This window comes from Lemur catta, chromosome 5, assembly GCF_020740605.2.
Source record: "Lemur catta isolate mLemCat1 chromosome 5, mLemCat1.pri, whole genome shotgun sequence".
NCBI lineage: Eukaryota > Metazoa > Chordata > Mammalia > Primates > Lemuridae > Lemur > Lemur catta.
In genome coordinates, this window is record NC_059132.1 from 31968279 (window position 1) to 32095050 (window position 126772).

The following is a 126772-nucleotide window of genomic DNA, read 5'->3' on the forward strand; positions in this document are numbered from 1 at the left end:
GCACTGCAGCCAGCAGCTGGCGGAATAGGGGACGGGCGTCGCGCTCACTGAGGCGCTGTTTTTTCCTGAGAAGCCTGCCAAGGTCCCTGCCACTGGCAAACTCTGTTGCCATGCACATTTTTTTTTCATCCTCGAAGACCCTGATAAGCTTCAGTATATTAGGATGTTGTAGGGCCCTCAGGTATTGAATCTCCCTGCGGAATCTTATCAGCGCAGAGCTGGTCTTCTTGGCCTTTTTGATGGCCACCTTGGTCTTAGTTATAAAGTACAAGGCCAGCATCACCTTGCTGTGTGCACCGGAGCCCAGTTCCCTGAGGAAATCATAATAGTCCAACTCCTCCATGGGGACACTGGGGGCCAAATCCTGCACCATGGCCCCTCTATGCTAAGTCTACGATAACTGACTAATGAACACTCTCAACTATATTAAGTAGGGTAAGGGTACGAACAGTACTAACTACACTAATGACAATAACAAATAATATTAAGTAATAATACTAATTATACTAACATGGCAAAAGAACAATACTAAGTATACTATCTTAAAAAACAATATTAACTATGCTACATGAATACTACTAACAAACAATATTAACCATATTATGGTAACAAACTAATAACTATCCTACACTAACACAACTAACCAGCAAGCTAACTATACTAACTACACTAACAATGTTCACCAATGAAGACAAAGCAGTAGCGCTACGGTCAAGGTCCACAGGTCACCAAAAACAGCTTCCTGGGCAATAAGACCAAAATCCTAGGCCCAGCCGGGGGCTTACATAGGGGTTGGGGATTTGGTGACAATGGCGCTATATGAGGTCAGAGCAAGAAATGGGCCAATCATGGCTGGGTAAAACCTACAGTGGTTTTTTTCATTTTTTGGTCACGAGAACATTTTCCTCTTTAAGGGAAACAAGTGTTTTCTGTTTACATGCTTAGAGACACTGATATTTACTTTATTAGAAATTTAAACCTGTACAATTCTTAAGGGACCTTTCCATCTATAGTTTGAAAACCTTTAATAACTTTAGGCTTTTAAAGACCTTGTTATGTGTATCATTGAAATATTTAATTTCTTTTTCTTGAAATTCTGATTGGTGTCAGGGGAATGCTACAACATAGCTGACATCATGATCCTCCTTTAAGTGACACTCCTGGGGCAGTAAGAAGCATGTGAGGGCCAGCCCTGCAGCTCAGGGCCCAGCCAGCCTGGCCCGGAAGGAGGGAGAATAAGTGGCAGACACCACAACCCAGCCCTGGGCTGCAGGTCGAGCCAGGGCTGACGCGGGACGGCTGGGACCCAGGTGCAGCGGGAGGCTCCACGAAGGCACGGGCTGGAACTGTTCTGGCTCCCGTCCTGGCCTCCTTGGCCTGGCCTTGGATGAGCACTGTTGAGCGGGGCCTGGGGAGCTCCGCAGACCTGGAACCTGGGTGCCAGGGTGGAGTCCCTTCCACGGCCACACCAGCGTGTCGGTGTCGTGCTGGCCCTCGGATTCTCTTGGTCCAGAGGGAGAACATCGCAGCCTTCCTGGGGCAGATTTACAGATGAAATACGGCAGCACGACCGCGACTGACAGCTCTGAGGTCGGGCCCAGCACTGAGTGTGCCACAGGACACATCTCCCGGACCCCGACAGCAGCCCACGGTGCGGTCTCAGCTCCACCACGCTGGTCTCCAGGCCTTGCATCAGTTAGGCTCCAGCCCTCAGGACAGCCCTTACCTATTCACACTAAGGACATGCCGGTGCCTCTCACTTGCTCCACGCAGGCAGGGCAAGGCCCCATCATCCCCATGTGAGGAGAGGAGGCCGGGAGGGGAGCAGCCTCCACCTCTACAGGCAGAACGGCAGGGACAGCAGAGGAGGACTCTGACCCGGCCGAGGTTTTCCACTCTGAACTCTGCTTCCTTTCCCATGGGTGTAGGTGGTGCTGAGAACAGCCATGACCCAGCTCAGGAAGGCCACCCCCTCCTGGCAGCCACTTGGAGCCACAGAGGCCAGGACCCTGGCATCAATCCCCAGTCTGGGCTCCTGACAACCTCTGCTGCTCCGGACAGACGGCTACCGTGAGCTGAACATGCAGCAGACCCGACTTGTCCACAGGGTAAAGACCCTCTGCAAGTCCATTTCACTTTCAACTCCTGGGAAACTTACCTAGAGCAGCGTCAAAGCCTGGCTCCACAGTGAGACCATCACATGCTGGGAAATTGGAGACGGCTGGCTGGAACTGGTGCTGGAGCTGAGCAGGGACTCTGGCTGCAAGGTCTCCACGACTCCCCTCTGGGCCAGGGAGCACTCACCTAGAGAGGGGGAGGGAGAGAGAGGGTGTGACCAGGCCTGCCGGTCACCACACCCAGGCCCAGGAGACCCAAACCCCAGAATGAGAGCAATCCAAGAAAGCCACCTGTGCCCATGTGCCTCCCACGCGGAGGCCCAGGGCTGCCCAGAGCTTGGGGATGGAGCCACAGCTGATAAAAGCCAAGGACGAATTACACAGAGCAGGGATCATGCTGAATCATGGGGAGTTTCAGATCAGCATTTCAGCATTTATTCTAAAGCACGCATCCAGGGGCACGGCAGACAGGCCAGGCCCACTGATGCGTGTCTCCTGTCCCTGTCACCAGGGGAAGAAGGCACGTTGACTCTGCACGTTAGGAGGCACTGGTTCTCCACTAATACACTGAGTGTCACTGGCCAGCAGCAGAGAGCTGCCCTTGCCCTGACGCAGGAAAGGACAGGTTACCAGGAAACAGAAAAGCTGCCCCACGCATCAGAACAAGAAGAGTGGTATTTAATTGTACAAGGTGTGTAAGTGCTTTTAGAAAAACGGCCTGTATTGGCTTGTTCATTTCTGGCAACTGCTGTCCAAGGCTGTCATGGGCGGGGGATGGGTTGAATGTGCTATGCATGACTTGGGAGAGCAATTATAAAATTTAAAATCAGTGACTAGTCTGCTAAGTCATTAGTTTCTGGGATCAATGGTGGTAAACTGTGGCTTTCTTTGCTCTGGTGCTCTAGGGCTGAATCGCATTTCCAGTTCCGAAACAGGCAACTTCGGGAGCTGGGCTCTTTTATGATGATTCCTTTCCCTGGCTGGGCTTGTGGAGGACTCAGATTTCTAAAAGGCTGAAAGGCTGAAAGGCAGGGAGGAGGTGGGTTAAATGCTCTCTCTGGAGTTGGTGTGAGTTTGAACCGGAAAAGCTGATAAAACCCCTAAGAAGGGCCCGAGAAGCCACCTCCCTGCTCCCTGGAGCCTGGCACGTTCTCTAAAGACCACGCGAGCCCCCTCATTCTGTACCACGCAGGGTAGAGCTTCTGTCTCCCACAGTGACAATTACTGTGGAGCCTGTGGCCTCCTGGAGGCTGCTATGGATGGGAGGATTGATAGGGCCACCATCCCCTAAGGACACCAGCTGCTATCTGGGGAGGCAGCCAAGGCAGCTGATTGAGTGCCCATTGTGTGCTGGGGCACAATGTTACCCATTTCACAGGTGAGAACACTGAGGCTCAAAGCACAAATGCCTTGGTGGAACCTGGCAGAACTGGGTTTGAGTGCAGGCAGGTCAGACATCGCTGCCCCGTGTTCTCACACTGAACAAGCTACTTCTCCCAGCAGCAGACCAGGGAGCTGAATTCATTCATCCGGCTGGGTGGGCTGCAGATTTTGTGGATTTTGGCTTCTACCACAGCCACGATCTCTTCTTTGTTCGTGAATTTAGTTAATTAATCTCCCAGCAAAGAGAGAAGGATCCATTTTGCTTTACTGTCACTTGATCTGAATGAGTCCACATGAGCAAAATGTGAACTCACACAGCCCAGGCAGTGAGGGCCCCCAGGACCCAGCCTGCCCAGATTCCCCAGCAGGTCCCCTGGCCCACCCCAAACCTCCCCAGGCTGCAGGCCTCCCTGTGTCCCCTCTGCTGCATCCCCCCAGCCTCCTCTGCAGAGCCCAGTGGCCTCTGCCCTTCAGGCCCAAGGCCACCTCCTCCACCTGGAAGGCCGCCGCCCTCTCAGCAGGTATCAGCACTCCCTGCCGCCCACGGGTCTGGTTTCTCCCAGGATGTGAACTCCTGGGGAGCAGGGCTGGGGTCTCACTGCTCCCGGAGCCCCCGCAGCTCCCAGGGCTGCAGCCAATGCAGAGCCTTAGGTGACTGGGCCTCCATCACCTCCCAACTGCCCCAGGGCTCCTGCTGCCAAGGGACCGCCTCCTCCTGTGGGTTACCACCCTGCGTCCCCAGGGAGTGACCGCAGGCTGCACCCCACTCCCTTGCCCAGCCCTGCCTCTCCTGTCCCAGGGTGTCCTTTCTCCTCCTGACTGCCAGCTGCAGTCTCCTCCCAGCTCCTGCTCCCCTCCAAGCAGTGGCCCAAGGCCTTCCCCCACCCTCTCCTGCCCTGCACAAGCCTGAGTGCTCCCCCCACTCCCAGGGCTCCATCTCTGGGCTGGAGGCTCCACCCCATGTCCCACCCCGCCCCCAGCCTTCCTCAGGGAGCTCCAGACATCCCTGCCCGGTGGGCCGCCCAACCTCACCTGGAGAGGCCACAGCCACCTCTAACTCCCTCGGCCCAGACTCCTCACCTCCTTGCCCCCATGCTGGCCCTCACCTCTGTGCTCCACGCCACAGTGCAGGACCATCATCAGTCTGGTCACCCTGGCCCTCCCTCACCTCAAGCCCCACTTCCAGATGGTCACCCGGCCCACACAGTGGTCCTAGCCAGGTCCTGTCCTCAGTCTGCTGGCTGGTTCCCCTGCACTGACCCCCTTTCTCTCAAGCTCCACCTGATGCGGAGCAAACTTTCCAAACACACCCCTCATCTCTGTCAATCTTTCCTTAAAAATAAAATCCAGGAAGTCCAGCATGGGCTTCAACCTCTTTACTGTGAAATGGCAACAGGAGCAGATAGTATCTACTGAGCACTGGCCAAGTATGAAGTACCATTCTAAGTGCTTCACACGTTATCAATAACTCACTGAATCTTCACAACGCTACTATCTCCATTTTACAGGCAAGGAAACGGAGGCACAGAGAGGTGCATTAACTTGCCCAAGATCACACAGCCTCCTGGTGGCTGAGCTGGGATTGGACTCAGACAGCCTGGCTCTAGAGCCCACACTCTTAACCTGCAGTGAACTGCCCGGAATCCAGTGCATTTCATGATCTGATCACAAAGCCAGACCCCCCTTCCCCAAACCCTCCGTTCCAGACCCTCAGCCCCCACCCGAGGCTCTGCCCCTGAACCTCACACACCTCTGCCCGTGCCATGCCTGACCCGCCCACTCTCAGAGGCTCCTTCCGGGACAGCACAGCATTATCGTCACAGTCACAGGGTGCGTCTGTCTGCTCCTCAGAACTGACCGTGCTCTGGCCCGGGGCTGGCCCAGGGCAGGGGCTCCCCATCGTGGTGACGATGTCAGTGACCAGGGACAGCGGGCTTAGCACCAGCACACCGGTCAGGAAGCTGTGGTGCCAATCCCAGCTCTGTGACCTTAGGCCAATCGTGGACCTCACTGGGCCTCAGTTTCCCCATCCATAATACAAAGTACTTGGAATCAATGATCTCCAAAGATGTTCGCCTCTGTTGGCCAGAAGATGCTGTGGATTTTTATCTATCTAAGATCTTTGCTCCCAAGTTATTCCTACATAAACTCCTACCTACAATTTCTCAGCTGGAAGGTGAATGTATTCACTTTAACAGCTGAGAGGGAGGACATATTACCTCAGTGCCACTGTTTTTATTGCTCCAAAAATGGGGAAAACATGATCCTACCTTGACACCAACAATGATGGTTTCGTTGGCCCCAAAAGGCTCTTGTGCAGTCACTTCAATTGTGGACGTCCCCATCACAGCCCCTGGCACCAGGAAGCCCTTCTCATCAATGTGCACGACAGGAACCTTCTCGGGCCCATCCAGGACACGGTAGCTCAGAGAGGCTGCACCATCCCTACAGAAAATGAAACAAACCTGGTTTTACAGATGGCGGCGGTGAGGAGCCCGGGTACAAGGCCAGAAGACCCAGCGGTCTGTGGTTCCCCGTCGCTCCTGCGAGAGGACGGAAGCCCAATCTCGGCCACGCCGGGCCTCAGGACCACGTGCCGTCAGCTCTCTGCAGCCTGGTCCGTCACCCAGGGAAGAGTCATTCGGAAACCACCGGTCCCAGGACAGCGAGGCTTCTCATGCTTCGGACACAAGCACCTGCTGCGGGTGCCCGGCAGGGAAGGAGGGACCGTGAGGGCAGAGTTTCTTTCCTCAGTGACGTGGCACCTTTGTTGTCAAAGACTGTTTGTGTGGCACAGAGTTTTCCGTTTCCTGAATCGAGGCAGCCGGGGGTACCGGAGACAGGACGGGGTTTGATTCGGATGGAAGCCCAGGCCAAGCCCAACACTCCGTGCCAATGGCAGTGTGCACATCGTGTCCCCTCTCTGGGACACGGTGTCCTCAGGCATGAAAAGGGAGCTCAATAGGACAAGAATAAGCCACTCACTAAGAAAGTCTCACAACCTTCCCGAACCTCAGTTTCCACATCTGTAAAGTGGGAGCAATAACTGTACCTGCCTCACAGGAAGGATAAGACAATGGGATTAGCCGACCAAAGCAAAGACCCCTGAGAAGGGTGGGCACACAGGAAACTCCAGTGGATGCAGTCACAAGGCACCCACCCCTGCTTCCCCGGATTTGGGCCTGTATGTTTCTCAACACCAGCTTCACCTGCTAAAGTTCAAGCTGACTTTCTAAAGGAAAACACAGTGGTTTTAATCCATCCCTGCTGGCTTCATCCACTCAAGAAACACCTACTGAGCACCTATTACGTGTCTGAACCTGTAGACAGTGGAGGGCAGTTCCAGAAACAGAACATTAGAATGTAGCTGACTGTATGCTGGATATGAATTGTGATGTCAGGAAAAAAAACAACCAAATAATCAAAGTAACCAAAGGCATCGCATCACTGTGTTCTTTCCTCTTATCATCCCGTGTCCCCTAAAGCCCAGAAACTCCTAATGATTTTTTCAGCGGGGATCGGAGCATGAAAGAGTGCTCTCTGAGAAAGGGTTTGAAGGTTTCTGGCCTTCAAAGCTTCCAGCACACCCCGTCATCCTGTGCATGGACTGCTCGGGTGAGGTGGTGCCAGGCTAACTACTGTCCCAGGGCGAGGCTGTGCGGGGGTCTCTCAGTTGTGTCTATCTATCCCCAGGTCACTGCACCTTCCATATGTGCAGCGGCTGCTGACTGACGCTGGGGCTCATGGAGGCTGCTTAGGGAACATCAGCCAGGCCTGGCATGCTCGCTGGACCCTCCCTTACAACACCCACCCTGTGAGGGCAGGGAAGCCTGGGCATGGGCACTGGCAGTGCCTGATGGTGGCCCCCCAGCACAGGGGGGAAGTGGAGCCGAGTCCCCAGCAGGAAGTAAATCCCGATGTCCCGGCCACCTCGGGGAGCCCACACTCAATCATAGCGCGAACCCCACCTGGCCTCTGCATAGCTCCCCACCGTACCACCTTCCCCACTCCACGTCCCCTGCGCTCGGCCCCAAAGTCTCACCTCCTGCCTGTGCTCAGCTGGCCCAAAACAAATGACAAACTGATGGACCAGGGAAGAACTGACATGCACCAAGTGCCTACTGTATACCAGTTTCCTTTATAGCCATTATCTATCTTCACTTAAGCCTCAGAAAGTGTGGGAGGCAGCTATGATCATTCCTGCTTCATGTGCACTGAAGAAAACCCGAGGCCAGGAGAGGGGGTGTGACTTGTCCCATGGCCCCTGGCTGGGAAGTGCAGAGCCAGGCCTCAGATCCAACTTTGTGGGCGCATGTCCCTTTCTCTCTGCAAGGCTGTTTATCCTCTTCCTCTCCTCTCCATTCTTCCTTTTCTGTCTCCAAGCACATCGCTGATGGGTCTGCATACAGTAGGTGCTAGCTAAATGAACAGATGCGCATTGGACACGTCCAACCCGTGTTTTGGAAAGCAGCCCCCAGTAACCCAAACCCCAAGTATGTAAGGTGGCAAGCACGCTGCCGGGGACCCTGAGTATCCCTGGGAGGCCCCTGGGAGTGGAGGGGTCCCCAGCATTCTCCTTCCCAGAAGGCTGGGAAATGAATCGGATGCAGGGAACAGGCCCAGTGTGCTCTGTCTCGAAGGGAACCCACAGTTCTGCTCACATGCGGTTCTTCCCAGCCTTGCTCCTCACGAGGGGCAGCAGCACCAGCGAGTCCCGGGAGCTTGTTGCAGATGCAGACTCTCTGGCCTTCCCCAGACCTACCTGGTCAGAATCTGCATTTCAGCAAGACCCCAGGCTCTTGGTGTGCACGTTCAAGTTCGTAAACCACCCTCAATCTAGACCATGGGTTGAGAGCGGTACTGCCACACACCCTGCTTTCCTTAAAGTGGTGCTGCCCCAGGCTCTGGCTAAGTCTCAACTAACGGGAAGCCAGATGGACACAGAGCTGGGGGCTTCTGACACAATATCCCACCTTGGCATCCCCCGCTCGCCCCAGCCCAGGCCATTGCCTGTAGGCAGCACCAGGGATTCCCCCTGGCGGGCAGGACACGCTGTCTCTAAGAATCCTCCTGCCCCCAAACTCCACTTGGTACCCAGAAGTGACTTTGAAGGGAAAAAAGGAACCCATCCCCCAGGATGCTGTCATAAGGCATTTGCCAACCAACGTGTGTCACTGTTTCCTTTGAAAACAGGGACACATGTCCCTGCCCTGGTGCCACCTCCCTAAGCTGATAAGGACTTCACCTGGCAGCCCCCAGCTTTTCTTTAGGTCTTGCATGGGGGGAACGGCTCTGACCACAGCAAGACTAGCACTGGGTGGCCCACACCTGCTGTGGTGGGGGCTGAATGAGGAAGGCAGTCACCAGAGACCCCAGAGAGCCAGGAGTGAGGCTCAGAGAGGTAGCAAACCGGGTCTGTGTGTCTCAGGGACAGCAGTTAGGAGCAGCCACACACCTTGCTCCTCCCTCCTGGATAGACAGAAAGGCAGGAGCCCACAGAGAGCCTCGAGGCCCCCCCACACCCTGACCCCAGCCACACAACTCTGCTCCTCCAAAGAGCCCACCAACCCCACCGGCGCAGCTCAGAGCCACTGTGCTCCAAGCAGGGCCCTGTGTCCCATGGCCACAGCCCCCTGGGGCAGCCCCACCTGGGATGGGGGCCACACCAGGTCTCCCATGACTGCACTGGGCCTCCTGGGAATCAGGAACCATCCCCCCATTATGGAGCCAGAGCTAACTGCTCCCCCATCACTTCTGCCCGGTAAGACTGTCCTGAAACTGCTGCCACTGCCACTCCCCCAACACACTGTTTTCTAGTCCGCCCTAGTCCAAACCAGGTGGTCTCCAAGACAGAGGGACGAGGGCGCAGGCAGAGGGCACACAGCAAGCAGGAACCCCACCCCAGCATCACCTGAAGCCCCTCGCCCACTGCCCCAGGTGGTCTCCCACACTTCCAAGTGGAAGAGGCCACAGGCCGGGTTTCGGCCCCAGCACCCATGGGAGCTGAACCTGAACCTGGCTCCCGGGCTGAGACCTCTCAGGGCAGCTGGGGTCCAGACCACTGGGCAGTCCTGCCAGTCCCACCCCCATCCGTCCCATGCCCCCTTCTCCCCCGTTCCCCCCTGTGCCCCCCGTTCCCCACTTAATCCTGGGTAAGACACAGCCCGGGGTACTCCCAGGAATTAACCCCGAGCCTTGAAGGAAGAGACGGCCTTGTCCAGGGAGAGGAGGCTCAGAGTGTCCAGGCTGGACAAACCGCAGGGTCCCTTCTGCGGGCACCGCGACCCACAAGTAACCCGGGCCGCCAGAGGGCGGGATCTGCGTCCGCCGCGCTCCCGCCGGCTCCCAGGTCTCGGCCAGGGACCGGCCCTGCCGCCCGAGCCCCGCCGCCGCGTCCCGGCGCTCCCGGCCCAGGCGAGGGTGGAGCCGGGGTCCCCGGGTCCGCGCCGTCGGCGGAGAGGGGGCCGGTGGGAGCGCCCTTTCCGGGGAGCCCGGTCCCCAGCCGCCACCGGGCTCCAGGTCGGGCCACGACCCCCCAGAGGTTCCCGGGGGGAGCCCGGCGGCCTCCTGGCTGGCGAGGGCGCCCCGGCCTCCCCGCCGAGCCCCCACGAAGTTCCCCAGCGCCCACTCGCCCGCCGCCCCGGGTCCCCGCTGACTTGTCGCCGCGTCCGTCCGCCGAGCTCCGGGCTGGCGCCGAGCGGCTGCGGCCCGCGGGGCACGCGCCAGGGGTCGCCCGTGCCGCCCCGGCAGGCGGCGTCCTCGCGCCTTGGCGCGCCGCTGGCTCCGGCTCCAGCCGCGCGGGCGACCCGGTCCCCCTGCAGGGACGGCTGCGTCGCCGGCTCCGCCGCGCGGGCCTCGGCCCCTGCGGGCGGCGAGTGGGGGCCGGGGCGGGGAGGCGGCTCCGCGCGGCTTTTAATTGGGCGTCTTGTCTTTTTCTCATTGATTTGTAGGAGTATGATATTTATGTGTGTTAGAACACACACAAAATAACAAACACACACATACACAATATCAAAAGCACTTATTCATGCATATACTTCCGAAAGGAGTCTTTTTGTGAACATACAACTAAATCTCAAACTCTCTGGTTTCTATTATGCCCTTTTTTTTTTTATTAAGACACAGTAGCAAGTCACTTTGTCCTCTTCTAAGAGATAAGACAAATTAGAGGACTCTGGACTACACTGAAAGCTTAATAAACATGAACTTTTATAATTCTGTTTTACTACTAATAGGCTGTGGTGTCCAGAAAAGACTGTACTATTCAGCAGCCCAGGGGAGTACCCTGAGCAAGTCACAATTGCTGCTTTCCATGCCCAGATTAAATCCCAGCAGCTACCCCTGTTACTGCCCAGAATGGTGGATTCCTCTGCCCACAATTTATGGGGCAGTGACACTGGGAGTACTAGGGAATGTTCTTGTCTCCATTTACCCTCTCTCTATCTCTCTCTATTTTAACATCTCCTTCATCTTAAAAACAGTCTTATTTCGCCTCTGGCACAGCATGAATAAAATAGGTATTTTTTTCCTTCATGTAGCTGTATTAAATCATCCAGGTTTCTAACATTCCCTTTACTGATTAATTTCAAACACATGAGGCCTGTTGTGAATCATGGGTCATCGCCCTTGCTGTTAATCTCTGTTGATGACACATATAAAAGAAGACCAATATGTGGGACACAAGAGCTTCACAATAACTTCAAATCTTGACTTTGGTTTAATTTCCCCTCAAATGTCATGTCCATTAAATTAGCATGGAACAGTGCTAGACTCAATGGTTGTTTTCTAATCTTGGCTTTATTTACTGCTAAAAATAAAAAGGCAGGTTAATTAGCGTGACAAGTATAACTAAAATAAATAATTTAAGTGCCAAATGTTTTAACGTTGTATCCCTAATATTTATGACAAACCTATGAGACATAAATTATTTTCACATTTAAAATGAGGAAATTGTGGATTAGAAAGTTTGAATATTGTGTTAAGTTTATTCAGTGGTAGATGAGACTTGAACTCAGGACTTTCAGCTTCCAAAGTTTTCTCCAGAAATCAAACTGGGAAAATTAAATAACTCTGATTAAATCCCTACTTTAAACCCTACAGTGTCTCCCACTTAACCCTGAGGTAAAGTTCAAATTATTTAACATATAATTTAAGGTATTATCTAATGTGGTCCCTTTGATTTCACCCCTGAGCCTTCTTTCTCCCTGATTTCACTCTTCACATCCTCTCTTTAGCCGGGTTCCCGAAGCTGGCTGCCTTGAGACTCATCCAGGAGCTTTTCAAACATATCCTTGCTCAGGTCTTGTATGTAGACGATTGAGTCACAATCTTGGATGTAGAACTGGACATAGGTTAAATGTCTCCAGCTAATGTCTATTCCTGGTTTTGCATCGTAAGATAGTTCCATTGTGTTGTACTGAAGTCTGATGTGTTTCTAGTGTTGCAAAATACTAAAAGTCTAAGCATGTGTCTAATTGCAATTCCCCAAATTCATTTTTTTGTCTTTTTTTCTCTTGTCTTTTCCAACTCAACAGCTTAGAAAGCTTTCACATTCCTTTTCTATCTCAGGATCTCCAAGCACTATAATTGTCTTCTCTCTCCCCTCCCCACACTTCCGGATACAAAAGATCAAATTGTCCCAGACCTCTTGCTGAGGGAAGATCTGCTGAGAACTGCTACTACTTTGCAGCCTCCAGGCAGAACACAGAATAACTCCCTGTCTTTCCTGCCATGGGCCATTTGTTTTATCCACATGAAATAAAAGAGACCCTTCAGCTGGGTGGAGGTGGCTGAGAAGGAAGGAAAACAACACAGACACAATCTCTGGAGCTGCTGGCCTCACTCTCCACTAGCTTCTCTGTTTCAGGTAGGTGAGTGAGGGACTCAGGGAGGTAGCCCTGGGATCCGGCATTGCTGTGAGGATGGCTCTAGGTCCTTCCTCCCTGAAATAACTGTTTCTATTTTCTGAGGAAAAACTGAGATTCCAATGTGGATATTTCCTTAAATGCAGCCACGCCCCTTGTAGGCTAACTTAAAAGGTTGGGAGAATGAACAGCTTCTCCTCAAATGTGCGAAGAGGACTTACCTGTGGTTTCTCTCAAGTCTCTGGGAGGCCTTCTATTCACATGTCAAGTCTTGTTGATCCTAAGGATTGGGGAAAGAACAAAGGGAAGAGTCCACTGTAATTAGGAATCTAAGGGGTTAGAAAAGTTCCTTTTGTTTTAAGAGACTATTGTTTGGAAATGGACAGTTTGCCTGTGTCATGTGTTATAAACATCCCTAAAGGTTTCTTCCCGCAGGCTTGATAAAATGTCTTTCTTGTCATCATGTATCAAAGCTATTTTCATCATCGCTTTGGCATTTCCTCTTTATTCTGGTGAGCAAACTTTTCAGTCCTGGGTCAAGCATTTCACATATCTTAGACAATGGGGGAAACAACTACTATAATCTAGGAATGGAAGGACTGGTTTTGTTGAGTTTGCAATCCTTAAAACTGGTAAAATGAAACAGGGCATGTTACCAATGCCTTGTTAAAGTTGCGTCGGTGAATTGCTTTTTCTCATCTCCTACCTTAGAGACGTGCAGACAGGATGGTGAGTTGGAACGGGCTGTGCACCTTAGATTTTTGTTCGTCTGTAACTAGAGATATTTACCTTTTTGGAGGTCAGATTCCATGGTTGTGAAATTCAAAAAAGAAGGAGTAGTGTCGTCTGCTAGATCTGGCATTCCTTGGCAACCTAATCTGTTGTTTGCCAGCTCCGAGTCCACTAAAGTCAAGGCCGTGTTTAAGGAGAGAGCTCACTGAGCCTTCTGCTGAGAAGGTCTTTCTTAAAGTTCAAAGTGGCTCGTGAATGTCAGGATAAAGTAACTGTGCGGTATCGCATAGATCCCTGACGTTAGAGCTGAGTAATAATTAATTACTAATTAATTTCTTCATATCTTCACTATATGCAAGGCATACTTAGTGACTTTATACAAGGCATTACCTTCTCTGACTAGGCTGTCCTATCTTTAAAATTAAAAAAAAAATCCAATATTATATCTTCAAAGGAAAGTCCTTGGGGATTATTAAATAATACATAAAATTATTTGTTACAAGTGATATTGGTAATTATAAAACATTTCCAGATTTGAAGTGGTTTTATGAATGTATTGTTTTCATACTGCTACAAAAGGCTCGCCTTATTATCTGCAGGATCATCTGGAAGCAATTTGATAGATTTCTACTGTTAAAAAGTATGAACATTTCTCACCAAAAACTATGCTTTTCTCCCTTCTTATTATTTTTCTTTTGTGTGTTGGTTGCAGAAACTTTTTTTAGATCTAAAACACAAACTCGCCGTCCGGTAAGTCATACTGATGAACTTGGAAATCGGAAAAGGGAAACTTTCAATATGTTTATATTATAAATTTTAACAGCAAATTTTACCAAATAAAAGGTACAACAGAATGATCCTTTGAAAAGTAAAGACAAAAACAAAATAAAAACCAACACCCCTCCATGTTATTATTATACCAAGGTCAAGAAATAGAATCTTGTCAGCCATATAAAACCATTTGGGGTTAGAGACAAGGTAAAAATACCCCAGTATTCAAAAATTCCATTAACAGGCATAAGCCTTATTATATATGAACATCTAATATCCATTAAAGGATGTTTAAAGTAGAATTGTTCATCTTAGCAAAGCAAGAGGGTTAAAAACAACAAACCTAAATATACACTTAAAGGTGGATAAAATAATAATTTTAATATAGTCACATAGTGGAATATTACATGGAGGTGAAGAAAATGAACTATAGTTCGAAACATCTGAATAAAGGTCACAAAATTTAAAAAGTAGAACATGTGATAATGCACACAATATTGTTTATTTATGTAAATTGCCAATACTGCCAACACTAAAATAATTGTGTATATAGCTATATCTATATATAGTTATACACATATATGCAAACACATATAATGAATACTTGCATATGCAATGCAATTATTGAGAAAGACAGGGGATGAGTAAATAAATAATTCAATTTTATGATTTCTTGTACTATAAAATCACAGGGGAGATTTGGCCTGGGTATAAGAAGTGGGGGCAGGGTGGCTAAATTATGAAAATAACTTCAGTCATTTTTATGGCTTTAAAAAAATTATATTGGGTATGTAAAAAGATGTGATAATATTTCATGTTTAAGTGGATTGTGGGTACTTCAATGTTTATTTTTAAACCTCAATATAGAATATATTTATTTTAGCTTGATGTATAATATGGCATTATGTATATAGACTAAAAACCACTTTTTTCAAAAAGTTCATTATCTAATAAATTCTATGTGTTTTCTTTATGTTTAACAGCCAGACTGTAAAGTGTATGCAGATAGACTACATCATTGCACCAGAGAAATGGATCCAATCTGTGCAAAGAATGGCCACACTTACAGCAATACATGTCATTTCTGCAGTGCAAAGTTGTAAGTACACGAGATTAAATATCTGACCTTCTAAAGTAATGAAGGAACCACCACAAAATGATAGGAAAACCCATGTTTCTGATGACCCAGGCACAATCTATACAGAAAATAACCGTATGAGCTCCATAAAAGTCACAGGAACACATTTGTACCTTCTCCTGAAGTTCTCATTTTTAAAAGTAGTTTTGTATTTGACCTCTCTATAACTCTGCTAGATATTCTGCAAATGTATAAATCAATTAATTTAACTTAATTTAATTATTATCCATTACTGATGGCAGACTAGTGACCAAAATAATGTAATCCAAATTCTAGATGCTGAATGATAATCTCCATGAGGTAGTTCCAACTACAGGAGTGTAATTGAGCAGGAAATCTGACTAACTATAGAACTCTGAAATCCATCACAATCAGCCCATTAATGCTAGGGAGAAACCCCTTTTATGATCCACTTTGTTTCCTGAACTCCATGACCGCCTCCAACCCTTCCTTAGATAAGTACAGGGCAGTCTAGGACACTTTTACCCAATCTCCTGTCCTGTCACCTTCATTCTAAAGGAGTTTACAGTGGAAAGGTTCAGCTAGCCTTCCCACTTCCCTCCATGTTTGCTCTCACAGATATTTCCTCTTATTAAATCTTTGCACATTTAATCCCAAAGTTGGTTTTTGCTTCTGGAGAACCACTAAAACAATTTCTAATCCACTCCTGTCTCAGGTCTAGGCAGGTTCCAAGACCAGGCATATAGAAAAAGTCAAGTAGCCACACATGGTGAGAGAACTTGTATAGGGTTGGCAAACAGGTGAGGCCCAGCTGCTTGGAGAAATGGAGCACAGATTCTCCAAATTGTCCTGTGTTCAAATCCTCCTCACTGAGAAGTATTTTATGCAATACTTGGGAAATTTAAAATATTCTGTTAATAATTTTTTCTTCCTTCTCTATTTTTCTTTATTTACAGAGAAAGTGAACAAGTTATTGAATTTCATCGTTATGGTAGCTGCTGACTTTTTAACCTTATTTTTACAAATTCTTATGGCTTTTATGTAATCCTATTTTATGGTGGATTCTACAACCAGCTAGTGTCTTCTCAGTCAGGGCCTTAAATTCCTAGATGACCAGGTAAATCCTTCTATAGCATATGAGATGGAATATAAGATGTTGAAGATTCTTTCTGATGCTAAGAACCTGTTATTAAAATATTTTTTATTCTCTGCATTCAATCACTCAATGACAGTTTGAAAAACCATTATCTTGATTGTGTATTTGATAATACAAAACCTGATGTAATTTACAATTATAAATATTTCACTCGGTGAAATGTTAAATGATGTTATCTTTATTAAAATGTCTTTTCTTTCTTTGATTTGGTAGTGGATTAATATACATGAATACTTTTGGTAACTATAATTAAGGAAACGTTTTCAAAGATGACCAAATAGTACACTATGTGGGTGTTATCGGTCCCTGAGCTCCTCTTTTTCCTAAAGCATCAGAACCTCTAGGAGAGGTATCTGGGAATTTAAATTCTAACAAGTGCCCCATATAAATCTTAGGATCTTATGATCATGAATATTAGGCAATATGGACTTAAATTCTAAGATGTGGGACATGTCTATAACTAAATGCATTTGCAGAGTCTGTTCAAAGATGCTGTAGGATTTCTGAGGCTTGGGAGAAACAAATTTTATGTTTTTCCCTCCCATAAATCAGTCGAGAGAGAGTGGTGAACCTGGTTTGCCAGGCAACTCTGCTTGTCTTCATCGACCTAGGATATTCATTTGTGGTCCAAGTCCGTTGTGTCTTCATTCCCTTCCATCTCTCAACTAACAAGAAGCAGGCTTTATTTGGGTGGCCAATGTTCATTTAAAGCTTAATTTTAATGGCAGAAATGTAGACTGACTACTAGAAGATAACTACCAATCTGCCACAGGACCGTATCAGTCCTGCTTGCCTTTTCAGTAAAAATTTTCACATCTAAAAGAGTGATCTATATATGAACTTCTTATTCATTTACATCTCTACTATTAATTCTTAATGAAAGTGTCCTTCAGAATGTACGGTTTTATAGCCACATTTAACAAATATATGCAGTCAGTTTCATATTTTTAAATGATACAGGGCATGTATAAAAACATTACTCAGTGAATGCTAGTAAATTCACACATGTATTCTTTTTACTTTTATTTAACATATTACTTTTAAAAACCTACTATGCATCAAGTGTCCTGTATTAACATAATGCTAAAAAATGGTAAGTAAATCAGATATTGTCATTGTCCTCTAGGAACATTCAGTGCACTGGTGGAAGTTAGTATCCATTAATGAACAGGAACTCTAAGTTATTGCATGACCGTTTTCCACAGATGCTCTGTGAGTCAACTTCCCTCATAGCACATGTTATATAACTTAGTTCTTACAAAAATCTTGTTAGATGCACATCAGTTCCATACTTTAGCCATAATAAAAGTGAGCCCTGGGAAATTTGGTAATATTTAAAAACTGGCATTTGTTAAGAAAAATATAGTGTTTTTAAAAATTGAGATAAAATTTAGAAAATTAAAAATTCACTATTTTAAAGCATACAATTGCATAGCTTTAGTGTATTCACAATATTGTGCAACTATCACCAGTATCTAATTATAGAACATTTCTATCACCTCTCATACTCCAAAAAAAAAAAAAAAATACCCATGTAATTCTCAGTTCTCCCCTCTACCCATTCGTGGTAACCAGTAATCTACTTCTTGTCTCTCTGGATTTTCCTATTCTAGACATTTTAAATAAATAGATTATACAATATTTATATAATATACAATGTTTTCAAGGTTCATTTTATTTTTTTTAATTTATTTTTTACTCTGTACATGTTTTTGTTAAAAACTAAGACACAAACACACACATTAGCCTAAGCCTACACAGGGTCAGGATCACCAATACCACCGTCTTCCACATACACATCTTGTTCCACTGGAAGGTCTTTAGGAGCAATAAAAGGCATGAATCTGTTATCTCCTGTAATAACAATGCCTTCTTCTGAAATACTCTTGAAGGACCTACCTGAGCCTCCTACATTTAACTTTCTTTTTTAATAAGTAGAAGGAGTATACTCTAAAATAACAATAAAAAGTATAGCATAGCAAATACATAAACCAGCAACAATCATATGTTATCATTATCAAGTATTAGGTACTGTGTGTCATCTTTTTATATGATTGGCAGCACACGAGGTTTGTCTACAGTAGAATCACCACAAACATATGAGTAATGTGTTGTGCTCTGACGTTATGATGGCTACAGCATGACTAGGCAATTGGAATTTTGCAGCTCCACTGTAATCTTATGGGACCATCAGCATATATGTGGTCCATTGTTGACCAAAATGTCATTATGCAGCACACGACTATGTTTTTAAAATTTTCCCATTTTCTTACTGATACTGATTTCTAGGTTCATTCTAGTGTTGTCAGAAAAGAACTTGGGAGGATTTCGATCTTCTTAAATTTTTTAAAACTTGTTTTGTGACCTAACATGTGATCTATCCTAGAAAATATTCCATGTATACTTGAGAAAAAAATGTGTATTCTTTTGCTTGGGTGAAAAGTTCTATACAGGTCATTGTCTCAGTCTTGTTGGACTACTATAATAAAATGCCTTAGACTGGAAAATTTATAAACCGCAGAAACTTATTGCTCACAGTTCTGAGGCTGGGAAGTCCAAGATCAAAGTGCCAGCTGATTCAGTGTCTGGTGGGGGGTCATGCTTACCCTCTGCTTCAGAGATAGCACCTTCTTGCTGCATTCTTACATGATGGAAGGGTCAAACAAGCTCACTCATGCCTCTCTCATAAGGGCCCTAATTCCCTTCCTGACAGCTGTACCTTCATGACCTAATCATATCCTAAAGGCCCCATCTCTTAATACTATTTGCACAGAAGATTAGGTTTCAACATGTGAATTTTGTGGAAACACAAACATTAAACAAGAATTCAGACCATCACAGTTGTTTAGGCCCATCTGATTTATAGTGTTGCTCAACTCTGCTGTTTTTTATTGATTTTCTTTTCAGATGTTCTACCCATTACTGAAAGTAGGGTATTGCAATCTCCTACTTTTATGATATTGCTGTCAATTTCTCCTTCCAAATATTTAAATCTGTCAGTATTTTTTTCAGTTAGGTGCTTTGACACTTGTTGCATATATGTTTATAATTATCTGCCTGTCAAATTAATCATTTTATCATGATATAATAACCTGCTTTGCTACTAGAGAGTTTTAGACTTAAAGTCTATTTTGTCTCATATAAATATAGCATACCTGCTTTCTTTTGATTGCCTTTTGCATGAAATATCTTTTTTCCATTCCTTTACATTTAGCCTATGTGTTTCCTAAAATTAAAAGTGATTCTTTTATAAACAGTGTGTCATGGACTTTTCTTAACAACCCATACAGCCACCCTACACTTTTTGATTGAGAAATTTAGTCCATTGATATTTAAAGTTATTATTGATAGATAAGGACTTATAATTGCTATTTTCTCCAATATTTTTATGTTCTGAAGTTTTTTTGTTCCTCTCTTCCTCTCTTGTCATCTTCTTTTGTTATTTGATGAGTTCTTGTAGTGATTGCTTTTATTCTTTTTCTCTTTATCTTTTGTGTTATCTATTATAGTTTTTTCCTTGTGGTTACCTTGAGGTTTCCATAAGATATCTTTTAGTTTATAACCATCTATTTTATGTTGAAAAATCACATACAAAACTTCTACACACTTACCTTCCCCACACACATGCACACTTTGTACTCGTATGGTCGGAGTTTGCTTCTTTTCATATGAGTATTCATTAACAAATTTTATTTTTTAATTTTTATATTAGGGTTAAGTAATTTACCCACAACCATTTACAATGTTACATTACCTGCATTTATCTGTATATTTATCTTTAGCAGAGAGATACATGCTTTCATGTGCTTTTGCATTTCTATTTTGTGTTTTTGTTTCAATTTAAGGAATTTTCTTAAGTATTCCCTATAATGCCGGAACTACTTCTTCAGACTTTGCTTGTGTGGGAAAGATTATTTCTCCTTCATTTTTAAAAGATAATTTTTCTACATATATTATCTTGGTTTGCAAAAAGTTTTTTTTTCATCACTTTGAATATATCATCCTCATCCTACTCTTTCCTGGTCTCAACATTTCTACTGAAAAATGCACTGATGGTTTTATGGGGTTCCCTTGTAAGTGATGAGTTGCTTTGCTCTTGATACTTTTAAACTTCTCTTTGTGTTTGACTTTTGACAATATAATTATAATGTGTCTCAGTGTAGACTTTTTTATATTCTACCTATTTGGGGTTCTTGGATTCTTGAACTGGCTATTTTCTCTTCTGGAAAGCTTTCTTGTTCTTTCTAGTCTGCCACTCATTGACCACCTAAAAAAGGCCAATTGTCTAAATTATAATCTCTCATGTACCATGAAACCATGACATTTCTTGATATGAAAATAAAACTTGGATCCTAAGAAAAGTTTAAGCAGTTGTTTATCTCTAAGGTCTAAGGCACAATTTCAGTACTTTAGATTCTAAATTCTGTAAAGTCACATGTGTGATGGCAGTGTTATTGTAACAACTGTGTTGTACACAATATCAGTTCATTTATGTGCATACTTAAAATTTATTATGTTCTCAAAAGTGTACTTTTCCTTTACTCTTAATAAGAGCAGACATTTTGTTTTGATTTGATGTTTCTTAAAATGGTATCCCAGTCTTACGATTTCCGTGATCAAGTTTAGCTAGTAAATGCTATTTTCTTTGGATAAATATATGGAAAAATTCATGTTTTTTTAGCACAAATAAATGGGCACATGAAGCAATTGGGCATGCAGAAACAATGAGTATGTGGAAAGGTCCAAACACTATGATGGACTTGGTTACTTGTTATAGATCTAAGCTTTTGATTGACCTTCCATCATTCTCCATTATTCTGATCATAAATTCCTCTGAGGCCTTTATATCAGCCTTTTGTCTAGTATAGGGATATCTAGATGGAAATGTAGTATGATTATGGGAATTAATCTTGGTCTATTCATATAAGTTTAATATGAGAATGGGTCATCGTATTTTTTTTTTTTTTTTTGCTGGACTTTGGGCCTTGCCAACGGGATCTTATGTGGTCTGGAGTTATAACCCATCCATCAACAAGAGCCTCCCACTGTAGTCCAGAGGTTCTTCCTCCTCAGCTAACCTGTGTGCCCTCGTTTTACATCTTCTTCTGCAGAAAGATACATATTCATGGCTCTTTACTAACCTCTCAAACACATGCCCCACAGGCCAGCTAGTATGGGCACTGCAACAATCCTCCTCTATTCAGAAATCTCCCAGAAAAAGTGGTTATCCACTCCTATGCTCACGTTCTGTCTCAAAGTTTATCAATTCACTAGTTAAAACCCACCTCCCTTCTCAAGAGAATGGGTTCAAGCATCACACTCCGACCTCCGGACACACTGTTGTACTCAGAACCATCCTCGCCTCAGTCCAGCTTTTATGTCTCCTGGTGGCAAATGTCAACAAATCCCTTTGTCCTCTTTGAGACAGGAAGCAGATTCAAAATATCTGTTCTCTTTTGAAAGTTTAGTAAATGTGGATTTCTATAATTCTATTTTCTAAAGTACATGGTGTCAAAACAACCGTAATAGCAACAATGAGACAACACACAAAAAAACCCTCGCACTCTTCAGTAACCAGAGGAGGGCCTGTGTGATGCTCCATTGGTGCTTGCATGCGTAGGTTAAATCCAGGTAGCTCACCCCTGTTACTGCCTGAGTGGTGAGTTGATTTACCCACGTTATGGGAGCAGCAGCATCAGGAAGACTGAAGCCTGCCTTTGGTTCCCATTTTCTCTCTCTCAAACACCTCTATTATGTCAAAGTCAGGCTTCTCCTTACCCTCCCTCTTGTACAAGTTGAATAATATATTCATTTTTTCCTTCATGAAGCTATATTAAGTAATCTCCATATTTAACATTTCCTTTACTGGTTGACTTAAAACACTTACAGCCTGCTGTGAGCAATAGGCAGGCTCTCCTACTCACTCTCTGCTGATGAATACATGCAAGGGATGCCTAGTACATGAGTTATAAAGAGCTTCCCAGCCACTCTAGGCTTCAGTCTGCTTTTCCATCAAACGTCCTGCACCAGAAGAAGGAGTCTGCCACAGGTATCTCTGATGATTTCTATGTAAATAATTGAAAGAACTAATATAAGCATAATATTCACTTTGCTATAATAAAGGAACACATTAAGAACTCTTTAGATTTGGGTTCTTCAATCAAATTGGCATGGAACATTACTTGTGTCAAAGTTTCTTTCTAAATCCTGGGTTTCTTCGCTGCTAAAAATAGCAGGAAGGATAAAGGTAAAAGATGCCCACCAAACACAAAACTTATGTGCAGACAGTTTAAATATTGTATCCCTAAAATTTACCACAAATATATAAGATAGATATCATAATTCTCATATTTACAATGCGAAAACTGTGGCTGAGAAAATTTAAATATTGAGTCACATCACTCAGTGAGGGATTGGGTTTATACTGAGGTCTTTCATCTGTCAAAATTCTTTCTACTGAATCAGACTGTTAGGGACGTTGGTTAATTAGGGAGAAAATAACTGAATAAATACCTTTCTTTGTTTAAAGGCCTCCAGTGTTCCCCCAGATACCTCCAAGGTAAAGAACAAATTTTTGCCATATAAGGCATTGCCTCGACTGGTCTCAACTTCACTCCCTGGCCTTTACTCTCTTCTGTTGCAAATATTCGCATCCTGTTGGCCAGACGAGCTTCCCCAAACTGGGTTGCACATAAGATTCATCCAGGAAATTTAAAAACATGTCAATGCCCAGACCTCATCTACTAACCACTGAATCATGATTTTGATGGCAGGACAGAACATTTATAGTATTTAAAAAGTCTCCTAGGTTCTACTATGCATATAGTGTTTTTGAAATACTTAAGACTTAGGGCCATGTTATCATTATCATTCCCAAACTCTTATTTGTTTTCTGCTTGATTCTCTTGTCCCTTTCCAACCTGCTTAGAAAGAGTTCACATATCTTCTTTATCTCAGCATCTACAACTACTTATTACCTCTGGGTTGATCAGATCGCATTGTTGCCAAGCCTCCCACTGAGGGAAGATCTACAGAGAAGTATTTGTGAGGCGATTCTCATGACTTACTTTACAGCCTCCAGGGAGGGGACACAGAATACCTCTGTGTCTTATCTGCCCCGAACCCTCTGTCCTGTTCCCATTTAGCTCCTCACTCACAGATCAATAAACTAGAGGTCTCCGGAGAGAGATGGATGGCTGAAGAGGAGGGCGAACAAGATCGAGATCGCAGTAGTCTCCAGGCCAGAGCTGTCAGCCTCGCAACGCATTCTCTCTCAGTGTGAGCATCTTTTTCCCGTGAAAATTCCAGAGAGGCAGCCCTGGTGTGTACCAGTGCTGTGAGGACTGCTCCAGATCTTACCTCTCAGAAATAGTTCTGAGGAAAAACTGAGATTCAAATGAGCATGTTTTCTTAAATGTATTCAGGTTTCTTATGAGCTACCCCAAAGGGTTGGGAAAGTAAGCAACTCCTTCTTCTAATGTGCAAAATGCACTTTGACTTAGAATTTGTCTGCCTTCTTTTCACATGTTATATCTCTCTTTGAGGGTGGAGAGAAGAAAAAGGGAAATAGTCCGCTTAAATTAGGAATCTAGTGAGTTGGAGCAGTTCCTTTACCAGTAACAAACTTTCCATTTGTGGGCCCTGGATTCTGTTTGACTATACATTTAAAAAAAAAAAAAAAAAAAGGCCAGGTGCGGTGGCTCATGCCTGTAATCCTAGCCCTCTGGGAGGCCGAGGCGGGTGGATTGCTCGAGGTCAGGAGTTCAAGACCAGCCTGAGCAAGAGCGAGACCTCGTCTCTACTAAAAATAGAAAGAAATTATCTGGCCAACTAAAATATATACATAGAAAAAATTAGCCGGGCATGGTGGCGCATGCCTGTAGTCCCAGCTACTCGGGAGGCTGAGGCAGGAGGATCACTTAAGCCCAGGAGTTTGAGGTTGCTGTGAGCTAGGCTGACGCCACGGCACTCACTCTAGCCTGGGCAACAGAGCGAGACTCTGTCTCAAAAAAAAAAAAAAATACATTTTCCACTGCTTATTCAATTTCAATCCATGACAGCACAAGAACTACATGGATTATTCAGAGGGAGATTAAAGTCAGTATGTACCAGTCTTGTGCAATGGGAATCTGTCCTCCAACAGCTTCCTGTTCTACAATATGACTTAAAAAGTACTGGAAATCTTTGTACAATGAAAAGCTCAGGCTAGAAACTTTTTTAGTTAATCATTAAACAGGGCTGTTATACAGATTTCTGGTGACACTTAGCATAAACTTGAGAATATGAACCAACAGCTGAGCTCTTAACCTGGGATCAATAAGAAATGCTTAACTAAGTCAGTGAGTCACCTCCCCTTCTTTGCAAATAAGTGAGATAAAAATTTTACATATTTGTGCACTTTTCTAGGGGAAAATTGTCTATCATTTTCATGAGATGTTGTAACCCTCCAAAAGGTAAATAATTTCTGATACAGAATTTTCAAAACTCCTTCATTCTTGATCCTTATGATAACCTTGTGAGGTAGGTAGAATAAGGTTTACTTTCATTTTATTGATAAAACTGAGTGACAGAAAGGTTAAGTTACTTGCAGAAATGATACCAGAACCCAAGTCTACCAAATCTTGGTCTCATATTTCCCCCCTCATGCTATTACTGAAAAACTTCAGTAAAGTGCATCTCAATTACTAAATTACACATTTTAAAAGGCTGATGGGTCCAGAGAGATCATCTAATCCAACTTCTTTTCTATAACAGGGAAACTAAGCAAGAACTAGTGACTGAACAGAATTAGAATCAAGGTCTTCTGAATAATTTGGGGTTAAATAATTTGGGGTGCTGGATGGATCTTATAAAATGATATAGTTTCCAATTTTAGAGACAAGGAAACTGAAACTTGGCGAAATCAGCACAAACTCTGAAGTCAACAGAGTGATCTGAAATCCCAGTTCTGCCATTTCCTAGCTGTATGTCCAAAAGCAGGTTACTTAACCCCTCAATCTCATTTCTTCTGTAAAAAGAAGGTAACACCTCTTAAGGTAGCTCTGAGGATTAAATTTTGAAAAAAAGGAGGTAAGTCATCTTAGCCTCATATAACACATACACATGTACTCACTAAATGACTGTAGCGTCCCCTGTTACTTTTCATTTCTGGGGCGCCCCTTAACATGCCATCTCCTCCAAGGTCTTCCTAGGATCTTCCAACCCAAGCAGAACTCTCCTTCCACCACAAAACCTCCCTGCTCTCCCAGCCCCCTAATCACTTCAGGTTGGGAAGTCGGGGCGCTTCCCACGGCCGAACCCACAGGAAGAGTACCTGAGCTCCAGCCCCAGCTCCTAGTAACTAAACCTGCGGACCCCGTGGTCTCTGTTGACCCTCTGTCGAAGGTTAGAAAGGTCCACACAACATCTACTCCCCTGATCCCATTTTACAGGTGGTAAAACTGAGGCCCCAAAGGGGAAAATAACTTGCCAGAGGTCACACTGACGGTCTGGGCTTAGGAGCTCACTAGCGGTGACCGCGGGGGCAGCTCCGCCGTCCCCGAGGCTCGGACTCTTCATCCCAGCCGTGCCCATCAAGCAGACTCTGGCTGCAGCAACGAGCCGAACGGTGTGACGCCCTGGGTATGGAGCCGGGTAAGACGTGAAAATTTTCTCGGCCTAGAACGCTGGGCTGAAACTCTGAAGGCTGTGAAAATCCGCCAGACCCCGCAGATGCTTTCCGGCCGCCCCCTCGGCCACCACCGCCATTTCCACATTCCACCAATCACATCCATTGTCGGGGAAGGAGCACCGCCCGCTCCGACCAATCGCGCGCGCCCTAATTGCGCTTGCGCTTTCTGGGCTCCAGGTCCCTCTTCCCCTTTTGTTTCTTTTCTCGCCTTCCCTTTTGGACATGCGCATTCAGAGATAGGCGGCTCGAGCTTTGCTCGCTGCGCATGTGCGTTGCCAGGGGTAGCGCAGGTAGCCAAAGTACCCGCAGAGTGGAGCCTGTTGCTGAGGCGAGGAGGAGGGGCCGGAGGCGAGAGCGAAGCCGCGATGAGAGCCGTGTTGACTTGGAGAGATAAAGTTGAGCAGTGGTGAGCAGCGGGGCAGTCCGAGAAGAGCAGGAGGATGAGCCCCGGCGGGGAGGGCGGGAGTCTCTGCGCCAACCGCCATGGTTGCCAGGGGCAACGGGCCTGCGGCCTGCGCTCAGGCAGGAACCCCAGGCCTGGGAGGCTGCGGGTCGCCGTCCTCGCCCGCGGCGGGTGGAGAGATGTCTGCGGGTCGGAGGGGGGCAGAGGGAAGTGCCACGCGTGAAGTGGCCTGTTGAGGTGGTTCTGTACATAATCATGATCTGGTCTTGTCGCTCCCTCGCTCAAAATCCATCCTGGCCGCCTCTTGGACCCCACAGGGTTTCTGAAACACTCACAGTTTTTTTTTGCCACGTCTACATATTACCCATACTCTTGTTTACTTGACGTTTTTCCCTAAATTGTCTCACTTATTTTCGCTTAAATATGATTTTACATCTTACGTGGAAACTTCATTTCTCCATTTATGAAAATCAGTATCGTTGGCTGTGAAAGTGCGAGATAATTGTAGAAGTTAAAGCAGGGAGAAACAGTGTTAGTAAGTTGTAGCTAGATACTGTTGCGGTGGAGCCTTTAAACCTGAGGTCTACTGCCTCTCAAACTGGACATTGGCAAGTATGGTCAGAGAGGTGCTTAAAATGAGCATCAAAGCAAGATTTTCTCTAAGTTAAGAAGTCTGGAGAAGAATGGGCTGGCGCGGGGGCTCACGCCTGTAATCCTAGCACTTTGGGAGGCCGAGGCGGGAGGATCGCTTGAGGCCAGGAGTTCGAGACCAGCCTGAGCAAGAGCGAGACCCGTATCTACTAAAAATAGTAAAATTAGCCAGGCATGGTGGCAGCATGCCTGTAGTCCCCGCTACTAGTGAGGCTGAGGCAAGAGGATCGCTTGAGTCCAGGAGTTTGAGGTTGCAGTGAGGTATGATAATGCCACTGCCCTCTACCTGGGGTGACACAGTGAGACTCTGTTTAAAAAAAAAAAAAAATTCCCTAAAATGTTTGAAAAAGAATCGGAGAATGACTTCCTCACCATATGATTGAATGTTATTTGATGTCCTATTCCATTTTTATCACCTAAGTTAATCATACAATGGTACATTTTGGGAACTACTGACTTATTGGCTAGTTCTCAGCCTGACTTTCAAAATCTTCCTACATGATCTTTTCAGCTTCGTTATGAAGCCTTGATTTTGGCCACTGGGACAGGATACTTGCCATTTGTTTTCTGTCTTTTCTGAGGCCTTTGTCTGCAGAAAGCATGCCTTCTTTCCTCATCTCTTCTAATTGAAATCCTAAACATCATTTAAGGCTCAGTTTGGAGATGGTTCCTCTCTCTTTTGTGCTCTGCATTAGTGATAGCTAATGCTTTGCCATGTGCTAGGCACTTGCTGAGAACTTCATATTTTTTATTTCATTGTCTCATCACAACAACCCTCTGAGGTAGGTGCTGTGATTACCTCTATTTCACATATGAGAAACTGAAGCACTGAGAGGGTAGATAATTTGCCAAGGTCACACAGCAAGTGAGTGGTGGATCCAGCTTTCAAGGTCAGGTGTTCCTCACTCCAAAGCCAGTGCTCTCAGCCACTAACATTAATTTTTCCCCTGTGTTACAGAGGTGGGAAAGTCAAATGTTTGCAGGAGTCAGGCAGGTAACATAAATAGGAAATGTTTATTTGCATCCTAAAACAAGGAATTTTCTGTTTTCCCTAGGAACATTCTCCTATGTCCCACTCTTCTTGAAACACATAGCCCTACTAGTGTATCTTTCATTTTTACTTTTAAGAGAAATTTGAGTAAAAAAAAAACTCATTTTACTTTTCTTTTAACTCTATTATAAAAGTACCCATAGCACAAGCTGGTGATAACTGGCAATTGAATATTTGGCTTCAACATCAGAGAGTAATAGAGGGTGGCAAGGAGTGTGGCAAACTCGAGAGCTCATGCTTTGCCTAAAAGGGGCAGCTGCTGCTCAGCTCCTGCCAATTACCACCATGCAGGAATTTGGCCTAGTATGCTCAGATCTTCCTATTTTTACCAGAAGCTAGGAATCTGGGTTTTTATTTGAAATGTCCTAATTTTTACATATTGGTACCTAATCTGACAAAATAAAATAAAACACCATGTGGGCCAAACAAAACATTTGCTGGCCAAATGCAGCCTGATTTGCTCTGTTTTCAACCCCTAGCACAGAATTTTGTTCATTCCTCTCTTGTAGTACTTAGAGTCTGTCGAGTGTAAGAGTTATTTTTTAATTTGTTTATCCCAGAAGTCTATAAATCCTTTTGTAGGAAATGGTTATGTCTTATTCATTTCCAAATTTTTCCAGAGCCTAGTCAAGTTAGCAGTTATTGTTACTATTTGATGGATTGATGTCTTCATGAATGAATGAAGAAGTGAGTGAATGAATGATGAATGAAGATTAGTGATCTGGTTTCTTGCCCATAACAGGTTTGAAACACTAAAGGGGTGTAGGGGTCCCATAGACCAGCAATCCCAGTGGCTGTTAGATAAGCCAGCTGATAGCCCAGAATGAGACTAACAAAACAAAGAACCATAAAAAGTAGATAGTAGAACTAAAAAAAATCCCAGATATCAAAGATTAGTCCTCCACAACTGAATCAGCCATTGTCTCCTGATCTGCTCTTTTGCTTCCAGTCTAACCTTTGTTTAGCAGTAGGAACTCTCTTTTTCAAGACCTGCTGTTTGTCATCCTGTTACTCTACTCTTAAACCTAGAGTGATTCCCAGTTACCTTCCATGTCAAATTGTCCATTTTGCCAGATTGTCCTCCTCATCCTCTTCCTCCAGGCTTGAAACATTCAAATTTATACTTTTCAGCTCAGCCAAAAATTCAGTTTTCCTACTCAAAGATCCTTCCCAAATGCTCTCTTATTCTGTGAACTCCCTCATTTTCTCCCTTAAATGCACTGCTCCAGGTTCATCTCAACCATGACGCTTTATTAGGCCAGCACACCTTATTCCAATCAGGCTAGCATCTGGTATAACTCTCCATTCATACCAGCCAGTATTTACTGAGTACTGAGGACAGATGTGTTTGCACACATTATCTGTTTAATCTCCAAAACACCTGTGAGGTTGGAATTTTTATCTCATTTACAAATGAAGAAATTAAGATTTAATGAGATGACGTAATTTGTGTAAGATTACAAAGCAAGTAAGTGGGCTGGGTCAGATTGTGCAGGCTTTGGAGAGACACTTTGGGACTTCAGTTTACAGTGGGGTGGGTGCAGGATAGGCAGAGGGCAATTTGCAGGACTCACCTTCTATCTCTCTGCAATGGAATTTTTTTGACAATTTATCTTTTTGATAAAAGGGAGCAGATGGAGAGAGAAAATCATCCTACAGTAGAACGGACTGCCTTCAGATGAGTGAGCTCCCCAGCCCTGGAGTATTCAAGCAGAGGCTAGATGGGTATCTGTAGGGAATTCTTGCCCTGGTGGGGGGAGTTGGGCTGCAAAATGAGGTCTAGCGTCCTTTCCAATTCTGAGTATCTATGATCTCATAATGTAATTAAAGTCTGAGGATTCAAGATAAAATCTTGTCAGTTTATCAATTATATTTATTATATGCCTAGGACAGTGCTGTGCACTGTGTGTCCACAAATGTATAAAACATGGTCATTGCCCTTGAATTGCATATGACTATAATTAAAGGGACGAGATAGTATCTAAAACAATGTAAAATATAAAAGATTATATATTTTAATTCAGAGTTAAACTGAACTGTACAGATTTTTTTTTTTTTTTTTGAGACATGGTCTCACTCTGTTGCCCAGGCTAGAGTACAGTGGTGTCATCATAACTCATTGCAACCTCAAACTCCTGGGCTTAAGTGATCTTCCTGTCTTAGCCTCCCGAGTAGCTGGAACTACAGGCATGCGCCACTATGCCCAACTAATTTTTCTGCTTTTTTATAGAGACAAGGCCTGAGGTCTCAATACATTGCCTTGAACTCCTGGCCTCAAGCAACCCTCCCACCTTGGCCTCGAAAAATGCCACCAAGTCATGAGCCACCATGCCCTGCTGAACTCTACTGATTCTAAGTACAGTAAGAGTTTAGATTGGGGCAAATCAGACATATGTGCTATATGTCTGATAAATTTCAAGAAATTCACATAAAATGAATTTTAACATCTGAGAGGACGCTATTAGTAGTTCAGGCTTGGCCCAGATAGGACACTCAGAAATGATTTTCTGATAATTCAACCCCAAATGACCCTTATGAAGAAGAAGCCACACAGGAACCACTTTGATGAGCTCATCTGTGTACAAGGCGGACAGGAAGTCACATAACCAAGGATGACTATAGATGAGAGGTACAGACCCCCTCCCATATCTAATACACCATCATAGCCATCCACAGAGGTAGGTGCTTCGTGTAAGACTGGCTTGTGTACCCTGTGAGGTGAGAGGGCACCTCTCTGTGCTTGTTTTGTAGGTAAGAACGAAAGGTCAGATAGGAGGTCAGCTTTCTGGCTCCAGTTACCCTCTACTTTTCACTCTACCACCCTGCTTCTCAGAATGTGAAATGTGCCAAGGAAATTGCCCCCAGGCTCAGAGAAAGAAAGCATAAGAAATAAGGAAGGCCCAAGTCTGTTACCACACAATGGTGAGGCAGCTGAAGAACTCAGGGCCTGAGTTTGCTTTTGTCCAGAAGGATGCCCAAGCTAGAAAGGATGTAACAATCACCTTGTTCCAGTTTCCTCATCAGCCAGCTATGTGACGGGGACAAACAACTTGCCTGTTTCTTCTTTAGTTTCCTCATTGTTAAAAATGGTACAGTAGTGCCTGTCCTTTCTCCTGCATTATGTTGTCTGAAGGATCAAATTAGGTAATGTAAGTTTACGCTCTTTAACAATGCTTAACTGTTGAATAATTGTGAAGAGTTTTTATTAAAGGAAGCTTCTGAGGTCAATAGAGCCTATGCAAAAAACTTCTGAATTCTTCATGTAATGCCTTCCTTGAGTAGGTAGATAATACTCTTTTTTTCATTGCTGTTGATAAGGGATGAAAACTGTTGCTAGTTATTTTGTCTACTGTGACATATGCTAATAATGATAATGAAGGCCACAGAGCATAATGGTTGGATCATGGTCTTTGGAGCCAGACTGCCTGGGTTTGAATCCTGGCTCCACCTCCACTCAGTAGCAGTTTTATTTCAGGCAAGTTATTTAACTTCTTTGTGCCTTAATTTTCTCATCTGTAAAATAGGGTTGTTTTGAGGTTGAATAATACATATAAAGCATTTAAACTGTACCTGGCACACACAGAATCAATGTGTTCAATAAATGTTAGCTACTGTTATTTTTATTCAAGTATTAAGGCTGACAGATGGGGAGTAGAAGGCATCATAGCATAGTGGTTAAGAGCACAGGTTCTAGAGTCAGACCTGAGTTGAAATCCTGGCCCTTTCACTTGCCTGTTGGGTGATGTTGGGTGAGGTATTTGATGGAAATCTGAGCCCTGGTGTCCTTATCTATAAACTAGAGTAATAATTTCTACCTCACAGAATTACTGTGAGGATGAAATAAAATAGTGCATTTGAAGAGCTCAGCACAGTGCTGGGGTAAGGGCTCCAAGTACTGTCACTGAGCGTGTATTTTTAGATTACTGACAAGTACCAGGTGAGTTTATCCATGCTAAACTTTTTCAGCAGGCTGCTTTGACAGTGCTATCTTGACACCTTCTTACCAGAATCATCTGAACCAATGATATCCTCAGCCTGGGGCATTCAGGAATCTTTGTAATATGTCTCCAACCTGTTTTTCTAGCATTATCTCTCCCTACACATAGCCAAATGTTTTAGTCAAATTAGATTATTTGGATTACTTGCTATTCCCCACCTTTGTGTCTTTGCTTGTTCTGTTTTCTCTGCCTGAAATGCGGTACCTACCTACCCAGTCTCCTCTTACATGTCTCAAAAGTCCTACCTTTTTAAAATATTGTTTCCTTCCTGAAGCTTTTTCTGATCCTTTCCTCAAATCAAAATGATGCAGGGAGTGTGCCAATGAAGGGAAGAAAGTCCCCTGAACTTGCCAAATGGGTTCTTGGCTTCACACTGGAAAGAATTCAATATCGAGCCAACTAGTTACAGGAAAGTTTATCGAGAGAGAGACAGACAACAGATCCTACTCCACAGACAGAGTAGGGGTCTTTTCCTGAGCAGGAGAGGGACACCTTATGAAGCAATGGTAATGTTTTTATGTGTCCAAAAATTCCATATGTGATCAGCATTGTTCTGAGGTCAGACCATAAAGGTTAGTCATAAACTGCTGTCATAGAAACGTGTGTAAGCACAGGCCGGGCATGGTCGCTCACACCTGTAATCCTAGCATTCTGGGAGGTGGAGGTGAAGGATTGCTTGAATCCAGGAGTTTGAGGTTGCTGTGAGCTAGACTGATACCACCGGATGACGGAGTAAGACTGTCTCAAAAAAAAAAAAAAAAAAAAGAAAAGAAAAGAAATGTAAGCACAAACAAATAGTTTATAAGGCAAACTGTATGTAAATTTAGTAATTTGTCCATCTTGGGTGGTCCTGGGTGACTGACTTGCTGGCGACTTCCTTCTTGTTCAGGGTTAGTAGGGTCTGGTGTTGGCCAAAATGGCTGCACTCAGGCTCTCTCATCCTTCCTTTTCTGCCTCATCCTGACATTAAAAACAGTCCTCCTTTGAGGACTGTAATAAATGTTTTAGTGTATCTCTTAAAGCCTTTGTCACAATATTCTATATTTCACCCAATCTGGGAGGTCATTGATTATAAAATACCATTATTTTGCATTATCAGTAAGAAAGCCAAAAATGCTATCAGTTAAACAGATACATCATGGATTATAAGATGCATCCCAACCTTAGAGATGATAAAATGTGAAAAAATGTATGCCTTAGAATTGATGACTTATGGTAGTTCTTTGTGAATGTTTCCGATTCATACCTTCCCACTGGACGGTGATTTCCTTGAGGGCAGGGAGGGACTATGATCTACTCATAGTTATTGGTACCTGGCACCTAAGAGGCACTCAATAAGTATCTGTGTGGATTTACTAGCCCTCACACATTCTCTCAGGTTGTCTAGACTTTATGGTATTATTAGAAGAGTTAGTGCCCTCAACTGTTGACCCTTTGAATCATTTCTGGCCTCTGGCTTCTGGACAAGAGGAAATTGGGACCAAGAGCTAATTGACCAGTGGATCTTGATTGAATGGGCTGCCAGGGTGTGGTAGTTGAATGGAATTTGCAAATGCAATTCTTAGCCATTATTTTTCTCCTCAATTCATACTTGGTGTTTCACAATGGAAATTTGCTTTCCTGGCCATTAGCAGACTTCATCACTTTGGTTCCTAATTGTCTTTTTGTCTTGTCTCCTGTTTAGTATATACGACCTTGCATTTAAGCCCGATGGAACTCAACTGATTTTGGCTGCAGGAAACAGATTACTGGTAGGATTTTTTCTGAGTTTCCTTTTTAAGTGCTTTTTTTCCCACCTCCCTCTTATAAGCTCTCTGAAATTTGACTCCTTTTTTTTTTTGAGATAAAAAAGGCAAGGGCGGAAAACTAGTCATTACTTTTTAATAGGGAAGGAAAAGGGCTATTTAAAACAGGTAAGTAAACTGTCTATCAGATAGGAACCTGTGAACAGTACCTCCTTTGGAGTCATTAATCTTTCCCTTTTTACTTTGAGACACCTATGAAAGAATTAAAAACAATTAATCAAAATGCCTTTAAAACTGGGCTAGTGTCAGTTCACATTTTGTCCCTAGAAAAATTCAAGCAACAGGACTGAAGGCACTCCCTTCATGAAAAGCCAGTCAGCCTGACCCCAACTTTTAGGCATTGGCCTACCTAAACAATTCCATATGGATACTGTCCTATTTTTCATATTTTCAAAGAACATAAGGTCCCTCTGGAACCTATCCCAGTGTATAAAAGTAATTTTCAGAGAACTCTTTGTTTGACCTAAAAACCTTTGTATGATCTCTCCTTCCTGCTGCGTAAATCCACTTCCTGTTCTCTGTTGTCTCTAGATATGCAGACTGACTGATCTCCATTCTCTGTATGGTAACTGCATAATCTTAAAACCATGGTTAAATTGTTCCACAGACTGCTTCTCTCCAGGGTAAACAATCCAGATCCTTTTAGTATTTCTTCATAGGTTATCTTCTCCAACACTCCATCCGTTTTGGAAAGTTTCTCCTTGATTTCTCAGATGGTGTGTTTTTTAAATCTCCACATACTGATGGATGTTACACAGCTATCACATATCCTAAATTCACATTACAGATGTTTTATAACACTCCCTCCTACTTGCACCCAGAGTTCAGGTCTGTGACTTTTAAACTCTTGGTAGCATATATGAAACATCTCTCTATGATGTTGATATCAGGGGCTGGGCTAGCACTAAAATTTAATCATGTTGTAGCTGGCTTTTTGTATGTTCTAGTTTTATTTAGGAGGGCCTGCCTAGAATGGTCATATATCCAAATTCATATGAGAATGAGTGAAGTTTGTAGAGAATTTCCATGGAGTAAGTAATCAAACCTTTGATTCTCAAGGATTAATGGTCTGTTCCTGTTCATGTAGTGTATAGAATTGGGACCTCCACTTCTTGGTTACTCAACTTAAAGTCATGTTCTCTCTGGTTTTGCAGTGCTGTTTTTATTTGATATAAATTTAGAATATTGACAAATGTTTTGTTATAAAAACAAAAAGAGCAGTAACAACGCTGCAGGAATCCTGACTAATAGGTATCACGTGGATAATCTGTACTTTTGTCTGTTTTTTGCCAGGTTTATGACACATCTGATGGCACCTTACTTCTGCCCCTCAAGGGACACAAAGACACTGTGTACTGTGTAGCATATGCGAAGGATGGTAAGAGGCAGTTCTGGGTTTCCAGTGTTTGCGATGGCCTCATAACTGTTCATTTTTCTCTTTAGCCATTCTTTAATTATTTTTAGTAAGCCAAAATACACCTTGCAGGTTCAGAAGATAGTGAAGTTGTTTAGACTTCAATTCAACCATTCAGTTCAACAGGTATTTACTAAGGGCCATCTGTGTGCCAGGTACTGTTCAAGGTGCTTGAGATACATCAGAGAAAAAACAGACAAAGGTCCCTCCCCTTATGGGGCTACTATGTTCTATATGGTGGGGCAGGGGGAGGAGTGAGAGAGGAAGAGTATATGAGGAAAGATACAGTAACATAGTAAATAGGTAAATTAAGCATTATGCTGGAAGGTGACAAGTGTTATAGAAGAAGAAAAAGTAGAGCAGAATAATGGGGCTTGAGAGTGCTGGGGAGGGACAAGGGGTTGGGTGCGGTATTGAGTAGGGTAGTGAGGGTGGGTCATTGAGGTGGGACAGGTGAACAAAGACCTGAAGTCAGGAGGCAGTGAGATTCTGGCAGTGGGCATCTGGGGGAAGAGAGCTCCTTGCAGAGGGAAGAGCCATTGCAGAGGCCCTCAGGTGGGAGAGTGCCTACTAGGAGCCAGGGCCGAGAGAATCAGGAGGCGTTGTAGGGTGTGAGGGATAAGAGGGAACAGACGGGGGTAGCCAGATCATGTGGGCCATCATAAGGACTTTGGCTGTGGTTCTCAGTGAAAATAGGGAACCACTGAAAGATTCTCAGCAGAGGTGGGATCTGATTTGATTTATAAATTAAAAGGATCTTTTCCTTCTTGGACAGCATGGTGGCTCATGCCTGTAATCCCAGCACTTTGGGAGGCTAAAGTAGGGGGTTGCTTGAGGCCAGGGTTCAAGACCAGCCTGGGCGACATGATGAAACCCCCATGTCTACAAAAAATAAAAAAAAAAGAAAATAGCCAGATGTGGTGGTGTGTGCCTGTAGTTCTAGCTTTTTGGGAGGCTGAGGTGGGAGGTTCCCTTGAGCCCAGGAGTTCAAGGCTACAATGAGCTATGATCGCACCACTGCACTCCAGCCTGGGCGACAGAGTGAGACTCTGTCTCAAAATACAAACAAATAAACAAACAAAAAATAAAAATAGAAAGATCCCTTTAACTTCTGTGTTGGAAACAGCCTGCAAGAGGTGAGAGTTAGGGCAGGGAGATGAGTAAGGAAGCGTCATCCAGGCAAGGGGTGATGGTAGCTCAGACTTAGTAGGGGCAGAGGAAGTGGTGAGAAATGGTCAGATTCTGGTTATATTGAGAGGTAGAGCCAATAGGATTGCTGGACAGACTGGATATGAGGTGTGAAGAAGGAGGAGACAAGGATGACTCCAGGGTTTTTGACCTGCGTGACTGAAAGGACAGAGTTGCCCCCTCACTGAGGTGGGAAGGGCCGTGGGAGAGAAAGCTTATAGTGGAAGATGAGCAGTTCAGTTTTGGACATGTTGTAGCTGAGAAAAGTTGATGATGTAGGAGAGAGGGGAAAGAATTGCTGGATCAAAGTTGTTGAGCGGGCAAGAGGAGATGGGATCTAGGGCATAGGTGGGGGATTTGCTTTAGGTAGGGGCATGGTAGGAGCTGCAGAGGCCAGCATGTGGGCAGTGTGGTTTCAGGAGTCTAATGGAAATTCCATTTTTTTCAGTGAAGTAGGAAGCAACATCACCTGAGAGTGAGGATGGGGAAGGAGGTATTCATGAGTTGAGGAGAAAGGAAAAAGTGTAAAATCACTGCCTAGGACGGTGGGAGAATGAGTAGACCCAGGAGGTATAGTGAGACCACTGGTGACATGAAGGACCCACTTAAAGGTTGTAATCATGAATCGAAAGTGAGATCAGTTGGTATGATTATGTATTTTTCTCTAGCCACTTTGAGAGCTGCATAGATAAAGGGGTGGAAGAGGTGGATTTATCCAGAGGTGCTTTTGCGAGCAGTCTGAAGGTAAAGTGGAAGGAGCAGAGGGTATACACAAAGGAGTTATTACATACATTGACCTTGAAACATTGGCTGAGTAATGAGGGGAGAGAAAACCACAATGGAGAAGTAGTAGGTTCTGATGAGGTTGAAGGATTATTGCAGTTGGGGCACCAGGTGGGTTGGGAAGGAGGGGAGGTGGTAGTCAGAGAATGAGTGCATGAAATTGAGAGTTAAAAATGAATCCATGCTATTCCACAGTGTGGAATTAGTGGGAAGAACATGGGTTTTGAAGTGAGACAGTCTGAGTTCCAACTGTAGCCCAATACCACAAGTTCTGTGAGTTTGAGCTGATTATTGAGTCTCTCTGAGTCTCGGTTTTCTCACGTGTCAGGTGGTTATAGGATTAGAGATAACATTCTGTGGCCACTGCTGAGAAGTCACAGAGTCTGAATGTCATAGTGCCTGAAGGAATCTTGGAGGTTATTCAGGCCTCAGGTTTTTAACTTCTTTTGGATGACAGACCTCTTTGAGAATCAGATGAAAGCTACAGACCCCTCTCTAGAAAAATGCACATAGTTTGTGTAGATGTAAAATTTCATGCATGTAGTTTTAGTCTGATTTAGCCCAATCTCTTCACTTGAGACGTACATGAAGACCTAGAGAAATCAATTGACTTGCTAAGGTCATGTAGCAGTTGGCCCAAAGATAACCTAATGTCTTGCTTCCCTGTCAGATGTATTATGCCATGGTAGTCACATTTTATGTGTGCGTTTGCGTTCAAGTTCACAGCAATGTGGTGGGGAGACCTGTGAGGAAGGAGCCTGAAAAGCTGAACTGTTTCTGTTTTATCATAGTGGCCTTTGAGGAACTTGGGCTGGGCCAGTCCAGGACCTACTACAGGGCCCAGTAGGTACATAAGGGCTGCCGGGCCTCTGGAGTTCATAAGCATAGAGGGGCTCTGTGACCTGTGACACCAGTAGGGCACTGAAGGCAGTCAGAGTGTGACCCGCCAGCAGTGGCATCTGCACAGCATTTCGCAGAGCCCGGACATGTGCATCTCATTTGATCTTCCCAAGAATCCTCTGAAGCAGGTAGTGGGGGGACTCTTATCTCTTCTGAAAGATGAGAAAACAGGCTTGGGGTAATCACAGGTGACAGTGGCCAAGCTGGGCCTGACCCAGGTCCTGTGACTGCAGAGCCCCCGTTCTTTGTAGTATACCATGCTCTCTTCATGACACCTATGTGATGATTAAGAAGTCTTATAATTCATCTAAACTGGTCTTTTCCCCTTAGACCTGAAAACTGAGATACATTGAATTATGGTTTTGTTCTTTAAGTCTGCTTATTTCTGATTTCTTCCTTAAGTTCAGTAAGTATTTAATAAGCAACCATGATACAAAAGTGGGTAAGACATAGTTTTTTTACTCAAGAAAAATAATATAAAATAATATGAACAATTACTATATAATAATAGCTAATTTTTTAAGGCATTGATTTTATTCCAGGCACAGTTCTAAACAATATATACAGTTGACTATTGAACAACATGGGGGCTAGGGGTTCTGACCCCCCTCGCAGTTGAATATCTGTCTATAACTTTTGACTCACCCAGAACTTAACTACTAATAGCCAACTGTTGAACAGAAGCCTTATTGATAACATAAACAATTGACTAATGCATATTGTGTATGTTATATGTATTGTATACTGTATTCTTTCAATAAAGTAAGCTAGAGAAAAGAAAATGTTGTTAAGAAAACCATAAGGAGGAGAAAATACATTTACTATTCATTAAGTGGAAGTGGATCTTTATAAAGGTCTTCACCCTCATTGTCTTCATGTTGAATGGGCTGAAGGGAGGAGGAAGAGGAGGGGTTGGTCTTGCTGTCTCAGGGGTGGCAGAGGCAGAAGAAAATCTGAACCTGCGCAGTTCAGAGTTGGGTTGTTCGAGGGTCAGCTGTGTGTGTGTGTGTGTGTGTGTGTATACATACACACACACACACACACGCGTGCGCGTGCGTGCACACACGCACACACATATACACACATACTCTCATTTACTTTTCACATCAACTATGAGGTAAGTACTATTATTGTTTCCATTGTTTAAATGAGGAAATGAAAGCATAGAGATACTCAGTAGTAGCATGTTCCAGGTCGTGCTGCTGGTCAGTGACATCACTAGGAATTCTGACCCTGAGACTCTGAGTCCAGAGCCCATACTTTTCATCACCTGCTGTCTGCCAGTATGAGAGGAGTGACAGAAATAATAAGTAAGAGCAGCTTACGTTTGTTTAATATTTGTAGCAATGATGGCTCACACTACTACCTAATGTTTCAGCCATTGTGAAAAGTATTTTACAGATATTACCTTAGTTGACTCTCACAAAGAGCCTCTGAGGAAGGTATTATCATGGCTCTGTGTTTCAGATGAAAACATTTGAGGCTCAGAGAGCAGTGACTGGCCCTAAGAATAAAGTCTAAAAATCCTTAACAAGGTACAAAATCCGGCCCGTGCTTACCTCTTAATCCTCATCTCTCACCAGTGTAGGTGAAAGCTTCCTGCTGTTTGCTGGCGTGATACCCTGATCCTCTTTCTAATGCTTATAAACCTGTAACAATATAATTAATAAGCAAATATTTGGTATGTGTTACCTCTCTCCAGCCCATTCTTTCATAAAGGCTACGTAGTGTGAAAATGGAAATCTGATCTGTCATTCTCCTGTTTAAAGCCTTTCTTTGGCTTCCCATTACTCTGTGATAGAGAGCAAGATCTCTACTGTGACCCTGAAGGCCCTAGAGATCCTTCTGCCACCCATCTCTTTTCCATACTGGCTGCTTCTTGGCCCCTCAAACATGCTGGGATTTTCCTGCTTCAGGGCCTTTGCATATCTGTTCTGTCCACGTGAATGGGTCTTACTCCTTCCTCCCTTTGCACCTGCCTAAGCTCTGCCCATCATTTAGGTATCCATGGAAGAACCTCATCATCAGAGAAGCTTTCCCTCATCTAATTAGGTCCCCTAGGAGATATTGAGCAAAGGGTACAAAGTTTCAGTCAGACAGGAGCAGTAGGTTTTTGAGATGTATTGCACAGCATAATGATCATAGTTAATAATAGTGTATATTTCAAAGATGCTGAAAGAATAGATTTTAAATGTTCTCACTATAAAAAAATAAGTATCTGAGGTGCTAGATATGTTAATTAGCTTAATATAATCATTCTACAATGTGTATGTATACCAAACATCACATTGTGCCTCATAAATACATATAATTATTATTTGTCAAATAAAATAAAAATTTAAATAAAAAAGTAAGTTAGGTCCGCCTTATTCTCTTTCATAGGATCCATGTCTTTTCTTACCACATTGTATTTGCATTGGATTAATTTAATTTAACACCTATTTTCTCCACTAGACTAAACTTCATAAAAGTAGGGATCATATGGGTTTTAATCATTACTTGATCCTTAGCATGGAACATGATTCCTGCATGTAGTAGGCCCTCAATACATTTTTGTTTACTCAGTGCCAGACAGAGCAGGTTTGGAACCCAAACATCTTGATTCCAGAGTACTGCCTCCCAGGACTGATAAGAAGTAGTAGAGAGGAAGCTGACACTTATTAGATACCTTGAAGAACTAGTTTTCTAAGAAATTCTTTCTGGGAAATGCTTTTTAAAATAAATGTGAGAATTTTCTTTTTAAAAACACTTTTAGGTCAGCGCTTTGCTTCTGGATCAGCTGACAAAAGTGTTATTATCTGGACATCAAAACTGGAAGGCATTCTGAAGTACACGTAAGTAACCATTTAGGTGTATAGTATTGTGAGTTTGACTCTTACTGAGTAATTGTAGCAAAAGCCCCTTAGAAAAGATGTTAGGGGGCCAGGCATAGTGGCTCATTCCTGTAATCCCAGCACTCGGAGGCCGAGGCAGGAGGATCACTTGAGGCCAGGAGTTTCAGACCAGTTTGAGTAACATAGTGAGACCCCATTTCTACAAAATATTTAACAATTAGCTGTGAGTGGTGGCACACACTTGTAATTCCAGCTACTCAGGAGGCTGAGCCAGGAGGATTACTTGGGTCTGGGAGTTTGAGGCTGCAGTGAGTTATGATGATGCCATTGCACTCTGATGCCACTAGCCTGGGCAACAGAGTGAGACTTATCTCGGGGGGGTGGGGTGCGGGGGAAGAAAGAAAGAAAGAATAAGAAAAGATGTAAGGAAAAACTTTTTTCTTTGAAATTGAACTTGAAATTATGTTATTGGGGGTGGGGGTGGTGTCTAGCAAAGTTGAGTAGTGAATAAGTGAATGACTATTTCTTGGGCACTTACCAGGCTAGCCAATACAGCACTGGGCTAGGTGTTTTTGTATAGCTCATCTCAGTTAATCTGACATCACAGATACCACCCACTTCCAACCTGTCCTCTTCCAATGTCCCTGTCTCAGGGAATGGCCTTACATCCACCCAATGTCAAAAGCCAGAAACTTGGGGTCAGTGTGCTCCAGGCCTTCTCTCACTGTAGGGGCCCTGCTCATGTTCTTACCTTGTTCCTCCACTAGTTAGCCCCTACTTACCCTGAAGATCTCAGACTTAGACATTGCTTTTTCTGCAAAGCCTTTCCTGTCCCTCTAGACTCAGGTGAGTCTCCTTTGTGGCATTTCGTACATTTCTAGTTTTGCATTTATTCTGGTGATTGATCAACATTGCCTACCAGACTGTAAACACCATGAGGGTGGACACTGTATCTGTTTTTTGCTTACTCTTATGTCCCTGGTACCTATTGTAATGCCTGGTCCATAATAGGTACTCAGTGAACAATTTTTTTTCTTTTCTTTGCCTTTTCTTTTTCCCTTTTTGAGACGGGTCTTGCTCTGAACTCTTGAATTCTGGTCTGTCTCCAGTGCCGCTGAAGAGTATCTCTGTGAGCTTGTCCATTAATGAGTTTGTGGCTGGTGTGTCTGCAACCCTCAACTATGAGAATGAGCAGGAAGTTCCTTTGGAGGCTGCCTTTATATTCCCCATGGATGAAGACTCTGCTGTCTACAGCTTTGAAGCCTTGGTGGATGGGAAGACAATTGTAGCAGAATTACAGGACAAGATCAAGGTACTAGGGATGAGTACATTAGCTCCTCTCTTCTTATTAATGCATGTTCTTTAGTGTCAGGGTTGATTTTTTAGAGATGTTGCCCTGATTCTTTGGCTCCTGGCTTGAAGGAATTACAAGCCATGCCATGCTACAGAGAGATGACAGACGCTAGCATTTCTACACAAGCAGCTTTTATTGCAGGCTTGTCAGCACAGAATAGAAAGTGAAAGTACATTTCCTGAGCAGAAATGGGTCTGTTTCCGTGAGTGGAGAAGAACCTACTTTTATGTCTATGCCTTATGATATGCTAAAGGGGCGGTGGAATGTTCATTGCTGTCCTGGGAAAAGAATGGAGAGTTCTTCGAATTAAGGGCCCTCCCATTTTTATCCTTATAGAGTAACTTCCAGGGGTTGCCATGACAATTGTAAACTGTCATGGCACTGATGGGTATGACTTTTCCTATGCTAATATATGTTAAAGAGGAAAAAGTCACCTTTAGACATGAGCTCCTAGATTCTGCTCATGCTCCTGGCCAGGAAAAGTCCCTAAACTCAAGTTCTTGCCATTGCTGTTTAGCTTCTAAATGCATATTTGTCTCCTCCTTTTTTGCCTTCCTCTTATTTTTCTGTGGTTAGGGCTGGCATCCTGCACCTGGTCCCTAACATTTAGGATACCTGTCAAATGCAACTTCACAAAACATGCTAATGTTGCCAGCTCTTTCCTCCACTCCATTCTAACTACTATTTTCCTAAAATCATTTGTGGGGGGCGGGGGGGAGGGAATCAATCAGAGACATTCAGAGTATAGCTGTGAACTTGACAAGACCAATCAGAGTCCCTCCCCATCAGGTTGCTTTCTGCACTACTCGTGTCTTCATCAGCCATCTCACCTTTGATGTTACCTTTCTTTCCCACCCTCACCCTGTTCTCCTTAGGCCCACACAATCTATGAAAATGCCATCTCCCAGGGGCACCAGGCCTTCTTATTGGAGGAGGACGTGAGCTCCAAGGATGTCTTCTCTTGCAATGTGGGGAACCTCCAACCTGGGGTGAAGGTGGCACTCACCCTGAGGTACGTGCAGGAGCTGTCCCTGGAAGCAGATGGTGCCCTGCGCTTCGTTCTGCCAACTGTCCTGAATCCCAGATACCAGCTCCCTGGTGAATACCCCTCCCCTTTGAATGATGGTCATGGGGAAATCCCCTCAAGGTTGTCTGTGGGTGTGCTAAAAAGAGTTGACAAGAAAAACACAACTGTGGTAACTTTTTGTAGGATGTTCTCAGGACAGTTGCCTTAATAGGAAGACTCCTATAGTCCCTTTGGAGGACCTGCCCTACACACTCAGTATGGTCGCCACCATCACTTCCCAGCATGGCATTGAGAAAGTCCAATCCAACTGCCCCTTGAGTCCTACTGAGTACCTTGGCGATGATAAGACTTCTGCTCAGGTAATTAATGAGAGAGTACTGTTGTTGCCGGTATTCCTGTTCCTTGGGTCTTGACTTGGTCCTCACCCAGTTTATCCCAACTGTTAACCCAGTCGGAGTTGCTTGATGCTCCTTCCTTATCCCTGTTTAGTGTCCAGCGCCTTCCCTCCGTTCTTGCTTCTGCTCCTGATAGTGTTCACTCAAGGAAGAGGCCTGTAGCCCTCAGCCCTGACATCAGCTCCAGGAAGCAAACCGTGATAGTTCTAATGTGGCTCCTTTGCCTGTCCCCAACTCAGGTTTCCCTGGCTGACGGACACAAGTATGATCGGGACGTGGAACTCCTGATTTACTACAGTGAGGTGCATACCCCCAGTGTAGCAGTGGAGATGGGGATGCCTGAAATGAAGCCAGGTATTTTCTTTCTCCTTTTGTAGTAAACTGCTAGAGCGCAAATTCCTGTCTTGGAATTATCCTCAAATTAGTCTCACTTTTTTCTTCTTTCCAGCAGCAGGTCAAACATACCCACATGAAACATTGAAATAGCTTACACTATGGCATGCAAAAATGCTTAGGTTTATTGAATATCATGTCACGTAGGCAAACTTAACAAGATCGGTAGAAAACTGGGCAAAAGATTGAAACAAATAATTCACAGAGGTAAACACAGCCAGTTTATAAACATATGGGACAGTGATCAGTCTTATAATGGAAATTGCAATGAAATGCTATTTCATTAGAAATGCAAATAATGGTAATCATATGGCATTTTCCCCTTTAAAGTTATCAAAGATTTCCAAATCTGATAATGCCTCATGCTTTAAAAGTTATGATGAATTTGGCACTGTCATAGATTGCTTGAAGCAAAATGATTTGGTATCAACCTTTTGAGGAGAAATTTGGTCATATGATTCAAATCAGTGTTCATTTTGGTAATGTCAATTTTGGGAATGTTACTTAAGGAAATTAAATATAAGTAAAACTAAGAACTGAGCTGTCTCCTGCCATTGTAATGATATCAAATAGTAGTAAACGATCAAAATGTTTTTAAGTTGCTAAATGTACTATGCAAGGTACACTTGATGAGTTATCATGCAGTTATTAAAATAATGTGCGTCGACAGATTGAAATAATTTGGGAAAAAGGCCTCTGAAGAGTGTTAAGTAAAAGAAAATTAACTTATACAGGCTAATTACCACAATAAAATAACCTACACATTAGGAACATTTAAAAACACAGGAAGTATGCAAGTAGTAATTATTAGATTAAGACTGTTTAGTTTCTTAATTTGTTTTTTTAATAAATAACTTTTATTGATTCATTCATCACACCTACATGTAGTGTCATCTGGAGTTTTCTTCTTATTGTGGTAAAATATGCATAACAGAATTTACCATTTTAGATATTTTTAAGTATACAGGTCTGTGGCCTTAATTACATTCACCTTGTATAGCCATCACCATTATCCATCTCTAAAATTTTTTATCCTGTCCTAGTTTCTCACTTTATTTTAATGTCTCTTATTTTTAATTTTTTAAAACTATACATGTATTATATATATGTATTTTTTCTTAGAATTAATATTGTTGTATCTCATGTCAATCTGTTGTGCTCCTGGGGCCTTCCTAGGCTGCCATGCCAGTGGATTTCAGGGACCACGAAGCAGGACTGGAGGAATACTGCTACTTAGGAAGCATTTTGCACAGGAGGGAGTGGAAGCATCCTTGGTGACGGCCCTATTTAAAGTGATGTGGCTTGGTTAGGCTCTCGCTTCTACAACTATAGCTGCTGTGAACACATTCCCAATAGTTGGTTTTCAGTAGGCCATCCCACTGTCTCATCCTTAATGTTTGGCCTAAGTGGCTTGATATTTGTGCTCACAAATTGGAACTCTTTAGTTTGCCCTCACTTATTCAAACATTCTTCTTCAGGGGCAGCTGCCCATGATAAGACATTAGAGGGGCTCCCAGCCTCAACCAGGTTTGCTATAACTAGCTCCTCTTCCATGAAGTTCCATGCTCCTTTTTGTTTTTCTTTTTGTTTCAGGATATTATGGGGGTACAAACATTTTGGTTATATGTTATGACTTTGCCTCACCCAAGCCGGGATTAGAGGCATACCCTTTCCCCATACAATGCTCACTGTATCCATTAGTTGTGAGATTACCCCCCCAACCCCCAGTGAATATTACTATTATGTGAGCACCTTAGTGTTGATGAGTTAGTGCCAATTTGATGGCAAGTACAGGTGATGCTTATTCTTCCATTATTGTGATACCTCACTTCGGAGGATGGGCTCAAGCTCTATCCAGTATAACCCATAAGATGTGCTAGATCACCACTGTTTTTGTAATTGCGTAGTATTCCATTGTATACATATACCATATTTTATTAATCCGCTCATGATTGAAGGGCACTTGGGTTGTTTCCACATCTTTGCAATAGAGAATTGAGCTGCCATAAACATTCGAGTGCAGATGTCTTTATTATAGAATGTCTTTTGTTCCTTTGGGTAGATGCCTAGTTGTGCTATTGCTGGATCAAATGGTATTCCTATTTGTAGCTCTTTGAGGTATCTCCAAATTATTTTCCACAGAGGTTGCACTAATTTGCAGTCCTACCAGCAGTGTAAGAGTGTTCCTATTGTTCTACATGCTCGCCAGTATTTGATGTTTTGGGACTTTTTGATAAAGGCTAGTCTTACTGGAGTTAGGTGATACCTCATTGTAGTTTTGATTTGCCTTTCCCTAATGATTAGAGATCTTAAGCATTTTTTAATGTGTTTGCTGGCCGTTAGTCTGTCTTCTTTTGAAAAGTTTCTTTTCATGTCCTTTGCCCATTTATTGATGGGGTTGTTTGATTTTTTCTTGTTGATTTTTTTTGAGTTCTGTATAGATTATTAGCAGCCCTTTATCAGATGTGTAGAAAGCAAATATTTGTAGGCTGTGTAGGCTGTCTATTCACACTAATGATAGTTTCCTTGGCTTTGCAGAAGCTTTTTAATTTGATCAGTTCCCATTTATTTATTTTTGTTGCTGCTGTGATTCCTTTGGGGGTTCTCTTCATAAATTCTTTGCCTAGGCCAATGTCTGAAAGAGTCTTCCCAACATATTCTTGTAGGATTCTTAAGGTTCCATGTCTTAGGTTTAAGTCTGTTATCCATTGTGAATTGATTTTTGTGAGAGGTAGGGATCCAATTTCAATCTTCTGCATGTAGTTATCCAGTTTCCCAGTATCATTTATTGAAAAGAGATAACTTTTTACATTAGTTACCTGTTTTTTCCTTGCCTGTTGGTATCTCCTTGGCTGCCCACAAAATATTCCCCTAACAGTAACCTTATCTTTAGTCAGCATTATTTTAAAGGGTTATTTGTTACAGCAGAGAAAGTTTCATCATGTTGGATCTCAAAAGGTAAGGTAGAGATCTCAGTCCCTTTCCTTCTAAGAAGTTTCCTTGGCTCCTCTGCAGATTTTCTTACCTGTTCCCCACGACCAGCTCTGCAGGTCAGATGGGGACATCAGAGATAGCCTATATCAGTCTTGTGAATTCCTTCCAGCTGGGCCACTCAAGTCTTGCTTCCCAGGACAAATATTTGGTCAAGATGACTTGCTGTTCTCATCTACACAAGGAAGCAACTGACAACCTTAAGTGGCAGCTTGGCTCAGTAAAACCATGTAGAGTTCTGCCAAATGAAACATGGCACTACATGATGAAAACATAATACCTTATTTTTGCAAACTTAGAATAGACATACTTAGTATATTAAGAATGTGATTTCTTGGCCGGGCGCGGTGGCTCATGCCTGTAATGCTAGCCCTCTGGGAGGCCGAGGCGGGTGGATCGCTCGAGGTCAGGAGTTCGAGACCAGCCTGAACGAGACCCCGTCTCTACTAAAAATAGAAAGAAATTATCTGGACAACTAAAAATATACATAGAAAAAATTAGCCGGGCATGGTGGCGCATGCCTGTAGTCCCAGCTACTCGGGAGGCTGAGGCAGTAGGATCGCTGAAGCCCAGGAGTTTGAGGTTGCTGTGAGCTAGGCTGATGCCACAGCACTCACTCTAGCCCGAGCAACAAAGTGAGACTCTGTCTCAAAAAAAAAAAAAAAAAAAAAAGAATGTGATTTCTTTTAAAATTAAATTCATGATTTAATAAAATAATTGTATAAAAATAAAATTTAGAAATAATTTTTATAAAATTGTGACTAAGAGCTTAATCTAAGTTGAGCATTAGACTGAGCTCCTTAAGTATATCACTTAACCTCACAATAATCTCGAGGCAGGTATGACTACTGTGATTCTTCAGATGACGACACTGGGGCTAGAAAGTGGAGGAGCTACGGTTTGAAATGCCTCCTTAAAAACAAAGGAAGCCGAGACTCGTGGTAGTACAAATAGGTTGAGCCAGACCAAAATTACTGTAGATAATCCACGTATTGTGCTTCCTGTTTATCTGGTATTTATTCTAAACAGTTTAGATACATTAACTGGTCACACTCATGGTAACCTTCCCAACTTCTGAATATAGTGCCAGGTCTATTATAACCAGCTATCTCTCAGAATGAAAAGGAATCTACCTTGCCCATCAAAAAAACTCTACTCTTCTGTCAAATATCCAGACATCTGGATTAGGTAAATGTTATTTTTGAACTAGTGTTCTATTAAACATTTGCTGGGTCACACCCATTTTACTTGGAAACCATTTGGTCATTGGAGTACCCCACAGCTAAGAGATTAAACTGAGCCATGTCCTGTGGTCATACTGAATCTCAGGGCTACTGAGAGTAAACCCTATAATCCTCGAATAACTTTGTGAAGATAAGATAATGGAATTTAATTTTATATTCTCTGAACTGTAAAACTAGAGGTGATATCACGCAGCCATTTTCATTTCATTTCTATCTCAACCACATCATTTCAATTCCTGCACCAGCTTTCACTTGCTCCAAAAAATAAAGTCACAGCTCTGACTTTGACAACTTAGTCACATAGGCTGGACTCCAGTAGTCACTGCCACCCTGTTGTTTGGATGATGCCATTAGAATCCAACTCAGATCCCAGTGCTTCTCTCTTCTGGGGACCATCAGTGGATATGAAGTCTGCCAGCTTCATATCCAAAGCAGGCAGACTCACCTCAGTGTAAATAACACTTACTATACTCTCAACTCTTGTAAATTGTCATTCTAAAAATTGTCCATGTAAGTATCACTTTTTCAAAGCTGTAATTAAAGACTTAAACAAGGACCCCATGTGATAAATTCTCCTCCATTGATTTGATTTGAAAAAAAGGTTTGCCTCTGCAGATAAATTTGTCTGATTCTTTTTGCAAATGCTGAAACATGTTAACCTAATGTGTCTCATTCAGTGACAATATTTTAATTATTGCTCATGCCCGCTCACCTCTAATCACTTTCTTTTCTTTTCTGTCTATTCTGATTTTATCTCCTTTATATGTTTATAACTCACGTCATACCCTTTGCAAACAAATATGGTATAAGGATCAAACACATTGTTTGTTATACATTTGAGTTTTCTCAGCTCTCTATTGAATTTACTACCATTGATTTTTCTTGGGGACATTAGGATTCTTAAGTTCTTTTTTGTCTTACAGTTCTTGTATCCTTTCTGTGTAGGGTGTTTGTTGGCAGATCCATTTGCAATGGTGAGTTTCTATCCAAATATCCCAGAAGCCCAGCCACCAAATACCTGTGGAGAATTTATCTTCCTCATGGACCGCTCAGGAAGTATGGAGAGCTTCTTGAGTACCCAGAGTAAATCTCAGCCACGTATAGAGGCCGCCAAGGTAAAACTAGTATCTTTCTTTTTCTGGGTCACATGCCCAAGGGAGGATGACTCTGATGGGTTAAATTACGGGGCATTAAGAGCTGTAGATCTGTTTTCAGCTGAGCTACAGCCAGCATGACCACTCTGAGGCTGGCCTTGGAATGTAAGGAGGCACAAAGTGGGGTTGATGGCCCACACCCTCAAGAGTTAGAATTTCAGGGTCTGTGTGTGTGAGAGGATCCTCTCTCACTCTCTCCCCTCATACTCTCTTACCTTCAGGAAACGCTGATTTTGCTGCTGAAGAGTTTACCTGTAGGCTGTTATTTCAACATCTATGGATTTGGCTCTACCTATGAGGCATTCTTTCCGTAAGTTTCTGGAAAGGCCATAGAGTCCAAAATGATACTTTAAAGAAAGGGACTAGGTGGTTAAAAGAACTACTACAGAATCTGGCATTGGGAATTTCAGGTAAGATTGTCTTTTGATGGGGGTGTCCAGTTCAGGGACTCAACACTAGACAATGCCTAGCAGACATCCTGTGACTGAATGTGTTTGTTTTTCTCAGGGAAAGTGTGGAGTACACTCAGCAAACAATGGAGGAGGCACTGGGGAGAGTGAAGCATATTCGGGCAGACCTAGGGGGCACTGAAATCTTGGCACCACTCCAGAACATTTACAGGGCACCCTCCATCCCAGGCCACCCCCTACAGGTAACAATTGGAACAGAGCTAACTGAAGGGACAGAGAGAGTGAAATCTCAGTTCAAGAATCAGATTGTTGAAATATGGTTTGTAATTCAGAGTCTTCTATCATATAGTAAAGAGGGAAAAAAAGAAGACAAGAGGCATTTTTCTTCTTCCTTAATTCTATGTGATGATAGGCAATGGAAGTTCTTTTATGGAGTGCCACGAAAGCTTAAATGAAGCTAGAAGGGGGAGATGCTGAAAATTCCCCGGGTTCTGATCAGACCATGTGAGAATGTGGTGCTAGTGACAGAGCAACATTAGGGACCTCCTGACTGTTGAAGAGGCATCGGAGCCTCTGGATTGAAATAGTTGAGTTTTTCAAAGGCAAATTCTGGTATCTTAAGATGAACTTGATAGAAGCTTGATGAATGTTTTCTTTCTTTGTACAGCTTTTTATCTTCACAGATGGAGAAGTTAGTGACACATTCACTGTAATTAAAGAAGTTGAAATCAACAGGCAGAAACACAGGTAGGAAGACAATGTGATTTCCGGGTGACTGGATCCACGTAGTGCCACATGTCATCTAGTGTTACATGATACCAGTGTTGATATTCCTTGCAGAGGACAGAATGGTTCCAGAATTTTAGTTTTATCAGCTGACAACTTATTACTCTCTACTAAAATTAAAAGTAATTTTCCAAATAACATCAACACAGGAAAATCATTGTCCCTTATTCTTTCTAAACCACAATGGAACAAGAATGGAATAGTAAGATGTTAATATTTTTTCTTACTAGAAACAGTTGTATCAGAGTAATACATAGGATACCATACAGATCATCTGTATACAGCTAGATGAATTACCACAGTGAATGCACTTGTGTAATCACCACACAGATCCAAAACTAGAAGGCAACGAAGACCTCTCCACATCTAGCCTTTTACATCATGCCCTGTTACTGTCACTACAGACACAGAGCTCTCCTTTCCTGTAACACCATAGCTGTTTGTGCTTGTTTTTGAATGAAAATAAGTGAGTTATCCAGTATGTTTTTGTTTCTGTGTATATTCTTTGCTCTTTCTCAGAATTATGTTGAGAGATTCATACATATTTTTTATGTAGCCACAATTGTTATTGGTGTGTGCCATTCTGTAGAATGACTATACCACAATATATCTGCTGATGCTAGTGCGTATGGACTTTGGTTTGGCTATTAAAAATAATACTGCTATGAACATTCTTGCATTCTTGTACATGTATTTTTTGCAGACACACACGTGTGTGTGTATACATATTTATATACATACACATTTCTTTCAGTAAACAGAATTGTGGAATTTCTGGGGAACCACAACAGTTCTGTAAGCTATTGTACTAATTTAATTCACCCCAGCATTATAGGAGGATTCTAATTGCCTCATTTTCTATCTAAAATTTAGTATTATTTGTCTTTAAATTTTAGCCAACTTTGTGTGTGTAGTGGTATCTTAGTATGGTTTTAATTTATATTTTTCTGATGACAAATGAAGTTGAGCACTGTTTCATATTTGTTGGCCATTTGGGTATTCTCTTTTGTGATGTGCTTTCAAGTCTTTTTTCTATTTTTATTCATTAATTATTTATTTGTATTACATTGATCCATAGTTGATTCTGTGGTCTGGATACAAGCTCTTTCTTGACTATATAGTCTAAAAATATATTTTCTTAGGTCTATAGCTAATGTTTTTTACCCTTAAAATGTATTTGAATAATAGCTGCTCTTAATTTTAATATAGTTCAATCTTTTTTTTTTTTTATCTTTTCTTTATAGTTACTGTTTTTTGTATCCTGGTCAAAAGTCTTTCCCTACCTGAGGTAGTGAAGATTTTTTATTTTGTTGTTTTCTGGAAGTTTTATTTTTTCTTTTACATTTAGATCAAGAATGCACCTGGAATTTATTTTGGTGTATTATGTAATGTAGGGGTCAGATTTCATTTTTTTTTTGTCACCTGTGAATATCAAATTGACTCTATACCATTTATGGAAAAATTTGTACTTTCATCACTGATGTGCAGTGCTGCCTTTATAACAAATGAGCACCTATATGTATGTGGGTTTTTTCTTGGTCTTCTGTTCCATTGCACTGGTCTTTTTGTCCAGACATGTGCCAGTACTAAATCATATAAATTAATATAGCTTTATGATAAATATTGATTTCCAATAGAGTAAGTCCTCGACATAGTTCATTTTCAAGATTGTCTTAATTTTACTGGGCTCTTAGTGTTTGTATTTTAGAATTAGCTTGTCAGTTTTTACCACAAAAGGAGACCTGTTGGGAAATTGGGTAGAATTGCATTGACTTGATTAGATCAATTTGGGGAAGATTTGGTATTTACTCTATTTACATATCTTTGCATTGATTTTGGTCTTTCTTGATTTCTTGAAATGCTTATTTCCAATATTTTATTTAGAAAATGTAAACCTTTAGAATAGTTGCAAGAATAGAACAATGGACACTCATGTACCCTTTACCCAGGTCTATGTGTTGTCAACCTTTTATCACGTTTGCTTCAGCTGTTATTTTTTGTCTGAAACATTTGAGAGAAAGCCACAGATACTGTAATGCTTTTATATAAATACTTATGTATTCATCTTCTAAGAATAAGGATGCTCTGCTAAATCACCATAAGAATACTCAATTCAGGACATTTAAAGTTCACATATCATTATCTTAATGTAGGCTGTATTTGCCACTTTTTCTTTATATCTTTTATAGTTTTCTATATCCTTTGTAGTTTTTTTGTCTTTTTTGTGTTTCGTCTGGAGACAAATCCAAGAACGAGTATTTTATTTGGTCATTATGTCTCTTTAGTCTTCTTTACTCTGGAATAGTTCCTCAGCTTTTCATTCTCTGTCATGACACTCACATTTTGAAAGAGTACCACCCAGTTATTTTTATAGAATCTCCATTTGTGTTTGTGTGACTGTTTAAATTCACATTTAGGTTAATATTGAACATTTTGGCAGAAATATGTGAAAAGTAACGTCCCTCCTGGTGATGTTAAGATTGACCGCTTAGTTAAAGGCAGTGTCCAACAGGTAACTTTAAAAATCTGTAGCCACCTTGTTCTCAGCAAATGATTACTCAGTAGTTTTAGCATTCTCGGGGGATTACTGCCCAAGTCAGCTATTACTATTACTACCATTACCAAATGGTTATTTTTAAAATTCTGTCAGCTTTCCCACATTTCTTAGTTGACCTCCTCTTGTAAAGAAAAGCTTTTTCTCTTCCCTCCCATCCTTCCTTCCTTGTGTTATATCAATATGTACTCTCAAATTCTTTCATTATTTTCCACTTATTCATTTAGATTCTCAAAATTTTCAGGTGTGGCCAGTGAGAGCCTTTTAACGTCCTCCCGTGTCTGTTTCACTTGTCTTTGCTTTATGCGTGCTGTCTTTCTTTCTGTGACAGGATGGGTTAGACTCACTTGTACTTCCCAGCCCTGTAGTCAGCTGTTTTCTACAGGAAGCTCGGTTGCTTTTCATGACAATGATAAATAGAAATCAGCATTTGAGTGCCAGGTGTGCTTTTTACTATCAGGCTATTATTGATTCCAGGCATTTTCAGCAGATGGAACTGGCAGATGTTTAAAAAAAACTTAAATTTTATTCATGCCCTTACTTCAAAGGTAACAATGTAACGTTCTTTTCTTTTTTGTCTGTGATTCCATATTTATGCCTTCTTTTCTCCATTATGAAAAGCCTAGTTTCTCACAAAGTCAGTAAATTTATTCATTTCCGTAATCTATAAATAAGTAGTTCATCCTTATCCACGGGGTATTTGTTCCAAGACCTCCAGTGGATGCATGAAACCATGGACAGTACTGTACCCTATGTATACTGGTTTTTCTTATACGTACATACCTATGATAAAGGTTAATTTATAAATTAGGCACGACAAGAGATTAACAATAACTAATAATAAAATAGAACAATTAAGTAAAATAAGGGTTGCTTGAACATGAGCACTGCCTTACTGTGACTGTCAATCTGATGATTGAGACCACTACTAAGTGACTAACTTAGTAGTGGGGAACGTAGACAGCATGCAGTCGCTGGACAAAGGGAAGATTCACGTCCCAAGTGGGACACAGCAGAAGGGCACAAGATCTCATCATACTATGCAGAACAGTGTGCAATTTAAAACTTATGAATTGTCTACTTCTGGAATTTTCCAGTTAGTATTTTTGGACTGTGCTTAACCACAGGTAACTGAAACTGTCAAATCTGAAACAGCAGATAAGGTGAGACTTCTGTGCACACAAAATCTCTCTGTAATGTTTTGTAATTCTTTGTGTAGAGATCTTTATCAAATTTTTTAATTCAATTTTTTCCCTGGGTGTTTGATGCTATTAATCTTTTACATAGTATTTTTGTAATAATTTTATTTATTAGCTGATTGGTCTCAATACCTTTTTGTTACATTGACCTTGTATTTAATGACCTTGATTAATTTAGATATTAATTCAATTATGTTTGCAAATTCTTTTAGATTTTCTGTGGACAATCATTTTTGCAAAGAAAATGGTATATTTTTCTTTTCCAATTTTTTTTAATTTTTAATTTTTTTTTATTTTTCTTTATCAGGTTAAGGAAATTTTCTTTTATTTCTGTCTTCCGAATTCTTTTCTCTCTTTCTATCTTGTTTTTGAATAATTGTCAAATTTTATCAAATGCTTTTTATGTCTCTGTTCAGATCCTTTATTCTTTTAATATGTGACATAATGATTATCCTTAATGTTAGACAAACTTTGAATTTCTGGAGTAAACCAAAAGTAGTTTTGATATATTAACCCGTGTCAAATAGTTTTGATTCAGTAGGCTAATAATTTTGGGGGGGAGGATTTGAATCTCTTTGCATGAGAAATATTGACTTATATTTTCTTTTCTTATTATATCTTGTCAGGTTTTGATATCATTGTTATTCTAGTATCATAAAATAAGCTGCAAAATTTGCCCTTTTTCCTGTTCGTTCAAAGATTTCCTTTCTTAAATGATTACTAGAATTTACCAGTGAAGCCAGCTGGGCCTGGAGAGTTTTTTGTGGGAAGATTTTATTTTTTCACTGCTCTTAATATTATGTTCTTGTGTTTAATGAAAGTTTGTATATTTTATCCCAATTTTCAAATTTCTTTGCATTAAATTGTCCATCATATTGACTAATACTGTTATTAAATTTTATAGAATCTGTAATGATGTTAGCTCTTTAATCCTGATGTGGGTTATTTGTTCCTTTTCTGTTTCTTTCCTTGCCCTACCTAGATGTTTATCAATTTTAATGATCTTTTCAAAACACAGCACTTTTGGGTTTGTTGATACTCTTCATCATATGAGTGTTTGTTTTCTGTTTCATTAATATCTGTTCCTGACTTTATTATTTTCTTTCTTTTACATTCCTGGGGTTTATTGAGTATTCTTTTTTTAACATCTTGAGATGCACGCTTGGTAGTTGATTTTTAGACTTTCTTTTCTAATGTGTTTATTCAGAGCTGTAGATTTTAGCTAAATTCTAAATTTGGATATTCCATTTTGCCATTGGCATCCACTTGAGAATATTTTCTAGTTATTATTATGTTTTCTTTCTTAGGCCTATATAATTCACAAGTACAGTACCTAACTTCCCAATATTTGGGGATTTTCTATTTTTTGGTTTGGTTAGTTGTCAGAAATATCAGAAGAAAAATTATAGCAATTCTTTGAGCCTCTGGAATATATGTTCCCTCTGAGAGGCTTTATTCTTTGCTTCTGATGGGTTGATAGACTAGGAGCAGATCATTTTAATGCAGTTAGGATCTAATTAACTTCAGTCATTACAAGGGTTGGTTTATTTCTGATCACCTTTATCTTTAGTGTGTAGTACAGGGTTCTGTTCAAAGACCTGATTTGTTTACAAGGGCTCCTCTTTTTTGGAAAGCCAATTTGCTATTGTTTTTTCCTTCCACCAGTGTGAAACTGCCTAGCTTTTCAGCTGTCCATTTTGTTTTTGGCACTTGCTTCAAAGGGTAAAGGGACACCAGATGCCAGGATCGTTTCTCTTGGTTTCCTTTCTCTCCCAGGTCTCAGCTTGTAGATTTGTTTATCTTGGTATCCCTTTGATGCTTACAAACAGATTATTAAAAATATTGTGTACAGCTTTTCTAGTTCTCTGCTCGTTTCAAACAACTCATTCTGGCATTGCCGTAAGCAGAACTTTCAAGGAGTATTGTATTTTAAGTCTGGAGTAATGTATTTAAGTTATAGTTCTGCTTGCTGGCTGTTTGGACAAATCAACTAAGCTCTCTAAGCCTTAGTTTCCTCACTTGAAAATGGGAATACTAATAGTAATTACCTCATAGAGTTACTGTGAGGGTTAACAGAGTATACCTATGTAAAGTATTAGGGACTGCGCTTGACAGAAAATAAGAGCTGTAGGAAATGTAGCTATTATTGTAATTATTACTTTTATTTTTATTATCACCCACATCTAGCACTTTAGGGAGTTCTAGGCATACAGTTAGCCACCAAGAAGTATTGTTTATTTTTGGTTTTATACAAAAATTATAAAGGGTACATAAAAGTACTTTATAACAGGGTACAGTTCAAAGATCGTGTTAGACAGAAATTTAAAAGTGGCGGTATCAATATGTTGGCAGACTGTATTATTTAGGGAGTATTATAACAGATCACTGCACTCTGGTCCTTAGCCTTATAAGTGTAATGCATTAATCGTAATGATGACATCACTAGACTTGGAAATGATGACTCACACTAACCCATCTCAAAAGAGACTGATACATAAACTAAAATTTTAGTGTATTAATTTAAAATGAAAGCTATTTCTGTCATGCCTTCTAAAAATTCTTATTTTAGTATTACCATTTTATTCTCTGTTTCTTCTATTTAGGAGACTAAATTATGGTTAAGAAGCTATTTGGTACACTTGGACTAAGGCAGGGTGAGAACTTTCCAGTTAGAGGAAGAGGAGGCACACCTCCCCACCCTAAGGATGGCCTTGCCAGGGCAGATAATGGCACCAGAACAATGATAGGTGGGCATTGGTGATAGTTTATCTCGTTTCCTTCATTTTCCTGGGGGATCTTGTAGTGACACAGGCCAGTGCTCCAGTGCTATCTCTATCATTTAGCAGGTATGTGATCTTGGACAGATTTCTTAAATTCTCTGGGCCTCCGTTCCTTATCTACAAATTGAAGTAGAAGCCTGCTTATTACGAGTCTTGTGATGATTAAATTGTATTATTTAAGGCATATTTACAGCTCCTAAAATGTAGAACATGCTCAGTAAATGATAGCTATTATACTTTTATCAAGAAAGCAGATTATCTCTTGATACATTTTTGACTATTATGTGTTAATTTTATAAGTTCACTCTTTAGTTCCTGTCTCTAACCTTTAAGCTTTTACAATTGCAGATATTTCTCGTTTGGTATTGGAGAAGGTGCCTCCGCCAGCCTCATAAAAGGCATTGCCCTGGCCTCAAGAGGCACTTCAGAATTTATCACAGGCAAGGACAGGATGCAGTCCAAGGTGAGAGAAGGGCTGTGTGTCCAGAGGTAACACTCCAGACAGTATGTAGAACAGGGTGGGGCACACTGCACAAGGGCAAGGGGCAGCAGCTTGCCTCAGGGCTGTCTTGTTTTGTATCCCCAAAGCCTTGCACAATATACGTAGTGGAAGGTACTTTTGGCTCATGTAAAAGGGGGCCCCTGTCTGTAGAAATGGTATCTGGTCCATACGTAGCTGAAAGCCCAGAAACGAGATGCTGAAAGGAGATTGGGGCCTGTGTATTAAAGACCAGAGACAGAGAAACTAAGAGCTTCGGCTGTCAAGATTGTGGTTCTAGGTCTGTGCCTTAGGACCTCTTTTGGTACAGTATCCATCCTTCATGCAAGGGTACAAAGAAGAGGAGAAGGAACAACTGTGATATGCCTAATGGATTGGAAGAAGTGGTAAATCGGTAATTCCATTTGATCAGTTTGCACAAGGAGAAGACATCTCGATACATTCCTAAGCTCCTGTTTTCCACTTGATGCTGTCTCTTGTCTAGTCCCCTTCTCCAGGGGCCTTGTTTCTCAAACATTTTCTTCATTCACACTTATGTTATTAAATTTTTCAGCTTTATAAGTAAGGCAAGAGAAATAATGCCCATCTCCTAGTACAGTATTAAGAAGAAGGCATGCTGTGTGTTACACACCATAGCACCTGGCACATAATACATACTCAATAGTAGCTCTCATTGTCAGTATTATTTGTTTCTGCTTGTTCTGTTCCCTTTCTTCCATTAGGTTCTTAGGACCCTGAAACATTCTCTTCAGCCCATGGTAGAGGACATCTCTGTGAGCTGGGATTTGCCTCCTGGTCTATCTGCTAAAATGCTTTCCCCAGAACCAACTGTCATCTTTAAGGGTCAGAGGTTAATTGTCTATGCCCAGTTGATGGGGGTGATGCCAGTGAGTTCCCATTCTTTTTATTTCCTCTAGTTGGAGTAGCCACCATACTGTACTGACAATTTCTTTAAAGCTGGTGGGTGGATTTGGATGTCAGGGAGAGATTGGACTTGTAGGTAGAGCCAGCCTATGCCCTTCCTCATCATTTGGGGCTCTGGTTTCCTGGGCTACCTGATTCTTAGCCAGATATTTAATGTATTGTGTTGGGGAGCTGCCCCTGTTCTAATCCTTTTTTTGGTGATCTCCTTCCATCACTTCTACTCTTCTCTAATTTGTAGCCAGAAGAGACAACAGGAAAAGTATGCCTCAAGTATGCATTCCAGGGCAAGAGTTTTGAGGATAAGGTGACATTTTCTCTACAACCCAAGCCCGATGCCAAGTGAGAATTCTGTTTTCCTTTGCTATTTTCTTCCATTCCACCCTTCCTCCCTTCCTCTCTCTATCTCTCTCTTTCTGTCTCCCCCCGGCCCCTCCTGCCATCCTTGGAGGTTGGATTTGGGCTCAATTGTTTCCCTACAATCACTTTTTATTTCTAAACCACCCAAGTCTTATCTCTCCCCTTACATGACTTTTTCTTCCCTCTGCTATTCCTAACTTTTAAGAGCTCAGAGCAACTGGCATGTGGGTGGTTTTCCCTTAGGTTCAGGAATTTTTTTTTTCTTTCAGCTTCACCATTCACCACCTTGCTGCCAAGGCCTTTATTCAGACCAAGGACATGGGCCTCATGGAGACTCCAGGAAGTTATAAAAGTGAAGTATTGAACATCAGCCGTGAATCTGGAGTCATAAGCTCCTTCACAGCTTTCATTGCTATCAACAAGGAGCTCAACAAGCCAGTTCAGGGACCCCTGACTTATATGGACATTCCAAGGCCAGTTCTGTTAAGAAGGCTCCAAGGAAGTGGTGAGTTTTATCTCATCCAAACTCCTATGGAATAAAGGGTCCGGAATATCTGAGCACATTATTTAAAGGAAAAGGTGGTGAAACATTCTTAACTTGCCTTGTTTTTCTTGTCCTTCCACATATTGGATTTCTGGCTAGTGTTAAACTTTTCTGTCCTAGGGAACTACATTGTATCCCATTGGCAAGTAGATTTTAAATAATCCAAGAGAAAAACCCAAACATTAAAACAGAAAGTGCACGTAAACATTGAATAATCAAACTCTCAAAATCTGAAGTGGATTTATCTTTTTTTTTTAAAGCAGCATTATTGAGATATAATTCACATATCATATAATTCACCCATTTAAAGTATACAATCCAGTGGATTTTAGCATGTTCTGCAACCATCACCACAATCAATACAAATTTAGATTATTTTCATTAACTAAGAAAGAAAGTCCATTACTGTTAACAATCATTTTCAATTTCTCTTCCTGACCACCACCTATCCTCTCCTGCACCCCATCCCCTCCCTCCATCCCCAGTAATCACTTACCTGCTTTCTGTCTCTCTATATTTGCCTATTCTGTCTGTCTATATTTGGCTACTCTGGACATTTTGTCTTTGTATCTACCTGTAATTGTATATGCTTGGACCAAAATCTTCCCATTCCCCTACTCCCTAATTACCAAGCCTCTGGTAACCACCATTCTACTGTCCTTCCATGAGATCAGCTTTTTTATTTATTTTTTATTTTTTTGAGATCAGCTTTTTTAGATTCCATGAATAAATGAGATCATGCAGTGTTTATCTTTCGGTGCCTGGCTTATTTCATTTAACATAATGTTCTCCAGGTTCATCCATATGGTCTCAAATGACAGGATTTCATTGTGTTTAATGGCAGAATAGTGGTCCATTGTGTATATATTCCACATTTTTGATATCCATTTATTTAGTGATAGATACCTAGGTTGATTCCAGGTCTTGGCTATTGTGAATAGGCAATACGTGGCAGTACAGATATCTCTTCAACATACTGATTTCAGATCTTTGGCTATATATCCATTAGTGGGATTGCTTGATCATGTGATTGTTCTATTTTTAATATTTTGAGGACCCTTCATAATGTTTTCCATAATGGCTGTACTAATTTACATTCCCACGCACAGTGTACAGGGGTTCCATTTTTTCCATATCCTCACCAAAACTTGTTATCTTTTGTCTTTTTGAGTCTAACAGGTGTGAAATGATATCTCATTGTGGGTTTGATTTGCATTTTCCTGATGATAATATTGAGGTTTTTTTTCATATACCTGTTGACCATTTATATGTCCTCTTGAGAAATGTCTATTGAAGTCTCTTGTCCATTTTTTAAATAAGGTTAGTTTTTTCTTACTATTGAGTTGTTTAAGTTCCATGAATATTTTGGATATATTAACCCCTTACTGCACGTTTGTTTCGCAAATATTTTCACCCATTCTGTTGATTGTTTTCTTTCCTATGCAGAGGCTTTCTAGTTTGATGTAACCTATTTGTCTATTTTTTGCTTTTGTTGCCTGTGCTATTGAGGCCATATCCAATAATTTATTGCCCACACCAATGTCATGGAGCTTGTCCCTTATGTTTTCCTCTAGTAGTTTCCGAGTTTCAGATGTTACATTTAAGTCTTTTATCCATTTTGAGTTAGCTTTTGTATATGATGTGGAATAAGGGTCTAACTTTATTCTTCTGCATGTGTATATCCAGTTTTCTCAACACCATTTATTATAGAGACTGTCCTTTACCCATTGTGTGTTCTCAGCAACTTTCTGAAAAATTAGTTGGCTGTAAGTGTGTAGATTTATTACTGGGCTTTCCATTCTGCTCCATTGTTCTATATGTGTCTTTTTATGCCAGTACCATGCTGTTTTGATTACTACAGCTTTGTAGAATATTTTGAAGTCAGGTAGTGTGATGCTTTTAGCTTTGTTTTTTTATTTTGTTTTGTTTTTGTTATTTTGTTTTGTTTGCTCAAGGTTGAAGCTCAAGGTTGCTTTGGCAATTTGGGTGTTTTATGGTTCTATACAAATTATAGGGTTTTTTTATTTCTGTGAAGAATGTCATTGGTATTTTGATAGGGATTACATTGAATCTGTAGATCACTTTGGATAGTATGGCCATTTTAACAATATTTTTTCTTACAGTCCATGAACACAGGATCTCTTTTCATTTACTTTTGTCTTCTTCAGTTTCTTTCATCAGTATTTTATAGTTTTTAGCATAGAGATTTTTCACCTTCTTGGTTACATTTCTTCCTAAGTAGTTTAATTATTTTTTAGTCATTATGAATGGATTACTTTCTTGATTTATTTTTCAGATTGTTTGCTATTGGTGTACAGAAACACTACGGATTTGGGTATGCTGATTTTGGATCCTGAAACTTTACTCAATTTGTTCATTACATTTAATAGCTTTTTGGTGGAGTCTTTTGGATTTTCTATATATAAATCATGTTGTCTGCGAACAGGGACAATTTCACTTCCTCCTTTCCAATTAGGATGCCTTATATTTCTTTTTCTTGCCTAATTGCTCTGGCTAGGACTTCAGTACTATGTTAAATACAAGTAAGCACCCTTGTCTTGTCTCTGAACTTACAGGAAAAGCTTTCAACGTATCACTGTGCAGCATAATATTTTCTGCAGGATTGTCATAGAAGATCTTTATTATATTGAGGTACATGTCATCTCTACATAATTTGTTGAGAGTTTTATCATGAAGGATATTAAATTTTGTCAAATACTTTTTATGCCTCTATTCAAATGGTCATATGGTTTTTGTCCTTTGTTCTCTTCATGTCATTCACACTTACTAATTTGTGTACGTCAAAACAATCTTATATCCCCGAGATGAATCCCACTTGATCATGGTAAATGATGATTTTAATGTGCTTTTGATTTTGGTTTGCTGGTATTTTGTTGAGGATTTAGCATCTATGTTTATCAGGGATGTTGGCCTGTAGTTGTTTTTTTTTGTTGCGTCCTTGACTGGTTTTGGTATTAGGGTAATGCTGGCTTTGTAAAATGAGTTTGGAAGTATTCTCTCCTCTTTATTGGTCTGTTTAGGTTTTCTGCTGCTTCCTAGGCAACTTGTTTTCAGGGAGTAGGGAGATGCAGCAGCTTGGATGAAGATGCAGCAGCACCCTGTGTGAGTGTGGTGCCATCACAGCAGAGCCTCAGGGGTAGAAAGACACAGAGTCTACTGGTCCCTGGAGCAGGATGCACTCTTGAGGTGTGTCTGGTTTCAATATGGTGCTGTGATGTAGCAACATGAATTATGGGCAGGACAACATGGGTCCTTCTGTGGAGTAATGTAGCAATATGAACTCTAGGAAGCTCCCTAAACAGGTCTCAGGGCTTGTGAGGACTGTCGGAATCTGTAGAAGTAACAGGAAGTGGGGGGGGCCTCCTGCTTACCTTTTCCCCACATACAGAGTACCTCCTGGTTCCCAGCTGATCCTCACTGGAGAGACTAGGGGGTGGCAGAAGCAGGGCGTTTTCTTCCCTTCTCTATGCAAGCCATCCTGAGTGTTTGTGTCTGACAGGGTTTTTATCCCTCCCTTGCTGTTTGTACTCCAGCACTCCTCTTTAGACTTTCTAGTCAAATGTCATCGTATATTTGTTGTTTTTGTCCTTTTATTTAGGTGGGGGTTGGCTGTTAGGTACCTCTAGTCAGCTATCTTGTTCACATCCTGAGTAATCTTCTTGATAATTAGATGGTCAATGACCACACAGTTGGCTGATGAATAACCTGGTAGTGTTAAGTGCCAAGTGCCAGGAGTATCTCAGTCATAAAACAAGCTGTCTTGATTATAGAGATTGGGGACTTGAGGATTTGGGTCAGGTAAACAAATTCCCTTGACAGAACCCCACAGCTGTAGGGAAATGTATCATATTACTTCTAGAGGCAAGCTTCAAGTTGAATCCTGTATTATTCATGCCACATTTATTTCTTTAAACATTTAACAATTTTAATACCCATTATAAATTGCAGTACTTATTATTAGGTATACAGTGATTAAAAAATGCAGTTCATGTCCCCAAGAAGCTTATAGACTGGGGTAGGGGGTGAGCAGAAAGGGAGGACAGACAGCAAACAGATGAACAGATTTTCAAGAAAGTATAAGGAGGGCTACAACATGGGGAAGCCCAAGGTGTGTGAGAGCAGGTAGCGGAGGTTTCAGCCCCGGTAGTGGTGTTATGGTAATCAAAGGAATCTTTCCCAAATAGGTGACATCTAAACTCAGACCTGAAGGGTTGGATAGATTATGCTTCAAGGAGTAGAGAACAAAAACATTCTAGGTATCAGGATCAGCATCTGAAAAGACGCATAGATAACAAAGAATAAGCATTGATACAAATGAGGTAGGTGTTATACTTTGGCTGGAACATACAAGATCAAAAAGAGAATGAGGAAAGGTAGAAGAAAACAGAGGTCTAGGGATGTTGAGTTAGACTGTAGGAATGATCATTCATTTGATACAGAACTTACTCAGGGTAATCATAAGACTTTGCAAGAAGCCCCATGGGCCAGGTCTCAGATTCCTAGGTGAATGATGAAGAAGGACCCAGAGACTGGTAAATGATGATGATAACAATGATAATAGCTAAAATTTGCATGGGCTTACTAGGTCTTTTTCTAAGTACTTTCCATATACTAAGTTATTTAAACCTCACAACAAATCTGTAAGTTAGATACTGTTATTAACTCTATTTTTATAGTTAACTGTGTGAAACAGTTTAAACCATATCTTGAGGGAGATTGAATGAGTTACAACAGGGGGTTGATGTGGTAACTGTTAATTATCACATCTATGTCAATGTGAGAATGGTTTGAGAAGAAGCAAGGTTTCTAGGGAGACTAGATAGCAATGTATTGTATTGAACCAGGAAGAAGAAGTGGTTTAAACTGAAGTGCTAGCAGTGAGTATAAAAAAGAAGAAAACAGGTATTGCGGATTATAACAGGGTCAGTTTAGGGATTGATTGAATGTGGAGGTGGTAAGCCATTGATGATCATGCCCAGACTTCTGGCTGGCTAACTGAGTAGATTATAGAATCAATTTATTTAAGTTCAGAGGAAAAAAACAGGAGTAAGTTTAGAGGGTAAAATGTTGAATTATTTTTAGAGCATTTTGGACTTGAGATGCCTATGGATTATCCACAGAAAGATGTCAAGTAGGAAGGGGTATTGACAGATTGGGTGTTCAAATTCATGTCAGAGGTGAAGATATACATTTGGCAATAGTTAACATCTAGGTAATAACTAAAGTCATGAGAATGAATGAGATTATTTAGGGGGCAGGTGTAAAGTGAGACGAAAAAGGGATTGAGATTGAAACCCTGAAGAATACCCAGTATGTAAGGGGTGGATAGCAGAGGGGTCCACAAAAAGAGTAAAAAGGAACCAATGAGGTAGGAAGAAAAGGAGTACGTATTCAAGCTAAAGGAAACTATGTTATAAGAAAGGGAGTTATCAAAGTATCAGATGTGTATCAGATGTTACAGAGAAGTCAAAATAAAAACTGGAAAGGGACTATTGGGTAATATCAAAGAAGTCCTTGATTATCTTACTAAGAACAATTTCATCAGTGTGGTCAGGAGAGAACCTTATAAGATGCTAAACAGTAAATGAGAGGTGGGAAATAAGAGGCAACTTGCATGGAATCTTTTTACAAATGTGAAGCTGAAAAGCGGAGGGAATAGAGGGTGATATCTATAGAAGGTGTTGTAGGGTTTAGGTGGGTTCTTGTATGTTATATCTCTTTAAAATATTAGAGTGGGGGAGATTTGAGAATGGTGCAGTGTTCACAGGAAGGTGCCAATAGAGAGAGTTAAAAATATTGGGGGCTGAGGGGTTGTATCTGAGTGGGAAGGGTGTTTGAGGAGGTGGAAGGGGATGAGATCCAGAACAGCACTATGGGATTCACTTCAGTAGGACCAGTCCATTCTCCCACTATTGTTAGGAAAGTGAAGAAATGTGATAGGATTAGATTTGTAGTTCGTAGCCTGAGGAGCAAGTCTTTGCAGTTTCTTTCTGGTGAATTTTCTATAGTTTTCGTGAAGTAGATATCAAGATTAGCTAATGGGCTATAATAGACTGAAAGTGGTGGAATAGAGAATTTGAAGTAAAGGAGAAGGTTTGAAAGAGCCATTGGGGACAATTGAAGAGTGGAGGCTCAGGGAGAAACAGACACATTTGTCAAGGAGTGTTGAGGGTCCGCTTTCTTTTGGATACTTTACCAAACTACTAAAGAGAATCGTGGTTTATGTGATGCATTTCAACAGTATTCAGCAGCTTTAGTATAAAAATGGCGGGGTGAGAGTGTGGCTTAATTTCAAGAATGGGATTTTCTGATTTCGACTTAAGGAGGAACTGTATTGGCAAATATGCCAACTCTGTTCCTGCAAAGAATATTTGATAGCACAAGAAAGTGAATATAATCAACAATAAGTTGGGGTAGACTTTAAAATAACTATGGGAGCGCCTCAAATGCTGGAATTTCTCAGCTGATGGCCTCCAGCCCAGAGCTGGTTTTTGCACCTATGGAGCCCAGCCCCAGCGGGAGGAGCCAGACCCTCGGGGTCGGGGGGAGAGGAGGCGGGGTGGGGGGGAGGCGAGGCCGCTCTGCGCGGGACTCCGGGTCGCCTCCCGGCTCTTTCTGGGGTTGGAGGCTGGGGTGGGTAGGGGGTAAGGGGACAATCCTCCCCCTCAACGGCGACTCTGAGTCCCGCCCCTTCCTTTCCGGGCTCCCTCGCCCACCGCCGAACCCCCTCAGGAGGGTATCGGCGCCAGGTTCGGGCCGGGCGGCGGAGGCGGAGGAGCCGTCGCTGCTGCCTCGGGCGCCCGGTGCCGGGCTCCGGGCAGCTGGCGCTGCGCGTCCTGCACACCACGCTCTTCGCCTTTGCCCACCTGCAGCTGCGGCGGCTGCTCCTGCACCGCGAGCGGCGCTGCGTTCCCAGAGCCTCTGCCTCTTCCTCTGTCTGCTGTGGGCAGCGCTCAGGCCCACCCTCTTCGCCGCCGCCCTCTCGCTCAGCGGCTCCTTGCCCCTGCTTGGGCCGCCCGCTCCCCTGCACTTCCCCCCCCCACTGGCTGCTTTACTGCTCCCCCTCCTGTCTCCGGTTCTCCGTGCTCTGTCTCCCCAACCTCTGCCTGGCGGAGGTTATCTGTACAGTCAGACGTGCCACTGAAATTGACAAACACAAAATTCCGCTACATTTGGGCTTTACGTTGGCAAGCCTTCTGTTTTTAAGTGGTGAACTTGACTTGTGAAATGCTAGTCCACGGAGATGTCTCAGAAAATCAGTTGAAATGGACTGTGTTTGTTCGAGCATTAATGATTGTTTATTCTTTGTGCCATATTTTTAGTTAAATACATATGCAAAATTACACAAATGTCATCAGCAAATGTTTACCTCGAATCAAAGCTTCTAGCCTGAGGGAAGGTCCCAGCCATGGGACAGCCAAAACTTGAAGAGAAATTCACTGTTTTATGGCTTGAAAAATCAGAAGATAAGATTGTAGTAACTACCACAGATGGCAAATGAGTAGGAAATCTCAGGAAGAAGAAGACCAGATAGAGGAAGCCCCGTATTCTGATTATAAACTCTAAGATTTTTATCTAATGCCGGAACTACACATACACAACACAGGCTCCAAGCTGCACAAATAAGGATAAAGGAATGGGACTGAGATTTCAGGTGCCATCTATGCATGGGAGACAGAGTGTGGGATTTGAGTACAGTCAAGTTGATTGTTTGTTAAAACAAACAAAAATCAATACTCTCTAAAATATGTCACTTACAATGTCTAGGACACAATTCAAAGTTACTAAATATATTAATAAACAGGAAAAACATAACTGATATTCAGGAACACAAAGCAAAACTCAAAAAGCAATCAATGGAGACAACTCCCACCACCAAGATGACCTAGATTTTGGATTTATCAAAAATTTTATAATATGTTCAAGGATGTAAAGGAAAACACAATTGTAGAAATAAATAGGAAATCTGAAGAGAACAGAAACTATTTAAAAGAAAAGAACCAAATGGAAATTCTAGAATTTAAAAGTATACTATGTAAAATAAATAAGTCACTATTTATGCTTAACAACAAATTGGAGATGAAAGAAGAGCCAGTGAACTTAAAGATAAGTAGATGCTATCCAATGTGAAGAACAGGAAGAAAGGGAAAGACTGTAGTGAAAAATGAAACAAAACAAAAAATAGAGCGTTAGGGGCCTAATCATGTGTACTTAGAATCCCTAAAGGAAAAAAAAAAAAAAAAAAGACAATGAAGTTGGAAAAAATATTTAAAGAAATAATGACCGAAATTTTCCAATTTTGGTGAAAGACATAAATTTATACTTTCCAGAAGCACAGCAACCCCAATCAGGAAGAATATAAAGAAACTTCACCCAATTACATCATAGTCAAAGTGGTTCAAACTGAAAATAATGAGAAAATCTTGAAAGCAGACAGAGAAAGATGAATTACAGATTTACATAGGGGAACATGGATTTAAATGATAGTTCACTTTCATCAGAAATAATGGAGGCCAGAAGAAATAGAACAATATTTTTGAACTGCCAAAAGAAAAAAAAAAAGCTGTGAATTCTGAAATCCAGGTCAGGTGAAAATATTCTTCAAGAAAACCGAGAAATAAAAACATTTTCAGATAAGAGAAAACTAAGGGGATTAGTTACTAACGTACCTATACTATAAGAAATGCTAAGAAATTTCTACAGACTAAAGAGCTTGAATTTCAGCTCTTCAGGAAGAAATGAAGAGCATGAGAAATAGTAAATATGTGGGTAAATATAATTTCTTAATTTCTTTAAAATACATATGACTATACAAAGCAAAAATTGTAATACTATGAGGTTTAAATATGTAGATATATAATTGTATATTATATATAACAACTATAGCATAAAGGATGGGGTAAATGGATCTATATGGTTGCTAAGATCTTACATTTTACATCAAATGGTATGATAGTAACCATTACTCAGACATTAAGGATATATATTATAACCCCTAAAGCAGTGGTTCTCAAACTTTTAGGTCTCAAGACCCATACCCTTCAGAGAACTTTTGTTGATAGACAGATAAATGCATACCATATTAGAAATAAAAATTGAGAAATTATAAAAATAATCATGTATTCATTTAAAACAATAATAAACCCATTGCATGTTAACACAAATAACATGTATTTATAAAAAATACTTATATTTTCTAAAAAATAGAAGGTTGGCATTGTTTTACATTTTACAGATCTCTTTAATGTCTGTCTTAATAGAAGACTATAGAAGATTTTTATGTCTGCTTCTGCATTCAATCTTGTGATGTGTTGTTTAGGTTCAAGTATATAAAGAAAATCCATCCTCACACATATATGTAGTTCGAAAATGGAGGAGAATTTTAATAGATTTTTCAGATAATTGTGGATATCTTCTTTAATACTACACCAAAACTCAGAAGTGGAGGTTTCTTAAAGGTTGGTTACCATGTGGAATCTAAACCCATATTAGTGAACTTTTTGTACTCTCCATTGGTCTATCTTGCACTTTGAATGATTTTGTAACATCATGCATTGATCATTTTGAAAAAAGTGGTCACAGATCTTCAAAATGTTTATACATTTCATTAGACAATATCCAAAATCACATGTTAATATCCGACCATCTAATCAGAAAAGTATTTTAGTTTTGGGAAGCTGTCAATCTTACAGTGGATACAAGCACACATAAGTTTCAAAAAATTCTAATTTTCATTTAAAAGTTAAAATTTCATCTTTGGCAATAAATACTGTCAGATATTTAAAAAAAACTATGAAAAAAAAAAAAGAGTGGAATTGGAATGTTCCTAACACAAGGAAATGATAAATGCCTGAGGTGATGGATACTTCAATTACCCTGATTTGATAAATTCACATTGTATGCCTGTACCAAAACATCACATGTACCCTATAAAGATATACAACTATTATGTACCCATAATAAATAACAATTTTAAAAAGAAAGAAAAGAAAAAGAAATATAAACAAGCATTGTGACCATTCCACATCTAAAATATTCTTAATTTCTTCAACTTTAACAGTGATGGTTAAGTGCCCAGTCACAACATAAGTTTGACAATTTAATATTGCAATTGCCAATTGTGCCTTCCATTAGACGTGATTTAAAAAGCAAAGACCATCTCTAAAAGAAAACATCTTCCAGGTAAGCCAATGAAACAAATTTCAGGACAACAGGACATTAAAATGTTGGGCTCTATAAAACGTGTTTGACTCAATACCAGAGACGCTAAAGCTGAAATGTAGATATTGGGAAATTGAATCAAAGAAATTAAGTCATTCAGGGTACATTCTGACAGAAAATAAGTAAATAACTACAGATGCTCTTTAACTATGTCCCAATAAAATCATCATAATTTGAAAATATGTAAGTCAAATATTCATTTAATACCCCAATAAACCTATCCTGTGTAATGCCGAAAAACATGTAAGTGGAACCACACTAAATCCAGATGGTCCTCAATTTACAATGAGGTTACATCCAGATAAACCCATCTTAAAGTCATGAGTTGAGCCATCATAAATCAGGGACCATCTGCATATATAAAATTCAAGATTACCTTTTTCCAGGCAAAATTTCAGAGCAGTTGACTTTTCTTGCAATGTATGTTTTTGTAGTATTTAAAAAATAATTGAATACAATCTGAAGAAGTAAATGAATACAATAGCACAATGATATGAATTTTAATGCCACTCTGGAGCCATTCTACCTGTAATCATATCTTAGCTTTGCCACTTAATACTTTTGAGACTTTGGAAAAATTATATTTCCTATGACTTAAGGTCCTCATGTTTAAAACCCATCTTACTGGAGTCTTATTTTGTAAATATTAAATGGATCAATATCAGTTGAATAGTAAAAAAGCCTGGCACTATATATATTAATGTGATATAACTGTTTGACACGATTAGTCTAGTCATCTTTAGAAACTAATTTCTAATTAAAGCATTTAAGTAAAACCAATCCAAATATCATGTAGTACTTATGGGACCTGCTGAGAAATTGATAAACACTTACCTTAAGACATTTACCTTCAAAAACTGGAATCCTTGTATTTAGTGGAAATGTTGAGATAGAGCTTAGAAATCTACAACTAATTCCCAAAGGTTTACAAAATCTCTCAAGATTTGGCTCTGTGTGCAATACACAGTTAATGAAAAAACAAACAAGAGCTCCACATGATCTCAAAAGGATTACATCACCCCCAAAATTGGTCCCTGTTAATAGAAATCAATAATAAAATGTACTTTGTCTTTCTATAAAACTTCAGAATTTACAAAGTGTTTTGTTAAACATTATTTGTCTAAATCTCTACTCTAATTGCTCTCAGCCCCAAAGAGATTTGCTGTCTGAGAAAGCTTCTGAATTTTTCCTACTTAACAGTCCATCTGCTTTCTGTCATAAAATCAACAAGAGAACACAGGTTCTTGAATACAGTTATTTCTGGAAAAAATCTAATTAAAACAGCCTTTTCTGTAAAGAATGACTTCATTATTTTAATTCAAATTTCAACTTTCTACTTTGTGACATAATCTCAGATTATTTAAATATTTCTATATCATAAAAATGAGAGTAACCACTGACCCTTCAAAACATGTCAGGTTGCCCTATTAATATTTCTTTCTCACACTGTTCTTATTTGGTTGAGATATAAATGTTATTTTAGCAATCTGGGAGAGCCATCCCACTATTTCTAGTCCATAAAAGTGTTCACATAGATTAGGGATAATCTATCTTTGTAATTAAGTTAGAATTTCCATGTAAAATTATCTCAAGCATTTTGGGGAGTAATAGGGAAATAATGGGACTGTATTTACATCTGGGACCCTGTTCTGTCTTTAGCTCCTTAGGGATTCAATATTCTATGCAAGTTTTCCCGTCACTCTAGGGATTGTACATCCACCAAGGCAGAACCAAAAATAAACTCCCATTTCCCCACCATCTTGATCTCCCTAAGGAAATCTATTGTTTGGATTCTTTCTCTCTTTCTTCCCACATCCTAAGTGGAAATGTCTACAGTAAAAAATGGTGAACTAGTACCTCCTATATTACTCTGGATAGACCTTGAGCCCATCCTTCAAAGTGAGCTATTACAAGAATGGAAAGCATATTAAGGGGTACAAATATTATATTACTATTAAAGGATTATTATTCTTTGAGTTTACATTTTAACATTACCACATGTATTTCAAAATATCTTCTTTGCTTAAAAGCAAAGGAATTCAAGGCCATAAATTCCTTCTAACTACCATTTTAGCAATGTCTTACAAATTTTAATATATGTGTTTTAATTGTCATTCAGTTCTATATATATATTCTAATTTTCATTTTGAACTGTTTCTTGCTCTATGAAATATTTAAAGTATTGTGTAAAATTCCAAATATATGAGAGGTGAATATATTTTGGTTTTTATTTCTCATTTTTAATGTATGTTAGTCAGAAAATATGGTCTTCATGACATTCATTTGTTTGCATTTGTTGAGACTGAATCTAAACACTAGTCCATAAGCAAATGTTGAGATATATTCTACATGTATTAAAAATACAATGTGTGCTTCATTATTGAATGCAAAGTCCTATGTGTAATATGTACATGTCTAGTTTATTAATTTTATTGCTCAAGTTGGCTATTTCCTTTTTAGACTTTATTTTAATTTTATTATTATGTTATGACTTATCTCCAATAATCATCTTTAAAGTCTATTTTTCTTTGTATTAATTTAATCATGCCAGTTTACTTTGGTAGATTTATGGCTAATGTTTCATTTTCAGTCCTTTATTTTTTATTTTTCTTGTTCCTTCAATGTTATAGTTGTCCCCTCTAAACAGTGAATAGCTGTATTGTGATAAGGGTTGGGGGTTGTATACATTTTTCCCTTCTATTCTGAAAGTTTCACTCTTTTAAAATAATAGGCTTATTTCATTTACATTTATTATTGTTACTTATGTTTTTAAATTGATTTCTACTACTATTTTGTGCTTTCCATTTATTATGCTTCTGTTCTGCTCCTTTCTCTTGTTCCTTTTTAAAATTGTATTAAGCATTTTTTTTAACTTCCTTTATCCTCTTCTCATTTGAAGATTACATGTTTTATTTCTATTCTTTTAGCATGTGTCTTTGAATTAACAATGTTTAATCAGTATATATAATCTCCTCTCAAACAGTTAAAGATCATAAACTATTTTAACTCTAATTTCTCCCCATTTTACATATTATTATTGTTTGATAAGTTAGTTTCACCTTGTTTTTAAGTGTCCCAATGTAGTTATTTTTATCATTTTATTTGTATATAGTTTATACCTGTTTAAACCTACCAATATGTTCACCAATTTCTTCTCACACCATGACATTTTGTCTCTTATCCCTTTATTTCTGACTCCATATACTTCATTCTAAAGTGTACCTGTTGATTGTTCCTTCAGTAAGAATGTAGTAGTGGTAAAAATCCCCCAGTCTTTGCCTAAAATTGTTTTTATTTCATCATGACTCATAAATAAAAGCTTGACTGCCTATGGAATTCTAGATTGACATTTTTTTTCCCTCAGCATGGGAATACATTATTCTATTGCCTGTGGACTCATTTTTGCTGTTGAGAAATTTGCTATCACTAATTATTTTTTGCTTTTTATGTAGACAATATTTCTCTCTCTCCTCTTCTCTCTCCCCAACTCCCCTTCTCCACTTCTTGGACCCCAACCTCATTCTCTCTCTGTTTTCTCTTTTGGATATTAAAATTTTACTGCAAAATTTCTGGATGTTCATTTAGGTTTATTTATTCTGTGTGTAAGAGTTCAATTTTTTTTTTAATTCGGAACAATTCTCCATCATTATATATTCAGATAGGGCCTCTCCTCAATTCTCTCTTTCTGGAGCCCATTCTGAACCTTTCCGGATTTATGTCAGATTTTTCTCTCTATCATTTAGGTTCTCTTTCATATTATCTATTTTTAGCCTGTGCTGTACATAATGTAATTTACTTAGATCGATCTCTTTATCAATGTTTTTCTTCATCTATGTCTAATCCATCTACTTTTTAGTTTCAATGATTACATATTTCTTTCTAGAAGTTCCATTTAGTTCTAATTGAAATCCATATGTCACCTTTTTATAGTGTGTCTTGGTATTTTTAGTTTTTCATTGTTTTCTTTTATGCCTTTAATTATTTTAAACAAATACTGTATTCTTTAGTAGATGCTGAAGAACATAGTGTATTACATCACTCTTCTCTACTGAGTTCTGAACTGGTGAGAAGTAAGATATATCGGAGATAAAATATCCCCTTTTATCACACACATTTGGTGATGAAGACACTAATTTAGTCTGCTGCCCCTGAGTAGCTGCGGGAGGACGCTGGCCCACGAGGCTTCTCGCAGCCAGCGCGGCGGCGGCGGCGACGCAGGGAGCCAGGCCAGTGCCGGGGCCGCAGGAGCCGGCGTCGCGCGCGGCAGGGCGGCCTGGGCTTCGCGGCCGGCGGCCGGCGGGAGTAGCAGCAGAGGCCCAGGCTCCAGCGCGTCTCTCTCCTCCCCCTTACCCTGAGCCAAGGGATGGCCCTAGAGCTCCAGTTGCTGGAGAGGGGTCCACTCTCCCACAATGGGAATTCTCTTCTCCAGGATATGGAGACTTCAGTGAGCAGGAGCAAAAAGTTACTGTTGGGCTGGATAATGCAGGGAAAACTACAAAACTTTTACCAGTTGTCTGTGAATGAAGTTGTACATACATCCCCTACAAGAGGAAGTAATGTAGAAGAGATAGTAATTAATAATACACATTTCCTAATGTGGGATATTGGTGGCCAAGAATCTCTTCGTTCTTCCTGGAACACTTTACTAACACGAAGTCTGTAATATTTGTTGTGGACCACACAGAGAAAGGATTTCTGTAACTAGAGAAGAACTCTAAGAAATATTAGCACATGTGGACCTAAGGAAACCTGGATTGCTGATTTTTGCTACTAAACAAGACATTAAAGAATGCATGACTAGTAGAAATCTCCCAGCTTTTGAAGCTAACTTCTATCAAAGATCACCAGTGGCCTATCCAGGCATGCTGTGCTCTTACTGGCAAAGGATTGTGCCAAGGACTTGAATGGATGATGTCACAATTTAAGATTAGATGATCTCTACTGGCATCTTATCATAAAGTTTGTATAAACAAAGTGCTGGACTTTACCTGAAAGCTGCAAAAATGAATGGTTTAGATATATTTATAATAAAATGATTTAAACTTTTTTGGTAAGAAGAAAAGTTAAGACCACTTATTTGGAATCAAAGATGAAATCTCACCTTCCAATTTCCTTTGTCATTAGTTCCTTCCAAAGTAAGTTATTTAAGCTATGACTGACATTTTTCTGGTGACGAATCCTCTCAGGAAATTGTGTAGCCAGCAGTAAGTACAAAGGGAGAGGAAGTCATTTTGAACTTTAAGAGCTTTATTATCATATAACCCTCCCTAGTTGAATGTTCTCTTCCTGCTCCATTAAGTCAACATACAAATCAGCACAATATTCAGTCTCTAATATTTTAAAATGTAATGTTACTTATGAAAAGTATTTTGTATAAGGTTGTGTAAGTATTATGCATATATTTCATGTTCAAGTTAATGCCTTTGATTTATGTTCTAAAGAAAAGCAAATAATACAAAAATTAATAATATCTTTAGTTATAACAATAATGAGATAGGTACTGGCATTGGTGTTAAGGGCCATTTTGTACTCTTCCCTTATGTTCTCTGTATTGTATAAACCAACACCCCAAATCATTCAACTGCTCTTAAAAAAAAAAAGGAGACAGAAAAAGCTTGGAAGAAAAGACACTATTATATATTAAAACAAATAGACTTTCTAATACCTGATTAAACAGTCACTGATCTGGTTGCCAGGTTCACCTTTCCCTAACAGTGTCAGGGCCTGATGTTCAGGATAAAGGCTCATAACAGAGGACAGGGTTCCTGTAGGCAGGCTGGCTTTCTAAAAGGAAAAGGAAAATAAGGAAAAAGTTATCCCCAAGCAGATAATGGCCAGTAGATTGCACTAACATCCCTCCACATGGAAGGAAACCTCAAGAGCAACAAGGGAAGGAAACTTCATACTCCACAACAGTCTTTTATCAATATTCTATGAACAGAAATTATCGAGGTCCTAAGGCTCGTTTTTTTTTTTGTATATACTTCTTCCCACTTGTAGTGGATCATTTTCCTTTATTGTTCGTTAGTTATTATTTTTTTCCTGAGGAAATCCTCTGCAGCCTCATGTATGAGAAATTTACATTCAGAGCAGTTTTACTTTTTTTTTCAGGTACCCCAAGATGAAGGAAAAAATGTTCCAAAGAAGGGGAAGATATGAAGCAAAGACACAAAGATAAGAGATCTTGGGCATATTAGGGGGAAAAGATATGGTTAGGGGCTGAGAAAGAGGTAGTATACCAGGAGAAAATGCTAGCGTTTTAACAGAGGCCAAATGATAACAGGCAGTATTCATCATGGCATTTCCTTAAAAAAAAAAAAACACATATTGACTGCCATTTAATTTTTTTATATTATCTTATTCTGTCAACATTGTTACCACCCAACCAGGTTCATTGCCTGCTGCTTGCTCAAGAGGAAGCCAATGCACTGAGACTGCAGAGGTTATAGTGAAGAAAGAATTTAATATTGCAGGGCACCATGCAAGGAGATGGGATAAATTTCTCAAATCCATCTCGCCAAGAATTTGGGGGCCAGGTTTTTTTTAACTCAGGGGGTACAGGTGATTTTTGTTACATGGATGAATTGTATCATGCTGAAGCCAGGGCTTTCAGTGTCCTGGTCACCAGAATAGTGTACATTGTATCCTATAGGTAGATTTTTATCCCTTACTCCCCTCCCACTCTCCCCATCTTAGTTTTCTATTTCCCTTTCACTAATTTATGACTATATATATATGTATATATATATTTATCCATTGTTAGCTCCCACTTATAAGTGAGAACATGTAGTATTTGTTTTTCCATTCCTGAGATACTTTCTGGTGAGCCCAGGGGTTCTTAAAGATAGTTTGGTGGACAAAAGGCTAGGGAATTCGGTCTGCTGACTGGCTGGGGATGAACTCACAGGATTGGGAAGCATAAAATATATATATTTTTTAACTATGCCTCTATCTTTGCAGAGTTCAGGCCCCTACCACAGTTCTGCTTTATGGCCCCTTATTAATTTTATAAAGGGTGATTTCAATGTAACTCTGAGTCTCCACATGGTATATTAGTAGATTTACTTTTGAAGAAGCGTAAGACTTAGATTTAGCTAAAATAAATAGAATTGTCAATATCTTGGATGATGAATTGAGAAGTGTTGAGACTTCTGGGATAGGTTTTCAAAATAATTTCCTTCTACTCAGTGAAGTAAAACATACATTTTAAAGCAAGCAGCTTACCTTTGCCCTGGAGGGATATCCCTTGGAAATTGCTCCCAGTATTAATAGAACATCTATTACTGTTCTAACACTCATTTAATTACTTTCTCCATTTTTATTTACCCTCAGTAAAGTCTCTTGCTCTCTGTTCCTCTGCACAACTTCTCTTGGGAGTGAGAAAAGCAATAGGCTTACCATTTGTTAACATTTCAAAATCTACTTTTGGTTTCAAAACAACTTCTAAGATAAATTTCACTCACCTAACACATTGCCAAAGTTCAGTGGAGTTGATTGTTGGTTGCTAACAAACAGAAGTTAACAAACACTTTCATATATTCCATTTATACCTTAAGATATACAACTTTAAAATGATTTATAATGAATTCAAGCTCTCAATTCACAAAAATAAAATATATGCTCATGGTTTATGCTGACTTTCTGAAAATTTAAAATCAAAAGAAACTTAATATTAAATGCAAGGGTAGACATTGCAGGTATTTTATAAGCATTTTAATTATTTCTTAAATGTTTATATTAAGTAATTTGAGCATCTTTGTCATACTGCATTTTGCAAAGAGAAAAAAACCCAACCTTTATGTCTTGTAAAATGAGAACTACTACAGCTTGTTTTACACTGCAATATGCAGAACATCAAATATTGAATGAATTCAAAACACAAACTGTCAAACACCAGGAATACAAAGGTGAAAGCTCTCCAGGAGCTCCTGATCTATTAGTGGTGGCAGACAAATAATTTTTATTCAAGATAAACTGTGTCTAGTGGTCTACTAGAGCTAACAAAACATGGTTAGAACTATAAAGGAAATATAGTTTGATGCTACAGAAGTTGATAGAAAACAAACTGTGAAAAGCAGTATTCAGAACAGCATTTATTTTCAATACATGTATCCATTGGCTGCCATTGTATATTTTCCCCTCTCACAATTTCTAAAGGCTATTCCCCATCATGGTGACCACATAGAAACCTAGAAACAGGAAGAAGAGGGAGAGCTGGTTTTCTGGCTGGTCGATTAAGCCTGAGAGAATAAACTCTGTCACAGAAAAGGAGTTCTCAGAAGTCATTCTCCTCTAGGAGGGTCTATAAGGGGTAGGGGGGGTGGGGAGAGAGAGAGAGAGAGAGAGAGACTACGTGCCATGAAAGTTAGTGGAAGCTAAGGGAGTTAAGGGGGTGGGAAGGAAAAGAAAAAAACATTTACTGAGCACTAACTATGGAATAAGAATTATTCTAAATGCCATGGGGCATTACAACTACCCCCATTCTACAGATGAGGACACTGGGCTAAGCAACTTGTACAAAGTCCCAAAGCTACCGAGTTGCAGCAGCAGGTGGACTCAGGCGGGCTGGCTCCCCTGGGTTCAACTTTTAGCCACTCTGCTGCAGCACCCAGTGGGACAGGCAGCTACTCACCCCCTTCAGCTTGGAGCCACAGTGCTGTCTCTGCTGGTTCTCAGCCATCTCTTTCAGGGCCCTGCTGAAAAGGTGATAGCTTGGAGCTCAGACCCCTCTGCTTCTGCTTCTACACTTGGAGAATCAAAATATCTAGGTTATCATCATTGTCTTGCTGAGCTGAAAAAACGTGACCTCTGGTTGTGGCTTTGCCGGGAGGCCACTGTCCTAGGGATGAGACAGTATCCTTTCCTAGCACTATAGGTAACAGGAGACGAAAGAGTCTCATTCTGGATTAGAGACCTCAGTGAGCTAGTTATAGAGGCTCTCTTAGGGCCACTGCCCAGACACCATCTTCCCTAAGGAAAAAGAAATGTTTGTTTACACCGTTGATGTTTTATGTGGCTTTTAATGACCTACTCTTTCATTCAGGTTACATCTTTTTAAGCATGATTAAGAGTAAAACACTGTGGGAAAAAAATATTTTCCTACCTTGTATTGAGCACTTACTGTGTGCCAAACACTATATCTGACCCAGCACCCTCATAGGGATAGCAAGGATCCAACAGCAATGTGCAAATGACTCATGTATTACTTACAACAACCCCTATAAATTATCCCTGTTAATCTCCACATTTAAAATGAGGAGCACACACAGCTAATAGATTCCAGAATCTTGAGTCAAACCTTGGTCTGTCCAGCTTCAAAATTCATGGTCTTAATCACTGGCTACACTACCTCCCTGTAAGTGATAATGAGTTTTCTGAAGCAGTATTTTTACTTACAAGGATCTCATGAGACTCTTGATATTGATAAAAACAAGTAATTGTAAAGGATGATAAAAAGTGTTAGAGCTAGGAAAGGTCACATTAGGGGGAACTGAACTTCAAAGGAGGAGATTCATTATTTCACTCACATCCAATATATACCAAGAACTATTTGAATTTCTCCAGGCTCAAAAATAAAGAAAACCTTCTTGTATTTTCCTCCACTATCTATTCATGTAGTTTAAGGTCAACAATTAAAAACAAATACTTGCCAGATTACTAATATCAACTTTTATCAGATCTGAAGGCCAGAGAACAGATTCTACAGTCACTATGTCAGATAATAAGAAATTGAAGAAAGATGTGAACAAGAATGACATTCCCATGACAATTATATATTGAGCATCTACTATGCTCCAAAAACTCTTCTGAGTTCTCGCTAATCCTCAGTGGAAAAAAACTTAGAAAACAAACACAATTTATGCTTGCATGCAGTTTTCATTCAAGTGGGGGAAGGCAGAAGATACATAAAAGAAAGAAGGAAAACATGTAACATGAAAAGTGCTATGAAGAAAAGGAAAACAAGGGAGGGGTAGAAAAGGCAGAGGTACAGATTTCAATTTTAAATAGAGTAAGCTGATGTTTGAGCAATGCTCAGAAGAGACTTTAAAAGCATGTGCTTGATAAAGTCAATTACTCCACTAAAACACTGGACATTCATGGCTTAATGCAGCACCCTTACAAGGCATCACATTTTCATCCTGCACTTTCAATGCAATACCTTAAACCAAATTACTGGGTTTAAGGGAGAAAATTCTGATCATAGTAACAGGATAGAGGGGCAAGAGAACTTGCTGAGGATTTAGACAATCACATATTACATAATGTAGGTTACTGACTGAGGCTGATATAAAGACGAATAAAGCTTTGTGTAGCAACTTGCATTCTACACTCCTTACCATGGACTTTTATATGTTAAGAATAGCAGATTTCATAGCCAAGAAATAAATCTCTCTTTGATAGAATTCAAGCCTCATTTAGTAGGTTGGTTATATAAGTTTTTGGTCAAGTTCAGGGCTAGAGTACTCTTGGAGAATTTTCAAAATCATAACACAAGGCAGAAGTCCATCTTCTTCCAGGCAAGTCCAACTAAAACCACTGCACAGTGCATGTTTATGAGGACGTGCACATACCTTGGTGAGAGCTTGGTCACCCTCAGCTAAGTCTCAGCAATGATGACGTCTCAGTGGTCAATTTACACTCACAACTGTCCATGTCCCAGAGTAATGCTAAAGGATCCCAAGCCCTGTTCTAAATCCCAGTATGCACACTTAAGAAATAGAAAAAAAACAACCCATTACCAAAAAATTAAAATAAGCCCTATGAGGCAAGCTCTTCTTGAGATCCAAAGGCAAAGAGGACCTAGGGGTTCATTAAATGTTCACTTTCTTTTAGGAGCTTTAGAAGGTTCTTATATGAATGACGTGACACCAGAGAAAATTATTCTGAGGTTTCTGTCACTTCAGAGATGGTTTCCATAGGAATGTCATTTTGAATGCATCAGGGTTTTATTTCAATCATTTTCACTGTTGACTTGCTCCAATATAAGCAGACAGAAGCATAGAAATAAATATTCTTGGTTAAGTTATTTCTGATGCAAAACTGTCTCTTCTTCCAAAACTTGAATCTCTGTATAATGGCTTTCTTGTTTTATTTATTGCTAACATTAAAATATATGGGAGACATAGATTATAATACACTCATGTGGCAAATGCATATACAATACAGTGTCTTTGTACATATGGCACATACATTAACCCTCAAATGTCTGGTAGACCATCAAACTGTACCCAAGTGGTGGGGAAGGCAGTACCTTTCACTCTACATAAGAAAAATGCAAGAACAAGCCACCGTTTTAACAAAAAGAGTAAGAAAGTCTGTGCAGACAGAAAAAACGGCAGCTAAAATTTCTTCATTTGAAATGACTTCAGTTAGTCCATAAGGATGGGTATGAAATTAAATTCATCTACCAGAGGTCATATGGTCTATGTTATAGTTAATGTTAAATTAGTTTTGCATATGTATATTTGGCATATTAAAATGCTAAGTAAGGGGATTCAGAAGAAATGATTGATTTCCTAAAGGGGTTTACAGTCTAACAGAGGAATCTCCTATCCTGTCTCTCTATCCTCTTTACTCATATTTTGTTTCAAAATTTCCAGTGTTCCATTCTTAATCATCTGTGTCTCTTCTTTCTTACATTTTTAGCAATCTCATCTCATGACCTTAGAAACATTCTCTACATTTTTAGTTCCTAAATTTATTTAATTGTTCTGTTAATTACCTGCCCTGCATATATGACATCTCACCTAAAATGTTCCAGTAGAATGCCCTGTTGTCACCTTCAACTCAACAAGTACAAAGATTAATATATCTTCTTTGTCTCAAAAACAGACATCTGCCCAAACCTTCCCATCTCTATTGGAGAAAGATTAGAGAGTACTATTAATGTGGTATTAGAAGTCCTGGTTTGTTTGGAATGGTCTCATTCTACATCTCTTATCCTAGAAGAATTATTAGTAGCAACCCCTTTCACTATGAAATATATCCCAGTTAAATGATACTCTCTATGCTCTCTGTGCGTATTCAGAGCATCAACTTTGGGATTAAACTATCCTCTACAATTACTGGCTCTGCCATTTACTAGTGGTGTGGTCTCAGAAATTTTGTTTAACCTCTTCTGAGCTTCAAATGACTTATCTTAAAATGGAGGTAATAGTCACACATGATGCAGTTTCTGGTACATAGAACATACAACATAGAAGGCATAAAAAGTATGATGTTATCATTATTTTTCAAATCTATGGCCTTGGATGAAAGGGATGCTTTAGACTACAGGGTCAGCTAAAACAGAGGGAGACCGAAGGCAGGAAGATGAATTAAGAAGGTTTCACAAGTTGTAGAAATAATAAAGCAAGAACAATGTCAAGAGATAACATCATGAAAGAAGAGGATTTAATATCTCTATGGTTTGAAGGAGAAGGATAGAGAGGAAAGAAGCACAAATTAAATCTTACTAAAATTTTGAGGCCAGGGAACTTTGAGTAGAATGTCAAAAAGGAACAAATAAGGAATTGGGAGGATGAGGAACTGGATTTTCGTTTAGATGATGAAATGCTGTCAGAAACATTCAAAAGGAAATGAGAAGTTAAAAAAAAACTGGCAATGCAGGATTAGAGCTTGGAAGAAAAGGAGTCAAAATAAAAACTGCATAATCAGCTAAATATAAGTGATCACAGAAGAATGATGAATTGTTACACACAGAAATATTTGAAGACAGAATAGTCTAGGGCTAAGAATTAAACCTTTCCAAAAATACCCACAATTAGAAAATGAGAGAAGAAAACTGACCTACAGAAATGTCCAAAAAGCCAGTTGTAACAGCTGAGAGCATGATTTAGAGACAAAAAGACCTGGAATCAAATGCCAACTCTATAATTCATTAGGTGTGTGAATTTGGGGAAGGTGGTTAACATCAATCCTTGAGACACGGTGTCCCTATCTGAAAACCAGGGATATTAATACCACACTTGCAGATGTACATAGGCATAAAATTTGACTTTAGTAAATATTCATTTAGTAAATACATAGGCCAAGAAAAAAAGAATTTCAAGAATAAGGGTAACTACTGTTTCTGTGCATTCAAAGGAAAAAAAGCAGAGCTGAAAATGACTTTAAATATAGCCTTGAACTCCAAGAGTGCATATTACTTTTATCTTTGATATTACTGTTTATCTATATTTTTACCTTAAATGTTTGGAAGAATTTAAGATTGAAGGCCTCCTAGCCTGGAAATTCCTTTGTGCAGCATTTTATGAAAAAAATTCCATCTCTTTAATAATTAAGAACTGTCCAAAGTTTCTACTTCATCTTTTGTAAATTTTACTAATTTGTGTCTTTTAAAGAATTTTCCAGTTCCTCCAAGTTGTCAACTTTATTGTCATAAAGTTAGTTATAATATTCCTCTATTATTTTTTAATGTCTATAAGACCTGTAGTGATTGACCCTCTTTTATTCTTGATATTATTAATTTCTGTTACAGATCTTTTTCTTGATCAGCTTAGCTAAAATTTAATTAATTTTATTGATCTCTTAAAAGAGTCAGATTGTGTTTTTATTTTCTATTAATTGTTAATGTTCTATTTCATTCATTTATACTTCATCTGTATTACTTCTACTTACTTTTGGTTCAGTTTTGCCTTCTATTTCTAGGCTTTTAGGGTAAGAATCATTGTTTATTGATTTTTAAACCTCTCTTCTCTAATATGAGCATTTAAAATTATAAATTTTTCTCCAAAAACTGCTTTACCTAAATCATATAATGCTCAGCATTTTTTTTTCATTTTTATTCACTTAAAAAATATTTTCCAATTTCCACCATGATTTCTTTCTCAACAATTGGTTTATTTAGAAGTGTGTAGTTCAATTTCCAAATATTTGGAGACTTGGCAGAGATCTGTTTTCCATTTCTCATTTAATTCCACAGTAGTCTGAGAACATATTCTGTGTTTTCAATGTTTCTAAAATTATTGAAACTTGTTTAATGTCCCAACATATAGTCTATCTTGGTGAATTTTCCATGTATATTTAAAAAACAATCTGTATTCTATTGTTGAGTGAGATGTTCTATAAATGTCATTTTGTTCATGTAAGTTGTTAATGTTATATAAGTATTTTATGTTTGTAACAATTTTCTGTCTGCTTGGTCTATCATTTACTAAAAGAGGCGTGTTGACATCTCCAACCTGAGTTGTCAATTTTTCTATATCTTTTTTCAATTCTGTCAATTTTTTAAATGAAGAAATTGTTAATTATTTGATGCGGATACAGCATCTTTTTAATTGAAAATGAGACGAATCTTTTTGTACCTTTTGAGGTTTCCTTTTAATCTATATGCCTATGTTATGTTTACATAGATACATGAATGTATACATAGGGACAAGCCATAAAACTGCACCAACTGCATCGTAGATCCTCTTTCCCCAAGGGCATCAATGTTTCATTTATGAATTTAAAGTTCTGTTATTAATTGGGTACACATTTAGAATTGTTATGTGTTTAAAAAATCTCTAATGATCTTTCTAATATTCCAAATCCTGAAGTCTACTGTGTCAGAAATTAATATAGCTATTCAAGGTTTCTCATGATTAAGTTCTTGTAGGGTGAATATTTTCCCATCCTTTTTTTTAATCCAACTTATATTTAAAGTGTGATTTATTTAAACTGCATAAAGTTGGGTTTTGATATTTTTTTAACCAGTGTAACTTTTTCTGTTTCTAATTGGCATGTTTAGACTATATTCAAAGTAATTATCGAGTCAAGCCTACACTCTTGCTACTAGTTTTCTACTCATCTCCTCTGGTCTGGTGTTTGTTACGTTTCTCCCCTCTTTTCCTGCCTTCTTTTGTATTATTTCAGTACTTTTTAATATTCTCTTTCATATTCTCTGTTGGCTTATTAACTATATCTCATTTTGTTGGCGGTCGCTAATAGCATTGACAATATGTAACTGTATTTTATCAAAATCTATCTTGAAATAATATTGTAACACTCCAGGCAAGATATAAAGAGTGTACTTTCATTTCTTTTTCCACCCTTTTTGCCATCATTGTCATGTATTTTATTCCACCATGTTATACACTCCTTATTATGTGGTTCTAATTTTTGCTTCAAAGGATACATTTTATTTTAAGGAATTTTTAAATGAAATAAGCATTAGTGATTTATATTTAAGTTAATTATGGTGATCATGAAAATGCATTTCTCAGATATACTACTTCAGTAAGTGCAAATGACTGATAACCCTTGCTGCTGCACTCTGAAATCAATTATTACCACATTTGTGTTGGTGCAAACGTGTGCAGGGTTTGCTGCCTGGCGGCTGCATAAGCCAACCAAGGTTACCTGGACAGGCCAGCATTCAGGATTGCACAAAAGGTCAGGAGATACTGTGGGCTTCCACATCTTTACAGTGAAAACACTTAAATGAGCAACTCTATCCCCAGCCTGGGGACCTGAGGTGGGTTGGGGGGCTCCCCTCTGCAGTCTACTGAAAGCGACTCAGGGATCCTGCAACTCCTCCACTCAGGGCGAGCGCCCTCGCCGTCTCTCCGCCAATGCACAAGACCCAGCGGCGCCTTCCACAGCGGGCGCCGCGCGGAAATGGTCGGGCAGCTAGCAGACTCGGACCTCAGCGCTGAGCGCAGAGGCAAGAAGGCTGCAGGGGGGCGGGGCGCCGAGGGGGGCGGGGCGCCGAGGGGGGCGGGGCGCCGAGGGGGGCGGGGCGCCGAGGGGGGCGGGGCGCCGAGGGGGGCGGGGCGCCGAGGGGGGCGGGGCGCCGAGGGGGGCGGGGCGCCGAGGGGCTGACTGGGGAATGCGGCTGTTACTGTCTCTAACGGGCGGCGCAGTGCGCGGGACCAGACGCAGGGCCCCAAGGGAGGGCGCTGCCTGCATGCGGAGCTCCTCTCCCTTTCTGAGCGCGGCGGCCACGGCCCCCGCGCCAGAATGTCTCGGATGGCAGGAGGCACCCGCATCTGGGAGGTGAGACCGTTGAGCTGGGCGCGTGCCCTCCGCCGCCGCGGCCCCCACGCTCGCCACAGCCACGCGCTGGAGGCAAAGGACGTGGGGTTTAAGGTTACTGCTCCCGGTGGCAGCGTCGCCCATTCTCCCGCACTTGTCTGCGGTGGCGCCACGGTTTCCCGCGTGGCTCCGGTACTTCTCCAGTTACCTGGAGTTCTTCCTACAGAGAGTTTGGATTGTTCTCTTTCTTCTGGAAAAAGACCCTGCAGCCTCCCAGCCGACTTCCATCAGCCGCGGGATCCGCAGCCCAGTTCCTCCCTTCCGGGGGGAGCCTGGGCTGGAGCGGGAAACCTGATCCATCCGTGTGCTCAGCCCTCGGATCCCCGAGGTGGCCTGGGCGCCACTGCCCCTTGGCAGGGCCAGCTCAGAAGTCCTCAGGGCCGGCAGCGGCCCGCACTGATGCAGGTGGGCGGCTGGGCTGCAGCCCGGGGTCAGCCCCCTCGCCTGGCCTGAGGCATGGCTGCTCCAGGTTAATTTTGGGGGGTGGTGGGTGGGGTTCCCGCGCCCTGCCCGGAGGTCCCATGACTCTGGGTCTTGGAGGTGGTGGTCAGGGTTGGCAGTGCGGACAAGGGATGCTAACTGTGGTCACCATGGGAACACAGAGATTTGATTCAATCTAGTTCCAGGCTGGCAGGGGTTACTGTGCTGTGGTGGGGAGAGCGAAGGCAGGGGTAGGGGCTGGGATGCCCTCGCCCTGAGCTCCTCCTCTGGCCCTGGGCACTCATCTGGCTGGAGAGGGATCCTGGTGTTGGCATGACATTGGGGGCAGCTCCCTTGTTCCCTGTCAAAACGGGGAGGAGGGATGCAGCAACAACTGGTAGAGTTCCCTTGGGGTAAACACAGCCACAGAGTGGTGGGAAGATTCCAATCTCAGTCAGGTTTCTTTGGAAGGATTGGCTAACCTAGTGCACTTGGATTGTTCACCTCTCTTGGGACTTGATTTTGGTGTTTTGAGCCATGTCCCTATACCTCCCCACTTCCCAGCATAAGACATTCTGATATGTGGCCATATTTTTTTCCTTGTGGTCGTGGTGGCCCTTATATCCTATGGAAACTATTTGAATATGTGTTTTATATGGATTTTTATTCACTTTTCAGACATGCTACCAAATAGTGCCCCTCAGCTGCTGAGCATGGATTTATAGCTTGTACGATGACTGAGTGGGCCAAAAGCTTAGTGTTGTGAGTGACCTGTTTTAAAAATAAAGTATCTTGAAATAAAAAAAAAATAAAATAAAGCACTGCCTTTATAAATCATGTAATGGAATAGTGACACTGAGCCAGCTAGTTAGTTTTATGTGGTTCCTATGGATACCAACATCCACTTTCCATGCATGGCTGGCCTAGACTCCTAGACAGTGGGTGAAACCTCTGGCCAGAATAAGGTAAGAGGCTACAGCAGAAAGAATGGCTTCGGTGAGACAGCCTAAACTCCACTCATGGCTGTTTGTGACTATGGTGTTAGTTTAATCAGGTATCTCTAGTGGCTGTTTTTAGAGGTGTTAATTATATAAGACTGAATTTAGAGAGTAATTATCTGGATTATTCAAGTTGAATACAACCTAATTTCACCTTCACCGCAAATTTTAGGTCATTGGAAACAGTCTGAATTATATTTATACACCACCTACAAAAAGAAAACTATTCTTTTTTAAGTTATAGCAAAAAAAAAATCTATTTGGAAGGAGGGATTCCCAAATGTGTGAATATTTAAATTTAAAACAAATGTAAAGGTTCATTAATTTTTTATGTGAGAACTCGTGTTTGTGTCTTTGCTTTACCTGTTTTTTCCTCCCCTTTACTTGTCTTTCGTTGAAGGCTAGTTTGGAATGTCTCCTGCCTATGAATTAGGATAGTGCCTGCTCTGATGACACTTTGGGGTATAAATAAGAGAATCCACATCCAGCCTTGAGCATAGCGCTGGACACATTATCAACAACAATGGTTATGATGGTGTTTTTCCCAAATACTCTGATCAAAATTTAACCTCTTTATTCTCTGATCATGAAAAGAAAAACTGACTGCCTATACTACTTTTTTATACTCACTCTCCTATTTTTTTAAACTTTTCTATTTTAGATGTTATGCTTTTACCTGCATAGTGAAATTGGAGGGTCCTTGATAGACAAAGGTGGGGGATACAAAATTTGTTGAATTGGATTGAAAATAAACTTTTATTACTTTACAAACCATGTGGTCTTCACTTATTTATTTTTCCTCAACAGAAAATGAAAGCATTACTAGAAAGGAGGAGGAGTGTTCAACCTCTTCTCCCAGATAGAGCCCTGCAAGAACAGGCCAGTGCCAGCACGTAAGTGCAAAGCTTTGTGCTACACATCTGGTATGTGCTTGGAACTTTATATTAGATGAAGAGCTTTTCAGATCACACTTTTTCATGTGCGGGTGTTTTTTGTTTGTTTTCCATGAGCACCGTCATTCCCTGTTTCATTATAGAAAACATGGCTGCTGTCCTAAGGTTATTTAATAAGACCTCTTATTTGTGGGAATCATACTGCCTTTCAGAACTGATGTGTAAGCTTGGTTGGTTTAAAAGTGATTCAATAGTGAATCTCACATCACACAGTACGCAAATATGCAGGTTCCATATTTTATCAAAATTTATTTGTAGAAACAATTTGAAATCAGAATACTGAAAAATGAATGTTGTTCTACACAAAATATTGCTTGTTTTTATCATAAGGTGATGCCTGCGCATTGATAAGGTCATTTTTTTCACCAATTTTAGATATGAAAAAAGAAAACTAGATTGGGATTATAAAAAATGGAATATTGGTTTCTTTTACATATTATTAATTACATTAGTGAAATTTGGAGTGGGAAAACAAGCTAAATATGTAATAAAGTGGGCATTTTACCTATTGTGGCTAATTACTATTTCAGTGGACATTGTAAGGGTCTTTCATAATGTGTAGAAATTTAGTGGATATTCAATTATTTTATTCATTCATATTAAATGGCATTGTTAACTCGTAGCATTTTTTATGTTCAAATGAAATCCTGTGATGACTTTCTTCTAAGCAGTCTATCCGTTTATATAAAGTGAAGTCTTCATCTTTATTTAAAGTGAGGTTTTACCTATAGCTATGATATTTTTGTGAATGAGGTGCTGATTTCACATAAAATCTATATGAAGATATGGAAGGATTTTAGTGCCACAATAGATTCTATATTCAAATTCCATTTAATGAAACTTATCAAAATACTTAGGTGACTTTCTTCCCAGTACTCACCAACTTCTCTCTGATCAGTACTCTTTCTGACCTGTCCCCAAAAAACATATTCTTTAGTCATTGGGTTGATTAGGAAATGTAAACTCCTTTTAATGGGTGCCTAATGAAAATTTAATTAGGAAGATAATTTCTTAGACGTTTTCATAGAAAGGTTACAGAAATTAAATACTATTAATAATACTATTAATTTAATACTATTGTATTATAATTAAATACAGCTTAATTCATTGATTACATTTAATCAATGAATTAAAGTTCATGAAATTTTAAAGCTTTTGTCAAAAACATAGTGAGGAAAGGGTACCAGGCAAGCAACAGACTGGGAGCAAATATTTCCCCAAACACATACCTGACAGAGAGCACTGTATACCAGCACATCGTGTCCAGGATTCATAGAAAATTCCTATAACACAGTAGATTACATTTGCATAACACATAACTCATTTTTGTAAAACTAATGAGCAAAAGATTTGAAGACATTTTAACAATGAAAATGCTATATTTTCTTAATTTAGATATTACTAACCAGAAGGGGGAATTTTTTTGACTGATGATAATTTCCGGTATCTTGATAGAGGCTTAGATTACACAGGTGAATACATTTGTGAAAAGTCAGTGAATATCATATTTTAAAAAGGGCTTTATAAAAAAATATCAGTGAATATACACCTAAGACCTGTATATTTGTGCATTTTGTGTGTATATTTTATATCAAAAGAAAAATCTACGTATTGAACTCCAGTTAATGATATGCATGCTGAAGTATTTAGGGAGGATATGTACTGCTGTATGCAGTTTACACTGAAATGCCAAAAACAAAATAGATTGATAAATAGACCAGGTATGGTGGCCATGCCTGTAGCCGCAGACCTTTGGGAGGCCAAGGCAGGAGGATATCTTAAGGCCAATAGTTCAAGACCAGTCTGGTTAGCATAGCATGACCCCATCTCTACAAAAAAAAACTTAAAAAAATAGCTGAGTGTGATGGCACATGCTTATAGTCCCAGCCACTCAGGTGGCTGAAGCAGGAGGATCACTTGAACCCAGGAGTTGGAGGTTACCGTGAGCTTTGATCACACCACTGCGCTTCAGCCTGGGTGACAGAGCAAGACCCTGTTTCTAAATAAAGAAATAAATGAATGAATGAATGAAGGATAGATCCTTGGGTAGGTATATACTAAAGCAAGTATAGTAAAATGTTAATGGTAAAATCTGTGTTGAGGTATACATACAAGTGTTCATCATAAAACTATTTGAACTTTGCTTTATGTTTCAAAATTTTCGTAATGAGGTGTCAAAGACTACTGTGTGGAGAATACACTGGGAGACCAGTTAGGGCACTGCCATTGCATTAAAAGGTTACAGTTTTATATTTCTTGACCAATGTTAAGCTATAGTTTTGTAAAAACTTGGTCCTATATTTAATCATTTGACTGATGATCTGTGGAATTTCATCTGTTACAGGGAAAGACCTTCTGCTGGCACGAACACCTGTGCATTTCTGTCGTCATTTGTGTGCTCCGATAGGACTCTGCTGATCGACGGCCTGGTAGAGCTCAGAAGCCGCCTGCGGAGGCAGGAGCGGCATCTTTTCCTATTCAATGATCTGCTTGTTGTGGCCAAAAGAAAGTACGTGGACTGCACAGTCTCTGCTGGTTATCATTATTAAATTCATTTCCATTAACAAAGATACTCTTTCTACTCAATGGTTATTGTAAGAATGTCTGGCCTCTGTTACTATATCTAATATGTGAAGTGAGTATTATATTTGTTCCTTTTTTATGAAAAATAAAGTTTCCATTTTTTATTCATACAACAAATGTTCATTTAGGTCCTGTGCCATGACCTGAATAAATGTAGGAAATATAATGAAGGATGTGATGGATATAGTCCTTGCTTTTTGGTAGCTTACATTCTAATATGGGAGCTTACCTTTGTGTGCGGGGGGGGGGGGGGGGGGGGGGGGGCAAGGGACAGATCGTGATTAGGGCTATGAAGAAAATGGGTTGATGGGTGAAGTAAAAGATGGGGTATGTGTTAGGTAGGTGTAGTCAGGGAAAAATCATTGAAGGATGAAAAGCAACCAGCCATTTATATAGATATCGGGAGCATGAGCGTTCTAGGTCGAGAGAACAGGTACAAACGTGGTGAGGAAAACTTGGCCCTTAGAGGAGTTCAAAGAAGGCCTGAGTAACTGGGGCCTGATGAGCAAACGAGAGTGATAGGAATTATGATTGGTGAAGTGGACAAAGGTCAGCTTGTCAGGACCTTGTGGGCTATATTAATTATCTATTGCTATGTAACAAATTACCCCAACACATAACAGCTTAAAACTAAACATCTACATTTTCTCTGAGTGAGGAATCTTGTAGTGTTTCACTGGGTGGTTCTGGCTCATGAGCCTTCATGAGGGCCCTCTAGCTTGTTAGACAAGGTACCAATTATCTCAAGACTCAATTAGAACACAAGAAACCACTTCCAAGCTCACTCAAGTGGGTGCTGGCAGCTGTAGTTCCTCACAGCTGTTCTCCAAAGGCTTCCTCTCCATGGGGGTCTCTCCATAGGGCTGCTTATAATGGCAGTTACTTCCTTCAGAGTGAAACATCCAACAGAGTGAAAAAGAGAATAGGCCATTGAAATAGCCCCCAAAATAGAAACCACAGTATTTTATAACCTGATTTTGGAAGTAGTGTACCATCATTTCTGACATATGCGATTGGCCACACAGAGCAACCTTGGCACAGCATGGAAGAGACCTACGAACGGGTATGAATATCAGGAATTAAGGATCATAGGGACCATCTTGGAGGCTTAGTACCACAAAGGCTATCATAAGGACTTTGGATGTTATTCTGAAGGGTTTTATTTGGGGGAGTGGTAGAGTGTGATTCCTTTTTTTTAAAAAAATATAATTCTGGCTCATGCTAGTTAGATAATGTATTAGAAGGCAGGCTAGAGTAGAGTCAAGGAGGCTAGATAGTAAGTTGTTAGTGGTCCTGATGGAAATAGGGCTTTATCTGAGGAAATGACAGTTAAGATGAAGATACAGACGTATCTGGAACATACTTTAGAGGTACCCAAGAGGATTCACTTTCTGCTCAACACTAAATACCAGTGCACTTAATACTCAGCCTAGAACATGGTGGCTGCCACTGGCTCTGTTTCCCACTGTCCTTATGTATGAGACATCGGGAAAGATAAAAGTATTTTAACAAATGCAATCTCATGAAGGAGATTTTTAGTCACTGGTGAAGAGTAAACATTTTTTTCTACTACCCACACTCACACACCTAACTTAGTCAGTGCCATAAATAAGACATGGGCAAGGGTAAATAATTTTGCAAAACACTATATTTAATGTGAGTGGTATTAATAACAAGAGAAACCAAGTATTTATTGGTATCTTATTATATTTTAGGTATTGAATTTCTAGAGACTTTAACCCTTATAACTATTCTATGAGTGGGTATTCATTTTCCTCATTTTAGAAAAGAAATTCATACTTTTCTCAATACTATTCTTGACTAGTCTCAAAAAAAAAGAAATTGATACTGAGAGAAATTAAATGACTTCCTCAAGGTCACAGAGAAATTAGTTGAACTCATGTTTGAACCTAGATTTATCTTATTACAAACTCCATTCTTTTAACTAATATGTGGTCTGCTGCCTCTATTACTGAACTCTTTTTTAATGGGGTTCATAGAAGTGTCCTCAACCATATAATTTTTCACCATTAATTGAGTCTTTTCTTTGTGATGATTAAAAGGTTCCAACTAAATTCTCATTTAGTAAGAAATGCTATAGAATGCTTAGGAACTTTTCAGAGTTAAAGATGACATAAAGATAATGAAACAGTTTCAGAATATTTTCAATAGAAGTGATACATACAAATGTAGTTTTGCAAGTGGATATGATGTTTTGAGTAATATAGTGAAAGAAAATTAGTTTTGTTTTTGTTTTTATCTAAGCCTTTGCACTCAAACAAGTCTACCTGAAGATCTAAGTAGGGAGGCTATTAGCAGAAGAACACATTATTATTATTTTTTAATTTCTTCATTTAAAAATTATTGGATGGGTTCTGTTATATATGTTTGTTGTTAGAATAGGAGAATCAGAAAGGTCTCATTTAATTTTCCTAGCAACCCCCAGGTAAGAGTTGTTTTAGATGTTGAACAGTGAGCCCCAGGGAGGTTTGTCATAGACTAGGAAATGGCAGAGCTGGGGCTTGAATAGAGACCTTAATTCCCAAGGCTGGCCCTCTCGGTCTTTCTTACCACATTGTACTCCTTAGGTGCAGAGCTTAGCACGGAGGTAGATACACAGACAACAGCCAATTTTCTGAACTTTAGGAACTTACTTGTAACATGCATTCAACTCTTAGGGAAGAAGGTATTTTCTTCTTTTTTAGATTTTTTTTTCCTTGGCAGTTATGGTAATATTTAGAGAATCTTTGATTTTTTGCCTTAAATTATTTATTGTTCTGTATACTGTTCACAGCTAAGTGGTTTTTATGTAACCTATATTTTGTTAAAAGCATTTTATATAAGACAATTGTATTACCACTACAAAATTGCTGTTTCTTAGATATATTGGCAAAATTTATGCCCATTGTCTACTTTTATAGCTTTTTATTTTAATTGTCCTTCACATAGGGTTACACCATTTTTCCTCCATAACTATGTGTCCACTCTAATGATTTTGTGAAATGACAAAACTTATATCAATTGATTTAAATGCTGTTATTTATGAGATTCAATTCATGGAAGATTATTTTAAATACTTTCTACATCCATTGGGGGTATTTAAAAATTTGAGTGATCTACGTTATTTTTTATGTTTTTGGCATAAACCCAAGACCCTTAAGATAGAAAGGAAGATATATAGTTCAGGAGATGATGATAATGATGATTGAATACTGCCACCTTACAACAATTTAGACATTTTTTAGGAATGTATTACATGATCATTCTCATGGCAAACATTTCGATATATTCACAGATCCTTCTTAATACTAAAGAACTTAATTTTTTTTCCAAAATAAACAGCAACCAAAATGACGTATTTTCTTTCAATACCAAATCTGTGTCAATCCTTACCCTTGGATAAAGAATCAAGTGGTACCCTGGATCAATTAATGTGTTGAAATAATCTGAGACCAGTGCTTGGTCTTCATACTTAGCCGTGGAGAAAAGGGGAGGCCTCAGTTCCATATTATGTCATCTGATCTTTAGGCTTCGTTTGGAAACTGCTTTCAGTCCTTGTGCTGGGCCTACAGAAGTAAACTCAAGTGGGATAAATAATTGACAATCTGTCACATATTTATTTAGTCCAACTAAGGGAATTTTAGTAAAAGCAATAATAGTAAAAGCACCCTTTTTTTGGCTAAAGTATTATATTTGCTCTGCTTTGGGATGGATGTTGACACTGCTGAAAGCTTTTTGGAATTTATTGTTATTCTTTTCCATACTAAATTGGGAAAGTATTAAAGCTGGATAGGGCCTTGGGAAGAACTTTTATATTCACTATGAGGATAAGTTATTTTTCCAATAAAATTATGGCTTTCATTTATAAAAATAAGATATGTTTTCAAGCATTACATTATTTAGAAAGAAGTTAGTAGCTGATAGGGCAGCTATGTAGAATTTACAAAAATTAAATAACTGTACTTACCTCACACCCTCTTAATACATCACTATTTTCATATTTTATAAGAATAATCAATTAGTAAATAATGCTGAGTTCTTTAAGGTTAAAAAGGTGAAGTTAAGTTCATTTACAATAGAATTGCCATTAGATACTCATGGAATATATCATGACCTCTACCTAAAAACATATTTAATATGATGTCTCTATCTCACAATGGGAAAAAAGTCTCCCTAGAATCCTGTGTATTTCAATAATTTATTGGAATCCCTGCCAGTATGAAGATTGGAGAATAGGAAAGGAAACTATATCTGTCACATTAATAAATTTGTACTAAGGGACTACATTGTAGAAATAAAGAATTTATTTTTAAGTTTTTAAAAAATTTTTTCAGTCAGTTCACATTAGATTTATATTTTTTAGTTTCTGTTGATCTAATATTATTGGAAATAGTAATAGTCATTCCATTGGAGCCAGTTCACATTAGATTTATTTTTTTAAATTTCTATATTATAATACTATAGGAGATTGAGAGTGAAAAATCTAAAGAAGTACACTGTGACCTCAGGATGGTGCATTTCAATATACAGCTTTTTTTATATATTTATTTTATTTTATTTTATTTTATTTTATTTATTTCAGCATATTATGGGGGTACAAAAGTTTAAGTTACGTATATTGCCCTTGCCCACCCCAAGTCAGCTTTCTGGAATACTTGTTTTACATATTTTCAAGCCTATCCTTCTAGTTTTATGTATATAAATGCTCAAAATTTTTATCCTCCAACCTCCATTATACACAAATAGCCCCATGAGAAAGCCTTGTAGCTCTGGAGAGAGTTAAGAAAAAGTAGGCCAAAGAGAAAAGCCAAAAAGAACTCCATGGAGAGATACTTTCATCAAGATGCTTTATGGGAATGGCAATATCCAAGGCTTGTTATGGATGCAAAGTGGTTAAAAGCATAAATAAGCTCAGGAGCCAACACTGCCCAAGGTCAGAGTCTAGCTCCGCCTCTTAAGCTGTTTGATTTTTGACAAGTTAATGCCTCTGTGACTTCATTTCCTCATTTATAAAATGAGTTTTAAACTAAATAATGTGTAAAGTATTTACAACAATGGCTGGCACATGGCAAATTCTCAATAAATATTAGCTATTGCTGTTAGTATAGGAGAATGGAAGTCATTGTTCATACCGGTTGACAGTTCCTTGTTTTGGGCATCAGGTGTGGCACTTTATTGATGTAGGAAAAGGATAATTGAAATGACATTTTCCCCATGTCAGTATATGTGGATGTTTCCACATGATATCTGAAGTATCCAATATAAACAGAGATCTGCACTAGAGAACACGAACTGTGTGAAAACAAACATACCTTTCCTTCCAAAAGATTTGTAGTCTTAGTTTTATATTACCTAAATAATTGGCATGACAAAATAAGATTCAGTCTGTAATTGAACCTGTTTCATAAAAAATCTAATGATTTTTAGCAAGAGGGTAAAAAATATTGAAATGAAATACAGAAAGAAGCCATTTTGCCACAAGACACTTTTCTATTACATTTAAATTTGGTGCATCCTGTGGGAAGCATAGATGAGTCTTTGAATCTAGGATGTCCTTCATGTACATTTCCTGCAATATCTTTTTCATCTCATAAATCCCACTGAAGAGTTTTAGCCTTACTATTCCATGAATCAGAGGAGTGTTAGGGATGCTTCTACACATGAGGTATCTTTGATTTTATTTTAGCTTTTCCACAAATGGTTCCAAATATTAGGAAGGACTCTTTTCCCTGGGCATTCTTTTTATCCTACTCAGTTTCCTCTATTTAAATCTCAGGTTTATCTGAGCAATAAATCTGTCAGTTAGCTCAAGAGATATGATAGTTTCCATACCAGCGGTCTAAGGGATACTAGGAAGAAATTGTCAAAAAGGAATTTCACTGCTGACTAAAAGTAGATCACCTTCTGAGTCCCCAGTGGTAAACATTGTGTCAACTCTGCGCTCTCTTAGGCTCTTTTTTAGGCTACAGTTTTTCAGTTTTAGCCAGAATATAATGGAAAATGGTTGAACAGAATCTTAAGAAGGAAATTTAAAATAATCTATGTTTCTAAAGACTAGAAAAGCTCATAACCACTCAGTTGAAAATGTATTATAAATTCCTCTAGTGGATTCCAGGTTCTTTCAGTGCATCTCTCTTAAAATGGAAATTTTATAAACATCTTAATAAATCTTGTATACTTTTTGTGTTCAGCCACTCCAGTCTTTTTGTAAATAAGCGTTATAAATAATAAATGAATTAATTTTTTATAACAGCAGTAAATTTAAAAGTAGGCTTTTGATCCAAATGCAATGCTCAATGCATAGAAAAATAAAATGGCAGTTTATGGCTATTTGCTGCCATACATGCAGACATGGGGAATAAATGCTTCCCCAAATGTCTTAAAGGCCTTCTTGGTCCAAGGTAGCCTACTATGTCCTAATTCACTGTATCAGCCACTGAAGATTAAAACAATGAATAAGACGGTTTATCACAAGTATAGAATCTCCCATACAATTTAAGAAACAAAATAACAAGAGGTCCTTTTTGGTTTTTATCTTTCTAGGAATAACAATAACTTCAAGATGAAAAACAAGATTAAATTAACTGACATGTGGCCAGCAAGCTGTGTGGATGAAGTGGGTGATGGCAAGAGCAGTGCTATGAAATCCTTTGTCTTGGGCTGGCCCACTGAGAACTTTGTGGCCACTTTCAGGTAAGAACCACAGCTTGTCCTGTATTTACCTTGTTTAGCTACTATGGTAATTTCTGGGATGAGAGAAAAAAATTAAGCAAATTTAGTTCCCCAAATTGTTAGAAGGAAAATATTTTATTCTGATTATTTCTGAAGTCAATGACTCATCTTTTGACACATACACCCACCAAGATGCTTGTGTGCCTTATGTTTCTCCCAAAGACCTTTTGATTAAAACCTAAGAAAATTAATGGTAACTGTTGGGAACTCTTGAATTCATTTGCCTTGGCTTGACCAGTGAATTTTAAAGGGGCTCTACTGAAACAACTGGGGGGATGAGAACTTCCAGGAATATGGAAGGGGAATAGACTGGTGGTCAGATCTTTAGGACTCCCTCTACAACATCCCTTTTCTTAAAGTCTAGGGATTTGTTTGACATATTGTTGAGCTTTCGAGTTCTACCAGTCTTTTCAAACCACTGAAATGACCTTTACTGAAAGATATTTTATAAAATAGTCCAGGTATGTTTGGATAAGTGGTTTATACTACAAAATTTTCTAAAGAAGTAATTTATCATCATAAAAATAAAACTAATGTCATGACATACTGGTTTGCCTGAATTGTATATCAAGTTTTGGTTTAATATCTATAGAGATGTGACAATCAAGAGCAAACTTAATATTTTAAGGAGTAAAAATCGGTTTCCCAAGAGTCACTTTTAGGTGGGGATGGGGTTGGAGAATGTATGAATAAAGAATTTTTGTCCTCTTATGCTGAAGGTCCTTAATTGGCACTTTACAGTTCAGGGAGAGTATACCAAAACTCACCCCTGTGCTTTTGAACAGCTGTGCTCCAACTGCAGTATTAGTTTTATTCTTAAAGGTTTAGTGTCCATTACATGCACATGATGCTGTTCATTCTGCTTCTCTGCCCACTACCACCAAATTCCTCAGGCATCATCCTAAAGCCAGTTAACTAAAATTTTCCAAGCTGTTAATCTCTATTAAAAGACAGGCATGTCATTAAACTCTACTATGCATTATTGGCTGACCACAGATTTTAACATGTATTTGGAAGGAACATGGGTTTTTAACTTTCTGTGTATATCTTGTTTTCCTTGACAGATTTATCTAGACATTATCATTTGTTATTGCTAAATCTCCTTAGAGTTACAGGTGAAGGGAAGAAATTTCAAGTGAGGGGTATGACTACATGATGTTTTTAATCAAAGAATTTCCATGAAGCTTCTTTATAAGAAGAGGGTGAAATGTGAAAACAAGTTATATATACATAGTGTATTGCTCAAACTATGGTTCTCTAACGAAGTGAACAAGGTTAATATTACCAGGGATGTCAGGTGGATGTCTTATACTCCTTTATATAACATGATGATAAGAGCAATTCCACTCCGTGGTCTTTTTCCTGAAAAACCCGTAACTCCTGTCTAATCATGAGAAAAACTTCCAATTCACACAAATTGAGAGACACTGTACAGGATACCTGACCAGTACTCCTCAAAACTCTCAAAGCCAAGAAACAAAAACAGGGAAAGACTGAGAAACTGTCAGGATCAATTACTAAGGAGACATGATAATTCAATATAGTGCTGTATCCTGGATTGGCTCCTTGAACAGGAAAAGGATATTAATGGAAAAATCAGTGATATCTGAATAAAGTCAAGAGCTTAGTTAATAGTAATGTACCAGTTTTGATTTCTTAGTTTTAACAGATGGACCATGATAATGTAAGAGGATAACATTAGAGGAAATTAAACTGGGGGACAAGCACACAGGGATTGTGCCTGTATTATCTTTGTAAGTTTTCTGGAAATCTAAAATTATTTCAAAATTAAGTTTATATTTTTAAAAAAGTAAAATGTTGAGCTCTGCCTCTCCTCTGGTATGGCAGAGTAGGGTCTTAACAGACTGACCACTCTACAAATAACAACTGTAAATTCCAAAAACTACCCAAGGGTTATGGAGAATGAAAAACAGTTGGCAAATTTTGAAGAGGAGTTAAAACTTGGAAGAAGGCACCAGCAGTGGGTGAGTTTCCTGGTTTTAGGGTTTCCGTCTGAGGACAAGAGGCAGTCACATCATGGTGTAGGGCAACTGAAACTGACACATATTCTTAAGCTTTTTGGGCTGAAGAACCAGAGTACACAGTCCAAGTCAACTACAGCTATCACAACCTGATAGGGAAAATCTGATAGAAGAACATGTCAGTGAAGGGAAGCTATAAATTCTGTGTATAGGCACTGCCCGAGCCTCTGCTACACCCCCACATACCTAGGGTAGACTTGCAGCTTAAAACTAAGACCAAAAGAATTGTACTGAACTGCTGCCCACCACAGGTGAATTGGATTTTATAGCTTGAGCTAATCAACTTACTTGCTAAAGCAAAAACATGAACACTCTTTTGCACTTATAGCAAAATATAGTCTCCAAAACCAAACATTTTTAATGTCCAGAGTATAATCTAAAATTTCCTGCCATCTGAAGAATAAAGAAAGAGAAAAGGTAAATCAATAATGACCTATCCTGAGTTGACCCATATGTTAAATTACTAGAAAAGACCATTGAAGCAGTTTTCATATGTACGCATGGTAGGTAAAATGAAAATCCAATTGAAATTAATAGAAAGATAGGAAATATGAGCAAAGAAGTAGAAAATATTTTAATATGGCCAGATAGAAATTCTAGAACTGAAAACTACAATATCTTAAATAAAAGATACTGGTTTTTGTTACTGAATGGAAGTGAAAGAGTAGTCAGTGACTTTGGAGGTACATCAATACAAATTGTCTAATATGATGAAGAGAGAAAACAAAGTTGTTTTTTTTTTTTTTAACTAAAAATACATCAGGGACTTGTGGGAAAATGTCAAAATGTATAACATACATGTAATTGGAATTCCAGAAAAAGGAGAGATGGAATGGGGCAGAAGAAATATTTGAGGCTATAATGTATATAAAAACCTGGCCGGGCGCTGTGACTCACGCCTGTTACAGTTATCTGTAAAATCAAGGTGTAGCCCTTATTTTTCTGGTGCATATAAATATTAGGTTCATTGGGCTGGGGTACCATGGCTCACGCCTGTAATCCTAACACTCTGGGAGGTGGAGGTGGGAGGATCCCATGAGCTCAGGAGTTCGAGACCAGCCTGAGCAAGAGCGAGACTCCGTGTCTACTAAAAATAGAAAGAAATTATATGGACAGTTAAAAAAATATATAGAAAAAATTAGGCAGGCATGGTGGCACATGCCTGTAGTCCCAGCTACTCGGGAGGCTGAGGCAGAAGGATCGCTTGAGTCCCTGAGTTTAAGGTTGCTGTGAGCTAGGATGATGCCATGGCACTCACTCTAGCCTGGGCAACGGAGTGAGACTCTGTCTCAAAAAAAAAAAAAAAGAAAAGAAAAACAAACAAACAAACAATAAAAAACCTCTCAAATTTGGTGAAAGACATAAATGTACAGATTGAAATAAGCTCAGAGAACCCCAGACAAGATGAGATGGAAAATATTGTACCTGGTCATGTTATAGACAATTATTGTACATCAAAGATAAGAGAAGAACCTTAAAAGCAGACAGAGAAGAGCAATGCATTATAAATAAGAGAATGATGGTTTGAATTATTGCAGACTTCTCATTGGAATATTTGAAGGTTAGGAGACAGTGGAGCATCTTTAAAGTGTTGAAAGCAACAACTTTCAACCTAGAATACAATAAGCAGCAAAAACATTCCTAAAAAATGAAAGTGAAATAGATTTTTAAAAACCTGAGAATTTACTGCCAACACACTTATTTTACAAAGAAAATGTTAACAAAAGTTGTTGAGGACAAAGTGAAATGATATGAGAAGGAAGCTCAGATTTTTAGGAAGGGATGAAGACCATTGGAAATAGTGTTATGTCTTGGTAAGTTTTAGGGAACTCTAGGTCATGATCAGTCTAAAATGCCATCAGGCTTAGAAGCTTAAGAAGCAATCTCTCCTACCAAGTTTCTATAATAACTATTAAAAAAAATGTAAGCTAATAGCTTTGAAATCTAAGGCTGACAACTGCCATGTTGAAGAACTCCCAATTGAGTCCAATTGGGGAAAGAGCAAGCAATCAATGTGAACTTTCCATGTGTTACTTCAGGAAACAAGACAGATAGTCATATCTCAGAAAAGGCCAAAAGGAATTTCATATCTCTGTCACTACATGTACTCTAATTTACAAAGCTAGCTTTTTTTTTTTTTTTGAGACAGAGTCTCACTCTGTCACCCAGGCTAGAGTGCCATGGCATCAGCCTAACTCACAGCAACCTCAAGCTCTTGGGCTCAAGTGATCCTCCTGTCTCAGCCTCCTGAGTAGCTGGGACTACAGGCACATGCCACTAGGCCTGGCTAAATTTTTCTATTTTAAGTAGAGGCAGGGTCTCGCTTTTGCTCAAGCTGGTCTCCAACTCCTGAGCTCAAGCGATCCTCCCACCTCCACCTCCCAGAGTGTTAGGATTACAGGCATGAGCCATGGTACCCCAGCCCAATGAACCTAATATTTATATGCACCAGAAAAATAAGGGCTACACCTTGATTTTACAGATAACTGTATGATAAAATGGGAACGTTTTTCAAAACACACAGGAAGTACTTCAATCTGATGATGGTCTATCTACAAGAGTAATCAGAAGAATACTATTTTCACTTATGTACCTACTGTGAGTCTTAAATTACAAACTCAGGTGTGCCTGTTTATTTAGAGATCAAATTCATACTCCCCTTAAGCCTCCATTTTCCCAGGCTGTTAGGAAATCAGATGTTCTTTACTGGAACTCCTGTTTTCTTAAGGGAGAATCAGAATACAAGAGATTTCTTTTTTTCAGGAAATTATGGGGGTACAAACATTTTGGTTACATGTTAGGACTTTGCCACAGCTCAACCATGATTTGAGATGTGCCCTTCCCCCCTACAACTCTCACTGCATGCATTAGTTGTGAGTTTACCCACCCCACCCCCTACCCTCAAAGAACATTACTACTGTGTGAGCACCTTAGTGTTGATCAGTCAGTGCCAGTTTGATGAGACTTCTGAGATGCCTCACTGCTGACATCATCTTTTTCTATGCCTAGAGTGTCTTTGTACCTCCAGAGATGTTCTCCTTGCTTGCCATATGCAGAAAGAAGATGTTCTTCCTTCCTTGCTGATATAAAAACCTTGGTGCCTGGAACCCAGGCTACCTAGTTGCTACTTAAAACCATTTCCTCTGGGCTCTTTGTTTCCTTACAACACCTTTCCCTTTCCGGCTCACTCTCAAGGTTGACAAACTTCTATGCCCTCTATAATTTCAATCTTCCAAGGTGCCCTGCCTTTTTTTTCCCCCTTAATATACACTGCTTTCCCCTCTCCCGAGTATCTTAGTATGTTTTTTAATGGGCTTACGTGTTCATAAAACTCAGGGGTAACCATTGACTTTGGAGCACTTCTGTTTTTAGTCCCGTAAACATGCCTGAGATTAATAACTACTAAAGAAATGGAGACCTGGATTCTAGTATAGAGCAGGGGGAAGGGGCAATTATAAGAAGATTATACAGATCAATCTCAATAAATTAACCTGATGCATTTCATAATTTGTTTATTTTTTAAAGTAACATATGCTATATATTTAAACAATAAAATACCATACAGCAATATGAATGATCTAAAACTGCATGCAGTGATATTTATAATATAATGTTAAACGAAAGAAGCCAGACTCAAAATAGTATATACTATATGATTACATTTACATAAAGTACCTAAACCAGCAAAACCCTCTTGGAAGTTAGGGTAGTGGGAACTACTGGCTGAAAGGAACATCAGGTGACCTTCTAAGGTGATTATCTGTTTTATAATCTTGGTGGTGGTTATGTAGCTGTGTTCAATATGTAAAAACTCTTTGAGTTGTGTTCTACAGCTTTGCGCAGTTTTCTCTATACAACTTATTTGCCAATTACTAAGTGTTGTAAAGTTTGAAAAAGTTAATGGGTCTGAAGAAAATATCTCATCTATTTTCCACACAGATTTTTGCTGAATAAATCCAAGATTTGACATAAACCTAGAAAATTTGAACATAGAAATTTTTTTTTAGAAAAGATAGTAAGAAATGGAAGATGGAAGTTGCATAGGTAGTGGTAAAAAAGATGTAATGTGCTTTCTGATGGGCAATCCTGAGAGATTCCTTGTGGAGAAAATTGCTAAGCAACAAAGTTAGAAACAAATTGCAAGTATTTATATATATTTAAATACATATTTAAGTGTATTTTGTTGGAAAAAGACAATAACTAGAGGTTTCCAATTTCTTTAAAAAGATTAGAAGTATGGTTTTAAAAGCTTGCAAGTGACAAGACCATATAGGAATAAAGTTAATTTTATTTCTAATTTTAAGAATTAAATGCAGCTGTGGTATCACCAAAAATATTGATCAATAGTAATTTAGTTGTAAATGGATTGATCTTAATCGGGTTATAGTAATTGAGAATAAGATTTCTATGAACTCATTTACTAAATTATAATTCTGCTGTATGGATTTAAAAATATGTTTCTTTTCCTGACAAGAGTCTGGTTTCTGGGCCAAGATCTTTTATCCATATGCCAAATTTCTCTTTAATCTCAATATTAAGCACATTTTCTATTTGTATGGCCCTTTATGCTATAAAAACACTCTGAGAAAATAAACCCAGTTTTACAGATGTGGGAAAACCAGGTGTTGAATTCCAAATCAAGAACTTTCTTCATTATAATAGCTACCATCTACTGCTATAATACCTGTTGTAGAAAAGCAGTTCAGTAGAGAAGAAGGTCTGTCTTGGATCCATCCAAAAGAATTTAATAAAACTACACTTGACTGTGTAATTTTTCCAAAGGCATTTTTACCATGGGGTTCTCCAGAACAAAGTTATGCTGAGGTTGCATCTTACATGTGCAACTGTGTCAATAACAACAGGCTGCTCATATTTTCATCTGGATTGACAGTCTTAAATATGTTAGCATAAGTATTGTGTGTGATTTCTGTCTTCCATTTTCTATGATTGCAGTTCTCTGGAACAAAAAGACACATGGCTCTCTCTCCTTCAGAGGTAAGTTTTTCAGTATATGTATTTTTAATCCTTAACCTACAATAAATGAATAAAACCTTTTCTGGCACCATCTGGGGGATAGATACAGTTGAAGCTCTGACTTGGGTGGGGCAAGGGCAATATAAGGTAACCTAAACATTTGTCCCCCATAATATGCTGAAATAAAAAAACAATAATAAAATATAAAAAAAACCTTTTCTGCAGATACGTGCCTCAAGTTATTCCCCTCTCCTTAGTAGAAATTGTTCATTTTTCCTGAAAATAAGCTGCTGTTTAGATTGCTCACTAGCTTCTACTTGCTATAAATGATGTTCTTTCATTACATGTCTTTCTTACTGTCTAGGAAGGAGAGCACTGAGGTCTAGTTAGACCATTTTAGGCAGAAATTAGTCAATATCTTCCATCTCTTTCTCTTGTCTCCAGTTTACCAACTGGAGCTAACAGTTTCCTCAAAGTATGTGTTAAGTTTCCATAAATGCAGGGTTTTCTGCTGAGCACCTCAGAAATCAATTACTAACCCCACCATTGAGCATACAGACTAAAATGATAGATTTATTCTTGTCTACTAGACTCATAATCCTTCCCTCCTTCCTCTGCTCTCCCCCTCCCCAAGCAATGGGATAACCAAGATTTACACTGTACTAGAGAGCTAGATGAGAAGTAAAAGGTCATTGCTTTGCTTTGGCCTTGTAAAGTATTTTATGTGCCCCTGTTCTTATCAGCAAGGTGCTGGACCTGTCCAGAGAAGGCAGGGGAGTGTTAAGGCTAAAACATTACCCAGAGGTGCCTTAACCTGCTAGTGCTCCTCAAACCTCACTTGACATGGAGGTCCCATTTTTGGGGGGCCATGCCTAATATCCTGCCGTGTGTTTTTTTTAATTCCCTTTCAACCCATAATGTAATCTACCTTTGCTGAGTCTTCTCATCTGTCTTTAAAAATAACATATAAGTGTATTGAAAATATTAGCAAAAGACATTGATTTTAAAAATAAGCCATCAGCAAATTCCATCTGACTCAGTGTTTGCATTTGACTAGACACATCAATCTCGAGAAACAGAAGGACCACCTGAAGAGCATTCCCCTCAGAATCTTCATCGAGGACATGGGGAATTGTGTCCATGTAAGTGTTTGTAAGCGAGAAAATTAAATTCCAAGTCCCTGTGTTAAAGCAGAAAACCATGGCTAAAAAGAGAGACTGACAGACAGACAGACTGTGTATGTGCTGTGGAAGGCAGGCATTTAGAAATGCCGTAGGGGGAAAGTGCATTTTCCTAGGAATATCTATGTCTTTGTATATATGAAAAGTAAACCCTAGAGAAAATGAAGCAAGAGAAATTCATATTAACTATAATATTTGACATTTATGCTTGGAAAGAACACTGCTTCTCAGATGTCTCTTTCCTCCCTCTGGCATGAATGTTTCTCTGAGTCTCGTTAGTAGCAGCTGCAGAGACTTGTAGTAAAGCTGTTTCCACAAAGAAGCATTTTCAATTATTATTAAGCATTTTTTCCAAGTTGTCACTTCTTAAGGAGAAAGTGGTTTTGAAAAGTGTATACTTTGAGTTTTTACAGACTGAATTTCTTAAGCTAATCTGTGGATGATCTGGGAAAACTGACATTGTTAAGGGGTCAGCATTTTTCTGCCTCATAGTTTTATCACATTGGTCAAATAAGCATTAAGAGTTTAACCCCATTTATTGGGTATAATGGACAAATGATATTGTAGCACCAGAGGTAATATGTTATCAATGATGAATAAGATGGAAACTTATGGCTATTTTTATGATACTGTGGACTGTCATACTTCACAGCAGCTCTAGATCACACAGAATAGTTTTGTTTGTGGAAAAATATACAGTGCAAAATCATTATGCTTTGACCAAAAGGAAAAGTTATGGAAATGTTCTGACAAACACCTAAATTCCAGATAATCAGTGCTTGAGGGAAATATTCAAATTTTGGTGGTATGAAACAAGAGAGATCTTCTGTAGAAGTAGGAAAAAAAGAAAAAAAATGAAACGTTGTTTCTGCCTGCTTTGATTCAGTTGTTGTGGCAGTTGGTTACATTTAGAATTTTCATGGAAAACTCCCTGAATTTTTTAACACGTTCTTCTCAGTGTAAGGAAAGTGTGTGCTTGAGAAAGGACTGATGTCCCACTCTCATTTTAGAAAAGACAAAAGATGTGGTCAAGTTGGGTGCTCTGTTTTTATCATTAGTACCCTAAGTAAGTCAAGGATGATGGGACACACTCTGTTCTTTGCTCTCTGGAGCAGATTTCATGGCTAGAGTCTTCTTCCAGGAGCCCTGATTCCAGAGTTACTCCCCCAAATAAGAGTGCATGTGTGGGAAGTATTATCTTTCTCCTTCAGTTCTCCACAGGCTGTCAGTGAATTCTGCTAATATTCAACAAAATAGCCACATGTTCAGTTTTGTCTATTTATTTTGTTATGTATTAGCCAAAGAGCATTATCTACTGAAATTCATTTGTTTTGTCTACCAGAAAGGCATGCAGGAAAAACACACTTAATGTAATTACAATTTTGAACATATGTGCCCAGTACTAAAAAAAATGTTACCTTAGAAAAGAGGTAATTGGGAAGACAGATTCTTCACTTTACAAAAGACTTCATGAGAGTGCTTCTTTAAATTAAATGGAAGTTTTTTTAAACTGAAAAAAAAAATGCAGAAACCCCTGTTGAAATTAAGTCTTAAATTAAAGCCTAGTATGTGACATACCACTGACATGCTGGTAGAAGACAGACACTGGGTTGGGTGCTCCAAACCCTCTCTCGTTGGCCTCTGAGAGAATTTTGCATAATCCTTGTGGCTGTAAGGAGTACAATTTGAAATTAATGCATTTAGAATACTTTTTTAAAAATTAAAATTCATTTAACAAACCAGTTTTGGAGGCAATTTGTCATGTCAACTAATTGTCTCATGGAGAAGAAATACTATTTATGGGAGGATAAGAGATAAGTTATCAGTGGATTTCACTAAGCTTTGTTTTTATATTTTAAAAAATATCATTGTATTTCCATTTCTGCTAAAGATTTGTGCATTTTAAGCCCTCTCTGTCAAGGACACAGCCCTGATAATTGAATTCTTGTAATCATCATATATAAAACTTATGTATATAGGAAAAATATTTCTTTTTTGATAACATAACATTGTTTTATACTTAAGTAATGTCTTTTGGAATTCAGCAACCTATATAGAAATCTAAGAATCTTGCTAACTCCTTTTCTGCTTTTTGAAAATTGTCTGTTTAAGGAGCAGTTCTCACTGTAGTTTAACACAGAGCTGTTATAGATATATTATAGAAAATTCTATGGCAGAGTGGGTAATAGAAATGAGCTTTCTAAAATTTTTAGTTCTTTCTTCTAGAGTCATTTGTTTCAAATCCTCTAAAGATTTCACCAATGAAAATCTTAGTAGCCACAGTGTCTGACATGTAGAAAATACTCAGTAAATAGTGGTTTTTAAAAATTCTAAGCTTTAAGTGCTTATTGTAACCAATCATTATTCAGATTTTTACCTAAACTGACTTTATACCATACAAAGAAATAAAACCCTGTACTACGAAAATAATACTGAGGAAAAAATAGAGATTCAGCTTCTCCCTTCTTTTGTTACCCATTACATGTGGAAATACAATTACTGAAAGGAGGCAGAGGGCCAACCTCAGTGATTCTGGTTTTTTGTTTGTTTGTTTGTTTGTTTGTTTGTTTGTTTTGCTTGATTGGGAGCTAGATCCCTGTACTCTCTCTCTGAAATATATTTAGTATATTTCTTATTTTCTTAATCTATTATATTTTTTGGCCCACACATCTTTTAATTTAAGAGAAATATTTTTAAAAGGCATAATTTATAAGAGAATAAATGTAAATTGTAATCATTTGTGTTCTATTTAAGTCTTGTGACTTACTCTTTCCATAAGAAATTAAGATGTGTCTTTGGATAATCATTTGACAATAATTATTTCTTCACCTGATTTAAAAATCTTTATTTATGATTGTATTTCTTATTCCTTTTTTCCGTACAGTATAAAACTGTAAGAGTAAACAACACACAGAGAATGAATGAAGTTATCCACAAGTTATTGTCAGTGCTAGGGGTAACTGTAAGTTACTCTGGTAGATAATCCTGGTTAAAAACAAACGTTGATACTTTAAATTCATGGAAATATTATCCCTTTCACCATAAGACAGCTTCTATTACAGATACCAGTTACATTTTGTTCCCCAAAATGTAGAAATTAAGAACAATAAGTTTTAATATTAGCTTAATATGTGGGTGCTGTTCTTCTACTTTATTTTCAAAGCTATGTTAACTGAAAACCATAATGAGATTGGACTATAATTTTAAATGATAATTGCATTTTTATTGTGTATACTATATATCGATACAAAACCTGTTTTGGTATAAGATTCTTAATAAGAAATTTTCCACCTCCTCTCTCCTTCCTACTTGACACTTTTTGACTTCTCCTCTCCATCTAAATACCCTGTTTTTATCCTAAGACTCAATCAGTCTGAGAATGATGAATTCTCAAGGATGTGCTTGGTAGTAGAATTTTAACATAAAGTCACATTGGTTGGCTACAGGTCCTGAGAATGACATGGCTAGTACCTCTAATGAATTGGTAAATGAAAGGACAAGCTTTGACTTAGGTCATAGATTTGAAGAGCTTTAGTGCGAACACCACACTCTTCCCTGTTTTGCTTTTAACTTCTGTCCCTTTCTGTCTTCTGTGATAGAGGTGAGTTTTGTTGAAATTTCAGTAGTAGGGAAGATTGGAATATTTGAGGATGAGGTAGAGGAGAGAGAACTGAAAGGTTCTTCTCATTGCTTCCCTACCAGTTATATAAACACCATACAATGAGTATTTTTATTAAAGGGAGTGACTTTCAGACGGATGGAAACTAAGGGAAGCACTTTGAAAACACTATTCCTTGAATGAGATTCTGTATAAATATTAAAGTACACTATTAGTATTATGTGCCATGATACATATTTAAGATATGCCATAGTATTATTAATAGTTTTTAGATTTGCTTGTACACAGTGCTGTAGTGAGCCCTTAGGAACTTAAGGGCAACTAAAATTTCAAATAAGAAATTCGATGTCTGGAAAGTTTTTAATTGCTGCTGCAATTTCTGTGCTTGAGATTGGTCTATTCAGGAATCCTATTACCTCCTGGGTGAACTTAGAGAGGTTGTATGTTTCCAGGAATTTGTCCATTTCATCCTCATTATGTAGTTTCTGGGCATACAGGTTTTTATAATAATAAAAAATAATGTTTTGTAGTTCCATGGTGTAGAGACCGTCCCTGGGCAAGAATTGGCTTGAGCCCAGAGTCAGCAAAGCTGGACGTGCTTCTTGGGTCCAAAGGTCAATAGGTCCAGAACACTCCTTGAGGCCAGAAGTCAATAGGTCCTGACACGGCCTATTGACTGCTGAATGCTTCCTGGAGCTAGAGGTCAATGGCCTATTGAACAGACAAACTGTTCCCTATGGCAAATAGCCAAGGGCCTTAGGTCTTGCACACAAGCCAAGGCATGTCTCCTTGTCCTGCACTGGGTAATGAGGTCCAAAGGTTAAGATGCAAACGTCTGCCTTCCTTGAGCAATTTCCATAAGAAATGAAACATGTCACCTCAGGGCTCTAAAGATAGTCACATACCAGGAAGTAGCTGCTGGACAAAAGGAGTATAAAAATAAAGCAACTGGTGCTTTTGGGCACTGCAGTCTTGTACCGTCTTTGTGTGTCTGTGTGTTTCTTTCTGTGTTCATCCCCCGTTCTGTAATCGGGCCACTACACATGGTGTCTGTTTTGACCTCCCTTTTTTCATTTCTAATTGAGCTTATTAGAGCTCTTTCCCTTTGAATTCTTGTCAATCTAGCAAGGGGGCTGTCAATTTTGTTTATCTTTTCAAAAAAACAGCTTTTGGTTTTGTTGATCTTCCATATAGTTCTCGTATTCTCAATTTCATTTAGTTCTGCTTTGATCTTAATTATTTCTTTTCTTCTACTAGGTTTGGAATTGATTTGATCTTCCTTTTCCAATTCCTGTAAACTGTTTATTAGATTGTCAATTTTTGAGCTATCTGTTTTTGGATGTGACCGTTTAATGCTATTAGTTTTCCTTTCAGGTATGCTCTTTCTGTATCCCACACGTTTTGATAACTTGTGTCTCCATTATCATTTAGTTCAAAGAAACTCTTGATTTCCCTCTGTGTTTCCTCCTTGACCCAATAGTTATTCAACAATATATTGTTTACTTTCCATGTCTTTGTGAGGTGGTGAGTATTTCTGTTGGAATTGAACTCTAATTTTATACCACTATGATCAGAGAAGATATGCAATATAACTTTTTTTTTTAATTACTTGAGGTCTGATTTGTGGCCTAGTATGTGATCAATTTTGGAGAAAGTTCCATGGAGTGATGAGAAGAATGTATATTCAGCTTTATTTTGGTGGAATGTTATGTAGAGGTCTGTCAGACCCTTTTTATCTAGAGCTCTGTTTAAGTCCGTTATTTCTTTGCTTATTTTCTGTTTGGAAGATCTGTCCAGTTCATTCAGTTGGGATATTGAAGTCCCCTGCTACTATGGTGCTATTGTTTATCATGCTATGTAGATCAGACAGGTTTGCTTTATGTAACTAGGTGCTCCTGAGATGGGTGCATAAATATTAAAAATTGTTCCTTCTTCTTTTTGGATCTTCCCTTTCACCGTCATATAGTGACCATCTTTGTCCTTTTTTACTTTTGCTATTTTAAAGCTTATGTTATCTGACAATGGCATAGCTACCCCTGCTTTCTTTTGAATTCCATTTGTCTGGATGATTGTTTTCCATGCCTTGACCTTGAGCCTGAAGGCATCTTTGTGGGTTAGATGCATTTCCTGTAGACAGCAGATACTAGGCTTGTGGATTTTTATCCACTATGCCAGTCTATGTTGCTTCAGAGGACAGTTTAAACCTTTCACATTTATTGAGAGGATTGACATTTGAGGAAGATATCCATTCATATTGTTGGGTGAAATCCTATTATTTTGTTTTACTCCTTGAGCCATCATGGAGTCTAGGTTCTAGCCTTTAACTCTTGAATGATTTTACTTTGAAGAGTGTCTTATTGTGCTGTCTAGTGTGTAATGCAGGTCTGAGTACTTCCTGTAGGTTGGGTCTGGTCTTTGCAAATTCCATCAGTGATTGCTTGTCTGAGAAGGACTTTATTTCTTCCATATAGATGAAACTTAATTTTGCCAGATAAAGAATTCTAGGTTGGGCATCTGCACCTGAATGTTTATGGCAGCACAATTCACTATTGCAAGGATGTAGCAACCACCCAAGTGCCCGTCAATTCATGAATGGATTATTAAAATTTGGTATATGTATACAATGGAATATTACTCAATTATAAGGAATGACAATGATCTAGCACCTCTTGTATTTTCTTGGATAGAGCTTGAGCCCATCCTTTGAAGTGAGGTATCACAAGAATGGAAGATTAGGCTACACATGTACTTGCCATCAAATTGGCACTGACTGATCAACACTATGGTGCTCACATGGTAGTAATATTCTCCAGGGATTAGGGGGTTGTGGGGGTAAACTCACAACTAATGGATGCAGTGAGCATTGTAGAGGGGAAGGACATGCCTCTAATCCTTGCTTGGGTGAGGCAAAGTCATTAAATATAAGAAAAATGTTTGTACCCTCATAATATCCTGAAATAAAAAAGAAATTCAATTTCTTTATTAAATTTAGTAACATTTCAAATGTAATTAAGTTACATTCACTGAGTAAAACAGACATGTCTACAATGATTTCTAAGCTATATGCATACATTTTGGAAGAAAGTGATAGTAGTTTTAGGGATAGAAGGGGAGATTAATGATATGATTTATTCTCTTATCTATGCCTTTCCTTTGGATAAAATGATCAAGCTGCCCAACACCACTCCCCCAGAAAAAATTGTATTAATTAGTAATTGAGGCTGTTCGGTTTTACCTGTTTTAAGGGATTATTATGATATTTTCAGGTACTACATAAAAACAAAAGATAGTTATTAGGTTACTCTTCCTATTTACAATAAAAATTTTGGCTAGGGGATGGGGCAAGGATGAAGTGACAAACTGAGTGTTTGGGAGGGAGAAGGGGGAGTGGTTTGTATGGTATTCTTCATAGCCAGGACCCTCCATTATAATCATGGCAGGGCCATGATTTTTCATCAGAAGTTAAAAGCAAGGATATTAAATATTGCCAATAAATTTACCTGTTCTAGCTTCATTTAAAAGATATTTGTTTGATTCCTCCTAGGGGATTCAGCAAAATCTGTATAATTTAGTGTTATTTCTTTCAAGTGGGATGTAGAGTGTTGCTAAATTATAATTCTGCTAGTGAACAATTTTATTGTTGTCCCTGACTGGGCCTATTCTCTAGATAGAATTCTTGTCCTTTCTGTTGCCAGGACTGGACTTACCAAAACTAAAGCCAATGAAAACTGTGCCAACTACCTATCTCCTCAAAGCCTCTTGGTCATTCTTCTCCTGCTGAGAAGCAGCTGAGCTAATAATTAGCCTTTGACATTTGACTTTTTAGTCATGGACACAGCAGTATTTGTGGATTTCTGGACAACAAGGTTGTCTTTGCAGGGGCATGTTGGAAGTTAAGTCCAATATTCTCTGAGGAGTTTGGAGATATAGCAGAAGTCTGGACTCTAAAGAAGAAATTAGCCTTGTAGAACCAAGGAGTTTGTTCTTCCTTTGTAAAAGGGCCTATGATTGCACATTCCATGGGCTACCTATCTAGTGAGGGCCAATTCCATTGCAGTTTGTAGATCCCTAGCCCTCACTGGAAGGAAAAGGGCAGGATTCCTCAGTCCCATATTGGGGAATGGGGAAAGGGAGATTGGTTGTAGGACTCAGCACTTCCATCTTTAAAAACCATAACCACCCTCGTGAACCTAATTAGCATTTGCAGTCTCTAAGATTTTCCTTTTGCAAAGCATAAAATTGTCAAAAATATGTCCTTATTCAAGCACCAACTGTGAAAGGTTTCTTGTGACGTTTAATCTTTTATCTCCAAGGGTTCGGGGAGAGATTATCAGTTATGCATCAGTTATGGGAAAGAAGAAGCACCGTACCTACTCATTGGTAAGGCTTTGCAAAAAATGAAGTAGATTTTATTGTGTTTTAATTGTAATTCTAAGTGTCTCAGAGAATTCATCATATGGTCCTAAGCTTAACTACTATTAAGTAATCTCATATGATATTCATATAATAAATATATATCAAACATTTACTGTGTGCTAGGCAAATAATGTCTCCTAAATCAAGCAGTTCAGGATATAGCTGAGAGGAGAAATGTAAATTTTCCTCTCTGCCTTTTCACTTTGCTGACAGAGCTATCTTGCCAAACTTTAAAAAAAAATTTCTGTAAGAAAGATATATGTACTGATATTCGTTTTCCCTGTTTTTCACATTCCCTTTCTACATTTATTTTTCATATTCAGTTCCTGAATTTCCTGCTCCCGTTCCTAACTACATGTTGCCTCTGTGGAAGGCAATCTCTAATTCAGCAATGCATTTTAATCCACCAAGGAGTATGCAACAACTGCTCTGTGCCCAAATGTGCTCGAATTTAGGCATTTAAGAAAATGAGATGAACCCATTTGCTATTTCTCTAGTCCAATTTTCTAGCATTTATTTTGAGGAATTATTGGTAAATAGGTTACACCTCACCTTATTTAAATCATTTATCTAAAAATGTATTTCTCGATCAGTATTTTATTCAGTGTGGTTAACCAAAATGGAACAATTATAAGGGACAGTATCTGTAGCAAATCTTGAGATGATGAGAATGGTAATGATGATGGTAACGACGATATCTGTTAAGAATCTTAAAATGCTTATGACCTGCCAGAGATTGTACAAAGAATATTATATGCATCATCTCATGTAATCCTTTCAATTATCCATGAGGTCACTACTGTGTAATTTAGAGTGTTTCAAGCAATCTGATAAATCTGAAACCAAACTTTTTTACAAAATGTATATGCTCAGACTTAGAATATAGAAATGCACTTAATATATGCACAGAACTGAGGACAAAAATCAACGTCATTTCAGGTTTGCTTTTAATGTCATTTTTGTAAAAGCCAGTGAGCAACTAAGTGATGATTAAAAATTAAATACTTAACATAACTGTTTCAATAAAATATATTAACTTAATTAAAACTAGATGGATGCTAATTTTTAGGCTTAAAACAGCTCTAGGTTTCAAATTACCTCTTACCGAAAAACAATGGGTCATGATTGTTCCGTGAATTAGAAGCAGTTCTTAATTGTACATTGTAATTTTAATGTGCCTTGAAAACCTCAATTGTAGATCACCAGTTGGCTATTTTGATAAATAGATTTTGTTTTATTGCCATTATAATAGAAGCCTTTTTTTGCCCTATCCCTGGAAGTTGCTGTAGAAATTGATATTAATGGAACATTGACATTGCATGCCTATGCCAGGTGGAAAAGAAGAGTAAGAATTCACTGAATTACACTCAGTAATAAATCAGAAATAGAAGGGAACTTACTCTCTGTACTTACAAAAATCTATAGCACAATGGTATTTGAGGATGCAATTACTTAGAGTATTAAAGGGTAAAATGTCATTGCACTCAGGTGTTCAGGGGCTAGTTTCTCTAGTTTGTAAATTTCTTTTTGCATCTGTTTCTGTGTTTTTGATGCCCTGCTGTCTTCCTTCTGATTATTGCCTATGAACACCACCATCAGAGGGCAGTGGTAGGAGGGAAGCATAAATCAGATTAGTCCCAATGCTCTTGAGTAACTAATTATGTAACTGATAAAAAGTAATGAAATGTTTTTTCAGACAGAAACCATGTGCTAGATGGTAGTAATGATAGTGATGGTTGACACATGTTCCTATTACTTAAATAATGTTACCCACTAGTGTTTACTTATTGATCCTTATAACAGTTGTGTGATAGGTGGGGTAATTATTTTAAGTCATAGATTGGAGTCTAAGTGAGGACATAGATTTGCTTAAGAGTTATAGTTCTAGTTAATGCCAAGGAAAAAACTAGAATACCTTTAAATATTCTTAGATGCAAATATAGGAGTCATCAACGTTATGGAACTCATAAACTGCTGTGTGGATTCATTCCAAACAAGATAGTCTTTAAAGGTTTTTCTTTTTTTTTTCTCACCACCCCCTCTTAAAACTACCTTGGTAGGAATACACCTCCATTATGCAGGGGCCTCAAACTGTAAGCATGTACATGACTTATTCAGTCAATGAAAGGATTCTTTATACCAAAAGTCCCAGGAGTAAATTGTAGTATATCCTGTTTGTAGCACACATGGTCCACAGCACCAATCAGTCTAAAGGCTACATTTAGATTTTTTATGTAGGGCATGAATATCCCTATGGGATTAAAATGAAGCATCTGCGAGACACTGCACTCCTGACAGCGGACTCAAAGGACTCTACCGCCATTTTCAACTCCGAGGAGACCTTCCTCATGGAAGAGCTGCCACGAGAGAGGCAGTGCCGATTTATCCTAAAGCCCAGATTCCTGGCTGCAGCCCGGCCACTGAGAGGTGAGTTGCTTTTTCTCCTTCATAGAATCTTCTTCTTTCAGCAAAGTTTTCATTTCTGAATGTAAATTTAGTACAAAGGCAAAGAGTCAGACTTCCAGCCAGATATGGCTTTTTTTTTTTTTTTAGAATTTGTTAAGTGTTTTGAAAGGAAAGATGAGGTTTTAGATAGAGGAAGATTGTTTTATAAGTTAGCAATAGGCACGACTGGTTTATAAGCAGCAGCTAGTAGCAGTACAGTCTGTCCGTTCTTTCTTCACCATTCTGTTCCCTCTAACCTGCTGCCTACTGCAGAGTCAAAGGCACCAGGCAGTGCTGCAGGTGTCTCTATGGTGATTTCTGTGGAAGTTTCTTCTTAGCCTACTACTCTAATATGAATTCCCTGTGAACATAATAAAGACTCTGGAATGCTAAAAGTGATGTACAGTATAATAGCATCATAATTTATCCTAACCTAAACTTGAGATTTAAGCATATCATTTCTTTGCAGATTAATCAGTAACAATTAATGGTTAGGTGAAAGCTCATCAATTACACAGTTTAATGGATCTGAAGACATGTAAATCTTCTTCGTGCATTGAAGTTGGGGAAACGCAGCTGGAACTGTAGTTTGAATTCAGAAAATATATCTTCCATAAAATTATATGAGAATTAAGATCCTGCTTCTTTTTTTCACTTTTAGTTTGTTCTATTTTATTTTACTTTGTGTTTCTTAATTTCAGCATATTACAGGGGTACAGAGGTTTAGGTTCCATATATTGCCTTTGCCTTGCCTGAGTCAGATCTTCAAGCCTGTCCATCCTCCAGACAGTGAGCACCACACCCATTAGCTGTGAATATACTCATCCCCTTCTCTCCTCTCCCATGTGCCCTTCACCCAGTGAATGTTACTACCATATGTGCACATAAGTGTTGATCAGTTAACACCACTGTGATGGTGAGTACATGTGGTGCTTGTTTTTCCATTCTTGTGATACTTCACATAGTAGACAGGGCTCTAGCTCATCCATCCAGGATAATAACAAGAAGTGCTAGAGATCACCATTGTTTTTTGTGGCTGAGTAGTACTCCATGGTATAAACATACCACATTTCATTAATCCACTCATGTATTGATGGGCACTTGGGTCGTTTCCACATCTTTGCAATTGTGAACTGTGCTGCTATAAACATTCTAGTGCAGAGGTCTTTTTTAGAGAAAAAAAAATAAGATGCTGCAGTATGATATACATAGCACTTGAAGCACTGTCAAAATATTACAGGGTCACTACAATTTTTAGTGCCCAAGCAACAGTGCAAACAATGAGAGTGCCACATACTGTCTCTGTCACAGCTTCTCAACTCTGTAATTTGATGTGAAGAGAAAGCAGCCTTCAACAATACCTAAAGGACTGCCTGTGACTGTGTTCCAGTAAAACATTTCTGGGCAATAAAATTTGAATTTCATATAATTTTTATGTGTCACTAAATATTATTTTGATTTTTCAACCTTTTTAAAAATGTGAAAATCATTCTTAACTCACTGGTTATCCAAAGTGGTGGCAGACCAGATTTGGCCCAGGGAGCATGGCTTGCTGCCCTCTTTTTAAATGAGGAGAATGCACAGCTAATTAAAAACATTGCAGCTACAGCGTCAGTGCTCGACCAGATTTATCACAGAGTTCACACGAGTAACAGAACCATCTCATTTGACTTGTGTGCCTGCCTTTGCATGGTGCATCTTTGCTGTGCCTTGATTAGAGGAAGAAAAGCCAAAAGCATCTAGAAAGACTAAAGAACTGCGAAGAGTCTAGGAATTCTAAAAATGGAACTGTCTCCTGAATGATGGCACTCTTGATAATGTCATCAAGTAATTTCTACATAGAATTTAATAGTTTAAATAAAACTTTCTTTTAAGCTTCAAAATATCCATGTAAGTTTGCATTATTATCTCATTTTAAAGATTAGCAGTCTCAGACTGTATGCAGCATCACAAAGCATATTATAAATGTCAGTACAACATAGGCTTTCTAACTTTAAATCTCTGCTCTTGTCACCAGACCTAACTGCCCTATTATGTGGACATGTTAGCACTAACTCACTTTAGACACCATGTTATAGTTATTATTTGTCTTGCTGTCAACGTCCCTACTACTTCTGTTCCTGCCCTTAATTGTTTAATTTGAAGGCAGCAGACCACTGTGGAGATTGTTCTCAGTATCCTCATAGCGTATTGTGTGACCATGTGAATATCAAGATGTAATGTTATTAAAGTCCACAATTTTGTCACCTTTCCCACCTGCTGTGCGCCAAAGCATTTCTAACACAAATCAAAATTAAGAGAGAGACCCCCTTATAAGGAAATCAGTATAAGAACAAGAATCACTGCACTCTTTTCCCCCTACCCTTGTTTGCATACATAACAATATTAACCTGACTTCTAAAAGGGAAAAATGAGTTAATACTTCTTTTTCCTGATATATTAAAAATCAATTAAATTTGACCCTGTTTACCAAGTGCCACTTGTCAGAGTCTATCACACTTTGTTTGTGGCCTACCTATTTTAAGTCCAGGGCTGGGCACAGTGGCTCACACCCATAATTCTAACATTTTGGGAGGCTGAAGCAGGAGGATCACTTGGGTCAAGGAGTTCAAGACCAGCCTGGGCAACATAGCAAAACTCTGTATCTTCAAAAAAATTTTAACAAAACAAAGTAAAATCCTCAGATTTCAGAAATTCTTAAATTACTTACTCCTAAGAAGGTGTATATTTGCCATGTTTCCCTATGTAGAGAATCATATCTTGTTTCTAGTGTTAGCAGTAACATAAAAGAGGGAGACAATTTGTATTAGTGTATTAGCTGAGAACAATAGATAATTTCTATTAAAGTATTGGCTGAGAACAATTCATGTTTTAGTTTTAAACCACCTGAATAAGATAAGCCACAATCAGACATTCAACACTCAATATATGTATCTGTTTCTTAGAGAGGCTTTCTCTAGTTAGCTTAAGGAAATTATTCCTGTGATCCATCATAACCATAGGTAAGCATAGTCATCCCCAAACTGTTTTTTAAATTTCTGCCTAACTGTGAAGAAGACATCCTACTAAATGGTCTTACAGTGAAAACAGAATAGCATTAGGCCACCCCTGAGACTTAGATCAACATAACTCATCGTAGGGGGTGATTAGTCAGAGTGAGACAGCTCTAGTGTAAATTGGGAATTCAAGATCTGGATGTTCAAAGATGTGACCTCAAGGCCCAACTCACTTTTAGGAAATCTTTGTTCCTTCAGGCAGGTTGTCAGAGCACTTTATACATATCTCTAGTATAACATGTAAAAAATTGTGTCATATGTATTTCTTTATACATTTATATATTATATATTATTTACATATATTATATATATTTATATATTTACATGTTTCTTTAGACTATGAGCTTCCTAAGGGCTGGGAACTAATCCCAGGGCTTAGTCCAGTACGTAGAACAAACCAAAAAGTAAATGAAAGTTTGAATGACCTAGTCACACCTAGAATGCACAAACTTGAGTTGAGTGGAAGAGTTCTAGACTTAAGTGCGATCTTTCTGAGCGTGGTCTGAAGTAGTGCTTGCAATTCCAGCCTGAACTGAACCCTTATGGTAGATAGTAAAATGTGAGAAGCATCTTTTTTCTTTTTTATTATTATTACGAGAATTTTTTTCCTTTTTTTCTTTTTATATTTATTTCTAAATATTACAGGTAATCAATGTTTTTGATTACAAGGATAGATTCTCTAATGCTTGAATCAGGGTTATAAGTGTGCTCGTCACCCTGATAGGGTTCATTGTACCCACTGGGTAGGTTTTCACCCATCCCCTCCTACCCCTCCACCCTGCTTGATTTCCACTGAGTTTTACTTCCCTCTGGGCAGATGTGTGTTCATGAGGTTAGTTCTAATTTGATAGCAAGTACATATGGTGTTCATTTTTCCATTCTTGAGATACTTCTCTTAGGATAATGGTCACCAGTTCCATCCAGATTATTGCAAAAGGCATTAATTCATTTTTCCTAATGCCTGAGTAGTATCCCATGGCATATGTACACCACATTTTGTTAATTCACTCATACCTGGATGGGCACTTCGGTTGATTCCACATCTTTGAATTGCGCTCCAATATACATTCAAGTGCAGGTATCTTTTTGGTAAAATGACCTCTCCTTTGAGGAAATGCCCAGTAGTGGAACTTCTGGATAAAATTTCAGGTCTACTTTTAGTTCTTTGAGGAATCTCCATACTGTTTTAATTTGCAGTGCCACCAACAGTGTATAACTGTTCCTTTCTCTCTGCATCCATGCCAGCATCTACTGTTTTTCTCCTTTTTGATAAAAGCCATTCCAACAGGGTTAAGGTGATATTTCATTGTGGTTTTGATATGAATTTCTCTGATGATTAGTGATATTGAGCACTTCTTCTTGTATTTATTGGCCATTTGCCTGTCTTGTTTTAAAAATCTTCTGTTCATGTCTTTTGCCCATTTCTTAATGGGATTGTTTGTTTTTTCTTGCTGATTTGCTTGAGGTTTTTGTAGATTCTGGTCATTTTCCCTTTATCTGACGTATAGTTTGCTGATATTTTCTTCTGTTCTGTAGGTTGTTTATTTGCTGTGTTGATTATTTCCTTAGCTTTCAGAAGCCTTTTAATTTAACCAGGTCCCACTTGTTTATTTTTATGGTTGCTGCAATTGCCATTTGGGTCTTAGTCATAAATTTTTTTCCTAGGCTGATATCCAGAAGAGGTTTTCCTATATTTTCTTCTACAATTCTTATGATTCCCTTCCTTACATTTAAGGCATTTATTCATCTTGAATTAGTTTTTTGAGTGGCGAGAGGCATGGACCCTGTTTCATTGTTCTACATGTGGCTATCCAATTTTCCCAGCACCATTTACTGAATAGGGATTCTTTTCTCCGGTACATAATGTTGTCTGCTTTGTCAAAGAGCAATTGCCTGTATGTGGGTGGTCCTAGCTAGAGCAATCAGGCAAGAGAAAGAAATAAAGTGTATCCAAATCGGCAAAGGGGAAGTCATACTATTGCTTTTTGCTGACAATATAATCTTATCTCTACAAATTCCAAAAAACTTCACCAATAGACTTCTGGAATAAATAAATTCAGGAAAGTCTCACATTACAAAATCAGTAGCATTCTTATACACCAATAACATTCAAGCAGAGACTCAAATCAAAGACTCAGTAACATTCACAATAGCTACAAAAAAAAAAAAAAAAAAACAACCTAGGAATATACCTGGATAAGGAGGTGAAAGAGGTCCACAAAGAGATCAGTGAAACACTGAAGAAAGAAATCACAGATGACAAGGCCAAATGGAAAAATCTAGCATGCTCATGGATTGGTGGAATCAACATTGTTAAATTGTCCATGCTACCGAAAGTGATGTACAGATTCAATACAATTCTCATCTAAATGCAAAAATCATACTTCACAGATCAAGAAAAAATAATTCTATGGTTTGTCTGGAACAAGAAAAGAGCTGGAATAGCCAAAGCAATCTTATACTGATCTGAGCAATTTGGAGGCATCAAATTACCAGACTTCAAATCTGCTACCAGGCTGTACTAACTAAAACAGCGTTGTATTGGCACAGAAGTAGAGATATGGACAGATGGAATAGGACAGAGAATTCAGGTATAAAACTGTCTTTCTCTTCTACCTGTTCTCCCTGTCATTCTGGTGTTGTCTCCTACATGTTTTCTACTCTGACTATGGGGGAGGTATTCTTAATTTGGGGAGATATATGGCCAGGATAGAATCTGTAATTAAAGGTTTTTGTTGTTATGATTATTACCATATAAACACAAAGTCTTAAGAATTGTGCTCTTTATTGTTCACTTCCTTTATTTAAGCATGAAGAAAACACTAGTCTGAATTGCACCAGAGTTATTCAGGAAATCCAGGTTTACATGAATTTAGTTAACTTTACATTTACATCACTCATTTTTGTAGTACTAGCATGTTTTTCATCAGCTTTTAACATTTGGAAATTAAGCGCTATACATTACAAGCTATGCAAGAATGCAAACATTGATGACATTTTTTCTCAGTCCCAGAGTAAACATGAACTCTCAGATTGAATGCTGTATATAACAAAAGACATGGCTACCACTGAAAGTATTCATGATAAAGTAAAAGACTCAATTTCTACTTTATCTTCCGTCAACACTCATACTATAACATTTGTTGATAGAACATTCCTTTGAAGAAGTGAATGAAAGCTAAACAAATCAAATAAGTCTGAGAGTTGTAGAAATAATAAAATTAGGTTAAATATGAGTAAACAACACTGAGTACAACTACTTAATGTACATATTAATGTATATATGAAACAAACATTTGCACAGATTGACATTGCTAGACATATAGGAACCCCTTCTTGGATTTAAGAAAGGGTTTAATTTTCTGTTTCTTACAATGGCAGAGGTTGGGAATGTCAGGACAGGAAGAAAGTTCCTTAGGTAAGCAGACTATTGCTATTCTTGATGCCTACAGACCTCCTGAAGAGTGTGACACCCAGTGGAGAGTGGATGCAGAGAGAAGCCCTCTTTGTGAGGAGGAGATTGGTATCTTGGCAGCTTTAATCAAGATCACTGTGATCTATGCCCTGGGCAAACTACTAGTTTTCAAACATTTTCCTACATAATTCTCTCAGTCGGCCTCTGAGAAAGGTATAATTCCTTTTATATTTTAAAGACAAGGAAAGAGGGTAAGTAACTTGCGCAAGTAAGTATCTGAACCAGGAGTCCACCCAGACTACTGTCCCCAGAGCCAAAGACCTTTACACACTTGAGTGTGTCTGGCGTGCGTGGACGTGCTGACGTCCTTACTATATCCCAGGAGGTGAAGTGCAGGTGATGGTTTTACCACCATTTGGTAAAATGTTGCTTACTTGCTTCTCCTCCCACAACTTGGCCTTTTTAATGTTTGGTTTAAGTAGGTTATTCTGAGGAAATAAAATGCTAAGATATGTTAGAGCCAAACAATATGGAAGCCTTCTTTGAAATTAGCCTTTGGCACCACTGACCACGTCCTCCTTGGAAAGCTCCTCTCCTGCAGTGTTTCATTATCAGGGAATGTTGGGAGCTAAACATCATCTCTGGGTAGCTTTGTTGGGTGTCACAAAGAACAATGCCACACAGCCAGAGTATAATGACTAAGTCCCATGCACTCTCACTGGAGAAAATGGGGTCCAACCATGAGTGGGCACTACCTGGTCATTATGGCTCCTCAAATCCTAGTTGCATTAACCTGAATTGCAAGCTCTTTTGAATCTATCCCACAAATGCAAGCTTCAGGGGTCAGCCAGAGATTTGGGCAGAATGTACACACTGTTTGCAGTTTCCACTATCAGGTTTCCTCCCTTCTCGGATCCCCCCTCACTTTCCAGCTGCTGTGGGTACCTCTATCTTGGTTCTCTAGTTGTTCAAGCCAGCAAAAGTACAGGTTTCTCTCTGAATTTCAGTCACCCCTCCCACTACTGTGGCACCTGCCTTCAGGCTAAATGCTCTAAGAATGTAAAACTCACCCAGCGCTATGCCATTCCTTCCTGCAGGTGTCAGACTTATACTTCCACTTCTGCCTTGTTTGATTACTCTTCAGTGCCTTCTGGTAGGTTTATTTTGGTTCATTTCTCCAGAGAGCACGCACCTGTGTGCGTGTGTTGGAGGGAAGAGGCAGGGTCATCCACTTTTAGAATTGAAACATCAGAGAGCTTTTTATGAATTAATACTTGTGCTCCTAACTCTCAAATCTCTTAACTTTCATGTTAAAATTAGAAACAGATGATACCAAGACCATTCTTACACTGTGATATCATAATAGTGTATCTCACTGTTGACATTTCTTTCTTCTGCCTATTTTGTTCATGCTACCTTTTTCTGCTAAAATCTCTTCACTTTTTCAATTGTAGTTCAATAGTGATTTATTGAGTGCTTACTATATGCAAGACACTATGCTCTATCTGTTGAAATCTTATTCATTCCAAGTACAAATCAAATGCCAGTGCCTCCAAGATCACACCCCTCCCTACTACTGGATAGATGTGATTTACTTTCCTCTGAATGCCTTAGGTACCTTTTCCCTCCCTTATGACATTTTATTCCTTACTATGTTTGCTTTTATCCCCACTATGAGAGGTCTCATTTCTGTTAGACTATAAATTTCATTTGCAAGGGCAGGTCTCACTCATGTTTATGTCCATCCATGCTACCTTAAACATGCTTTTTAAAGTCAGGAACTGAAAAGAAAGACGAAGGTGTTTGCATTAGGAAGGGAAAGAAAAAATTCTATGATATCAGCTTCCTCTCTCTGCTCTTAATAGTAGAGTGGGACATCAGGTAATAAATATTGTTTATTTCTAGGGAACATTTAATAGAGATAAATTCTTTCCTCCTTCCTCTTCTTCTGCCTCTTTCTGTTCATCCTCTTCCCATTCATATTGTCACTCTCTTCTTCCTGCTTCCCCTTCTCCTTCATCTTGCCCTCCCATCCTCTCTTCTCTGTTTTTCTCACTATTTAGTTATGATCAAATTCTAACCCTTTTGTATGCATATTCTCCTCTTTAAAATGGGAAAATATGTGTGTTGATGTGCAAAACTTTCTTGCTTTAAGTAGTTATAGTCAAAAAGGCAGCCTTTCTTTCACCTTTAAAAATTTACTACCAAAACTCAATTAAACAGACCAGTAATGTCCCCAAAATGGATAGGACAACTCAAATATTTGATTTGTCCTTCAGTGAGCTTCTTTCATTTATAAAATATTATCATGAAATATAATTTGAATTCTCAATAACAAAAGACATCTATAAATATTTTTTCTCTTTGAGGCATCGTAAGGAACATATTATAAAATGGAAATTGTAGAAATAAGGTGAAAATGAATTAAACTAATTTTGGTAATAATTCTACTCCTTTGTTTGAGTCACATGGGAAGACATCTGCAAAGAGAAGATGTGTCCTCAACTCAGTGTGTTGTTGGAGGTCTAGCACTGACCAGGTCAACTCACTGGTGTCACTGCCAACATCCCCTCCTGTGGCAGTACAACTCCTTGGACTTTCTTTGGAAAATAACTCTGAGAATGACACAGAGGAGGTTGCCGATGCCCCCCTGTGTCAACACAGGAAAGACAGCTGGCCAGGGAAGGAGAAACATGACCTCTATTTTAAAGATAGTTGACGATATCCCTGAGCAGTGTGCTGTTGTAAACAAAAATGACTGTGACTTGGAACACTGTAATGAAGAAGGTGCTCAAATAGGACATCCACTTGAGACCAAACTTTTTGGGGTCTCCTTGAATCATATTTGTAAAAATGACAATCTGCCAAAATGCATCATGGTAAGGCTTATTTTGTCCTCTAAACTAATGGGAAAGGGGATGTGGGAAGGGAGAGCTCTAGGAGATAGATCTGTCCCCAAATGGAAAAGCTATAGACACCCCTGGTTCCTTCAAACTATAAAAACCTGACATAGTATTGCAGAATCAGAAGGAAGACTTAGTAAGAAGAGATAATCTAGTTTACTGATTACAAGGAACAGCCACATAAGCCTGCTGTGATAAATTAGGGTTTTCTCTGTAGACAGAGAATCTTCATTATCCCTCAGAAATCCTTTCTTTAACTCTGCATTGTTCTGAAAGTCTTCTCTTTTCACATTAAGTCTCTTTTCAGAAACTAGTGAATCTTACATTGAAGTTTTAAGAATTGTTTTATTTCTAGTTAAAGTGTTTAAACATAAAGACATAGTCTCTGGCATTTATTCTTCTTTTGCATATACAATGGATCAGATCAAATCCACTGAGTTTGCATTCTCTGCAATTGATATATTCATCACTTCTAAGCAGCATTTATTCAGTATCCTCTAAGCACTATGGTACCCGTATGGCATTTCATGCTATGTTGTGCACCTGTAAGTGCCAGGCACCAGGCCAGCCACTAGTGGTTATCCTCCACAACAAATTTCAGGGGTAGTTAATATCATATCATCACATCTTGACAAATTTTTTAAAGCCTCAGAACTTTTTTACAAGGTTACAAAGTAAATGTATAGCATGACTAGGTTTCAAATCCCTTGGATTGCATTGTCTCCAATACCCATCCTCCTCTTGTACTGAAAGCAGAGGATGTAACAATAGAAAAAAAGCAAAATTAGGAAACCCTTAAAATACTGTCAGCAACTTTTTGAAATACAATGTGAAGAGCAGAAATAATTTGCAGCCCCTACAAGTGTGTTGTGCTATTTCAAGTGTGTTATGCTATTTCATTGAACTAAGTGTGTTGAAAAGTAAAATAATTTGCTTATAGCTAATGGCCAAATTCCGCTTCTATGAACGGTGCTTGCTTACTCAAATGCTTGGTAAACAAGGCCCAGGCCCTGGGGGGGTGACTACAAATAACTTACTGATAAAGGGGCCTAGGCATGATCAGCACGTAAACAGCCTAACAGCCAGGACAACATTCCTAATCGCACGTAAACGGCTTGTGCAGGGGGTGTGTGTGTGGGTTTGGGCAATCAATATTGGACAATCTTTTGTAACAAGCTATAGCAAAAGTATAAAAGGGCATATGTCCCATTGAGCGGGGTCCTAGTTCGTAAAGAGACCACTGCGTTGGTGCTCTGGGACTTGGACCCTGGCTCGAGCCAGCCAATAAACTCCTTTGCCTTTTGCAGCCTTGGACTCTGCCATTCTGTTCCTGGGGCGGAACGGGG

At 39.4% G+C, this 126772-nt stretch overlaps 3 protein-coding genes, 2 long non-coding RNA genes and 1 pseudogene across 8 annotated transcripts; 5 read left to right on the plus strand and 1 right to left on the minus strand.

Annotated features, from left to right (window-relative positions):
* Positions 1–945: 945 nt before the first annotated feature.
* Positions 946–13499, minus strand: LOC123638098. Its single transcript, XR_006735169.1, has 4 exons — positions 12586–13499; positions 5771–5945; positions 2159–2304; positions 946–1534 (listed from the first exon to the last, which is right to left on the minus strand). It is a non-coding gene; the product is annotated as an uncharacterized LOC123638098 (long non-coding RNA).
* On the plus strand, positions 12156–16327 carry LOC123638096. The gene is made up of 3 exons (XR_006735166.1): positions 12156–12366; positions 14851–14966; positions 15923–16327. It is a non-coding gene; the product is annotated as an uncharacterized LOC123638096 (long non-coding RNA).
* Positions 16328–26022: 9695 nt separating this feature from the next.
* On the plus strand, positions 26023–57608 carry VWA5A (von Willebrand factor A domain containing 5A). 4 transcript variants are annotated; one of them, XR_006735171.1, is made up of 14 exons: positions 26023–26198; positions 33580–33646; positions 34994–35078; positions 40741–40819; positions 41891–42131; positions 43049–43271; positions 43384–43559; positions 43835–43949; positions 49169–49338; positions 49599–49687; positions 49885–50029; positions 50455–50534; positions 56930–57073; positions 57455–57546. XR_006735171.1 is itself a non-coding variant. In XM_045551429.1 (13 exons), the coding sequence occupies exons 1-13, from the start codon at positions 26158–26160 to the stop codon at positions 57597–57599; spliced, it is 1656 nt and encodes a 551-aa protein (XP_045407385.1). In that variant the 5' UTR covers positions 26023–26157; the 3' UTR covers positions 57600–57608. The 4 variants fall into 4 exon arrangements, 3 of the variants coding, with proteins under 3 accessions (XP_045407385.1, XP_045407386.1, XP_045407387.1); XM_045551429.1 differs by lacking the exon at positions 56930–57073 and having other exon boundaries at positions 57455–57608; XM_045551430.1 differs by lacking the exon at positions 57455–57546 and having other exon boundaries at positions 56930–57235.
* Positions 57609–57967: 359 nt separating this feature from the next.
* LOC123638752 (von Willebrand factor A domain-containing protein 5A-like) lies at positions 57968–73868 on the plus strand. Its single transcript, XM_045552581.1, has 5 exons — positions 57968–57991; positions 58328–58492; positions 58768–58868; positions 59156–59391; positions 73683–73868. Exons 1-5 carry the CDS (start codon positions 57968–57970, stop codon positions 73760–73762), a joined length of 606 nt encoding a protein of 201 aa, XP_045408537.1. The 3' UTR covers positions 73763–73868.
* A 147-nt stretch (positions 73869–74015) lies between these two features.
* Positions 74016–74739, plus strand: LOC123638101 (annotated as a pseudogene).
* A 10875-nt stretch (positions 74740–85614) lies between these two features.
* Positions 85615–116390, plus strand: LOC123638753 (rho GTPase-activating protein 20-like). Its single transcript, XM_045552582.1, has 9 exons — positions 85615–86094; positions 87915–88000; positions 90405–90569; positions 97187–97336; positions 104371–104412; positions 105449–105533; positions 113505–113571; positions 115846–116034; positions 116326–116390. The coding sequence occupies exons 1-9, from the start codon at positions 85615–85617 to the stop codon at positions 116388–116390; spliced, it is 1329 nt and encodes a 442-aa protein (XP_045408538.1).
* Positions 116391–126772: the final 10382 nt, after the last annotated feature.

Coding starts and splice junctions, on each gene's coding strand:
- VWA5A (XM_045551429.1), top strand. CDS start 26,158: ATGAGAGCCGTGTTGACTTGGAGAGATAAAGTTGAGCAGTG. Junction 43,560..43,834: donor ATGATAAGACTTCTGCTCAG/GTAATTAATGAG, acceptor TCCCCAACTCAG/GTTTCCCTGGCTGACGGACA. Junction 50,535..57,454: donor ATCAACAGGCAGAAACACAG/GTAGGAAGACAA, acceptor TTACAATTGCAG/ATATTTCTCGTTTGGTATTG.
- LOC123638752 (XM_045552581.1), top strand. CDS start 57,968: ATGCCTAATGGATTGGAAGAAGTG. Junction 57,992..58,327: donor CTAATGGATTGGAAGAAGTG/GTAAATCGGTAA, acceptor TTCTTCCATTAG/GTTCTTAGGACCCTGAAACA. Junction 59,392..73,682: donor AAGAAGGCTCCAAGGAAGTG/GTGAGTTTTATC, acceptor ATTCTTTAGTAG/ATGCTGAAGAACATAGTGTA.
- LOC123638753 (XM_045552582.1), top strand. CDS start 85,615: ATGTCTCGGATGGCAGGAGGCACCCGCATCTGGGAGGTGAGACCGTTG. Junction 90,570..97,186: donor CTTGTTGTGGCCAAAAGAAA/GTACGTGGACTG, acceptor TTATCTTTCTAG/GAATAACAATAACTTCAAGA. Junction 104,413..105,448: donor TGGCTCTCTCTCCTTCAGAG/GTAAGTTTTTCA, acceptor GCATTTGACTAG/ACACATCAATCTCGAGAAAC.